The 104,032-nt window shown below is 49.3% G+C and overlaps 3 protein-coding genes and 1 long non-coding RNA gene across 16 annotated transcripts; 1 reads left to right on the plus strand and 3 right to left on the minus strand.

Annotated features, from left to right (window-relative positions):
- The first annotated feature begins 7,336 nt into the window (after positions 1-7,336).
- NKX2-4 (NK2 homeobox 4) lies at positions 7,337-8,651 on the plus strand. The gene is made up of 2 exons (XM_040059626.1): positions 7,337-7,706; positions 7,819-8,651. Exons 1-2 carry the CDS (start codon positions 7,340-7,342, stop codon positions 8,460-8,462), a joined length of 1,011 nt encoding a protein of 336 aa, XP_039915560.1. The 5' UTR covers positions 7,337-7,339; the 3' UTR covers positions 8,463-8,651.
- A 2,309-nt stretch (positions 8,652-10,960) lies between these two features.
- Positions 10,961-43,681, minus strand: XRN2 (5'-3' exoribonuclease 2). Of its 2 annotated transcripts, XM_040058558.1 has the most exons (31): positions 43,549-43,681; positions 39,476-39,603; positions 39,284-39,395; positions 38,894-39,005; positions 38,086-38,144; positions 37,917-38,006; positions 36,832-36,904; positions 36,679-36,729; positions 36,361-36,518; positions 35,898-35,972; positions 35,672-35,805; positions 35,517-35,574; positions 35,320-35,427; positions 34,640-34,684; positions 34,221-34,352; positions 33,094-33,212; positions 30,798-30,933; positions 28,603-28,710; positions 28,427-28,516; positions 27,883-27,955; positions 27,015-27,098; positions 26,362-26,459; positions 26,200-26,279; positions 25,022-25,078; positions 24,383-24,451; positions 24,150-24,284; positions 23,144-23,271; positions 18,896-18,956; positions 14,956-15,094; positions 11,670-11,716; positions 10,961-11,469 (listed from the first exon to the last, which is right to left on the minus strand). In XM_040058558.1, the coding sequence occupies exons 1-31, from the start codon at positions 43,621-43,623 to the stop codon at positions 11,298-11,300; spliced, it is 3,006 nt and encodes a 1,001-aa protein (XP_039914492.1). In that variant the 5' UTR covers positions 43,624-43,681; the 3' UTR covers positions 10,961-11,297. The 2 variants fall into 2 exon arrangements, with proteins under 2 accessions (XP_039914492.1, XP_039914494.1); XM_040058560.2 differs by having other exon boundaries at positions 10,961-12,911.
- A 3,653-nt stretch (positions 43,682-47,334) lies between these two features.
- Positions 47,335-82,063, minus strand: KIZ (kizuna centrosomal protein). 11 transcript variants are annotated; one of them, XM_040058530.2, is made up of 14 exons: positions 81,325-82,063; positions 80,675-80,832; positions 73,418-73,480; positions 71,961-72,108; positions 69,978-70,067; positions 66,304-66,631; positions 65,355-65,568; positions 61,875-62,009; positions 61,204-61,368; positions 59,968-60,103; positions 59,106-59,250; positions 55,313-55,412; positions 49,148-49,191; positions 47,335-47,573 (listed from the first exon to the last, which is right to left on the minus strand). In XM_040058530.2, exons 1-14 carry the CDS (start codon positions 81,445-81,447, stop codon positions 47,470-47,472), a joined length of 1,953 nt encoding a protein of 650 aa, XP_039914464.1. In that variant the 5' UTR covers positions 81,448-82,063; the 3' UTR covers positions 47,335-47,469. The 11 variants fall into 11 exon arrangements, with proteins under 11 accessions (XP_039914464.1, XP_039914471.1, XP_039914468.1 ...); XM_040058537.2 differs by having other exon boundaries at positions 47,341-47,573; positions 81,702-82,063; XM_040058534.2 differs by having other exon boundaries at positions 47,341-47,573; positions 80,675-81,097; positions 81,702-82,063.
- LOC131378512 (uncharacterized) lies at positions 77,883-80,577 on the minus strand. 2 transcript variants are annotated; one of them, XR_009207641.1, is made up of 3 exons: positions 78,650-80,577; positions 78,439-78,548; positions 77,883-78,353 (listed from the first exon to the last, which is right to left on the minus strand). It is a non-coding gene; the product is annotated as an uncharacterized LOC131378512 (long non-coding RNA). The 2 variants fall into 2 exon arrangements; XR_009207640.1 differs by having other exon boundaries at positions 77,883-78,548.
- Positions 82,064-104,032: the final 21,969 nt, after the last annotated feature.

Genomic DNA, 104,032 nt, shown 5'->3' on the forward strand with positions numbered 1-104,032 from the left:
TGACAAACAGTGCTAGGGAGCTGTGACACTGGTGGGTCAGAGCTGGCACGGCAGCACCAGGAGGGAACAATGAGGCAGAGCAGGAACCTGGGCTGTGGAAAAAAGGATGGCCTTGAGGAGGAGAAAACGCACAGCACACAGGAGAAGGTCCTTAACTTCAGTTTCCTATTTTTTCAACCTAATGAAGTCTTTTATTAACCCAATCTGGAACAGACCGGCACATCTCCAACATCTGATCAGGGGCTTTGTTCAAGTGTGAAACTTCTCTGCTGCTTTTCCAGGCGCGGCTTATTCCAGCACTTCAACAGTGGGATGTTTTCAGGCATTCCCCTCCTTCTCCCCAAAAGTCCTGACTCCTGCAGGTGACAGGCTGTGGTGGTTTCAGGCAGATTTTGGGAGCAGCCCTCCCACGGGGGCCCCCCTCTCCTCCCCCAACTGGTTCGGGAAAAGACTTCCTCAGAGAGAAGTGGAAAAAACCTGTTTATTAAACAGGCAAAGCACTCCCAGCACAATACCCGATGACAAGAGCTTCGTGCCGCTTACGGAGGGATAACAAACTTAAAGAAAGTCTCCTCTTGAGGGTCGTCACTGTGCTCCACCGCTCCGTCTCCGCTGACGTTGGGAGAAAAGGAGATGTGCAGGGCTGGTCTTGGTGGGGTGGGTCCCCTGTGGAGGCCCCCGGTGCTTCCCCAGATCCTTAGTCCAGAGAGGTTGGAACAGTTCCGAGGAGAGGGCAAAAAAAGCAAAAAGGAAGGAAAAAAGGACAAAAAAAGAAAAAGAAAAAGAAAAAAAAAAGCAAAAATCTTCAGCTACTCTACAGCGTCTAACTGTGCTAGCACTAAACTAACTAACTGCCAGGGAAAAAACAACAGAGCTTCTTTCGTCTTGCCGTGTTCCAACTTCCCCGCTTCAAGGTCACTCTGAGGAGCAGAGTTTTGCTGGGGAAAAACAAACCGTGCTTGCCCTCCGCCCTGCACCCAACAGACGATTGGGGATACACAGTCACCCCAGGACACAGGCCCGAAACAGTGGTTCAGTATTGTCCATCGGTCATGAGGGACCATGCACCGCAGAGTTCCACGCGGGAATGTTGCTCCTCATGACAGAGCAACCAATTCCCAAAGCTGGGAAGTCATCAACAGGGCACTCATCCTGTTGCTGCCTCCCACAGCCCAAAGGGAAGTCCCCTGTGGAACAGCTTTGGATCTAGGCAAAAGTGGCTACAGCAGCAGGGATTTCTGTGGAGGAAGCCTGGGAGACATCTCCCACCAGTATGTGCTCATCTGAGAGCAGAACTCATCTCCTTCAGGGTCACATCCTTCATAAATCCAGTTTAAGAGACACCTCCTGACCCTATCTTGTCCTGCTCTGTTATTCCCAGCTCCAGCCATTCCCTGTCCAGGATTGGGATCACTTCCACACCGGGCTGTCCCACAAACTACGGTATGCTGCCCCACAGCCTCCCTGGGTCCTTCATCAGATCCTCAACAAAGGATGGTTGTGTGGTGTTTCCCAGCCCAGCATGGTCTGGAGCTGCTGGCAGGACACAGCAGGGCCAGGAGGAGTTGATATCTGACCATGGAGAATCCAGCGGCACGAGGGGCCAGCCTGGGGCTCGGGGGCCCTTGGCCAAGTCCTGTCTCTTGGTGATCCCACAGCAGGGCTGGCTGTCACACCTCAGCTCCCACAGGTCTCTTTGTCTCGGGTTTATCCCACCTCTGCCATGTCTGGGGTCCAGCTCCTTCTGCTCCAGGGACAGGGGGCAAGCCCTGAAGCTGCTCCTCAGCTGTCATTGGCAGGGGGATAAATATTCCCAAATCCCAGCTGATCCCCATTTCACACCCACAGCTGCATCACTGGACTATCTTCCTAGACTCTCCACATCCCTGGGAAATGATACATTCCTTATTTCCCTGTCAGGTCTTGCACCCATCAGACACAACCCTACTCCTCAGAGTTGCACAGAAAAGTGGGATGGATGTTTCCTTGGGTGCTCCAAGGCCCTGAGTCACTATGGTTACTCCTAACTGTACACAGAATATTGCTCTGATTTTAGAAGTCATGGAGGTTATCCTTCAGGAAGCCTCTCTACTTCATGACTTCCTCACACAGTATCTAAACCTAACCCAAATGGAAGTTTTTCCATCTTTTTATTTTTCCCTTTCCCAAGAAAAGCCATATGCTTGTCTGGGGGTTTGTATGGATACAACTCTGCCAGGAAATGAACTTCGTGGCTGGACACAGGCAGCCCCTGGCTCCTTTGCCCTCCTTGCCAACACACGGATCTCTCCTGGGTGGCAGAGGCAGGGATAAAACTCACCCCAAGTCCCCAGCAGCAGTACAGTGTCCTGGACACGTATTGAGCCCAGCTGCCATGGAGCATGGGAACGCTGGATAACCCTGGAAGTGCTCCAGGCCAGGCAGGATGGGGCCCTGGCAACCCAATCTGGAATCTCTGCCTATTGCAGGGAGCTTGGAGCAGGATGGTCCTTTTGGTCCCTTCCATCCAAAACCAGGCAGGAATTCCATGGTGATCGCACAGACCCGGCCTGGTAAAACCCATGGAAAAACATCCATATGTCCTGTGGAAGGGCTCCCATTCCAAAGGCAGGAGCAGTCATGAACAGCACAAACCAGGAGGGAACTTAAGCCTGAGAGTAACTCAGGAGCCTGGATTTTCCTGGCGTTCCCTCACCCACACTACAGCCACAGGGAAAGCCAGCCTTGTTATTCCCACTAATTAAACTGGGAAAACAATATGGAATGAAAAACACAGCCTCAACAAAGGGAGAGAGGCAGTGGGCCCAGCACAAAGGAACCGGCGGCACATGCTGCTGCCAGGTGGGAATGGGGCAGGGATCAGGGATACAGGATCAGGGATCCAGGATCGGGGATCAGGGATCCGGGCACAGAGTGATGCCAGAGAAATATCTGTGTTCTATTGTCTGAGGAAAAGCTGGAGGAGATGCCACAGGAATATCATGCAGCACCAGAGTGTTTTCTGCAGACTCAATAATTAGGAGAACCTTAAAAGCAGCTCTGGGATATTTCACTTTTCTGCTGCCTGCACTGGAACTGGCTCTGCTCCCATCCACACATTTTTCCCTTTCCAGAAAATTTTCCCAGCTGGATCTGAGGACACAAGACATTTACCTGGGAGCTCAGTGGCTGGAAACATCCCCTTCCACAGGCAGGAGGAAAGCTGGCTTGTCTCCTCTCTGCCACCCAAGCTGCACAGGAAAACACAACCATCCATCCATCCATCCAGCAGGGAAAAGTGTGTGAGACCAATATATTTATTGGGAGCTGGAGGGGCAGGAGGGAGGGAAATTCCCAAAAAAGTCTCATAACGAAAACCTACAACCACAAGGATAAACATTATACCATGACAGTTATCATCATGTAAAGAGGGGCAGGGAACCCTGCAGGTGGACAGGGAGATAACACCCCCTAAACCTGACTTTAGGGTAAGCCAGGGTAACCCCCAGACCTGCCACAGGGTCTCCTGGTGCGGCCGTGCCACCTCCGTGCATTCCAGATGGGCATTCCTGATGGGCATTCCTGCCGGGCATCCCAGCCCTGAGTTCCTTGTTCAGGGCTCGAGTTCCCCAGGCAAGGGAGAGGCGGTGGCCACAGGAGCGGTCGTGTCCCTGTGCCAGGTTAATTTCTTGCCAGCCCATTTAGCGCCACTTCAAAATCCTAATTCCGGGCTTTACGTGGAAATGGTTTTAGAGTGCGCTGGAAACCCCGGGTTCCTTTTCCAATCTCGCGACGTCTTTAGAAAGCAATTCTTTAAGCCTCCGTTTCCGAGACCCTTTTAATCTCTGCAAATTATTGGTGAGAGCTGATTCAAGGCAAACTGCCACCACAGCGCTGTCACCGTGCGGAGAGGGGCCACTGCTGATTATTTAGAGGAAACCATTGCTTTCAGGGCGAGAAATAAATTAGCATTTATACTGGTTATTGAAAAACGCCCCCCAAAAATCAGCCTCCATCTCCGTGTCAATTGTGGCTCACCGAGGTCAACACCTCTGCTGTGACAGGCACGGGCTGGAACAGCAAAGGACAACTTATGTGTGGAAATGAGCCTTGAATATGTCATTATTATCAGGGAGACAAACCAGTCTGGGAAATAACATCTGCACTCCTGGAAATAACATCTGCACAACCCGGGATCCTGGCGACCTTCTGTGAAATGGGGGTAATCAGGCACTGGGGAAAATCACCCCCAAAAATTAAAGCCCAGGAGTTTGACTTCTTGGCTCTTTGCGGCTGCATTTCCTACGTTTTGGTGTTTTTCTTGGTGTTTTTTGGTTTTTGTTGTTGTTTGTTTGTTTTATCTGCTTTTAAACTGCTTCACCTGGAATCTGCAGCTTGATGCTCCCAGGGTAGGGAAGGAAGAAGTCCTGTTTTGTGTGGAACCTCCAGATAATGGAGGGTTAAGTTAGAAAAATCACATTTTATAAGCAAGAAAGATTTCATGGTTGGGGGTTTGTTTTTTTGTGAGACATTTGCGGCATCAAAAGGATTTTCTTTACACCCATCAAGGAAATAATGTGATGCTTTTTATCCCAAACATCCCAGATGTTACTGATATGGGGAAAATTCTGAGGTGTTTTGAGCCCAAAATGGCCACGAGGGGTTTTGCTGGCTGCATTTCTACCAGCTACCCACGGCTGTGCTTCCCCTGGGGCTCTGTCAGGGGGATGCAGCGATGCCTCTGCCCCCGGGATAGGGGTGAGGGCTGTCCCGGTGGGCAGGGACCGTGCTCAGCCCCCATTGTGTCCCAGGGACCTGCTCCAGCCCTCAGGAGCCTGTCCCAGTCCTGCCACCAGGGAAGCTTCTTATTGCTCCTCATCCCAGCTCCAGCGGCAGGATTTGGCAACAACCATAGTGTTCAGGACCCCTTTTCCCCCGGCTACCCCTTTCCGGGCTGCTGTCCCAGGGCACCGGGGCTGGACTTCACTTCCTGTGCTCCAGGTGCTCAGCCCAAGGTCCTGGGATGTGAACAGAGGCTGTGAGCAGGGACTGGTACCACACCTATCCTCTGAATCCCTACAAACCACCTCGCTTGCGCCACATCCCAAATCCCAGCTTACTGGGCCAATCTGACACAAACAGGACCAGCCCCTCTCAGCCCTTCACCTTATTCTGTCTGGTTTGTCCCCAGAGCAGCACTGAGACCTCCGTGAGATCCCAAACTGCCCCAAGTGGCTTGCAGGGAATCATCCCTACAGTGCCGGGAGCAGCCTCTCCCTTCCCAGAGGGAAGCAGAGACACTACACTCTGCCTCTCCATCCATCCATCCATCCATCCATCCATCCATCCATCCATCCATCCATCCATCCATCCATCCATCCATCCATCCATCCATCCCCAGGGAAGCTTTGCCAAGCTACAGGTTCCTGCCAGGGCTCTCTCCCCACAGGTCTGGGGAGCTCCAGCCGGATCCCCTCTGCAGGGCCCTCCCTGCCACAACGGCACACGGGCCCTCTGTGCCCGGGGAGGACGGAGGTTTCAGCAGCTCCTTCCTGGAGTGTGAGCCCCAGAGAGGAGGGAACCTGCTCCAAGAGGGATGAAAAACTCCAGGTGTCAAAATAAAGTGAAACCAAACCAAATCAAACTAAACAAAATTAAACAAAATAAACCAAAACATAATAAAAATAAAATAAACAAAACCAAACCGAACCAAACAAAACAAAACATAATTATCAGCCTTTGGTGGAAGATTCTGGTGAAGAAAGAGCTGGGCTCAGACATGGCTCAGCAGTTCGCCAGTACCGCTGGTGACACCGGAGGGCAACGGGAGCTGTGCTGGGGGCCCGACCCCAGGGACAGAGCTGCGTCCCCCACTGGGTTGCTCTGAGGGGCAACAGTGTCCCCACCCGTGGGCTACTCCCACAGGTATACAGAGAGAAGCGCTTTTTTTTTTTTTTTTTTAAGGCAGGGGATGGGAAAAGAGGTGCAGGGGGAAGAAAAGGATGGAGGTGCCAGGAATTCTGCCCGAACGGTGGGAAGATTGCAGATGAATAGAACTGTCGGGAAGGCGGGATTTGGATGCCAGTGTGTGGAGATTCGAGACCCGTTTAATTCCTGACCCTCGCCGGGATCTCAGAGTTTCAGCGGGGAGCACAAATTTAAAACGCAAAACTCTGCTCTCTCTGATCTTTCATTTTTAGCAATCCCCACAGAGCTGCAGGTGCCTTGCCTCCAAAAAGATCAGGGAAAAGATGGGGTTTGAGAAGGGAAGAGTCCAGTCTGGAGGGTGTGGGATACCTCTGGCTCCCCAAATCGGGCCTCAGTCCCTGCAGAGGGGAGTCCCGGAGCAGCTCGGGAACCGGTGCCCGCTCTACAGGGAGGTGCGGGTGCTGCTCACTGAACGCACCGAGTTTCATCGTTTGTGGGGAAGGCGCAGCCCCGCGGGTCCCCTCGCACGGCCCGGGCTCGGCCAGGTGCGCACCCGGCGCACCTCCCCACGCACAGGCTGCGCCCGCCCCGTCGCGGCGGTGCCCGGCCCCGGGGACTCGGGGGACAGCTTTGGCGGCCGGGTCCGGCCGTGCCTCGGCCTCTCAGCTCGGCAGAGACCCCGCTGAGCCCCGCGGCCCCATGGAGCTGCCCCCGACGGGCGAGGGTTCCCGGAGCAGGAGCCCCTCCGCCACTTCCCGGGGCGGCCCGGCCCCCGTCCGCGAGCTCGGGCTGCCCCGGGGGAGCCTTTCGTTGTGCCAAAAGCAACGAACAAACGAAGAACGACAGAAAGAATCCCCAAAACACAACCGCAAACGAAGCATCGGCTCTAAAGGGGCCTCGGTGCGGCGGGACCCCCGCCAGCCTCGCACCCCGCGGCAGTGGCTCCGAGGGGCCGGGAGGGAGCCGCGCAGCCCCGGAGCCCTGCCGGCAACGGGGAAAGGGCTGCCCGGCTCCTGCCGTCGGGGCCGGGCCGGAGCCGCGCAGCCCCGGGACGCTCTGCCCGAGGGTGGCCGCGCACCGTGGAGAGGGGATCGGGGGAACGGGCAGGTACTTACGGGCCAGGGCGGCGGGGCCGGGGCCGCTCGGAGCCGCTCCGGCGCTGCCCCGAGGTGGCCGGGCTTAAGAGCCGTCGGGCGGGCGCAGGACAATGGCCGGGAGGAGGGGGCCGGGGCCGGGGGCCGGCGGGAGGCGGGGAGGGGCCGGGGCCGCCCGCCGCCGCTCCGCCCCCCCGCTTCTGGCGTAAACCCGGCGCCGAGCTAAAAGAACCGACGAGCTAACGGCGCCCGGGGCTGGTGGCCGCCTCGGACGGCTCGCCGGTGCCGGCGGCAGCGCCTGGCCCGGCCCGGCCCGGCCCGGCCCGCCCCGTCGCGCCATGTCTCTGAGCCCCAAGCACACGACGCCCTTCTCGGTCACCGACATCCTCAGCCCGATGGAGGAGAGCTACAAGAAGTTCGCCGGCATGGACGGGGCTGGAGGGCTGGGCGCGCCCCTCGGGCCGTATCGCCAGGCGCCCGTGCCCCCCACTGCCGGCGCCGTACCCCAGCACGTCCCCGCGGGCGCGGCCACCTACCACATGCCCCACGGCGTCTCGCAGTTTCCGCACGGCGCCGTCGGGAGCTACTGCAACGGCGGGCTGGGCAACGTGGGCGAGCTGCCCTCGTACCCCGAGGGCATGCGGGGCGGCGCGGCAGCGGGCGGCGGCTGGTACGGGCCCGGCGGCGACCCCCGCTACTCCAGCAGTAAGTGCGGGCGCGGGGAGCGCGGCGGAGGAGGGGGGCGGCGGGGCGCGGGGGCGGCCGCGGCCCCGACGGGGCGGGCGCCGGCTGGCGCTGAGCCGCCCGTCCCGCTCAGTCTCCAGGTTCATGGGCCCGTCGGCGGGGATGAACGTGGCCGGCATGGGCAGCCTGAGCGGCATCGCCGAGGGCGCCAAGGCCATCGTGCCGCTGCACGCGGCGCCGCGCAGGAAGAGGAGGGTGCTTTTCTCCCAAGCACAGGTCTACGAGCTGGAGCGGCGCTTCAAGCAGCAGAAGTACCTGTCGGCGCCGGAGCGGGAGCACCTGGCCAGCCTGATCCACCTGACCCCCACGCAGGTGAAGATTTGGTTCCAAAACCACCGCTACAAGATGAAGCGCCAGGCCAAGGACAAGGCGGCCGCCCAGCAGTTGCACGCCGACGGCGGCGGCCTGTGCCAGCAGTCCTCGCCGCGACGCGTGGCCGTGCCGGTGCTGGTGAAGGACGGCAAACCCTGCCCGCCCCCGGGCAGCGGCACCCCAGGCCCAGGGCAGGCCGCCCCCGCGGCCCCCGCCGCCACCACCGCGCCCGCCGCGCACCCGCACCCCGGCTCGCTGGGGCAGGCGGCCGACCTGGAGGAGCTGTCGCCCAGCCCACCGGCGCTGCATGGCCCCGTGGCCCCCCTGGCCCCCCTGGACTCGGCAGGCGTCGACTACAACGGCGGCATGGTCAGCCCCAACCTGCTCTACGGCAGGACGTGGTAATCGGTGCGTCCCGCGTGTCTCCCCGACAACCCCGCTCCGCCGGCACCGGACGCTCCGCCCGACCCGGCGGGGATCGCCGACGGCCGCCCCATCCCCGGTCCCCTCCCGGCCTCCCTTCGAGTTTTTTTTAAGTCTCCCCGGTTTTTGGAGAAGCGACCCCGACGGCAGCTCCGAGTGCTCGCGTGAGTGTGGGTGTGGATGTCTGTGAGTGTCGATGTGCACGCGTGTCCGCGCCTCCGTGTCCCGGGCTCCTCCCGACGGAGCGGGGGCAGCGCGGGGCTCTGCTCCGGCCCGGCCCGCCCTGCTCCCCGGCCGCAGCGCAGCCCCGGAGCACCGGCGCGTACCGCGACAGCCCCGCGGAGCGCCACAATTAAACCCTCTGAAGCGCAACTCATCTCGGCCGAATTAATTCTGTGGGGGTGCCCCGGAGTGCCATTCCGTTCTTATCCCCATCCGAGGTAAATTTAGAGTCGCAGATCGAGGTGGGAGCCGTGGCAGGAGAGCTCTGGAGCGCCGGTGCTCAGATTTAAGGGGGAAACCCCGTTTTTCTCGTCGTTGTTATTAAATATCGCACAGTTAATGAACGCCCGTGTGTGGACGGGGCGCGCGTCCCGCGGAACCGCCTCAAGTCCCAAGCCCCTGGCTCAGCTCCCGACGAGCTCAAAGCCCTGCGGGGGTGACGGAGAGCCTGGGGATTCCCGGGGCTGGACCCCGTTTCCCGCCGGGGTCGGGCCCCGCAGCAGCCGGGGCCGGAGGATGCTCCGCGCCGGAGCGGCGTTAATCCCCGCGCCGCTTTCCGAGGAAATCCCGCACGACAGGAAATGCTCCTCGGGACTTTCTGGCATTTTTTTCTTTCTTTGATTTTTTTTTTTTTTTTAAATTTTAATTTTATTTTAAACAATAAAAGGAAACCTTGTTCTCACGAGTCGGCTACTTTGTTCTTGGTGTACGGACTGAAGGGCAACCTCAAAATCCCCTTTTTTCTGTCCCTCTCGGCTGCCAAGGATTTAATTCCGCGCCCCTGCCCCCCTCCTCCCCCCGCAGCCCAACCTCAGCCAGGTTCCCTCACCCTTTGGGGACCCGCTGAACCCCAGCCCCGGCGGCGTTCCCCAGCACCGGGCAGCACCGGGGTCTGCTCCACTTCTGGCCGCGCCATGAAGGAACAATTTTGAGGTGGAAAATCGGGATTTTCGCCTCTGCAAGACCACAGACCCACTCCCCGACCCCTTCCCAAGCACCATGCAGGAGCCTGGAGGGCAAGGGGATCTCCACCGTTCTTTTGGGAAGAGAATCCCATTCCCCCCCAGCAGGTGCCACACGGGGACCCCCCCAGCTCCCTCCCCTTTCCATGAGGGAGAATTTCTCCCTGCTGGCTCCCATGGGAAATGGCTCAGAGTGTCTGGGGTGGGACTGAGCCTGGCCTCGTGAGTGGTTCTCCCCCAAAATTCTGTTAAATCCAAGGGGGTAGGTCTGGCTTAGCTTCAGCCTGGGAAAAAGAAAAAAATGTATCTAGCGACAGAGCAGGCTGCGGAGCTCCACCGGGATGGTGTCCCAGGGTGACCCCAGAGCCCCCAGCAGCCGAAGCAGAGCCCCAGGAGGGGTGGTGCTGCCCGGCCAAGCACTGCATCCCAGCCCTGCATCCCAGCCAGAGCCAAGGCGAGGAAGCCCCTGGGCTGGTGTGCTGCTCTGAGCGTCGCTCCAAGGGTGCGAGTGGGCAGCACAGTTCCCAGGGCCCAGGCTGGCTCCACTCGGGATGAGACTGCAAAGGGGTAAAGGGTTGGGCAAAGGGGAGCCTGCAGGGATGAGCCTTTCCCACAGCAGCCCCCCAGAATGTTTACCCAGACTTGTTCTCATGCCCCAAAAAAATGGGAGCGAGGGAAAAAGCCAGGAGCAGCCGGGTCCATCCAATTTTGGAATGTAGGGGACCACCCCACTCCTTCCTCCAGACCATTCCCATGAAAACTCACCCTCAGGGCTGTTTTTGTCCTGCTGAAAAAGCAAAACGGCTCTTTTTGAGCCCCCAGTCTTTTCCTGGCCTCGGGAGAAGGCCCTGAGGAGGGCCGGGGTCTCCCAGCCCTGAGAACGCTGCATCACAATGAAGGATTCTGCTCCACCCTCCATCACTTGAAAATAATGAATCCAGGTTGCTGATTTCTCCCTTCCAAGGTTACACGGGGCTGTCTGGGGTCCCCCCCGTGTTGCTGGCGATTAACACCTGGATGTTTGGAAAGAAGAGAGCACCAAAGAATCGGGGCAAGAGCGGGGCTGGCTGGGAACTCTACTGATTTACACAATACCGGGATTTAATGGCAAAGTCGAAAAGGAAAGCTGAACTGGATGCTCTCCTAATTTTTTTTTTTTTTTTTAAATTAAACAAAGATTTTAAATGCTAAAGGTTGGATTGAATTATTTTCCAATAAATCAACAGAAAAGTGTGCACACAGGTGAAAGACACAAACAGACTCTGGAGGGGGCTGGAAATTAACCACACGCCACCGTGAATTTCAAAAGCCACTTTATAAAGCAAATAAAAATATTTACTGATTTGGTACACTCACACAGAAAATCCCTAGAAAGAGTGCTAAAAACAAATGGAATCTCTGCCCGTCACAGCTATTTTAAATTAGGTATCAAACAGACAAACCCACGGCTCCTGCCTGGTCGTGCCATGACAAAACCCACACCAGAAACAGGCAGACGGCGTGTAAGTTGAAATGTTTTACTTCAGAGTCCGAAAAACTTCTCTGTGAGAAACCGAAGGAAGCATCTGCCAAGGAGCAGTGAGGGCTGTGCCTTTCAGTGCTGCCGGCTGCTTGCTGGGTCTGCTCCGGGAGTTCATAAAACCCCACTTCTGGGCATTCTTTGCATCTCCGGGTCTGTTTTCAGGCTCTTGTGTTCGGATGTTCGGAGTTCAGAGTGGCAGGCAGTGCTCGGCATAGCTTGGATACGTAAGGAGGACAACACAGCACTCCCACCGCGTCCGACGGCAATCCGCTCTTTCCAGTCCCTCCCAAAAAAATCATCATCAGGTCCGTAAGAAATGTGCACATTTAAAACAGGCATCAGTTTAAAAACTACAAAGATGGTGCTTGATTTTTTTTTTTTCCCCCTCACCCCACAAATAATAAAAAGAACAAAAGCAAAAAACCCGGACGTTTTCCATATTTAAAAAAAAAAACGGGATGCAGGAGCTAATTCCAGCTGTACCTTCCTGCAGGAGGTGGGAGCGGGTAGGGCCTCCCGGGGCCGTACGCCTGCAAACAAACAAACAAAAGCAACCATTTATTTTTGGGATTAGCAGCACGAGTAAACAAGTGGGGCAAACTCTAGGCGCCGCACAGAATGGGGACAAAACATCCTTTGCACAGAGAGATGCCAGGAGCAGGGCTGAGCATTCCTCATCTGGCTGTGGAGTCTCCCAAAAACACGGCCTCGGGCTGGATCCCTTGGTGCAGAGCGGAGCTATGCAGCACCAACTTTGGAATCCAAAGTAAATCCACGCCCAGCCAGCACCATGGGCAAGGGACTTCCCACCTGTGACACCTCTGCTGTGCTCTGCAGGAAAAGGACAAATGCTGGAGTCAGAGACAGACAGCAATATGAGGGGCAGCTCGCACTCATAATTTTTAAACAAAATTATTTTAAGGAAAAACTAAAGCTGCATCTGTTGCAGAAGTGGCATTTTCCAGCACTCGTTCACTTTAATAAGAGGTCAAAGAGATCCAAATCGCACTTTGGAAATTACTCCAAATTAGATGTATATTTGTACTTAAATTCAGGCATTTGGTACACCAAGTATCCAGGGGAAAAATCCATTGGAAAATTTCACAGAGCCCCCCTGAAGCATTTAAAATGATTTGCAAACCTGGTACATTGCAGAGACCAGCAAGTTAATCAAAGGTGATGCACCAACACCAGCTACAGGCTTGGTCTGCTCTTTACTCGGGGATTTTTCGTGTGGAGGAGAAAAGGGGCTTCCTTTCCTTTCTTTAAAAGAGAAATCCCTCTTTATTCCAGCCCACGACGGCAGGGATAACCACGGAAACCATGGAGCCAGGGAGCAGACCTGCCAGGGAGGCTCCTGCAGCCTGCCCTTACAGGGAAGATTTGTTTCCCGGCATGATGAACAAAATTAAAATAGGAAACAAGTTGGCTACATTCTTTAAAAAACCCTTCCAAACCATCAGCCGGGAAGGACAAAGCAGAGGTCCGGGAGCACTGCACCAGCCGTGGATGCGGACGCTCTGTTGTGTGCTGCTCCAGGCTGGAATAAAACTGCCCAACACCTGCAGCACTCCAGCAAGTTCATTCTTTGGTTCTCTGGGAGAGCTGGAAGGCAGCAAAGCCCCACTCCCAGGGAGCCCCCCAGATCCATGGCAGCTGCATTAATTTTGTAAGCACTCGGTGGCAGCGCGTTTATTAACCTCTTCAGACCATGGGTTCTGTACGCTGTAAAAAAAGAATTCAGAGGTGAAAGGCCCCAAAGATAATTATTTATGCTGCTACGTGTCACCACTTCCACTTGAATCCCTTTTCAAGGCTTTAAAGCTTTGAAATTTTCAGGCAGCAAGGCCGGATTCAATGATTATGCTGGAACCCTAAACACTGCCAGGTACCTTCTCATTTCACTCCAGCCCTGAGGAAATAATGACATCTGAAAGTTAATTTAAAAAAATAACAAGAACAGAAAAAAAAAAGCAACAAAAAGTTAAAATTAAAAGTAGATAAACAGTTGCAGCACAACTGCAAACGGAATTTTTTAAGGAAGCAAATTCACTGGAGCTAAAAGATTTGTGCTTAATCATGAACTCATAATGTATGTGAACAAAAATAAAAAGGTCGTCACTGCTGGGTTTTAATGTTTCCCGCACCTACAGGTGGGTCCATACCAGCACTGGGGGAATTCTGTTTTGGGCAAGACCACACCATGATCGAGGCTGTGGATGTCCACAGGGCTCCAAGGCAGCTTTCCAGGCAGGAACTAACTAGGATACCCTCCCTGGGCCCCCACTGCAAACCCTGCCAGGAAACCATTCCTGGTCCCCCTCACAATTCCAGCTGTTGAGCACCTCGATTTAAGGCTAGGAATGAAGGATAGATTCTTTTAGCAAGTGTATCCTGCCTGGGATGAAGGGCAGAGCAGGGTGTGCCCTGGCAGACAGACTTTTTCAAGAGCGCATTTCCCAGACTAATTAAACCCTGCCCAGACTCCAGCGGCACATAAGATACTCCCCCGATTTTTCCCCGGGAGTACAGTAGTCCCTGCTATGGATTAGTGCAATCAGGCACACTCCTCGGGCTCTGGGGTTTTAGGTAAACCTTTGCGGCACAAAATGAAAGATTCCTGAAATCTGATCCTATCGGTGCACCTCATCCAAATTTAAAATGTGTTTTAGAGCTCCACTGGTTGGGTCAAGCTTTGGGCCCCATTATTTCCCTGTGATTATAACCCACGCTTGAGTTCTGCTTCCAGTCACAACCAGTGCTGTCAGGGTTTGTACTGGTGCTGCGCCATGCAACACACATCTGGCATGTACTCTGTCCACCACCACTGGGGTGGTGGACAGACTGGGAGGAAGAAACTTAAAACTAGGAGTGACTAAAAAGTGACTCGTCCTGAGCGGAATCAGGCCCCAGCAGAAGGCACATTTCCAGCAGCTTGTGCCTTAATTTCCACATAAAGGATGGGCCAATGGGGCTGTCACCTCCTCCTCCCTGGGACTGGTCACTAACTTTCCCATAATGCTGCCCTCCCCACAGAGCAGCAGAACTAGGACTTTAACCTTGATATCCAAAATCTACTTAAAATTAATGTTTAGCAGTCTAAATATCCAGAGTTGTGGTACAACAGCATATGTAGATCAGGTTTTACTGGGATCACACACTCCCACCTAAGCAGAGTCACCTGCTGCTTTCAAGCAGTATTTTCACTCTGTGGCATTTTCATGGACCGCTGACCATGTCACCTGTAATTTTGGATGAGGTTCTCCCATCACATTTGCTTGTTTCCTTTTGACCACACAGAGCTATTTCCACACGTTTATTCCTCTGGCTACAAGAACCCAACATTTGCATTAAGTAGTGTTACAGCTCAGAGAAAGCCAATTGAGAGGAGAAATTTGTGAAACTGTAAGAATCTACATTTTAAACATGGGGAGAAACCAAAAGGCCTGGGGGGCAGATTTCCTTGTGGAAGAGGAAGAGTGGTGGGAATACTTGCCTGAGGCTGCAGGAGGAATGTGACTTGGGACCACATTTGAGGGGTGTTAATGGACACCGGTGGTGCAGTCCCAGCTGAGGCCTTGTGCCAGGGGTACAGCTGGAAGTGCTGGCCAAGGCTAGGAAGTCACCCACCCGTGCGTGGTGACACAGCAACACTAAAACCAGCTCAGCAATGCCTGCACCTGCCATACTCCCTCTTCACAGCCACAAGAGGAGGAAGCCTTGGCTGGGAGGAGAACACAGCGTACCATGTGGGGCCCTGCTTTCCTACCTGTCTACCCCTGTCCATGCGGTCCTCGGGTCTCTGTGGGTATCCCATTGGCCCCAGGCCCTGGTACTGGGCTGGCTGGAACTGGTTTGGAGATTGCAGCATGCGGTTCCAGGCGAGGAGAGGAGCAGCTCCGGCGGTTCTGCACAAGGAAAGAACACTACAGTAGGAACTTGGCTCCTGCAGGGAGTCCCACAGCACAGACCTGCTCCTGGGTTTGTCTCTTAAGCTGAGCACGGACAGCCAAGTGCTAGTGAGAAACCAGGAGCGGGGAATATCTTCTCAAAGGCTGCTTTGCTGACTGCTTCCTTTGGCACAGCTTGGAAGCTGCACTGCCACGAGCAGCAAACTCATCCGCACACAGCAGATTTTTCCAATTCCCCAGAAGGCTTCTGCGCACCTTTTATGGCACCTTTTATTTGCTGATCCCAAAGGCTCCCCAGCACCCCAGGAGTAAACATGTGCCACACGGGAGCCGGGAGCTTTCTTCTCTGAATACCCAGACTCTTTCTGGGAGCCCATTCTTCCCAGTTAATTGCAGGTTGCAAATGAATTCTTACGGCGAGCATTCGGAATCTAGGGTAGGGGCCTTGGCTGCTTTTTCCCATCCATTATTCTGCTCAATATGTCAGGAGGTCTGATCGGGAAGAAACCTTTTTAAGTTCTATTGATGCCGTTTTCAATTGACCACGGTGACCTAGCAACATAAGCACTAATTGGCACAGGCTGACTGACATTTGGTGTACAGTTTATATGGGAACGCGGATCCAACATCCATTATGGCCCAGTTTGCCATCCCGGATTACCCACAGCAAGAAATGTTTTCATTTCCTTCAAGTACCCATTCCGACGTGACAATTAGAAAGCAACAGGTAGAACATGTCCAATATTGTTTGATTCAAAATATTTAGGGAAATGCTACGGCCGTGACCCGGTTGTTACAGCTGGGCACGGCTGAGGGGCAATTCCTTAAAGGATTCAGAGCAGGTGGGCACTGCAGGACAATATGATGTTGTGGGGGAAAAACACGGAGAGCTGAGACGGTTAATCCTTCCTGACCCCTGCTGAAGAAGGACTTGTTTGAGCAGAGCAGGGCCAGCCAGGAGGGAGATGGGGACAGCAGAGAACAGAGGCTCTGCATCCCAGGTTTGGGATGGGGATAGCAGGGAGCAGGAGCACTGCATCCCGGGTTTACCTGCTGCACCGTATGTCACTCCTCAGAAGGAGCCATAATGTAGTTAAAGCTAAGAGCACTTTACATATGTGGGGACTAAACTCCCAAAATCAACATTCTAAGTTCATACTTGGAATGAAATAAGTTCATACTCATTCCTTTTGATTAAGTATTTTGAATACTAAGTTTTTTTCCCCTCATGATTCCTAGAAAACAGCAGACTCTCCAGGAAAAATACACTTCTCAGCTGTAAGGAAAACCACTGGGAATTACCCAGCTCTGGGACTTTCATTAACAAGCATTCTCCCTCCACAGCAAGTGCTGGTGATAAATATGACTGAGGCTCACAGGCCAGCACTTGCTCCATGCCTGGAATGGGGAAGTTTGTCACAAATTTCTTTTGACATTAATTTTGACTTGGCAAGGAATTTAAACTTTTTAAGTGCTATTTAGTGAAAAATTGGCATATTTAACAAATCAAACACAACATCACTGCTTTGTTGGGGCATTGACTGGTGATTTAAATAATCTGAGGGTGGATATCTGTACAGAACAAAGTTTAACAAAAAGAAAAAAAAACCAAAACCACAAAAAAAAAAAAAAACCTATGCCACTTGGAACACCCCAGGAGCTCACACTGGCAATTACCCACAGGCACCATCCAGAGTTACACCAACTCAAAAACATTCAGCCAGGTCAGCTCAATTCAGGAGAATTTGCACATGAAAACCTTCCTGTCTTCACAACCCCGTCACTTTGGAAATTTTCTATGAAATGATCTGTTTAACCAGATGACACATCAGCCAGGTAGCAAATCCTTCTACTATAAACTCTGGACTGGCTCAAGAGATTGAAAAGGACCTCTGCAATGCCCAGGAATGTCAGGACAGTGGGGAGGGACCCCAAAATTCAGTTTTCCTGCCAAGGTGCAGCACTAGGTTTAAAAGCAAGAAATCCTACACAGGAGACACAAATGGCTGGATTATGGAGAAGCAGCTTTACACTCCTGGTTTTTCCCCCCAGGCCTGGGAAGGAAGAGCCAGTTTAGCCCCCACTGTACCACTCCATCCCTGAAATAGCACAGAGAGGTTCTGAGCCCTCCTGGCAGGGACAGGGCTCCTTGCTCATCCCTCACTCAATGTGGTGAATTCAGGATATCCCAGCCTCCTGCCCACCCACTCCATCCCACAGGGCTGGAGCAGGACTGGCCTCTCCCTTCCCTGAGCAGAAATCTCCGGCTGCTCTCCCCCACGGCACCTTATCGCTCCCAGAGCTGCAGCAGCAAGAGGGGGCAGCAATTTGGGGAACCAGCAGCTCCCAGGGAATGAATGGGAAGCTCCAAATGCCTTCAACAGGTTCAGACGCTTTTTCCTGCACCAAGTGTCTGTGTTTAACCTACTGCTTAAGTCTCTGTGCTTGCCTCTGTACAGCAACGAAACATCAGCTCTAAGCACGTTTGATCTGCTCCCCAAATCTAAAACCTTCCAAGAACACAGCAAAACTACTTATCCTCAGTGTTGGCAGAGCTTTTCATAAACCCGGCACAGTGTAACAAAGGCGAGGCAGTGACAGACCTGCAGCAGTCCTTCACAAATGAAACTACTTAAATTGGATTTAATTAAGGAGTGGGAGTGGCAACTCCCATGGCCCAAGCAGTATTAAAGTTAGCATTATGAATGAATCTTGCCTTACAATATTCCACACAGATGAGGCACAGGATAAGAGAGCTACGCTTACTTCAGTGGGGATCAAAATGGTTGCCATGGAAAGTGACTGTGGAGAGCTCAATAAATTCCCCCAAAGCCCATATTTTCAATGGTGAAACATTTGCAAATAAACCCAAGGGAAAAAAAGCAGGGCCTCGGAGCAGAAACTTCTCTCCCTCCTCCATAAACATAAATAAATTTCATTATTCATAGCTGCCACAGGTAGCCTGGGTTTATTGAGCCCACCCCACCGGAGGACACACAAGCCATCAATGAAGGGATGCATGTAAAACATCCCTGATTATCAAACCATGTCACATTCCTTCTATTCGATGGCACTTATTGGGCTGCAGATTCCATAATCCTTCCCTGAGTCCCTTCTGCATTTAATTCAGTTCAGCCTTAAGTAGTTAAAGAAACTGTTTTCAGTGGCAACTAATAACTACTGACCTACAGTGACACTACCCTACAATGGGCTTGTCAGGCCTGAAAAACTTGTACCAAAGAAGCTGATTAGGACTTCAAGAGGTTTGTAGCAAGAATCAATGGCTGGTCTGTGCTAATGCTGCGGCTGTGGCACAGGAATGATAAAAGTGGAACACCATTAGTTATGCCTCATTAAGCTCCACAGTCCTCCTAAAAAGAAATTTGTTTAGCCTGTCCAAAATCTAATGCAGTTTTAAGCTCTCTGTGTTCAATTTCATAGTATCTCAAAAGCTTCAATAAGATAAAGGCCAAAGAACCAAGAATGGCACCAAAGCACCAACAGTAAAGTTAATTTTGAAGCCTGAGTTTTAATGGCAAGTGTTTTTCCCTCCTTTTTTTTTTTTTTTTTTTTTTAATACAAAGTACTCAAGCCTTTTAAGGGATGAACACCATGTAGTGGGCTCTCAAAATATCAATAAATCATGGACATTAACTAACTCAAAAAACCTGCTGTACAGCATCATTTCCACAATTTTAAATCACAATATTCCAAACAGAGAAGGAAAACTGAACATCGGGAAGGCTGGCAGAGCCACATCCACAGTCCTGGGCACATTTCACATCCCTCCTGCCTTACCTTTGTGGTGTCTGCTGGAACAAGGGTGTGGGACCTCGCCAGGACTCCTGCGGTCGAAGATCTGGAGGGCGAAACGAGATGGCAAAATAAGAGAGAGCAAGTACAACTCACGAGCTGTGCTCACTCCTCTGCAAGCCCCAGAGCTGCTTTTGGGAAGCCAAAGAGGAAAGCTTAGGCTGGATGTGCCACAAACACACTCCAAGTCATGGCTTCCTGCTGCTGTCAACTGAGAAAAGGGATTTTTTTTTGCTTTAGCCCATCCAATAAGCTTCATAATAGAGAATGATGAATTTTAACTGCTAAAGCTAGCATTGGTTAGTGCTCAGATGCTTCACAGGTGTCTCCTCTTGAATTTTTGAAGATGCAAAACCTTGTCTGTCACCCTAACAACTCTGTTTAACATTTATATCTCTTAGCAATACATTAATTACTATTAAAAAAAAAGGCACTCAAATACACAACCACCACTGTATTACCACTACGTCCGTGTTTGTGACCAACAAAGATGTCAAAGTCAAAATATGGGCCAGTTTCTCTCTGATTGGGCTAAGCTATTCCATAAAGGCAACTAAAACAATGGCCAGAGCATGGAATAAAGTGGATGATTCTGTTTTATTCACATGTAAGTAAATATAGTTATATTTAGGATGCAAAGGATAAAGAATTCATTAAAATAAAATATAAATACATTATCACTAAAGATAGTAAAGTTGCATTTAAAAGTTACTGTGGGCAGTGATAATACACCAATAAAAACCTATTAATGATGTCTCAGATAATGGAATCAGACTGAATTAAGCCTTTTTGGGTAAAACCTTGGCCAGAGCCCCAGTGCTGGCGTGCAGGAGACCACCCACTCACCCATTGTTTGCGCCACCCAAACCAGTCCCACACAAAGGCGAGGCAGGAGCAACATTGCTTTAACAGGGCCCGCAATTAAATGCTTGTTGTCCTTCTAAATAACCTGGTCAGCAATCAGGATAAAAGCAGCAGCTCCTCAATAGCACCCAGGCAGCCCCCAGCACTTGAGGCCAGTGTCAATCAAAAGCTCCGGTTTCACTGACACCTTTGATGGCTTTCAATGGCCTTCAAGTGTGACCTAATTCCAACAGCTGGTTCCAGCAGCTGGATAATGGCCGGCACATGGACACCCTGCCACACTGCCAGGGCCCAGGACATGGAAGCCTGGCCTCCTTTGGAAAGGGGAAGGGGGAAACAAAATAAATAAGTCTGTGTCTCTCTCCTAGCTCTGGCTGGATTGTCTGTCTCAACCCCAGCAAAGAGAACACCAAATAAATTCCCAGCCCCAGCAGCTCTGTTCTTCCTGAAAGCCTGCTGGGCAAAGCCAATCCAACCCATAACTCCTCATTTAGCCCCCATGCAGGGTTAATTATTCAGCTTTACACCTATACACACAACTACATCAACTGTGATATGAGCTTGGTTTTACTTCCCCTGACACACACACACACCCAGTTACCAGCCGCTCCTCTTTTCCAGCCTGCAGCAGACCAGGACTGAGGGTAGAGAAGTGGCACTTTCCTGCTGATCAGTCTGGGAATCTCAAGGGCTTTTCCAGGCCTGAACAGGCTGCACCCACACAAAGCCATGTTTATTTTGGAATATAAGGGAACCCACGGTGCTGCTTTAGCGGAAAACGCAATTTTTCAACTGGAGCTTAAAATATTTTTAAAAGTTTGGGACAGCCCCTGAGTGTCACAACTTTCAATCAAAAATATCCCAAAATGGCTCTGTTTCTGCTAGTTTCACAGACAGCAGCAGCACAGAAACAGGAAACATCTTGTTTCCAGACCCTTCCTCTCCATGGGAATAAGGACCCAGCTCTCCTGCTGTAACCACACCTTTCTGCAGCTCAGTTTAAGCAAGACTTCAATGAAATAATCATCCAAACATTTAAAGTCCCGCTATTCATTTGTATGGCTGACAGAATAACCTTGGAGGGAAGAGTCTGGAGTAGTGAATTGCACTTAAGAAAGGTACAAAACGGGAGAAGGAATGACAATTACTATTTTCTTTAGGCTGCAAAACTTAGGCATTTCCCAGAGCTATAAGGCCAAAGAAATTGCCTTGTCTAGCAGCTCCTCAAGTAACAATCTATCTAATCAGGGTGGCAATCAAAGAGAAGATTTTGTGTTTACTGATTGCACTAATCAAAATCACTTTTCCAAGGCAGCTAATTGACAAGTTTACTGCCTGCCACACAAGTCATAAATCAGATGTCCTGTGCTGCAGGAGCCAAATCTGTCATTCCCAGAGCACTGCCACCCTGCACTTGACTTCCCAAGTTATCAGCAGACAATTATTCATCAGCTGGAAATTGGCACATCCAAGGCAAATCAGGGAACACTGGTGAGGAAAACCCCCAGCCTCGAGGCTCTTGAGGAGGAGACTGCTCCTGGCTTGACCACGTCCGCCTCTCTGGAGACTGATTTTACTGCAGCATGCATATGAAAACACCACACACCAAGTGGAAAGGTGCTCTGCATCAGTCCCCCTGAATGTGGGGATTTCAACCCACTGAACTGCAGTTTCTCAGGAATGTGTGGGTTCCGGGTGCTTCCCAGCCCAGCGACACCACAACTGCAGTTCTCTCACAACGGTACAGCTTATGAACACAGCTTGGACACTGGAGAGAACCTTGTGTCATCCAAGAGGTCTTCCCATTTCTCCTAATTTTCTGGCTGAAAGTAGCAGTGCTTTGATGGGAACACCTGGGGACTAAGGGGTGACTGCAAAAGGGAAGAAGATGGCTTTGCTGCCATGCCTAGGAACATCTCTGGGGACTCCAGGCCAAGTGTTGTTTGGCGGGCATTGGCCCAAGTGCTCGTGAATTCCCAGCCACTCTGAGCAGGCAGACTGCTCCTCCTCAGCAAGAGCCTCACTGAAGTGGGGTTTGCTGACACTCCTCATCCTCACAGGTCTGCTCGGCACGGGATCCACACAATTTGTAATCCAGGATGTGTTACAATCTTTGGGCAGGCGAACATCCAAAAGGCAGAAATCTGGGGCTGTGCCACCTGGAGGGGTTCTTCTAACAAGAGTTTAAGCAAGTCTGACTCTGCCTGGTAGGAGTCGAGGCACATGTGGTTCACTCAGCATTGACAGTCCCAGGCGGGCTGAGCTGGGGCCTGACCCTCCAGCCAGGCAGCAAAATGGGTTTTGGGAACGGCTCTAGGGGGCAACACAGCCCTCAGGCTGTTTGATCCATCCTCCTGATGGACATGAGCTGTCCTCAGGCCTCAAATAACAAGGCACTGAACGAAACAATCTCCAAACTCTAAGTCAAGTGCTGCCATAATCAGTCGCAAAGACTTCATGCCGCAGTCAGCACAAATGAGAAGTTAATTAGAGTTTAAGCCTAATCTTCTCAGGCAGTTCAGTGTCTTAGCAGAAGAGGAAGAGGAACACAATCCAGTGAAGTTCCAGAGAACATGTCTGCAGCATGCTGCACTGCAGTGCCCCATTAAAGCAAAGTGCCAGGAAGTGGCTCTGGAGATTGTGGCTGGCACAGGACCCTGCACGGTGAAGGAGCCTTCACGAGGCAGCTCCACCTGGCTCCTTTTCCTGCTGCTCCACACAACAGCAGTACAGCCACCTCTGCCTCGTGTAAAAAGCAGCACAGGGAGGAGCGAAGAAAAGCCCAACTAATTGCTCCAGGATTTGCCAGGCACAGTCTGCAGAACAGAGGCCAGGACGGCTGCGGTGTTCTGAGAGGGAGGGAGGCCCACGCCAAGTAAAGCCACCAGACAGTTCTCCAAGGCCAACAGATGGACTGGGATTTCTCCTCCAGCAGTGGCTCCAAGCCTCCTCAGTTTGAAACAGTCTATGGCACTGGGGGGTATTTGCCTGCAGAGTGTGCAGGGCTGTTCAGCACAAGGGGCTTGGGTGCCAGGAGGACAAGAGCTTGGGGAGTGCTCCATTGGCAGGATCAGCTCCAGGGACATGGGACAGGCAGAGCACCTTGGAGCATTTCCCACAGCACACCAGGACGTAGCAGGAACAGCAGCACAGAGACTGCTGGACTCCCAAAAACCTCCCCAAAACCACATAAATAGTCTCCTTTTGGAGATGAATTTGAAATTGTGACACCTGTCCGGTAGTTCCGCCTTCTCATTCTCCACATTCTTTTTTCCAGATCATATTTACGCACAGATAAGCAAAACAGATAAAGAGAGATGATGTTTAGACCAACCCAGCTGTGAGAAGCAGGAAGCAGAGGGCACTTACTTGACAGCAGTTTGGGGATCTGCTGCTGGCTGCCCATGAGGGGCCTGGCGTAGGGGCTGCCGTAGGCTCCGAGCGGCACGGCATTGGGGTACATCCCTGGCATGCCCCTGTCCCTCGGCATCGTGTGCCTGTCACAGGAAGAAATGGCAAGGGAGCAGGTGAGGATGCTGTGGTGAACTCCATCTCCCAGCACAGCTGCCTCCCAGCCCACCCCATGCCCCCTCTCTCTCCACAGGGCCAGGGAAGCACTGGTGGATCAGGGCCCAGGCACATCCCAATACACACATGGGCCTGGGGAGCTGCTTCCAGGGAAATGCTCAGGTTTCCAATGACACAGCTGTGCTTTTTATTGTGACTGTGACATGCAAGAGGGTTCTTCCACACAGCCCCAGGACAGTCCTGCTTTTCCTTCCTAAAAGGGGGTGCTTTTCATTCTTGCAGCTCCTCCAGAGCTGTAAGATGAAGAAGGTATTTTCTCTTCCTAAGAGGACACTCCGGAGTCCAACTTTATTTGCCAGTCTTCTTTAAAACACTCCCTTCTATGGCTCTGATAAATGCATGGCTCCTTGCACTCCCCAATACGGAAACCCATTTTATTTTTAAAGCTTCTTTGTTTATAAAAGCTTAAAAGACTTTCCTGTCTTCATTAGCAGTTTTAATTATAATTTGTGCACAATATTCTCATTGTACATTGTATCTTCTATACTACACACAAGCATCCACCAAACAAGTTTTAAAACCCCTCAAACAACAGGAAAGTGACTTAGAACTATCTAGGAGGGAAAAAAAATAAGCAAGTAAGGCATTATTGCAAAATCGCTGTAATGTTCAGTTTTCAGAAATATTGAATTTAAATATCACAAACTGAGGTTTCCAACATGGAAAACCAGCACCTAAGCTTGGTGCCAATGCCCCTTTTATTTTATTTTATGTTATTTTTTTCAATTTAAAAAAGGAAATGGAGGGCAGTCACCCCAGCAAAGCAGCAGTAACCCCACGGCCTTACCCCAAGGTTCTGAATGCTGACTGGTCCAAATGCACTGGTTTCCTATCCCTGTTAAAGCCAAGCTGTGGTCTCCAAGGCCTGCCATCATTGTTGTTTTTTTCCCAGTCTCCTGGCTTCAGAACTGGAGCAGGTTTCCTTAACAATAAGAACAGTTCCATAAGTACTTATCAGAGCAAATACTCAGACGAATAAATCACAGTTGAATGATTTGAAAGCTGGCAGCTAACACTTACTTTGCCCCAGGTAACACTGTAGCCTTGAAAACGAAGTCTTCAGCAAATTGTGGATCTTTGAATGAGATGCTAGAAGAAAGTATTTGAGGATTAGGTTCATTGGATAATGGAGACCAAGTGAAACAGTAATCACTGCTTTATTACCGAGAAAGCTAATAGCAAACAGATGAGCAGAATAATCTCACTCTTCCAGCTGGAATTCATGTTTTCCAGGATCAAGAAAGAATGAGGCTACAAGGAAAGAGAATAATGGTTCCCTGGAAAATTCAGCCTGAGTGATACAGCCTGAGGAACAGCGCCCTGACTGCTCATACCACCTCCAAAGACAGGAGGAAAAATCCTTGTGACAGAGAAATGGGGGGAAGCATAGAACAACTCCAATCTGACAGTGGCAGATGGAAAAGCCAAACCCTTCCTTTAGCTCATCACTCATAAGAAACTACATCCCCATTTAGGATATCCTTCCTGCAGTGTCCTGACAAAGCATAACTCAGCATTTCTTACTGCTCTGCACAGTTGTTCTGATTGAACCAAGCTGTGCCTCTCTGGAGATAAAAATGACACACATGACAAGCGATTTTCAGTTTTTTGAGTGCTGCACGTTGCACACCCTTGCATGAAAGCTCAGAGTTAACTGACCTGACTGCCGAGTTCTGTGTCAGATCCCGCAGCATGGGAACAGGAGACTGCACCACCCTGGTGAAGGGAAAAACCTCTGTCAAAATACCACAGAACACATTTCTCACCATCTACTGCTCTGCCAACTAAGCCTGCAAAACATCTATTTCAAAGTTAACTTGCCTTTTCCCTAGACCAAATACTTCTATAAGCACTGGAGTGACTGAATCTTATTTCTTAATGCCACTTGTTTTGCAGCTGATCTGTGGGGGTTCTCTCAGATCTGCCTAGGAAAGGCAAGGCCAGAAAAGGTTTCTTGCTCCCTCCGAGAACAACTCTGACTTGGTGATATTCTTCACAACCATGACAAGAATGGAGAAATATCTGTTAAGAGTGATCTGGGGTATATTTTCTGCCCGACCAAGTCAGTGTTTGTGCACTTAACGCAAACAAGGCACTGAACACCTGTATCTCTGAGCATAGTCAGAGAAATGAGTGTTTCCTACAAAATTAAGATTACACTGATCACTTCTCAAACTGGATACATTCTCTAGAAAGTTAAAAATATGAGTATTCTTGGTATGTGTAGCTGGGAACAGCCCTGATTTTAGTGCTGCAGACTAAATGGACAACGCCGAAATATATCTAAGCAATCACCACCTGGATTTTTCTCTGCTGTAATGCAGATTAGCATATAAAAAGCAGAGCTTTGGGTTTTTTAGGCAATGTGCACTAATGGGAAGTCACATCAGCCCACACTAACATCCACACAAAAGCAGAGAAGCCAAAAACATGGCCCTACTAAACAAGGCTACTGAACACTACCACTTTTATTACCCAGGCCTTGTTTACCACATAAAACAATAACTAAACACATAAAAATCAGCCTTCCACAGGCAAAGTGACAAAGATTCCTCAGCAAATAAACAAATGCATTAGAATGCTTTAAAGATATCTGGGGCTGCTTTAAAAACCAAGTTGAGAGGTTAAAAAAATGGGACCATAGAATGCAAATTTCACTTGCTGGGGATTTTCCCTGTGCTGGAGGTAAAGCAGAGCTGCTTTGAACCCTCAGACCTACATACATGGCTGTGTCAGGAGCTTTAATTTACTCCTTGTGGGAACAAAAACATTTCTGCTGCCCTTAGTGCAGGAGGGGTCCATTTGCAGCAAGAATCCTCCCCAAAGGCCACACTCACTGATCTGGAAGAACAGCGTTGTCATTCAGGGTGAGCTTTCCCTGGATGCCATGGCACAGCTCTGGCGGGATGTCCACTGCCTATGGAGGAAGAAGTTTTTAGCTGCAACACTTCAGACTCCCCACCTCACCGTTTCCACTGTTTCCAACAAGTGTGGCCTACCTCTGCGTTCTTGGTCTTGTACTGCTCCACAATGAAGTCACAGAGTGGATGGTGCTTGCCCACAAAGAGAACATCACCACCAAGGCTGTTCCTCCTGCCTGGAGAAATGATGGGAATGGGGCAAGAGTTCAGAGGAAAGAGGGAAGGAAGGGATGCAGCAAACCAGCAACACTGTCCTGGTGACACCTCCACAAAAGCCAAGTTTCACTTAGGAGAAAGCTTTGAGAACACAGGAAAGACAATGTCTGCTCAGAGCAGGACTTGTCTGGTCCCAAGGACAACTAGCAGGCAGTAAAAATAATGGATATCTTGTGTTCAGTGGAGGAATGCTGAATTTAAAATAGAGTAACACTGCAGATACAGACAGAATTGATAAAAAACAACCCCAAATCCCACGCACCTCCACAGTTTACCCATAAGAACCAGATGTTATTTCTGTACAACAGAGAAACAAACATTGGCCTTTACAAGCTGAACAAGTGTTACAAAACAAATCCACTGAGGATCACTCTGATTACCAGCAGCATCCCTGAAGAAGAGTCTGTCATAAACTCAACTCAACCAACCATCGAGGACATCTTGTTAATTTACAGTGAATTTCATAGGTGGCAGTGAAATACCCCAATTCTTTAGCTCAACACCCCAATTCTTACTCTCTTCAGGAGTGAGGTCAGGGTACACTTCCTCCAGGGCAGCTCTGAGGCGTCGCTCATCCACAAAGGGCAACAATGCCACACCTGGCAAAAACAAACCAGTGTTTCCTCACACCTGCTGAAAAAACCCAGAACATCCCCAAAAACAGACACCAGCATGGCAAGCTCTGATAAGATTCCTTAGCCAAGAAACAGCTAGAGCAGTGTGATTCTGAAGGAATCACACTTTTGTTTCAGAAGTCAGATCTTTTTGTGGCTTTATTCAAACAAAACCTGTTGCACTCAAACTGAAAACCTAAAACTTTACCTGCAGAGTAAATTACATCCAGCCACAGAATCTGGCAGACCTTGGAAATTAATATTCTTTAAAGAAAGGAAAAGCTGCAAAAATGCAGTAGCTCTTTTACCATTCTTTGTGTGCTCCAAAATATTTCTATATTCCCCAAAGTATTTCTGCACAGTACTAATGAGCTACTGATTGAGCAGAACAAGATCCATTAATTAAATGCAAAGGAGACAAAAGACAATTACACACTGAGGCTGATAAAAACAGAAGAATGATTAATCAAGTTCAGGACAAATGAACAAATCTAGAACGACTGCTGAAATTACCAATAATCATTGCCAATCCAAAACCAGTTACTGAATCATAATTTGCTCTTCATGCTAATTTCATACTCTTTTCAAAAGTACACCTGCTGTAAAATACTTGTCCCCACAACAAGTAACACAAGTTACCTCTGTGACTCAGTGCACTGATTTCTCACTAAGATAATTTTCCAATTTCTATTTTTACAGATTTTTAAGACTAATGTCTAAAAATTTAAAAAAAAAACCAACAACCAAAAAACCAAAGCTGAAGTTTCACCTTGCCAAGCATACTTCTTCCCATTCAAATCAATCGCAAAATCTTCGGGGTAGAAGTCAATGATGCTTGATTCCTGGAATTGAATAAACAAAAATCACCCTAAAAGCCAACTTTGACACGGGTTCAGAATGTCACGTGGTGCCAAACACAAAGGTCTTTGATAACAGCTTTCATTAAAAGCCATTTAAGCTGAAAGTGAGGATGGGCACCTGTATTACTCAGAGATTTAAAATAAGAAATTAAGGAGGAGAGAAAAATTAGGATAAGGAGGAGAGCTAATTAGGATAAGTTGTCTGCTCCGCAACTAAGCTTTGGAAGATTCCTGTAAGAAACAAAACCATCTGAAGTGCAAGAGAGCTGGGTAATGTCATCTGAATTCCAAGGAATAATTTTTAATGACTTTAAAGAACCATTGCAATCTACCAAAACCTTTCCCTCCTCGTCTGCAGCATTTCTCCACCTGAAGTGAGAAGCAGCAGGTCCCATTCACCACCATTGCAATATGACCTGAGCTTCCAGCCAGGAATACAAGAGGGATTCTCACCGGGTCTGTCATGAGTTTCCTCCACGTTGGCGGCAGGAAGTTTCCACTGGCAGCCGGGAACACCCCCATCAGCTGTTCAAGAGGCTTGAACTGTTGAAGGCAGACAAGCAGGCGTGGGACACTTGGAATGAGAGGGCAAATCAGCAGTGAATGAATGGATAAATCAGGAGCCCTACCGGTTTGGAGCCCTTCTCAAAGTCCGAAGGCATGTCTGCAATGCCCTCGAAGTCCGAGGCAAAGGGAGCGTAGTGGAAAGGGTAATACCAGTTCCAGGATGCACAGCCCTGGAGAAGGGAGGTGAGAGACACAAAATCAGACGTATCAGCAAATGGAAATCATGCAGCCCAGTCACCAAACGTGACAACATGGCAGAGAGCAGTTTACACAGCAAAATCCTGCTGCTAGCTTGGGGAGGTGTGGGAGCAGAGACTCCCACACTGGGAGCCCTACTGGGTGTGCAAATGTGAACAGTATTTGCTACAGATATGCTGAGAAGCATTCTGGTTTTCACTAGTACTTCTCTCTCCAGTATCAGCAACACTGCACACTTGGAGTAGCACTTTGCTCTTCCCCTCTTTCTCCTGCTTTGAGCAGCAGGCAATACAAAGTGTGTCTTCAGAAAGGAGAGAATCAAGCAAACTCAAAACACAGCAGAACACCGTGCACCTTGTAAAGGAAATGTGGCTCCAGAGGGTCTAAGTCAAGCTCTCACCTCCTCAGCTATTTTTCTTAGCAGCACCACTTGAAACAAAAGCCCACTACTATTTTGACTTCCAGTTCTGAACAATTAAATGTCAACAAGGCTCCTACAGTGATATTTTTGGTACAAAATTACAGCACCTATAATTATTCGCTACAGTCCTTCAGACAGACTCAGAACGTTTCAAAAGCCAGGTGGATTGCTTTCATTCTTTTTCCTCCCCCCTCTCCAAACAGATGTTCCTTCTAGTGTGACATGCCCTGCATTATGAGCTTTCTGTAGGAATAGAAAGACATGTAATGTATTTTGGCACAAGTTTTATGGACAGCCAGCAGTAGTTACCGGAGTCAGTTTTTATTATGGTGAAAAAAAAGCCAAAGATCCTCAAGCAAACTTACCTTGGAAGTTCCCCCAGCCCAACAGCTTCCTAACCGCATTTCCATATGAGCAAGGAGCATTCTTCCAGCTGCTCCATCCCCATACAACAGACTGGAATGTTTTTGTGCTCTTGTACCACTGAAGGAAACACTTTTACCTACAGCTCACCTGAAGGCTCACTTCCACTCCTGGAGTCAATGGGCACACAAAGAGTTGTGGGGTAATACCGGGGCATGGTGAAAAAACCCCACGGTTTCCTAGTGCCCAGGATCCTGGGAATTCCCACCTATAAAGGCATCCAGACGACGTCTGTCCTTTGCAAAAGCAAGTCATGCACACAAGGATGTGGAGAACACAGTTTTCCTGCAGACCAGCTGCACCAGAACTTGCATGATTTTCACCCCCCACAGCACAAGTGCCAGAGCCCAAACTCAATGAATGGTAAGAGCAGGAGGGAAGGGGACACATTCCCATTTTGTTCCAAGGAGGGAGTGAAAAAAACCTATTGGAAACTGCATTTTATAAGCACATGAGGTATCTGTTCTGCCTGTGCTCCCAGCTGGACAGGTGGCAGCCACTGAGGAAAAATATGAAGTTCTAAGAATACAGCCCCATGTGGAAACTCCAAATTCCTGCTGGGACAGACAAACTCCATGGGCTGGAGCACATTGTGCTCCCAGGTCACACAGCCAGTCTGACTTTGCCTTCAGGGCACGGAGCTCCTTATTAACCATCAGTGCAACAAACCCCACCACGGCCCACTAATCTCTTGCCAATCTGACATCTCAATTATCAAAAGATTTAAATCATATACAGATTACCTCAATCACAACACATTTCATGGAGCAGCATTACAATCTACAGAGGAGACTGACAACTCGGTCCCTTGCAAATTCTTACTGGCATTTCATAGGTTTTGTCCTCTGTTCTCTCATTTAGTCACCTGCAATGTCATTATTTGTGGGAAAGGGAAAATAACAGCTGTTCCTGCTGCACCAGCAAGTGCTGCTACTGGATACGAGAACCAGAATCCCCAAATCATTGAGGCTGAAAAAGACCTCTGAGATGAGAGCCTAACCTGTGACCAACCACCACCTTGTCAACCAGATCACAGCACCGACTGCCACATCCAGTTATTCCTTTAGCAGCTCCAGAGATGGTGAAACTGGATTCGAACCTCCAGTGTCAAACAGAACGGGCACATGTTTACTTTATACCTTCAAAAAAAACCCCACAGCTTTTCCAAAATGACCAACAGAATGAAACAAATTCAGACAAGAATCCTTGGAGTACCTGATAATAATATCTGAGGACCCAGCAAAGCCCTTCCACGTAGGACTGCACAACCTTGCGACGGAATTTCTCATCTGAGGCATCCACATCAAATTTGTTTTTATAGTAGCGCTGCTTCCAACCAGTTTCCCACAACCTGCAACACAACCAGGCACGGGTAACATGTTACCATAGATGGGCACTTTAACAGACACACATCCGAAGGTCTGAATTAAGGTGCGAGGCAAAGCCACTTGCTACTTCAGTTGCCATTTGTATACAGTTTAGATGAAAGAGGAAAAAGTGATGCTCAGCAGCAACAGAATAAACTCAGTAGGCAGAACTGAGTTTCCCTGCTACCCCAAATATAAAGACAAGCAAATGCAATACAGTTTTGGTGTTCTGCTGCTGTTCAGAGGAGCTGTAATTACCAGAGGCACTTCTGCAGCTCAGCACCCCATGCCTGCTGCCTTACATCAGATGAGGTCCCTTTCACCCAGGATTTTTAGTCTCTCAGGCCAGAGGTGGACATTGCGAGCACAGGAGCCACCTCAGCCACAGTTCATCCTTCCTTCACACAGCTCCCCCTCATGTCTGTCCACAGATGGGGCAGGGAAAACAAACACTGGCTTCTCTTTCACACACAGGCAGCTGCACCCTTCAGTTCTGCTGTATCAAATCAGCAAAGAACCAAACTGGTTAAACCACATAATGATTTATTTTCTTACACAGAATTTTATTCCAAACCACTCCAAGAGGTCATCTCAAGCTGACACTGGTCAGACTCTCCTAGAGCCCTAAATCCTGCGCATGGAGCTTTAGGAGACAGCCATGATCCATTTATGCTTCCTTACAGGATGTACACCCCTTTGGCTCTGCAGAGAGGATCTTTCCTTGCTTCTGTTTTGAGACAGTTGCTCAGGACATTTCCTAAATCCATCCAAGATAACTCACACAGATGAGCAAGCAAAGAAGCCAAGAGATGCTTCCAAGACTTCCAGGAAAGCAGGTGAGCAAGGACAGAGCTCTGGCACTGAAAGCTCCAGGGATGGAGTCAAGAACATCTGCAGGCTCCGAGCTGCCTGGCAGACAGACACTTGCATAAATTTAAAAAACCTTTCTGTAAGATAAAACCCATCTGTAGCCGACTGCAGCAATTTGTTCTGATTTCAAAGTCATTCTAAATACCGAATATATTTTCACAAACAGCGTGGTTATATCTAGGATATCAATGCAGTTCTTTTTATTTACAATGCCAAGCATAGAATTAATTTCCACTCAGAAAAGGATGCAAAAAAAAAAAAAAATTGAGTTACAAAAGCTTAAAAACTATGGTTGAATGTAGCACATCCCTTTCCTTGGCAATACCAACCCTGTCAGAGCCACTACTGCTTGTGAATCACCACAGTTCATTCATACTGTTCAAGCTTCTTTTAGCAGCTCAGCTAATACTCAGATGGAAATCAGATAATTTATCCTTAAAACTTATGACTTTTATATAAAAATTCTGCTTGCTTAAGATTAAAAAAAAAAAAAAATCACTCCATTCAGATATAGACACACAGGAAAGAAAACAAGAATGAGAGCAAGAATTGTGATATTGGAAGAGCTGATGGGCTATACGTCACAAATACATTGTGATGAATATGACCAGAACGCCACAAGAGAAGAACCCTGAGTGTTTGCCCGCATCCATCCATGGCCTGACTCCACAGAAAACAAACCCCTGTGGCTGCACTTCTCAGGAACAGCTGTAAGGGCCTTCACCCTTGACTTAAACAGCAAGAGCTCCATTGAAACCCTTGATCAATGCAGACTCACTGGTGGTTAATTCCCAGAAAATTCCCATCTCAACCATCCCAGGCTTAGCCTTCCAGGACAATGCAAGAACTCAAGAGACAAACCAGGGCCTGCTGCAAACCAAAGATGGAGGAGAGCACTGGAAGTGAGGACAGATACTGCTGCCCTGGTGCACACATGCGAGCCATGTGGGTTAAACAGCTCCCAGATTCCAGGAACAGCAGCATTCCACTCACATAATCAGGGAATGTCTCGCCAAGCTCGGTCTCAGAGGGAGCAGTGGCTTGGAGGCTGCAAACCTGCACGCATACTAATCTGGATACTTAGCTTGAACAGCCAGAGCTCACCCATCTCACTGGAATTTACTGGATATCCTCACCCTCCACATTAATTACCACTGGATAAAAAGATCACAGAAAAGCATCTGAAGTCACCACTGCACTGAGCTAAATGGCATTAATTAGGCTGCATCTGTCTCAGCAATTTGCTAACAAAGTGCTACAAAAAATGGCTTCACCTGATATTATCCTCTGGCTCCGGTTCACTGTCACTGTCCTCAGCTTTCCGCTTAATTCCTCCTCCCAGGGACGGGCTGCCATCAGGAGTCATGCAGGTGTTTGGAGATGCTGAAGTTGTCTAGGGTCAGAATTATTACAGATAAATAGGGGAAGGCAGGGGGAAGAGAAGGATTTATTAGGCTTTTAAAATTCAAGTTAATATTAACAGTTCTGTGATAATCACAGGCATTCTCTTCAGTTCCCACAAAAACTCCAGGCAAAGGCTGCACAACTCTTTTACCCTTAAGTCAAGGGGCAAAAGGGAAAACCTCATCCCTGCTAAAAGGCAGGCATTGATGCACAGAGGCAAAGGTGTCACCGGCTTTGAGAAAGAAAAGGATGCGATAAACAACAGACTAGAAATTGATTAAAAAATGCCATTCTGGATATATTCCAGTTTTGGAATACCACTGCATCTTCTGTTACAACTTCCTTTTGTGGCACTAGTGAAAAAAGATGCTTCCAACTCAGAACTGCCAGAATATACTCAGAGTTCCTTCACAGCTGGTCTCAAACTCCTCTCAAATTTATCGATATTTATAATATTAGAGCCTAAAAGAAATGTATCCCATTCCATAAAGGAACTAATTTGCGTAACTCAGGTGCAAAGCAAGTTTTGAGATTAAAAGGGAAGGGCAGCAGAAATTATACCTTGAAAAAGCATGTTGCATTTAGACTTCAGAGATAGAACGCATCTCTGTGATGAAAAGAGCTTTTAATTTGTTTGCTGTGTTTGGATGAAGCTTTAGACCCAGAAAGAAAATATTTGTCATAATTGTTATTTAAAGTTAACAGGACTGCTAATGTCACTTTTTTCCAGTCTTCCCACACTAATACCTTGCCCAAAACTTCATCCAAGTTTCTCCCTTCCCCAGGGAAAAGCATCATTCCAAGCAGAAATAAAGGAGTCAATTTCATTCAAGCAGGCTTAGAAAAATCAGTTGTTAAAAGCCACTTCCTTGAAGAATAATGTTTGAGGTGTCAGCTTTTCAAGAAAACTCAATGGGGCAGAGAAAAAGGCGCCTGGAGTAACACGGACTGCAATTCTTTCCTTTCTCGGTGCAAACGCTTCTGAACATCTACTCACAGAGTTCTGTCTGTCGTGCATCCTCATCTCAAAGGCAGCTTGTCGAGGGTTACAGATTGCCTGAGGGCTGGATCGATTTCCCAGGGCTTGAGGGGAAAACTGGCCACCAGGAATAAAGGAAGGCTGATCCCTCTGCAAGATAAACACAGACAAGGCTGATGAAACAGCTGTGTGATCTTCCATGCACTGTGATTATGCTCTCACAAATTTTAGATTAACGTTATGGGGAAATGAATGCACAAAGGCACATTTTTAAAATATGGAATAGAAAAAAACCCAACCTAAATTTTTTTGACTTTGAAATAGCTTACACACAGGTCAGCAAACACTGTGATTACACCTGCAGTTCCAGTCTCTAAAAACTGAGGTAGACATTTAAATTCTTGCTAGTTTCCGCATTGGGAGAGGAATTCACTTACCTTCAATCTCTTCCTTTTTTCTTTTTGCCGTCTTTTAAAGTTATCCTAAATGAAGAACAAAGGGAAATAAAGTCAGTCAAGGACACAGATTCCTTGGCAAATGATTTCACCTTAATCCTCAACTGACCAGGCCACAAGGTTTTTAGGGGATGTTCTGAATAAGACATGGGTCAATTCTGGTGTCTGTAAATCCAACAGAAATGAGATGGAATTTTCTAGCCTACCCTGAAAATCTATGGAGAAAAAAAACAGCTGGGTACTCAAAGCCTCAAAACTTTGGTGATTTAAATGATTTACTAAATTTATCTGCAACCTTACTTGAGGGTGACAGCAGTGTCAAAGCATACAGACTCCTTGCCTGCACTGCAGAGCTGCCCAAAAAGTGTCAGAGAGACATTACAGACTTAGAAATAGGGAAAGAGACTCAAGGAAGGATATTTCTTACTCTGTGATTCCTGGGCCAACTGAAAATTTGAACATCAAACTGGCATTTCCAGGAAAAGAAACTCAGCTGGAAGCACAAGATTCTTTTTTGAGCCCGGAATAATTCACCAGAGATTATAGTAAAGAAAATACAATTTTTGTTTTCTTTTCTTATTCTCTTAAAGGAGTGTCTCTGGCTAACAGTAAGTGTTTAAAAACAAACTCCAAGAATGTCAGAACAACAACAAAAAAATTACATCGTCATCCTTCCTCTTTTTGAAAATACTGTCTTCAACTTCCCCAACAGCCAGCATGATCATCTGGACCCGCTGCAGGTTCACAAACCCACTTTCAGTCAGGTAGCCCTGCAGGTCAGAGAATAACAGAGTTGAAAAGCAATCCCGCTTTGTGGCAAAGACCCAGATATTTTTAAAGGAAAAGGAAAAACTCTCACCCCAGTTTTGTGCACCACGTTTTTATAGATGTTAACCAAGCGATCGATTGCTCCCTCCCTAAACACAAAACACAGGGTGAGACTCCTGGTAGTGAAAAGCACAGGAGCTGTTCTTGCAGGAAAAAAAAAAAAAAAAACAACACACTCTCATCTACCTGATCTCCAGAGATGGCAGATGAGGAAGGAAGTCATTCCCCACAAAGAAGCACATGAAGACCCAGTCATCAACACTCCTCTCAAAATCAAAAGTGAAAGGCAAGCTGGCCATGGTGAGTTCTCTCTCCAAGTACTGCAACACACAAGCAAAAGGAGCTCAGAGAACACTGCACGGGGTTTGAATGGTATTTACAGTCAGCAGCTGCAGCAGCTGCTGCACCTCACCTCTCGCAGGACACACAGTCGGATGAAGATGAACTCTTGCTCCGAGATCGGCAGGGTGTCAGCAAACTGATCGTGCTGAAATCAGAGGAGACGCACATCAGATCCAAGTGCATCCCAGAACTTCTCCAGCCCCACTTGCAAGGGTTGCTTCAAGAGGAGTTGAGAGAGATCCAAAAACAGGCTCCTAAGTCCTTGTGCCAAGCATGTATTCTGCTGCTTTGCACATCTGCTCAGCTACTGATTGTTTGTTCTCACTCAGTGGGAAAAACCCCAAACAAGGAAACACAAGTGTGGATATCAGGTTTCGCATGAGACTTTTGTATTTTTACTTCTAAGGGGAAATCTAGGTATTTCCAGCAACAATTTGCACCGTGCCCCACCAAAAACAAACAGCAAGAACAATTTGAAAATCTTATACGCTAAATTAAGATTTAAAAAATCCTAGAAATAGCAAAATTCTTACCTTTCCTTGTTTCTCTCTGGGCAGACCTTGGCAATCCTTAACCTCATGCCCCATCTGGTTACAGAGAGCACATGGCTTGGGTTTGTTTGGTTTGAACTCTTCCCTAATGATGGTGAAGTTTGGTTCATGTGTTGCTAAGCCAAGCATGATCAGATCAGCTACCAAGCAAAGGAGAAGAATAAAATGTGATTAGAGATAAACATCATCAAGTTCTGTTTTTAAAAAAAAAAAAAAAAAAAAAAAAAGTTTAGAAGCAAAGTGGATTCTTTCTCAAGCAAGATGTGATTACCCCAAAACCACAAGCAAGAGAGAACTCACCATCAGCCCCACACAGACAGTGGTGAGTGTTTGGGTCATGGTTTGGTTGAGCTGCACAAAAGAAAATTACATTTTGTCAAAGTCATGCAACATAAGTTATTACTGAACGTATCTTAACTTAAAACAAAGTATCCACATTTATTGGAATTTTACCTCTTTGTCTCCTAATGTAATCCATGATTTTATGCTCCCCTTCACCAGGAGCACTGGCATCTGACAAAATAACCTGAAAAACATTCAAATCATGGCAACAATTAATGCTGCCACGGGTAAAAACCCAGTAACTTATATACTGAACACAGCATCTGACTTATGAATACTTGAAATTCTAATTTGTGGCTTGAGCTAAAATATTGTGATTGAAGATGAAATTATTTACAAGCAAAGAGCAGTGAAGAGACCTTCACCTTCCTCTACCAGCTCCAAGCCGAAGCTGACATTAATTCAGCTTCCACCAAAATGATCACGTCACATTTGATGTGTCCTGATAAATTATCAGGGCAATGAAACAGGCACTAGAGAACTCCCAGATTCAGCTCATTGATGCACTGAAGCAGGATCTCATCACCCGCTCCTCACCCTGATGAGACTTAGTGTTTATTAAACCTCTGTCTGACGGGCAGAATCAAGCAGAGCCAACTGCCCTCTAATTAGAGCACTTGAACAGTCAACTTGCAGCACATAGCACAGGCAGCTGCATTTCCTGCCTGCACTGCCCCTTGTGTGCAGCAGGGCCATCACAGACAGAACTGGGGGGAGCCAGAGTGGCCGAGCAAGACCGGGGTCAATCTCCAAACCCAGAAAGGCAAGAAAGCTGACACCTGTTATTTTCACTGCCTGCCATTAGAGCAACAGAGAAAATGCAGCCTGCCGAGGGACCAATTACAAAAAAGAAACAGTGTGAAAGATACAACTACAATGTATTTTCACACTTCCCCCAAGAGCAGAAAAAGTATTCCTAAAGCCCTGTCTCCTATTATGTGAAATAGTGGCTTCCAGCAGCACACCTGCTCCTTGCCCTTCAATGAAATCACAGCAAATGGTGCCGGGATATGGAGTTATCAGCATGGAATGGATCTCCGAAGCCTCAGCAGGACGTACACGTTGGCCTGCTGTTATAATAACAGCTCACAGCCAGGCCAAGAGCCAAATCTGTTAAATTTCTACTCTTCAATTGGATCCTAGCCCAGACCAAACACCTCTTTCACCTCCCTCAAGTGTGAAAGTGGGAAACTCACTGTCAGGTTCTTCCAGCCTGGGTCGCTGTTCAAGCGGTCAGCGATGTAATAGCGGAGGCATTTAGCAAGATTGTCCATAAACTCAGTTCCCTACAAAGGGTTGGAAGGAAAGGAATTAAACCAACATTCAGCCCCTGGCAATTGCTGGGTACAGGCCCAGGCCACTCACCGGGGTGATACAGTTGCTGTCAAACCTCTCCTTCACCTCCTCTGGAGGCAGAAAGCCACCTGGAGCAACAGAAACAGAGAGCAGAGTTACATCCAGATGGACCCTTGCCAACATTTTTGCATTGAAAAACCCAGACAGCCCCCCTGGGAATAATTAACTCACTGAAATCAGTCTGTTTAATAAAATTCATGCAAAACCACACCAAACCAATTCTTACTATTGCATTACCTCCACACTACAAGGTGTTACCACATTTACAAACACTGTTACTTCAGCAAGGTGGTTTCAAAGCCCAGACAATAGCAACGCATTCCCCTCTCACTCCAGCTGTTGTCACCACCACCCTCAAAGTCGCTCTGAATTTTATTTTCTCACTGAGTTTAGAGTTTCCACTGTCAAGTAACTCCCCTTGCTGGCAGCTTATTTATCCCTGTTACAGGAGTATTTCCACCTGATCCCTGCTTTTAAGCCTCAATTCTCCTTTCATCAAGCCCTACAAACATGTACTTCTTTCCAGAAGGGCTTTGGTTGTTTCTCACCGCATTTATCCTTAGTCTTCCGTTCAATTTATTTTCAAAAGGAATTAAGAGCACTTAGCACAAACTCATTTCAGGCAGGAGACTGAAGAAGAAAAGATGACATTTTGTTTTGTCTCAGTTCTTAACTTTGGAAAACACAGATCCAGCCTTCCCCAGGCTTGTTCTCCCTTTCTCCCAGCAATGCACACACAGCCCTTCTCTAAACCTTACTGAGGTGATCAAATAAGGTGATTCTCATGGAAAAACCTCTGATAAGGCCACTGTCCTACCTTTGGCCAGAATTTCTTGTCGTATTTTTTGCTTCTCCTCAGCAGCTTCCATTCCCTCCTTTGAGGCTCTGAATCTCCTGGACCGCTGTTGATTCATTTTGGCACGTGGAGCCTAGAAGTACAGGAGAGCTTGTGTCACTTTTTGCATCTGGACAATCTCTCGTGTCCTGAGAGCTGCTTTGGGCCACAAGTCCTTACAAAGAGCTGATCTCTCATCAGACCTACTGATGGCCTGGTTGGATGGAGCAACCTGTGCTAGTGGAAGGTGTTCCTGACCATGTGGAAGCAGGAGATCTTTAAGGTCCCCTCCAGCACAAACCATCCAGTGATTCTGTGTACTGAGGAGAGACGAGGATTTTCCAGCTGGAAACCCAATGTGTCAATACTCACCACTCCATCTATGGCCATGTAAAGAAGTCTCCTTGGTCTCACAATGTTGAAGATCCTGTCGATATACTCAAAAATCGCCACCATCATTTCATCTTCATTTTTGGGCGCTGGCCTAAAACATAGAGCATTCAATTTAACACCTGAAATGCTGTCAAGTAAAGAGAGAGAGATGTCACTTGCAAAGAGTCTTACTTGTCCTCTGGGTGCGTGCAGGGGTGAATGATGCCGTTCATGTCCAGGTAGAGGTTGTCGAACTCCACCTCGTTGGGGTTGGGTTTGCTTGTGTCAATGGGCACCTTGACACCATTGCACTCTTTGGCCTGAGGATGCAGTGGGGACAAGGATTTCAGCACAAATAACCAGCAGCTATTAATGCACAGACTCATGTAAGTCTGTTTTGGTTTTAATGGCAGCAGAAGAAAAAGAGAGCAGTAAGTACCCACATGACCTGCAACTGCACTTTTTGCTATTAAACAGCACTTCTTTCTATAGCTGTTTTTAACCAGAAAAATGATGGTGGGTTATAGCAGTGCTCATTTCTGCTAATAAGAGAAGTTCCCATCTCTCATATTATTTCTTCATCCTAAATCACCTAGAGCCACCTGTATTCCTGGACTGCTCCAGCAGTGGATTCTACAACATCCTCAACAACCGTGGTCACTTTTGTTTCCTCACCGTAATTTCAGGTTTGTTTTGTTTGGGCCATTGTTACTGGGTTTGAGGTTTGGTTTTGTGGTTAGTTTGATCAAAAGGCAATTAGCAACACTGATTTTCCCTTCCACCAGCCACAGGCATAACACACACGGATTAAACTCCAAGAGCATGGAAGAGACAGGAGCTGAGCAAAGGAAAGCCTGATGATTTTCAGAGGAATTCTGGCTGGAATGGGTTGTAACACATCCAAAGGTGTAACAAAGCATGCTCTTGAACAGCTGGGCAAAAAGCCAAGTTTAAAAACGAATGGCACGTTCTGAGGGTTAAGGCTATGGTCACAGGATTGCCTGGGATGGGGGAAAACGAGGATACCACTGGGTGTCCCATCACACGGAGCTCAGCAGCTGCTGCTGAGCCAACATCAAGCACTTCCCTGAACTCCTGTCTGCAGACTGCCTGCTACTCACTGAGTGAGTTCCCCATATCTCTGATGAAGGAAAAAAACCCCAAACTTACAGATCACACTGACAACTTTGGACAATTTTCCTGTTTAAAGCAGCAGCAGGACTGGCTGACTTCTTACCTCCAAAATTAAATGCTCTAAAGCCTTGATTTGGTATTTATGCTTGGCACAGTTATCCTGACAGATTCTACCCCCAAGCACTGTTTGCTTCCTTTACTGAGCTCTCCAGACACACACACACACAACACACATTCAAATGACTTTGTGTTAGCAGAAACTAAGTGGCGGTGCAAACATTGTACCTTCCTCTGGGCTACACCCCTGGATTCTCCTTGATCTCTAGCCACCCTCTCTCCCTAGCTAAATGGGATTGAGAAGGAATCCCAGCTCTGTGAGGCAGAAAATGAGCCCCTCTTCACAAATCCACTGGGGTTCTTACATGGCAGCCGTGTGGAAGGAAGGCTGAAGTATCTGGCAGTGATATCTCTTGTGATATAACTAAATTGTTCACTTCTCATCTACGGCCTCTTTTGAAACCACTGAAAACAGATCTTCAAATATGATACTTTAGCTGCAGCTTTATTAATTCCTATTCATTTGATTAAGAATATTCTCTTTTGGATTTTTTATTATCTTCAAGATCTTCCTCTCATTCTTCCTGCACAGCCTAAGAAGAAGATTTTTTCTTTTTCTTAAATCTGATTAATCTAGCAAGGTACGAGAACAAGGATCAACTTTTCAATATTTCAAAGAGACAAGCTACCGGGAGATATAAAATATCTGATTAGAGAGATTTAAGCAATCCTAAAACACACAGAGAGCTGATTACATCGTGCCAGAAGCTTAAATTCATCAACAGTACGACAAACTACAGCTTCTCCTTGCTGTCCTAAGTCCACTCTCAGATTTATGACCAGATTTGAATGTTAAAAAATGTTAATGAATATGATTTATCCATGTGCTGTCCTGGCTGTAATTGCAACGTGCTCTTCAGTTGGAACAAGGCAATGTGGATGAGGAGAGTAGGAGCTGCCACTTCACTTATGGCAAATCCAACTCAAGGAATTTGTTGTGTCTTTCCACTTATTTTAATAAAGAACTTTGGCTGGTACAAGTTCGGTTATTAAAGACTGAAAAAAAGGGACACACAATCAGTAAAACCAGGGCTATACAAACCTTTGTCTTGCCTAAATGTGAGAGCAGCTTTGATTACACAGAGATTAATCTGAACATTTACAAGTCTGCTGAAAAAGGCAAGTCTGTTCTTAGAGACAACTGTCCCGAACTGCTGCAGATGTAATTGCTTAAATTGCAGCTGCTTATCAAGGACAGATCCTAAAGGATTATCCAGGACAGCCCTAAATTGAGGGTTCCCAGAGCCTCAGGACAGGTCACATCCAGGAATTTGGTGTAGACACTAGAAGAGCCAGTGCTGCTGGAGCTCAGCATTAAGGGAAACTGTTAAGCCCACAGCCCCCCCTTTTTTTTCTATAAAAATTCCCAGACAAATTCTTAGATCTTAATTATCCCCCATTAAAAATTCACTTCTTGCAGTGACAGGTGGAATAAACTTCCCACCTTGCTGAGCGGGCTTGAAATCACAGCTGTAATAAAATCACAGCAGCAGCTCACAATTTTAACCAAACCTCTGCTTCACTGCCTGAACCTAGAAAACAAAAACACCCTGGAAAAGCACAGAGCTGAATATGCTGCTGCAGGCAGGGCACATGTGCAGCCTCAACATGGAATTCCACCACCTCACCTTCTTTTCCCTGGTCTCCTCCACCATGCTCCCATATTTTATCCCCTTCCAGGTGTTTCCCCAAGGTGAGCACACCTTGGGAGGAGGAGCAGAGGGGCAGAAGCCCCAACACATGCCCTGAACTTTCCAAACCAGTGATAGGGAAGAGCAGAACACAGCCAGTACGATCCAACAAAACAGAACACAAATTATTTGGAAAAGCCTATAGGAAAAGCAGCTTGGGAAGCAAGAACTCCAGAGTCTGCCACCTCAGAAAGACTCGAGTTAACCCTGAGGAGAACTTGCCACACTCAGGGTACAGTAAATCCACCACGGTGCAGCCAATCAAAGTCTGCTGTGGAAGGGAGACTCAACCCCTCCTCGCCCCCCATCCTCCACATCCCCTCCCACTCTATCCCACAGGATGGCACAGCACTCTCGTGGCTGCAGGGGTGTGCCTAAAGGAAACAGCCAAAAAAAATCACGTAAACAAACACCATTTCAGCTGCAATACCGCCTGGAAAAGCACCTGAGGAATCCTGTGTCAGAGCCTTCACTGAAACCTCCTGCTGCTGCCATAGAAAGCCAAATTTTAGAAGATGTCTTTGGAATAATCACCTCCCCGTTTGGCCAGATGCTTATCCTGAACTAGAAAACACCAGCAATGAGACAAAACCCCCTGAGGCTGCTCAAGGTTAAAGAGCACAAGCTTGTTGTAAATCTTGGATGCAGCATGACAGGCAGCTACACTCGTGCTCCCAGCAACTACTGATGCTTGCTGCGGCTTCTAATTCCCAATAAAAAAAAGTTGTGGAAAAGCAGGGACTGTGACAAACATTAAAGAAACAGCAAAAAGCACTCCCACTGCTCCCTACTCAGGTTTCACAAGTGTCACAAATCCTACTTTTCTGGGCTGAAGTCGTACGAAGGCAGAGCCGAGGGCGTCGGAAAGGGCTGGAATTCCAGCGAACCGCCCAGCGAAGGGGAAATTGGAGGATAAGCCCGATTCCCTGCTCCTGCCCCCATTCCGACTTTCTCCACGTGCCTATTCCTTCCAAGAGCGCTCACGCGCGCCAGTGGCACTGAACGAGGTGCTGGGATAACTCCTCCCGCACAGCGGCCGCTTCCACCGGGATGAGAAGTCCGGAAAAAAACTCCAAAACCCAAAAAAACCCCAAACCTCCCCAAATCCTAAACAACACCCGAACCAAACCCAAACAAAGCCTCAACCCACCCACCCACCGAGCCCCACTTGGAAAGGCCCCAGAGCAGCCCACAGGGGCACAGCGGGGACTCAGCACCGGGGGCTGCACCGCTGCGGCCCCACCGGCGCCGACCCCCCGCGCCCGCCCCGCGGAGCCCCAGAGGGCCGCCAGCGCGCCCTGCCGTGCCGGGCGGCCGGCTCACCTTCTCCTCGACGCAGTTGACGATGATGGAGGGGTACTTGCGGCTGAGCCAGCGGAAGAAGGCCGGGACCCCCATGGCGGGAGCTGGACGGGCCGCGGCGAGTGGAACCGGCGGCACCGGCGCTTCCGGGGTCGGGGGGCGGCGCGGGGCATGCCGGGAAAGGGAGGGAGGGCGGGGGACCGTGGTCACGTGGGGCGCGCGCGGCGCCGCCGCCATGTTGGGTATTGGCTGAGGTGCCGCAATGGCGGCGTGAGGGGAGGCGGGGGCGTGAGGGGAAAGCCCTCCCCCCCCCCCAGACGTGTCTGGGCAGGTCCTGGGGCACGAAAAGGACACGCAGCGGGGAGAAGCAAGGCCTGAGAGCACAAAAGTGATATCCAAGAGGAAAAGCGAAGCCTGAAGGAAGGCTAACTCCTGAGAGAGCCCCACTGCCGCACTCGTGCTCAGCCAAGACACAAGGTGTGACAGCTTCCCTTCAAAAACTGTCACAAACATGCAGTTTTAACAGGAGAATCACCCTACCTTAGCACCTTGTTAAAAAGCAAGCATGAGGTAGTGCTGTGGGGTGCTTTAGGCAGTTTCCCAACAAGCCGATAATTTAGAGAGACATCGATAATTTATTTCAGCACTGTACGAGCTGTGTGCTCAGTGTATTCCCTAAATACAGCCCAACCACCAGACTTCCAGCACCGTTATTTATACTCAGAAATCCAGTGTTGGCAACTGCCCAAGCACAGCCCCTCTTTTAGGATTGATCAGCGATTTCCACATGAGTTATGTAACCCCAGCCAACTCTTCCACATGGTCAGGGGAAGGGTCTGCACCTCTTTTTGACTTGTAGGTGTGAGTTTGTTACAATGAACCTGGTTCAGCTACAGGATACACGGAATTTGGGTGTTTTGCCAAGTTAGGAATGTACACGTAGGCATCAACATCTGGATTTACTACATCCATAAAGCTTGGTAGTTCCAGGGCATCTTTGAGGAAGGGATGCACTAATCAGGTCTCTACATGAAAGTGCACAAAGATCATACATTAAAGAACATCCTGACTTCAGACAATTTTGACTTATCCTGCATTTGGCAACAGGAGCGATTCAGGGCATGGCTGCTCTGTGCCCACTGAGGGGACGTTTCCAAAGGGAAATGGCTCCACATGATTCATGAGAGCAGCACAAGGCAAAGAGCCCCTGTCCCCTCGCTCTGCTTGTGGCATAAGCAAATACTGTTAATTTATGGCCGTTTGACGGCACTGAAATGGAATTAAACGGCTGGGAATTAAATGGGATTAACACGAGGCGGGTTTTGCTCTGCTGTGTCCTATCACTGCACACCAGCTCCCTTAGCAGGGTGGCCACAGGGCCGAGGACAGGGAACAGCAGCCTGGGAGTCATTAGCAAAAATAACAAAATCTCAGCAGTGCTTGTGGAGTCAATGCTGCTGATTTGGGGAGCGGAGGGGAACCTTGGTACCTAGCTAATTCTCTGTAGAACAAATTAACCCAATATTGTGTCTCTCATTATTCTTATCCTCACTTAGCTGTTGTTAAGCCATTTTCTGTTGTCGTTCCTCTCAATAAAATCTGTGACTTGAATAAATTTCCCCTGCAACTTTGTAGTGGCACCACACCTGTGGTATCAGCTGAAGATTGTCCTTTATCTGTTCCTTACAAAACGTTCCCTGATTGAAGCTTCTTATTGTAGTGCTTCTCCTCCTGGAATTTTGTAGGGAGGATGGCAGCTTAGCATGAACATTTTGTTTGTATTGATGGGCAATCAGTTGTTTTTCTGATAATACCAAAGAAAACAGAAGGCTAGCGGATGCAAATGAAACACGATCGTCTTATCTTATAATTACTTGGGTAAACAAGCACTGGAAAAATTAATACTGCAGCAGACAATTCCTTGAAAAGTTGGTCTGAGCATCAGCAGCTGCACCAGGCCGTGAGCCTGGGTCTCACCTGCCAACTGCGCATCCATGAACACAGCACAGAGCGGCGCACCTGCGGAAGGAGCACTTCCTGCTCGGGCACTTTCCTCGGATGAGTGGCATGCCGATGGGAATCTGTTCAGGCTGTATTGATTCCAGTCCCCCCGTCCATCAGTGTCACCTGCCACCAGTGCTGGGCTGCCAGTGTGACAGCTGTGAAGGAGCCTGGGGAAGTTGACTGGCAGAATGTTTTGCATCTAATGAGTCTGTGCACAATAAGAGCATCATAAATAATGCTCTGGAGGAACCCGGCTATCGCTCCAACACCAAGAGGCAGAGATTGCCTGCGCACAGCTCCGCAGCCATCTGTCACCTGTCACAGGCCGCTGTCGGGGCTGAGCCGGACTGTGGCGGCGGAAAGCCCTACACACTGGTGTCACGCAGCAGACAGAAAGTGGGCTGGCATCAGCACCCAGGAGTCATTCAGGAGGAGCTCAGAGCTGCAAAGACACTGTGCCGCTGAGGCAACGTTCCTTGGCAGTGCAGACTGCTGGATTTCTCCAGTGGGGCTGCTCCTCCTCTCCACCCACCTCCCAGACCTTGAGCAATGTGCCCACCTCACAGCACAGGGCTTTCTCTGCAGGCAGCAATCCCACAGGACATGGGGAGTTGGGTGGTAGAAAGGACATTAAAGCCCTCAGTGAAGTCTGGTTTTAGTCACAAAGTCACAAAATCACTAGGTTGGAAGACAGTTTTCAAGATCAATGAGTCCAACCCATGCCCTAACACCACCTCAACTAAACCATGACACTGAGTACCACATCCAGTCTTTTTTTAGACACATCCAGGGATGGTGACTCCACTACCTCCCCAGGCACACCATTCCAGTACTTTATCACTGTTTCTGTAAGAAACTTTTTCCCAATATCCAACCTGTATTTCCCTTAGCGCATCTTAAGATTGTGTCCTCTCATTCTGGCAGTTGCTGCAGTCCTTTAGTTGAGCTCAGTAGCCTCCTAGGATGTCAGCTCTGGTTACAGACTCACCCAGCTCCATCCTTGGCATAGCAGTTTTCCCAGTTCCCAGAACATTTCAGGCTGCATCCTCACTGATGGCAGACTGAAACCCACAGCAGCTGGCTATGCTAAAGGTTCCTGCTCGGTTCCAAGCCTTCTGTAAGTAATTTCATGTTGTTGAGCTCTCAGCCTGCACATTCTGCTTATTAAACGGAATGTTGTTCCCATTTCTAGCTGGGTTTTGAAGGATGGGGTGCAGAGATTGGTGCCCGTGTTGGGAGACATGGGGCTGCAGCACAGGCACAGCTTAATTGGGGTGCTGCTTTCTCCTTTTGAACTTGTCATTTATGAACAGCTTTAACATGTCCCCTGGTTTCTCCCTCCCAAAGAAAATCTCATGTTTAATGAACCTTATTTTAGATAAAAGGAATGAAAAGAAGAAAATTAAAAATGCATGAAGCTCCTGGAGTCATCCAATTACTGTGATGTCCACACAGCAATGCCAGCACAGATTTCACAAAGCAAGGAAAAGCAGGAAAACACTAGGGCTTGCCACATGTAAATGCTGCTCTGTTCCAAAATGTGCTGAATTACAAATGGATACTTTATGCATTTATTTTTCTTGATCTGTTGCAGAAGAAGATAAAGATCAAACATGCCAGTCCGCCCCAGCAGTGCTTGTCTGCATACCCACAATGCTCGTCTGCTTCTTCCCAAACCCCATCTAGCGCTGGAGTCCCAGTATTGGGATGCCACAAGCCTCGGGAGGGGATTGTCACAGAATAGCATTCCTGTCAGAGCAGGAAAACACTGCCGGTCAGAGAGAGCACATAGACAATGTATAGGACCCATCATGTTTATTTGGTATTTAAATTTTCCTTGCCAATAAAGTGACAAGCAGTGCTTCAGCCTGTGGCACACTCATTGTGTCAAAGAAAATACAGTTTGTTTCTTCTCTCCCAAAAACCAGTGAGAGAATTTCAGTCATAGAAGTCATCGAAGTCGTCTGATTCTGCGCTATGGGTCTGTGGGCGCAAAGCAGCCTCGAGCTCGGAGCTGCTGTCGTCAGATTCACCCCAGAACGCTGCGGGTGAGGAGATAGAAAGCAGAGGTGTAAAACCATTTCCGTGGTCGTGCCACTTGTCACAGTGATCAGCATGGGACAACTCTCCCGAGGCTGACTGGCTGGGAGTTGGGAGCCCAGCCCCAGGTGTGTGTGTCCAGTGTGGTGTCTGGCAGCGGAGTGGCTGTGCTGGACAGCGGCCTCATTCAGCACTCCCACTCCATTGTGCTGCAAGGTAGCCAGGCAGAACATTTCCACTCCAAGCAATTTACTTGACCAGCTGCTGCCTGAATTGCAGCTTTGTCTATTCTCTTCCCCTTTCTCCCCACTACTTGACCCTGCAGTGAAGCCACCAGCGGACCATGACATCACAGAGTTGGCACAAAAATAGCAATGACATCACAAGTGAAAAGTCAGCACTTTGCGACTAGATCAGATCCAGGCAGGCCTGATCTCAGTGGAGCACACGGCTTTAACCTTAGGCTCTGGGAATCAGCAAACCTTTTCACTGACAGCAGCAGAATCCCACGGCAGTTCGGAGTGCCTGAGATTTCTGGAGATGTGAATTCTTTTGACCCATGGATAGGACAGAGCGGGAAGCGTGGTGCATGAAGTCAGGGCCACAGTGGCTGACAGAGCCATACTCTCTTGTTCCCACCCAATCCAGAGGCTGCTTGCTGTCCAAAGGCAGCCAGGATGAGGCCCAGGGCTCAGCCAGGGACAGCGGGAGGAGGAAGGCTGTCATGCTCACACAGACACTGTGGCTCGTGTTTGAGGCACTTTGGTGCCTCTGACGGCACTAGCTCCATGAACACCTTATCTACAAATGCAGCAGCTGCATCTTTCATCCTCCATCCCTGGCCTCCTGGGCAGCAGGGCTGCGCTCCACGGGGAACATCAGAGCCAGCTCTGTGGTCGCTCCCATGCTGAACAGCTCTGAGACAGGAAAGGGGCCAGGGACATCAGAACCTTTCAAGCACCACCAAAGCAGCCATCCTTGATGGCATCCGTACCTCAGTTCAATGCCACACTATAAACCGAGCTATTCTAGACTGCCAGCACCCAGAGCAGGGTTTCAGGTGGAGACATCCTGGCTCCCTGTGCTGCCCCGCTGGCAGAAGGCTCCATCAGAGGCAGCTGCAGGGCCCAGTGGGTCTTGCAGGGGGTAAAGGGGGAACTGGAATGTGTGGGCAGCGAAAACAGCAGGGTCCAGATGCCAATTCAGAACAAAAACAGCCTGGCTACAGATAAAACCATCCAGCTGCACCCACCCACGTCCCAGGTCACAGGGATGACCAAGGAACCCACAGGTTTCTCCTTCTCCAGGTTCCCTCCACCTGCTGTTCACTGGTGTTTGATTAAACCCCGCAAAGATCCCAATCCATTCCACACCACCCGCTCCACAAACACCTCCTCTCTCTGCCCTGGATCTGTCATCGTCAGCTCCCTGCTGGCTCCCACAGGAGACAGGGAAATTCCATGCTTTCTTTTCTCTGTACTTTATACAGGTCATAATGTTGTTCTGGGAGGGCTTCTATGGTATAAATTTAACTAGAAAGACACTGATTTTCAGTAGTATAACATTTGTCTCTTACCTTTGGATTTTATGGCAGTTACTGTTTCCTTCTGCAGTTCAGTCCTGTAAAACATTTCAAATAATCAGCACAATGACTCAAATTAAAAAAACCTAAGTGGATTTTTAAAAAAATACTGTGAAATGGTTTAAAAAACCATCAACCCAGTAACTTCTGTGACTATTTTTTTTTTTTTCAAATAACTATTTAATCATGGACTTCTTCACCTAAAAGGTGGAGAAATTCATGTGCAGGAGGGACACTGGTCCAGCTGTTCCTGAAGTCATTCCCTGGTAACAGCAGATTTACACCAGCACTGAGTTAATGTACAGAGGAGCAGGGCCCTGCCGACTTTCAGAGCATGCAAAGTATGGAAGGACAAAATCCAAACAAAAACGAATCTCCCTCAGTGCTGCTCCCTGCACTTTCTCCCTGTGCACTCCTCCGGGCCGCACTGTCCCCTGGCCCCATGGCAATGCGCAATCTCTGCTGCCTTTGATCTACCTTGATGTGTGTGCAGCCTGAGCCTGCTCTGCTAAATGGCTGCTCTTGTGTCTGGAGCATCACAGGCCCTTTTGAATCTCTCAAACAAGCTGGAATCATTTTGATCTTTTGTGTGCAGCGCATGCATTGTGTTGGGGCTGGGGAATAATCGCACAGGGGCAAACACAGGGGAGAATTAACTGTTACAGCAGCAATCCTGTAAGAAGCTCCAAAAATAAAGCTTCAGCTGATTTTAATAAGGAAGATCAAATAGGAGATATCTGGGACATCACTGGGCCAACCAGTGAAATATAAGCCAGTGTCAAGGTACAGTTTGAAGCTGTGGCCTCAGTCACAACAGGACTCTCTGAAATGTTTGTGATTTGCTGCATTTCATTCAAAAAGGTGGTAGCCAATACAGAAGTGCCTAAAGTGCGGAGCTGCAAATATTCCACTATTGTGGAGGCATTTGTGAAGGAGACAAAAAAAAGCAGGGATGATTCCTTGCTTGTGTTACCCTCAGTATTCAGTCAGAATTTGGAATTGCAGCTGCACATGTAAAGTCTCACACATTGCAGCTACCAGTGCTGCAGCTGCTCTTACTTTTAACCCAGAGAAAGCTCCCACTATTTAAATCCTGTTTCCTCTCCAAAGGCTCCCACTTTGCAGACAGAAATTCCTGGAATATTAAACACAGCCAAAGTTCCACCAAGGTGCCAAACCAAGGCAGAAGTGCTAGTACCAAGTGACAGCTCTGGCAGAGTACTAACAGTGATGTAGCTCATTATGACCTTATTCAGTAAAAAACTTTAAACTGCTGGGCTTCAAAGGTTTCTCCAACATTCCTTTAGTGTGCTATCCCACCACCTTTCCCTTTTATTCCAAGCAAAACTCCACACTGCCTCATACTCTCACTTCTCCTTCAAAGGCCTTCACTCGACAGGATATTCAGAGAGGATTTGAAGCTGGAGTCTCTGGGCTGATCCTGCTGAACACCCTGAGCTCCTGCTCCCTTTGGCCAGATCTCCTGGTCCTCAGCACTTCCCAGGAAGTGCTCCACACATCCCAGGCTCAGCCCATAAAATGTGCCCAGGAGGCTGTGCTGTTTTCCTCGGGGTGTGGAGCAGCAAACCAGTTGTTGCTGAGCTGCAGCTGGCGAGGTTCCTCCTGTGGATGCTGGCACAGGAACCATTTCAAGTAGCTGAGGAAATCAGGGGGCAGCAGGCACTGCTTCCCCTCGACCACATCCCAGCCTGCTGCTAGGAGGGGAGCCTGGGGTTCCTGGGATTTTCAGTTAGATTCTCACAAAAGCCATTTGACGACTGAGTTTGTCAGTTCTGTTCCACTTCTCTCCACAGATCAACCCCACAACGAACACCAGCAAGTCAGTGCTTTGGGTCCAGTGCTGAGGATCACCAGTGAGGATTACCCACATCTCAGGGCTTGGTCTTCCAGATCCAGCTGAAGGATCTATGGAGAAAGGACCACCATCGCTGTAGGAGCATCTGGAGACCTTCCCACTGCCACCCCAGCTTCCCACTAAGAGGAAGATCAAAGCTGGCAGGATAGCTGTTTGTGTTTTAACAAACACCATTTGTTCATCTTCCTGGGGCTAACCTACCAGGTGTGGATTGGGGTTCACTTCCCAAAGAGCCCGGAGCCAAAGCCAAGCACAGCCAACCTAGAGAAGGGAGATGAGGACAGGGTGGCAGCAAAGGCTCAGCAGGAGAGCTGTGAGCAGAGGGAAATGCCAGGCAGATAAGGAAAATAGAGCGAGGGCATCAGAGAGGCCAGAGGGGGAAAGGCAGCTCCCAGTGACCAAGCCTGAGAAATGCTGCAGGGGATAAATTCTGGGGTGAGGTGTGCAAAGCTGGGGAGAAGCAGCAGCACCTCCACGTCACGCAGCAGCTGCGCTCAGCAGCCCTGGCCGTGGCAGCACTCACCCAGCAGCCGCAGCACACAATGGGCAAGACCTCTACCAAGACATTTTTGGGCTATAAATGGAGCCAGGCCGGTTCCAGCACCTCCACTAATCCCCTGTTGTGACCCTCCGATATCCATTTATACACTTGCTTCTTCCCTAAAATAATTCCAAACTGAACCCAGGCTCTGACAAAGGAAAAACCCAAACCAGTTTCACTTCAAAGAGCCTTTTAATCTCTCAATTTCTCTGATGAAACAGGCTTTTTGTATTGAAGATGCTGCAACTGTAAGGAATGAAAAAGCTCCAAGAAAATATTTTTTCCTCTATAAAGAAAATTAATACTAAGAGGAAAATACCAGGACAACAAGAGCCAAGTTAATCAAGGGGGCTTGCTGGAAAACAGCAGAAAACATTTACTGTGGCCTGAGGGTCTTCTTGCCAAAGCACCCGTTGAACTTTTACGTTTTAGTGTCAAGCAAAAAAGACACACAAAAAATTTGGGAAATCCTAAATGCCAAAATTTCCCACCCTGGAAAACCAAGTACCTATAGTACCTATTCTGCACAGTGTCACATAAGGCAGTATAAACTCAAAAGTCCATTCATCATGCTAGAGCTGGAGTAATAACATTGAATTTCAGTAATTAGACTGTGAGTAGGACGATCCTTATTTTAGGATACAAAGATTTCTATCGAGCTGCGTCTAAGACCAGTCTCTGTTTCGATTCACCATGCTGGAGAAAAAAACCCCCACTGACACAAAGATGCATCACAGCACTGTGAGGAAGCTGTGCGGGGGCAGTGCCAAAAAATCCACTGTTCCCTCTGTGCTCGGCTGGCAGATGTTGGTGCCTCTCCCCACAAACCTGGCAGGGCACCGTGACCCCAACAACTCTGCTTCTTCAGCAGCTGGGTGTGCAGGCAAAGGAAACAAAGCTCACACAAACAGCTGGAACGGCGGAGAATCCTGCTGGAATTTTCAGTCAGCTTCTTACAGAAGCCATTTAACGACTGGAAGTACATTGGGGGAATAAAACCATTGGATCCTGCCGGGTTTCTGGGTCCACCTCCCAGGAATCCAGACCAACGAGATGGCACTTTTCCTGAATTTCCAAGGGAAATGTGTTTGTGCATGTCCTGAGCACTGCCAGCCCCAAAGCTCTAGGATGTCTCCTCAGAGCACAGCGTTTTTTTGGTGTCGGGACTGGTTTGGGGTGGGGGAGCAAGGGATGCGCAGAGCCTGAGTGCCCCCCGATGGCCAAAGCCAACGGGCCCGGGAACGATTAAGAGAAGAATTTGACTCTGCCAGCTTCTATTTGCATATCACTACAGCTGTGTTGGGCAACAGGGCTGAAAACCAGCCTTCAGAGACACCCCTCAGAGTCCTTCCAGCAGATTAATTAAAGTTTAAAATACTTTACAGCGTGTTGGCGTCCTGACAAATCCAAAGCGGACTTTGGTTCTCAGCTGATAACACACCTTCAGTCTCCAGATTATTTGGAAACGAGACAGCGCAAACACGTCAAAGAAAAATAAAATGCCTGCATCCAAAATGGGGAATTCCCAGAAAGCGAGTGACCTCCACTGGCTGCATCCATTGCTACAGGCCCCTGGAATGCCACACACATCGCTGCCCACCCGCCTGTGCTTGCTGGCAGCCTCAGACCTGACTTCTGATACCTTCTCCCCCAGGACCATGTCATTTAACGCCTTCTCGTCTGCTGCAGCACTTTGACATCCCACCCAAAGGTGCACCTCCATGCGTGGAAATATTTCCCCGGGAAAGCAAAGGAGCCAGAGAAAAGCAGTTTTCTTGTTGGAGGTAGAGCAGGCGGCATTTCTGGGAGAAGAGGAAGCTCTGGCATGCACTACCGAACAAAAGGGAACAAGTGGTCTTTACTCAGAGAGCAGCTTCCTATTAAGACTCACTCCGTCGTACATTATGCCTTTCATCCCCACTCAACCACAAAATGATTTTGCTGTAGGAAATACAATGGCAGAAAAAGATTTACATTGAAAGAATCTTTAATAATAAACTGTTGCAGATCTGCCTACTTCCCCATGATTTATAATACAATAAACATCGGATTCTATTAAGTCTCATGCACTGAAGACACGCACTGAAAACCCGAGTATGAAAGCCCTCAATTCTTCCCTTCTCCAGGCCCATAATAGTGAAACGAGCATGGATAAATGTGCTAAGAGTATCTCTTTGCATCTTTTATAGCTTGTGTGTATCAATCTGTAAAGCTTATTAAGAAAGTCATTGCTATGCAAAGCAGCACCCAATCTCTTTCTCTTGCTTTTCAACAGCGCGCAGTGTTTAGCCAATAGGGCTGGGCCCCGGCCCCTCATTCCGCATTCATAACATGCAACATTTGCACAATGTGTATCTCAAAGGCTGCTGAATAGAAAGCCCTAATACTCATGTAAACAACTGCAAACCAATTACTTAATGAATCAGGCCCACACATAATGAGGTGCCAGACAAAGAGCTATAAATGCATTTCTGCGCCCAAGCCTCCGCTTTAAAGTAAAATCCCTCAGCTGTAGTTTGGGCTTAACTGGCACATGATAATTATTGTCTGGGGGACATCAGAGGAGCCATGGTTTTTATTCCGGTCCGGCGGGGTCCGCGCCGAGGTCACTCATCAGCTCAATGACAAAACGCGGCAAAGGAGAATTTATAAAGTGCCACGGCCGAGCTCGCAGAGATGTTTATTCTCAAGTAGTGGGTTTGAGACCACTTGTGAAAGCAATAAAGCCCGAGGAGTGGCTGCCAGGAGCAGAGCTGCAGCACCGCAGAACCATGGCACGGCATGGCACAGCCCAGCTGCAAACAGCTCTGCCTCTTCCTCCTTCCCGCGCCGTGCTCTGGGCAGCCAGTGCCCAGGGCTGCTCCCAAACCCAGCCGTGGCTTTGAGCCATTTTCAAAAACTAACACACTGACTTACAGATTTATTACCATGGTTTTTTAAAGCAGCATCTTTGTGTACCCCTGCATAAAGTATGCTGCTGCTGAGCACCGAGAGGCCTGGAATTATAGACCAGAGGGAATTATTTAAAATCTATTACAAATCAAAGTTGGAGGAAAAGAAAAAAAAAAAAGGCAAAAAAACTGTACAGGATCTAACCGAGGTAGAAGTGGCTGCAGGCATGATTGGCCAGCAGGGCAGCAGCAATGAGGTTTAGCTTGGAGAGTTTTTATTTTAAATAAAATTTAGTTAATTTTAAATTACACATTTTATTCAGCTACAGTGATCCTGTAAGTACGTTCTCAGGGCCCTGTCCTGCTCTTCCTGCTGTCCCAGGCTTCAGGGAAGGGCTAAAATGTAACATTTCAAAATCTCATCTACAGGAACACCCTTGCATTTTATTTTATAATGTGGCTTATGATTCTCAAAGTTCCAGAAAAATATGAAAAGAGAAAACAGTTGAACCTAAGATGGTAAGAATTAATCCCACCAAAAGCAGGAATGCCAGTCATTGCTGCTGGGTTACAGCTTGTATTTAATGTGCTTGAATTATAGAAATTCTATGATTTTAACAGCAGTTGCAGAATCAGAACTGGCCTCACCCACAGCAGCCTACAAATCCATGGAGCAGGAGGATTAAAAGCAAGGAGAGGCTCATATCCTGAGGTGTTCCAAACATACAGTGTTTGATTACAGAAACAGCAACCTTAACCCCGGTCCAATACAAAAAAAAATCAGGGGAGCTTCAGCCCTTTTCTGTCGGGGTTTCTCCCTCATGGAATCCTTTCCAGTGTTACAGCCTTACCTGGAGAAGGGAGGAGCGCTTCCATCTGACAAGGAGATGATTTCCGAATGCGTTCCCGGGCTGTCGCTTTCTTTGGGAATGTTATGGCCACAATCCCCACCTGTGCAGGAAAAACAGGGACTATGAACTTTCCAAGTTCCCATTTACATTGATCAGAAAGGTTATTTTTGTTCTCCTTCCCCTTAAATGTAGATTATTTTGGAATGTTACAGTTCTGTCAATATTATTTGATACCTCTGTATCAAATGGTTTTCAACCATTCTTTTGAATTAGACAAAAATTAATAAATTCTATAAAAATTGAATTAAACATGTATCTTGAGATTTTTATGACTTAAACAGCCAAACACCTAACTATTTCAAAACTTTTCATCCTCACTTTCCTTTCTTCCTCCTCTGTGGATCTCATTTCCACTCTGTAAAGATTGATTTTTAAAAAAAGAGGCAAATGGATTCATTCACTGGAGTCAGACAATTGTTCATCTTTGTATTAGTTTCCAAAGCACATGATGCTCAAGCACAAATCCCCCTTTAAAGGTTGCTTTGCATATATATTTTTTATATATTATGTTTTTATCTACAGCACTGAAACTGTAACTAAGCCTTGCTGTCACCAGTGTCCTCAACCCGGGACAATTCAGTATTTCTATCCACACTGGATTCTCCATTTCCTAACTGGCTGTGCACATTCCCAGTCTCTTCTGCACTTGGATTGCAGTGGCTAAAATCCTGCTCAGTCTCAGGCACTTCCACCAAAGAAATGCCAGAGCCTGCCCAGAAGAAAGACAAATCAAGAATGAGAGGGAAAAAAGATAAAGGGGGTAAAAAATAAAATTATCCCTCCCTTTCACATGATGTATCACAGCTCATGGCACTGCCCCTCCCAAAACCAGTGCTCGAGCTGCTGCTGCCTCTGCTTAGAGATGGATGAAGAATTTCCACCCAGAATTCCTAACTCCAGAACTCCAAGGTTTTTGAGGAACTCAGGTGTCCAACATGAGCTGTTGAATGGCATCATCCAGACTGACTTAAGTGCAGTGTCCAACCTGGCGCTGGCCTGAGGAACTTGCTCCATCCCAAATGTATCAAACGATATCAAAAAGATAAAAAGGTTGACTGAGACTTATTAAATGCCATGACTGGTGCACTCCAAGTAGCACCTCAGAATCCTCAAAGGAGGACCTCACCAGGAAGGACTCGTGGGTGTGGGAAAAGTGGTGGCAGGATTGTTGGCTCATTAAAGGTGCCCTGAAAAGGGAGGCAGAATCCAGCTTGTGCTTCTTCATGATCCCATATAATACATAAAGAAGGGCTAATATTTTCTTTGTAATAGCACTTTTCCTCCTTATTCCTACAGGAGATTTTAGAGCTGGAGAGCAGCTGGGGGTGACATTCCAGCTGTTGTAAAGCCAGACCAGAGTGGAGCAGTTACGCCATTTTTATTCAAATCCTCTACAGCCTTAACGCCTGCTCAAATCAAAGACAAGTGAAAGGGAGAGAGAGAATCTGTTTTTGTTAAAGATTTAACAAACTTGCCCTTTCAATAAAATCAGCAATTTCCTACTCATAAATGAGACTCTTAAACAGTCATCCAGCAAAATGAGAAATAATGGGGTTTATCCTTTTTAATCTCACATTATTCGCCTACCTCAGGAACAGCCAAAGAGCTGAACAATTTCTTTTACGTGTCTTCCCTGATAAAAAACAAAGCATCCACAGAGGAGCTGAGAATGAGCCCCGCTCTCCCGCTGTATCCTCACATAACCTGGTACCACAGGAGATTGCTGTTATCAGTCAGCTCCTCTCTGGGTGAGCCATGCACCAGGTACAATCCCCTTAAAGCCCATTATTTACAGGAGGCCTCCCACAAGCTCCAGACAGGGCATTAAAGAACCAACACAAATACTTCTGGAATAATCACAGATATTCAAGTAAATGAATGTTTTGGTTCTCTTTTTATGTAACAGAAGTAAAAGAAAACTGTACCAAAACTCCAGAAGCATTCCTGAAGTACTATCCTAAAGACTGCTCGGAAGTGCATCCACACAGCTCTCACAGTGAAGTCCATCAAACCCCTAAGCTCCAAAAAGCTTCTGGTGTTTCAAACCAGAAGATCACGGGCTGAAGATGGATCATGTCTGAAAGGAGCAGCTTGGCTTTCAGGTGAGGTGTGAAAAGCCTCATTTTTCACCTCTGGAGACAGAGGAACAGCAGGAATTGGAGTTACTGGGTTTGGCTGAGAAGCTTCTTGGCATTTTTACACACAGGAAACATTAGCACTTGCACGTCTGCTCCATGAAAGAGCCAGGAGAGGTAGGGAAGTCTTGGTGATGGCACTGGCTGGAGGGAGCCACTGTTATCAGGCAGCTTTGGTACAGGAGGCAGAGAGGAGGCTCCTGGCTGGCCCACGCCTATTCTAATGATCCCCAGTCAATTACTCATGGAAGGAATCAAACCAGCAGCCTCTGGAGTTGGCCATATAATTACTGGATCTTCCCCATGGAGACTGACCCCTGTAACACCAACAGCAGGCCCTGACAGGCTCGCAGAGAGGATATTCACACGGTGCAAACGTGGAACATGATTACAAGGAATGAAAGAGGCGCCGCACTCCCCACCTTTGTTTCTGCCAATGTGGACTCTGTGATGTGACGTTTAATCTGCGCTCAGGGCGAGCGGCTGGGTTTGCTCCCTCTGAAGTCGCCCGCGGCACGGAGCCGCCGGGGTGTGATTGTGTAACGCAGTTGAATGCTGGGCCCGAGGTTAATATGCAGCCACCCCTTCCACCTGTAATGGGAATCTTTCCCACCACACTTTCTTGCCCGCTCTCATCTTCACTCCAGCCTGTGACTTCTGGATGTGAACACGCCGTAATGAAACCCATTTCAAAGCAGCAGCCATTAGACCGGTTTGCTTGCTTTTAAGCCCTACTCCCTTTAATTTCCCACTTTTGTTATCTCTTGTTTATTGATCTAAACTATCCATTACTGCTCTTAAAAGCAGCGCCCACTGGGAACTTGCCACTCTGGCTCTCTGTAGCTTCCTCACAGAAGGACAAGCCAACCAAATGTCCTGAGGAATTGAAGACCCAATGGATTTGGGAAACAAACAACCTGCAGCAATGCCCGGCAATAGCAGCATGTGCCAGACCCACTGCAGGAAATTAGCTTAAATCAAAGTCTGGTTGCCTCTGCACACAAGAAAGGCGTGGATTTTGGGGCCTGGAGCAGCCTGTTTGCATTTAATACAAATGCAAAAGCAAAGAGCACGGCAGCCTAATTGTCTGCTGCTGCCAGACTCCAATGGAAGGGGTGCTCCAGGAGCAGAGCAAGCGAGCTGCCATCACTGGAATAATGTATTCCCTCCCTGTGTGAAAGAATGAACTCTCTCCCCGACACTGGCACGTCCTGAGCTGGGAAATGGCCCCGCATGAACCCTTTCATTTTGGCAATTCCTTCTGCAGTCTGGCTTTGTCACAAGAGGCAGCAAATACATCTCCCAGTTCCTAAATGGGAGATGCTTTGTAAATGTGCACACAGAACTCACTGATCCATTTTATAGTGGCCACAGGGCTTGGCTTTTCCTCTCCTGCAGAAAAACCCGTCACCAAAGGCATCACTTAGTTTGGGAACCACAAGCGGTACCAAGATATTTAGGAAAATCCCCCAAATCCATCACAAATGTACATTGATCTGCCAGCGGCTACTGCACAGTCCCCTGGGGATTTGGACAGAACTCCCCTATGTCCAGAGCAGGAACCTGGAGTGGCAGCCAGAGCTGGAACACCCCTTTACCTGTTTCTCTCCATGACAGTTCCCCCTGCTTTCCTTCCCTGCTATTGGTTGGGATCGATGGCAGGCTGAGTGAGGATGCATCACTCTGGACAGGTGGCTCATCCCCATGCTCTTCTGGAAGGGCTTCTCTCAGCGCTGGCACAGCCTGAGCATTCAAAACAAAACAGCCACAGCTCCATTATCTTTCCCCTCAAACATTTTCCAACATACATTCAGGCTAATCTACACTCCTGGGGTAATCTGCTTTCAGGGTGTTTCTGTCAGATGTCCCATTTACTTGACTTCTAGGTGTTCTTCTGGGGCTTGGTATCTTGGTACGGGACAAAAGTATGGACTTGAAACTGTAAAATCTACTCCATGTTCTGCCCTAACTCTCTCACTGTTTAGTAAAACAGTTGTTTAACATCACAGTAAGAAACTGGGGCATTCGCACCCAATGGAATGCCACTTCTATTGATTTATTTAAATAGTTGGCTATAACCTTTTGCAATAACTTAGAAAAACCATGAGTGTGCCACCATTTATAAAATGCTCTGTGTATTCAGCATCAAACATCACTCTGCTTAAAAAAAAAGTCAAAATACATCATTCATGATAAAAAGTCACAGAGAAAGACAAATATAGATGGTTTGCACCAGAGCAAAGGGGTGAGCTTGTTCCAATGCCTGACTGGTATGAAGAGTGGGGACCTTAAAAAGTCCCTTTTCCTGTGGGATGAAGCACTGGACATATTTCCCTGAGACCCCAGGGCTGGTTAACCACAGACTGCCCATCCTTGCCCTGAAAGCCCTGCCAGGGCACAGCCGCAGTGGTGAAGAGGAGTCTCCAGTGCACATGATTTACCCAAGGTGTCAGTGCCCACCTGGACGTCCTGCTCCTCCTCTCCCGAAGCCAGCAGTTGCTCAAACATCTCTGACACCTCCTCTGGGAGCCGAACCCGGTGCTGCTTCAGGAACAAGCCATGGTGGCTCAGGAGAGTCCACAACGCTTCTGTGTCCCTGAGGAAGAAAACTGCACCCTCAGTGGGACAACCCACCCACACATGCTGGGAAAAGCCACCACCCATCCAGTCCTTAATTCCCACTTCTTCTTTTAAAAATGTTCAAAGTGGAAAATACAGGAAGCCACTTTCGAGTTCTGCAGGATGGGCAGGGGGGACCATCATCATCATCACCTTCCCTATCCTGAGGCACAGGATCGGAAGACATAGCCCCGGTCTCAGCACTGTGGCCTGCTCACTCCCTGGGGCACAGCCAGGCACCCACTGCCTCAGGCCTGTCTTTTGCTCAGAAAGAAGAAAAAGGGAAAAGGAAAAAAGCAATCAAGGGGTCTTTTAATGTAGAAAATCTCAATCCTGCAATCCTTTTGTTTGCCAAAGCTGTTTGTTTTTCCTGTTGCTCCAGTGAAGTTTCAGAGGAGTGAATTCCAATTAACTCCAGGAGTGTTTGTCCCTAAGAAACCATTCAGGAGACACAAGGAGCTGCTGGTGCCCGAAGGCGTATCAGCCTCGAAGGAGATGCAGGTACTGCAGAGAGACCCTTCTGCAGTGCTCACAAGTGCCCTGATCCTGCCAGCACTTGAGCGCTGCGAAGCATGAGGAGGGAGGTCTAGACAGAAGCTAAGCAAGACAGAATGGAAATTGTTTTCATTCCTAGGTTAAAGAGACCTGGGAAAAAAAAAAGTAATTCTCACTTGTCCTTGTGGCATATGCACGGGGAAAAAAAGCCCATTTTGAATAACTGCACTTTGTTGTTTTTAAAGGCCATGTGCATCTTCTGTCTCACACAGAATAATTTCCTTCTCAAAATTACATTTCCCATCCTTACTTTCAGATCCTGGGAATGACTGGCTGAGAGGTGTCTAGAGTTCCTGCAATTCCCTGCCTGCCAGAGAGTGGGAGACTCTGTGGGCCAGGGGGACCCGGGGGCTGCCCTGTGGAGCAGGAGTCACCACTGGGGAATGGGAGGGAAGTAAATGAAGCCCTGAACGCTCCTGTTGCCGGTGCAGGCTCAGCTGCCTTGGTGCCGGAGGGGCAGCAGGGATCCAGGACAGAGGCAACAACGTTCCTCAGCCCCCGTGAGTTCTGTGTCCCCCATACCTGGTGTGCTCCTTGTGTCCTGCTCTGCCTGCGGCCTCGACAGTGTTCTCTAGTGGGAGGCTCCCACTCCGTGCGCGCTGGGACATGGCCTGGAGCTGTTGGAGCACCACGGCTTCCATCACCTCCAGGTTGCCCGGAGCCAGCCCGCCGGCCCCAGCATGAGCACTGCAACACAAAGCACGGGGGACAAGCCCCGTGAGAACAGCCCATCCCAGCCTGGAGACAGCACAGCCAGAGGGACAAACAAACATCCGTGGTGCTCTGTGACATATATGGGACGGGACAGGGAGGTCACACATGGCACTTGGAATGTGCCAGATGCAGCCTCCCAGGGAGAGGGAAGCTGAGAACATGCCCCCAGTGGAGCTGCCTCCAGTGGCAGGCTGCGGGGCAGGCATATATGGGGCCCCACTTCCTAATTCCCGAGGAATCCTCCCATCATCAAGTGCCCGCAAGAGTCCCGGTCAGTGAATGCTGTGCATCGTTGTCAATAAAGTTACCAACAATTCTCAGTTCTGTACCTACAGGCCCAGAGGCTGAAGAGGGACAGCGAGGGCTCTCTGCACTGGTTCTGGCAACACCCCAATTCTGGGGATTCCCCTTGCTCTCTTGCTCCATTTATTGTGTTTTTCTGGCCCGGGCCATTTGTCCCCTGGGCTGCACTCACTGACCTGGGCAGCTCCGCTGTCCTCGAGGGCTGGTGCTGGTACAGCACCCGGTGCTGGGGGCTCGTCCTCTCCACCAGGTCCTCCAGGAGCTGCAGCGCATGGCAGAGCTCCGAGCGCTCGGCCATCGTCCCGCCGGGCCTGTGGGTGGACAGACAAGGTGGATGGGAATGACCGACGTGTGACAGGACTTGTCAGTGCATTCCCGTCGCATCCCTCGGCAAAACAAACAGCCTCGTTTGAGCTGTCCAAAGCAAACGACAAAAAACACGTTCCCGAGCTCTGTAGGAAGGGGAAGGGGTGAAAAAAGCACATAAGCAAACAAACCATCCAAAAATCAGCCCGGGCTGAGCCGCTGCATGGAAATTACTCCTGTGCCGAGCACTTTAATTCCTTCACCTCCACAAGCGAAACAAATCTGGTGACCACCTACAGGTATGGGGAAAGCCCTGGGACCTCAGAGGGGTTTTGATGAGGCTGCACCTCTATAATGATGCAAATGAGGACTTAACCACTGAAACAATGCCGCGGGATAATCCCGGGACAGAGGTGTAAATGGCTATTCAGGTTCCCGCCTGCTTCTTTGTAGGGCTCCCAGCCCAGGTCTCCACCAGTAATGAACACGAACACCGCAGCTGGGGCAAAAGAGAGTCTTCTTTCTTTCTCCTACGTGCAGGAGCTGACATGTTTCCACAGTTAACCCTGGCTTACTCTGCCTCCAGGTAGAAGCTCTGTGCACAAAAACTTTCAGCATTTGCACACTCGTGCTGAGCGCTGCCCAAAGCCTCCGAGTGTTGGGCAACAGTGAACAATTAAGTGGGGGCCGCTGTGTCTTTAGTCGAGTTTCCTAGACATTTAATAAGCAAAACAATGCCAGGGAGATCACACAGGCAGTTAAACAGTGCTTTCTCTTTTCCCCCAGCCTTACAAACCCTGTATTCCAGCGCCCGGCTCGTTTCCCATTGTTTTCCTCCCGCTGGGTGGTCCTTCCAGGGTGCCACTCGAGAGGGATACAATAATAAAAAGGGAAGGGGAAGGAAGGGACACTAACATAAAGAAAAACAAAATGTATGACAATCTGCAGCAGGCTACGGATCAGAGGTCAGCAAACAAGAGGTCCTTCTCTTTTACAGGTTGCTTCCTGGAAACAGTCTGATTAAGCTGACAGCTTGAATTATGTGTTACATTTTGTAATGCACAATCCATCTGTGCTAAGTCCTCCTCAATGCAGCTGAAGCAGCACAGGCATAAGCTCTGCCTTTTTTCACCCCCTCAGCTCAGGCCTTAAAATAGTCATCATCTTTCTCCACACTAATTCTCAGAGACCCTCTCCCCCCGCCTCCCACCCCCCCTCCCCCCAGCCCCGGGTTTAAGCCCTCAAAGAAAGGGCTGGGTGCTGCAGGGAATGGTAAGAGGACACGAAGCCTTTCCTTTCCCCCTGGATCAGCAGCTCCACAGGAGGGGACACCAGGAGCCTTCACAAGCCCCCATGGTGCTGGGGGGTGGCTGACAGGAAACCCATCCCAGGCTGTTCCCGTGGGGCTGCGTGTGAGAAGGCAGGAGAGCAGCCTCTGATCCACCAGAGCACCAATGTTACTGCCCCACAACCATCAGTTCTAATAACCAAGGCAGTGAAGCTGCAGCACCCTACTGTGACCTGCAACAAGACGCTCAATCAGCTTTCCCAACATCTCCCTTTCCTTGGCTGCCAACACTTCACTGCAGGGAAAAAACCCCAAACTCCTTAAAAAACAGAGGCTGGCATCTCTGCGGTAAGACAGGAGAGGCATTTGCTCCAAAGATCAAAACTTGTGGCTTCCTGGTGGACAAGGACTGGTTTTGCCTCTGGAGTCAGCCACGGTCTCTGCTCCTTTCAACACCATCCCTCGTACTCATTTCAGATAATTCACCGAAAGTGTATGAACGCTGCTTCCTTCTGATGCCACAGTGACACTGCTGCAGTGGGAGAGTCCAAGCTACAGATATTTCAACTTAAGGCAATAAATACGCAGAATTTAGCGAATTTCAGCACATTTCTTCAGCCAGCACAGGAATTTCACAAGAGAAAACCACAGGGGCTGGAAGGACATCACAAGAATGTGATGTGAATCTGTGGTGTGACAGAGCTAAGGGAGCTGCATTCCCATACTCTGTGTAACATATACAATTGAAATTCATGTACTAATCACTTGCAAGCTTTTCCACAAGATTTTGGCCGATTAATTTTGCAAGTCTCAAGTGTGCACGCTCCATTCCAGGTGTCTTGGAAAGCCCACCTGGCTGTGAGCACAAGGGAACGGCTGCTCCTCCACTCCTGCCGGTGGATCTGCTTTTTCATTTTCAGGTAAAGCAAATTAAAACCCGTTATCTTTTCTGCAGCACCAGCAAGCAGTGGTGATCCCACTTCCACGGCCTTGAGAAGCGGAGACATTCAGCTTGGCACAACGGGAGGAGAGCTCTGTGCCGCGGCTCCAGCCATGCCCCGGGGACAATGCAGGCGCTCAAACCTTGTGTGTAATTTCCCCGGGCCTCGAGAGCTGCTCCGTGTCTCATCAGGCGCTGCACAGCGAGGCCTCGCCGGGGAAGGAACACAAGGTTAAACTGCCGGCGCTGCTGAGACGGGCACTCGGTGCTCTCCCCTCGCTCTACTGTGATTAACAGGTGGGATACAAAGGGAGGACTGGAGGAAAGCTATTTACATGTAAATCAGATGATGTTTCCATAGCGAGCTACAGCCCGATGCAAATGGGAAGGGATAAAGTTACAGAAGTGTCTGCCGGCGGCCGCCAGTTTCTGCTCAGGTGTCAGCACCACCACAACGTGCCCAGGAACTGACATTAACCGATTTAAACACTGCAAACAACCAAGATGGGAAATCCCAACCAACTGGCAGAAGAGGAGAATTCCTTCTGCAGGAGCACTTGTTCTCCAGGGGTAAAAGCGCCGTTTCCTTTGCACAATGTCCCACTACAGACCTACCAGCCCTGCCGGGTGACCTTGGGCCAGCCCCGGGGACCATCCTGCCGTGGGCACTGCCCCACCGGGACAGAGATGCACTTCCCTGTCTCAGGAGGGCGTTGCAGGGCCGAAAATCCTGCCAGGATGGATTTACAGCTGATGCTCTGGCGCTGTGCGCTTGTTGGCCACAAAATCCTGCCACTGTCACACGGCAGCAGAGGACAGGCCTTGTGTCTGCAGCGCGCTGTCCTCATCCTCTCTTACTCTGTTTCCAAACAAAATCCTCAAACAATTCAACCCACGAAAGTTTTACCAAGTAGAGTGACCGGAATAAGATCCAGTACATTTAAAGAACATCATCTGCATTTTAGCAACAAATCTTTCACTTGCCAGCTCTGACCCCAGCAAGGTGCCTGAAGCCCCTGAATGCCCAGCACAGGTACAAGGTACTAAAGGACAGGAGAGAACTCGGCGTGAGCTTTGGTGCCCTGACCAGCCCAGCTGACCCAGCAAACAGGGAGATGATACCTGTGTGGTGCTGAGCTGTCCAAGGGCTCCTCCTGGGCTGCCGAAGGGCTCGGTGGGGGCAGCAGGGAGCCCTCTGTAGCCTGGGTATCCCTGCCCTGCTCCTGCCACGTGCCAGGAATGCTCGGCCTCACCTCCTCAGCACCAGCAGGGACTGGGAGCTTGGCACTGCTCCCCTCCCTGCAAGCCCACCAGCTGCTCAGGCCAGGCTTTGCCCCTGTAATAACAAAAAAAATAATGAATCCAAGACATAAAAACTGTAATTATTCTTCTCAAAACATTAGTAGGATCATGGAGTAGATCACAGTGTAGGAACTGAAACCAGGCTCACCCATACTGTTCACCCCATGTGAGGGATCATCCATGCATCCATCCATCCTTCTGCTCCTCTTGTCTGTGGGCTTCCCTGCCCTCGGCCCCTGTCCTTCCATGCTCCTCTCACAAGGGGGAGTCCAGGGAGGCTGCAGCCTTTGGGGTTTGGGAACAAACCTGGCACTCCTCAAAAACCACCTCAGCACAGAGACCAGCTAACTGACCATATCAGCTCTGGGGGAATCAATCAGCTATCATGCACCAGCTCTGAGGGAGAAGAGAATCAGCCTGAACCAGAAGTGACGCCTCTGCTGAAGCAGAGGTCACTTCACATTAAATCACATTAAATCTCTTCAGATGAGGCTCAGACTATGCCAGGGCCTCCGTGGGCACAGCACAGTGCCTTCCCTCACAGTGCCCCTGATCAGGATCAGCCCCCAGCGCACCCTTCCCTGTCCCAGTGAATGGCCTTGGAGGAAACGGAGACGAAAAGAAGAAAGAAACAGAGAGGAAAAAGGAGTAAAAAGGAGTAAGAGCCCACACACTCCAAGACCAGTGCCAGAGGTGAAGGAGGAACAGCAGCCGTGGGCATGGCCCTGGCTGGGGTGGAGGCAGACAGGGACACATCCCAGTGCCATACCTGGAACACTTCCCCGCTGCTGTCTCGTCCTTGGGGGTGCTGCTTTGGTACCAGAAACTGAGGTGAGCTGCTCAGAGCCTTCATCACTGGCAGCCAGGTCCCCGTGTCCTGCTGCTCCCTCCTCACTCTCTCCAGCAGTGCTCCTGGTCTCGGGACCGAGCTCCTCAGGGGAAGGGGAGCGCAGAGGGGGCTCCTGCTGTGAGCCCAAACCTCCTGTGGCCAAGGCAGCTGGTGTGGGGGAGCCCAGCAAGGCTGCTGCTGGATGGCCCAGTTCTCCTGGTACTGCTGTACTGGTGCAAATTCCCACCTGTCCTCCGGCCTGCGGCACCTGAAACACACAGTGGGACGTGGCAGAAGGAGACTAACAGGAGGCGAAATGTGTGTGGCACATGGAGCTGGGCTCTGAAGAGAAAAGTGTCACAGAATTCAAGACTTTGCTGTGGCATTAATATTACACAACCCCTGGCACACATTCCATGCATCCCAGTGTGAAATGAGGGCCCAGGCCTGCATTAAAGCTCCATGAGCCAAAACACCCAGTGGCAGAAGCTGCCTGCACGCCCAGCCTGGCCAAAGGAGACCCACACGCACCAAGGACTCAAACCCATCTAGACGGTGACTAGATTTTACAGAGTCAAACCTTTGGGATTAGGATCCCACACAGGTTTGGAGACTCTGGACCAAAGCACAACAATCAGAGCTGCCCACAAGGCCCAGAGCCCAGAGGCACCACCGTGTTCCATGTGTGAATCACTTGGCAGACCCAGCTTCCCACACACAATGGAACAAGGCAAAATTCAGTTTCACTGTCTCCCTCCTGCTCTTCCCTTGGCAGCGACATGGCCTTTCCCACCAGGTGATGTGGGACATAGAGCAGACACATTTTGAATGACACTTTCCTCCAAGGACTGTTGAACTTGCACAAAACCAGCTCCAGGAATACAACAACTCTGCTGCTAAATCCCAGTGTTTTAACACTTGCCTCTCCTCCTTTGCAAACCTACTCAATCAAGACAATTTAGGAGGACTGGCTGCTGCCACCATGACTGCTCCAGGGTCATGGCCGGTTTATGCAAAGCCAAAATGAGCCATCGTAATGCCACTGTTCCCACTGAGCAGGGCTTCCTCTCCAGCCCCAAATCCCAGCAGCACAATTTACAGTCACCTCCACATCTCTCCACTCTCTTTCACTGCCTGACCTCTTCCTCCCATACCAAGTCAGCTGCCAAGCTGAAAGGAAACAAAAACATCTTGACTGCTCTGTGACCAAGGTTCCTTAAAAAAGCTCAAATTCCGTGTAACAAGGAGCAGAACAAAAAGCCACGAAATCATTTTAAGTAGTAGCAAAAGTTTGCCACTCAGATTAAGTTAACAGCTTATTCCATCACCACTGCTCTCAGGTTCCTCCTAATTACTTCTCGGGTGTGGGATTTGGTGCTTTCAAATGCCGCCTGCCAGTCCTGCATGGCTTCAGCAGCTCTTGGATGCAGTGCTCCAAAACAAATGGATTTCAAACATGCACAGGCACAGCACACATCCCTATTGATCCCTTTCTCCGGGAAGGGACTCTGCCACCCACAGGTGTTCCTGGGAGGTTCCAGCATGCCCAAGTCCAAAATCTTCTGAAGGCTCCAAGGAAGGGCTTCCAAACTCACTTCCTAGCACAGAGGATCCAGGAGCCTGGGCTGCACAGCTCTGCCAGCTGGGAAGGAGCTCTTCAGTGTGGGATTTCCAACCTTCAGGACTCCCCTGGACACTGGGAGCCCAAAAGGGCACATATCCCATGGCTCAGAAATGTGCCAGACGTTCCTGAAGGCGTTAGAGCATTGGGACACTGCCCATCTGTTGAAGGCTGATTCTGGGATTGTCCTTTTGGGTCTCCAAGGCCCAGGATGTCACTGACGGGGTCATCACACAGTCACTCCATCCCAACCAGGCTGAAGGAAGCCATCCCAATCTCAGTGTTGGGAAATAAAACCAGTTCCACAAGCTGTATCCTCGACATCCCACATGCTGACTGCACACTCTGTGACTGACTCGGTGCCTCATCACTGAGAACAAACTCCTGTGTTTTGGACAGAGGAACCAGCACATTTGAAGTTAAAAAAAACAAAATTAAGAGTGGAAACACAGCCCAGGGACATGGCAAAAATGCACTATGTAGCTGAAGTTACCTCTGTATCCTCTGGAGGAAGAAGAGGATAAAGGAATACACAATCCACTCCATTATTATACACAAACTGACATTTTTGGGTACACACCACACTGTCGTAGTGGCCAAAACTGGCCCACGGTTTTTCAGCCTCCAAGTCACAGCACAAGCCTTTGATGCTCTAGTACTGATGCCAACTTTTCCATTGGCTAGAAATCCCATCTCCCACGCTGCCTGCCCTAATTGGACAGCTCATATTCCAAAATAAACTCACCTTTCCCCACAACACCTCCCAATTCAAACCACAATTTGCACCCTGCCACAGGCCTGCCTTTATAGGTCAAGGCTGCCAGGGTTCACTGCTTTGTGTATTACAGTTTAAAGAATGCTCTAAATTCAAGGTTTTTAACTTTTTAATCTATGGGCAAAACTTCCTATAAATTCAGATTAACAACTGCTAATGCACTGAAGAAAGGAAACCAAAAACCTTCCTTATACTATAAAAACAAAATAGTGTGGCCTCTGTTTCTTTTCTGATAAGAGTCTTAAATACCAAACATTTAACTGCATAATAACATTCCCTGGCAGCCAGCAGACTGCTTAGCAGATACATAAAGCAGGTAAAAGGGGAAAAAGTTAATTTCTTGGCTGAATGATTCCATCGGTAGCTATAGGGCGAATAGCAAGTCTTTTAGTAAAGTAGCAGTTGATTCTTCTATCAATCTGCAGCACACACACTCTTCCAAGGAATGCATTAAATATGAAAATCATATCCCGTTATCATCTGTTCCCAGCTTTCAGCCCAGTAAGCTTTCCTTAATGAATACTGTAGCCTAAGGGATGCGCGTGCTGCCGGCTCCTCGGAATAATGGAGTGATGTTCCCGTCCTGCCTATTCCGGCGCCGCCTGGCTGAGGGGCTTCCACACACAGTCACAAGTGACTACTCTTGCCAGCATGCTCCAAGTTATTACAAGATGTTTTTAGACATTTCATCTAAAAGAGCTTTGCTGCTTTTAGTGGAGAAAACAGCTCTGGTCTTGAACTGTATCATTTATATGGAGATAGGAGGAGGGATTAGGAGCCTGCATTACCGCAGATATATGGCAGCAGATATTTAAGTATTCCTTGTCGGTCTTTTTGTCTGTTCCTTAGATATGCAATCTCCTTTTGCTCCTTCTGAGGAAAGGTCAGAACACACAAAATTATGAACACAGCACACGGCTCCTCAGCTGCAGTTCTGCAAATATCCCTCATTAGGAACATTTCCTCCTCGGTCACGACCATCTCACCATCCAGCACACGACTTATAAAAGCCAACAAGAAGATGTGCATAAAGACTCAGAGTTTTTTTTAATTCTGGCTCTCTGGATGAAACAATTGCACTTTTTACCCAGGTGGTTCTTCTCTCAGGCACTATACACATTTCACACTGCATGTGCCAGCACCACAATCCCCACGGAAAGGCTGAGCAGCTCCGAGGAGAGCATGGTGCTGGAATAAAGCCTATTTTTCCCCCATTACCTGCTCACTGGATCCTCCCTCCTTGTCACCTGCTGACAAGCTGCCCTCTCGAAGGGATAACAGGTTTTTAATCTCCCTTCCGTACCATTCCTAAAAGGGAACAAATCCGTCACACAAAACAGGAGGCCAAACAACCTCCCCACCCCCCAACCCAAGAGATACCACTTTGCAAAATGTGCACCTTTAAAACCAAAGCCCTCACAGCCTTTTAAACTCAGACTATATTTAAAAGCAGGGATCTCATTTGCTCCTCATTTTTTCGCTCCCCTGCCCAAGCAGCGTGGCTTGTACACAATCTGCTGCAGGGCTTTTATACACATTTATTCATCTCCATCACTTAGAATCCTACAGAACACCAATAACTTGTTGACTCATATTTACTGCATCCCAACCAGCATCTGTAACACCAAATTATTGCTGCTGCCTCCAGACAATGATTTGGCTACTTTGGGATGAAACGAGCTCCACGTGTTTTTCATGCCCCATCTTACAGCTGGCTGGGTTGTTGTGAGGAACAATCCCTGGCAGATGTTTCAGAGAGCAGCTCAGCAGGGAAGGCTCTGTGCTGGCCGCTCCAAACGCGACTTGTCACATTCCAGGGTTTATTGGAGCAGCGCTGGGAGTGGGGCAGGGCACCATGCAGGCAGCACCTGCAATTAATCCTGCATGCTCCTAATTGCAGCCCCCAGCAGCACACCAGGGCTGAAAGCAGGGAACGGGTGTGGGAATGAATCCTTCACACAATCAACTCTCCCGCCTCCTTCCTTTGCTCCGGCAGCATGCTTGGCTCCCAGGTAGGAGCTGCTCAGGAAACCTTGAACATGGAATTTTAGGGAACAAAACCCCACCACATGAGGAGTCAAGATGCTCAAAAGAAACTCAAGTTGTAACTCCTGGATTTTGCTGAAAACTGAAATGCATTTATATATACTCCTAAAAATTACTGACCAAACACGGGGAGCAAAAGTGCATCTTTCAGAAACAAAAGGAGTTTTGTGAGCTACAGCTATGTAATAAATGCACACAGAGTTGTGATAAAGCACTCCTAAAGGGCATTCTGTATGGAAAAAGGAGAGAGAAAACAGCAATAATTTTTTTCTGTGTACTCCCATGATAGATTAAATGATTGCATGCTCCATAATTCTCCTGCTTTCCATAACTAACATGGAGGAGATGTCATTTGTTCAGCAGCTTCAAAAAGTAACTGTAACTTGGCAAAGATAAAATGAATGGCACAGGAACACCAAAATGGAAGGACTGGACAAAACCCCCACGTGCAGCTCGACCTGTGGCACTGGGACTGGGACTCGCAGCAGGTGTCCAGACACTGGGCAGACTGGGGCGCACCAGGGCTGCTGAGGAGGAAAAACCCCTACAAAACAGCAAGGGAAAGCTGGTACCACAGCAGAGCTCCCTTCCTGCTCTGCTTCAAATAACAAGTAAAAATCAGAGGCAGGGAATCACACACCCCAGGGACAGGCTCTGGGCTACAGCACTGCAGCCAGAAAAAGATGTTCTGGGAATGTCACCAGATCTGACAGGCACTATCTGCGTAATTGCTGTGTGAGGAATAAACACAGTCAAATGTTTCTGAGGAGAGACACTGCTCTTAGAAAGCAGGAATGAACTTTTCCCTCCTGGACTGTGCTCCCCCAAAGACCTGGCTCCATGCATCAGTGGCATAAGCAGACATTGCAATTTCATTTTTAAAAATCTGGACTCATCACTTTGCAACATCCCAAACTGTACTTTAGGAAACAGCATGACAACATAATAATAACAATAATAATAACAATTTGATTCAAGAAACCCGAGGGCTTGGCTTTTTCTTACAGCATCTGTTGAATCTGGGGTACTTCAGACCTGTTTATTCTACAACTGAAATACAGACTCTGATTGAGTTTGCTTTCAGCTCTAGGACGTACCAGGAGATTCCTGCATAACAACAGCAAATACCCATGATCAAGTCTTATAGAAAGTTACTTCCATCTTCCGGATGCTCTCCCAGCCTGTGGTTTCCATGTGAGCCTCCAGCTGCAGGAATTCCTGGCGCAGGGTCCAGTTCCGGCGCAGGGCCAGCTCCTGCCGCACCGACACCACTGCCAGGTGCTTCTGCAGCTTCAGCCTCACTCTGCAGGGCAAAGAACAGGCACTTAAAGGTGTGAAAATAAACCAAAAGCATCCATCACAATTACTCTGCCTCAGACACACACACCAACACTGAGGGGGAACTGTCCCAGACCCCAAAAAGGAGGAGACTTGTTCTTCTGCACACCAACATTTATATAAATATATATGTGCCACTTCCCTGCAGATTTACACAGGGGTTTTGATGTCTCAAAGGGAAAACACATTAAAAATCTCCTGTAACTGTGTTTTAAATGGATGATGTGCTAGTCACTTCTATCCCATTAAATCAAAAAGAAGACTGTAGCAGAGGAACGTGTTCTGAAAGTCACCCAAGCAGGAACAGCGAGGCTGAGGTTTCACATCCGCCTAAATCCATGGTGCCACCAAGAGGGGCACTGGAAATTCATCTAACCCGGTTCTCTCCAATCTACAAGCCTGAATATCCTCCCAGCCAGACCTCTTTCCTGATGTGCCTCCAGGGCAGCCACAGAGCATTAATGATAGCACAGGGAAATGGGGACCCAAAGATGCCCCTGGCTCACAGGTTCACTTCAGCCAGGGGGGAAAATGCAACCCAAAGCCCCCAAGATGTTCTGAGAAACTGCAGTTCTAAACCTGTTAGATTAAACCAAATCAAATAAAACCAGGAAACAAAGTACATGTGATGCTGCTTCACCTGTCCAGACATTTTTTTAAAATTTGTATATACATTTTCTGCCCCTTTCAGAACAGGGGTTCCCACAGCACCCAGTACTCCATCCCTGGAGCTTTACAGAACACCTTTGAAGAAAGAAATGGAATATAGGATGACACTTCTCAGTCCTCTCTGGTTGTTGGGACTTTAGGATTTTTTTTTGTTTTGGTTTGCTGTTTAGGGTTTGGGTTTATTGCTTTGGGGTTTTTTTTTTGTACAGACTGTCCATGCAATTTACATTAAATAGAGACTGCAGAAAGAGCAGGACCAGAACCTGGAATATCCCCTAGTGCTTCTTAAGGTTTTCAACTTTCTAAGACCCTGGGATTCTCCAGCATGGACTAAGCTGTGGTGATTTCATAAAAACAGGTTAAAGCCAACCTGCATGTTGGTCATTCCCAAGATTTTCGTATCCACAGAATGAGACATTTACGTTACTGCTGCAGTTATTTCATCAATAACTCAAAGACATGAATTTTGCGTTACACTTAACATATGAATATAAATGTATTATTATTGAAAAACCTTCAAGACAACATTCTGAAGGCATTCCAAGATAACTAAACCTTTGTAACTATAACAAAATAATCTCCAAGAAGCTTTTAAACAGGCTTACTGGTGTAGATCAGCCATTGTGTAGTCCATTTGCTGCCTTCCTGATTCCGGCCTTTTTGCTTCACTGAAAGAAAACAAACAACATACAGTGAGATAAAATTATTTCACCATCTGAGGTCTCCAAATGCCAGAACTAAGGAGTTTTGCAGAGCACAGCCCTTGCCAAGCAGAGAGGTCAGAACTGCTGGGAGTTACCGACTCATTTGCCAGCCCAGTGCAGCTCCAAGCTTTCACCCTCTGTTCCCCACTGGAACAGGGTTTCTGGAAAGGGAAGAGATGCCTGAACATCCACACGGGACCCGCCAAAACAGCAAGAGACCCCAGATGGCACAGGAAGGGCTCTGAACCCCATGATGGACAGTCCCCAAGCCCATCCCTCCCCTTTCTTGCCCCACAGCAGACCCCTTTCGATGCAAGAAACGCTTGGCTGGAGGTGTTTCCAGGACAGCTCCCCTGAACCTGCCACAGGGATGGATTAGAACACACTTCCAAAACCCCTCCCAGCTCACAGATTCCACATGCCAGCCAAGTATTTTATTTAGGAATTGAACTTGAAACCAAGCTCATATTTCCCTCTTGGCATCCGAGCCATGTTCGTTTAAAGGCAGGTGAGCCCCACTGCCAACACTGCTGCAGGAACAAGAGTCCACCAGGAAATTTGGTGGTGCTGAGAGCCCGTGGGGCCATCAGAACTACCTGGAGCAGTGCCAGGGCACTGGGCATGGGATGGACACATGCTGAACCACAAAGTCATCCACACCTCACCTAAAGTCATCCCACTGGGAAGGTGGTTCTGAGAACAGAGTAAAGCTGCCATTATTGAATAGTTCCAAATTGCACCTGAGGATGAACAACCATCCCCCGAGCAAAAACCAGAAAATAACCAAGAGAGGCTGCCAGCAGATTCTCACTACAAACTCTGCCATAAGCAAAGCCAAGTGCCTTTTCAGGAACAGCACTGGAACAGGTTGTCATTAGGCAGCTAGGTGTGGGAGTGAAGGGGACATCGCATGTCCCAACGTGTCTTGGCACACTTCTCCGTGGATCTGGGCTCTCCCTACACACACACACACACCCCTCACCCCAGTTTCCCTGCAGAGCGGGAAGCCAGGAAAAACCCTTCCTGCTGCTCTGCCTGGGAGATCAAGGCGCCAGTTTTAGCCAGGTGATCCTGCCAGCGCCTGGAGCAGGATTAGGGGTCGTGTCATGCGCAGCTTAATAGCATGCTCCATCTGGGATCTCATCCCTTCAATTTCCTCTTACAGGACGGAAAGCCAAGCAAACGCAGATTCCAAGATCTTGTTTTTACACTTCTCCAAGTGATTTTCCTGCCTCACCGGAGAACACCGACATCCTAAGGGACGAAGCAGCCGATGGCTTCTGATCCCATTTCCTACTCCCCCATCCCGCAGAGAGCACACTGCGTTCCTCAGCTCCCTAAAGCCCGTTCCCTCCCCACCAGCCAGGTTTTTCAGCACCCCACGTGCCAGCCTGCAGCAGGCTGCCAGGTAGACTCAGGAAAGGACACAGCGAAACAAAACCTTCGAGGCTGCAGTGCCCTGGGCACGCATTCACTGCCAGGTGCAGGCTGGACAAGTGACCAACATCGGGAAATAAACCCTGGCCAGGAGAGCCTGAGAGGTGATCTAAGGTCTAGCTACACGTCCCGGGGTGCTCCATCGATCAGCAGCTGAATCTCTGGTGACTGACTTCTCAACCCCTCCAGAACTTAGGTATGGAAGGGGAAAAGAAAAAGGAGATGGATGAGAACAAGGGGGGAGGGGGGGAAGCCTCCCCGCGCCCGGGGCGAGAACCGAACCCCCATCACCTCGCGGGGAGACGCGGCTCACCTGGCGCGGGCTGGCTGCGGGTCGCGGGGGTGCCGCTGCCCGGGGGCGGTCCCGGCGCCGTTCCCGGTCCCGGCGCCGTTCCCGATCCCGGCGGCCCCGCGCCGTTCCCATTGGTGCCCACGTGCGGCTCCCGCCGTGCCCCGCGCGGGAACCCGGAAGTGCGGCCCCGCGTCGCCGTGGGGACGGGCGGGCGCCGCCCAGAGGCGCTTTCCCTCAGCGCCGCGTCGTCATCGCGCGTGTTGCCGTGAGCCCGAGTGAGCCCCCGGCTTGGTGCTGGAGGGCACCCGGGAAAAGGCAGGATCCGTGTCCTTGGAAAAGGGAGAAATTTGCAAAGCGCCAATCCAAAAAATAACTGGGAGCTGCTGAACAGTTACAGTTGGTTTTGCCGAGTTTATTGTACACCACGGTTTTCAAGAAAAAATCCCCGATTCCTCGTCCTCTGGAGTACCACTGTATCCTTCTGGTGCTGTCACCTCTCCAAAATTCCTATGAGATAAGTCACAGTCATCTCCAGCCCTGCATTCACATCTCCATCTAGAGAATGAAAACAGAACGCCCGCCTTTCATTTCCAGATAAAGACTTCGATCCCTTTGAAAGGAAGTTGCCAAACGAGCGCTTAAATTCCAGGGCCCCAATAAAATCTGAATACCACGGGAATAATTGAAATGAAGGAGAAGCTATACATCAATAGCCAAAATTGCAGAGAGCTTGAGCATAATTAGGACGGCAATCAGTGTACAATTAGTGCGAGATCATCACAGTAATTACCCTTCGTTAGAACTTCTGACCAAGAACTGACACATGAAAGCTCAGCTGGAGCTGGAGGCTCTGGCTGGGAACATGACCTGGACTAGGGGAGATCAAAAATTTTGGGGGTTCCTAGGCTGGGTCTAGTGATGCAGCAGCATTCCTGGCGTTTCCAACACCTGCAGCCTCCAGCTCAGCCCCATGAATTTAAACACAGGGTAAAAATCTCTGTGGAATGGATGTAGTGGCACCCAGCTATCCCCAAATTAGCCTGGCTCCAACCTGGCATGTCCATCTAAATATCCGGCTCAACGAAGTATGGTGAACATTGGCTTGAGTCAGAGATTTCCCATGCCAGGAATGCCCAGCAGAGGATTTGGGAGCCTTTCAGTGTTGCATTCCCATAAAATGTGCTTGTCATGAAGATTGTTCTCCCCGCTTCTTCTGTTTACTGAAAGCAAAGATGTGCTTTGGAGATCCTCCTCACACCATCACAAGAGCCCTCAGGTGAAATCTAGGCCTGCTTTCAGAAATATTTGTGCTTGCTAAAAGAACACCTAAAACAGTACAAAATTTCCAGCACTGTCTGAAATCCTGAACCCACTGGAAACCTTATTCCCAAAGTGCAATATTAGGGTTTGTTGGAAAGTGGCTGATGGTCCCTGACCCATTGGGCTGCACAGTTTGTCTTCTGGGCAGCTATGGGAGGATTTCACTATGCACTTTGGGCTGCGGCTGGTGTTGAATCACAGGCTGGGCTCAGCATCCTGCTATTGATGTAACAAAAAATAAGGAAAGGAGCCTTAGCCTGGTCCCCCCATGTATTTCCCACTTTATTCTGTGACTGGGTGCTCACCACAGCCCTCAGACTCATAATTGATTCAAGAATGATCTCCATCCTCCCATCCCTGATAAGGAATATGGTCCCTTCCATGAAAGCCTACAAAGAGGAGTGTTTTGTTTGTGTTCTCCCCACAGTGCTTCACACTTCTTTTAGATTGTTTTAATTTAATTTTGATGTAATCTGATAAGAACTGTAAAACTGTCAAAGGAAGCCGCTTCCTTCTGTCACATTAAATACACTTTGAATGAAATGGTGTCTTTGTCCCCAGTAGCTGCCAAACCAAAGCATCTCTTGATTCCAGCGCAGGGATTGATGTGCACTAATCTGAACAGCTTTACACTCTTTTTCATTTAGGGAGTTAATGTGTCCTTTAGCATCCCCCTTTCCTCTGGGACATATCCATACCCCAGAAGATGCAGGATTGGCCTCATGGAGCACCTGTCAGAGGTCTCTCACCTACCAGTGACCCCTGGCAGTTTTCCAGGGCAATGGACCCACGTGCTGCACATGCCTGCTGCAGGGTTGGGAAGCCCCTCGCTCCCAGAAAAGTGGGAAACTCCTTACAGAGCAGGAATTGTTGGCGTCTGTGGTAGTGTGTCATGGGACACACAGCAGGTGGGGGGGGGAGGGACAAATTGCCCTGGAAAAGGATTTGCAGAAACACAGGTATGTGCTGGGAAGAGGTTTTTTCCTCTCTGTACCTGGGTGATCCCTGAGAGCATAGTGAGCTTGCCCCCAAGCCAGGGCAAAGCCAAATGCATTTGCTTCTCTTTTTCTCAATGAGACATGTAACACAGTACCTCAGTAGCTGTGTGAAAACGTACAGAGAATTTACATAATGCCCAATACGAGTCCTTTTTGTTAATGACTCAAGTCCCAAATGCAGAGCACTAATAACATACCAGGAACCAAGGAGCAGTAACAGTGAGTGATCTCAGCAGAGCAGTTGTGAGGATCCATTTCCTGTCAGAGACAATGCCTGGAAACAGTAATTAGTGTGTTGAATTTAATGTTCACATTTTAATACATTTAAATGTAATAAAATGCTTTTATTAAGTGGTACTGTTCCTCGAAACCTGTTATTACTCATGTCTGATGCATAAGCAGCGCACACCATGCCTGGTCTCAGATTTGCTGCCTCGGGGCAAGTGACAGAGTTCCTCCAGCAGGAACCTGGAATGCAGAACCCAATGGCTGAATACACAAAAACCTGGAGACTGCAGGAGTTAAAAACATGTCATGTTTATTACAAATGCATGGGCCATAGACAAAGCCTGGTGACATAATTGAAAAGTCCCTAGGCATGGCACTGTCTGTAGATTTTTAATTAATCCTGGAGAATTGAGATATAAGCACATACCACTGATATTAATGAGCCCCAGAAAAGCCACGGCACAGGGAAGGGCCTGGTTTAGAGACCGTTTTCCAGGAAGCCCTCTTCCTTCTCCAGCCATTTCCAAGTGCTTTTCCAGTGTCCTGTGCAGCACAGGAGGCTCTGCAAGTGGAAGGGAGCAGGTGTGACATGAATGAGGCTGTTCCAAGGTCAGGCATATAGAGAGGATGTCAGGGAGATTTTGGACCTCAGTCTCTCCTGTGACCAGGCCGTAAACATGAGGAGTCATCTCCCTTCAAGTGTCTGCTGCTGTCTGAAGATGAAAGAGGAGATTGACAGTGTTGAGTTTCCTTGTCCCTGAAGAAATGAGAACTGAATTCAGGCTTTCTGAGATGTGAGCCCAGAGGCTGAATTTGAACCAGACCACGCACAAACAAAGGGCTCAACTCTCATCTTACCTGAAAGCATCTACACCTCACACTCGGAAGCACCCTGTGCCATGGCTCCTTCAACATCTGTTTCTCAAGCTGAACCAGCTCTGGTGTATTTCTGTTCAGGAGAGGGTATTTTGGCTCATTCTGGAGTATGTCCTTCATGTCTGCAGTGACCAGACTGCAAGTGGGAGAAATGGCTCACAACACACGGCCAAGCTCAGTGCCACAAGTGCCCATTGAGGTCCCATGGCCAGGGAACCAGGGTCCCACTCAGCTGCAACCTGACCTGAGGAGACAGAATCCAGCACAAGGCAGAATCTACCACAGGCACCAGGAGCTGCCCTCCTCACAGATGTGAGATGGAGACCATCCCTCCGGGGGCTCTCAAGACTCCCCGTTGTGCTACCAGCTCTGCATCTGGAGTACATGGTGCTGCAGCAAGGAAAAGGGGACACTGCGCCCACACGTTCCCAGCATGCCACCCCTGCGCCAAGCCATGTTTTTGCCAGGATCCTCTTTCAGGAGAATGGCACCTTTACGGCCATGCTATTTTCTCTGCTGTCCGCTCTGCAGCTCTCACCAGCAGGGTCATGGCTTGGCCAGGCCAGTCCATCCTGCTTGATCTCAGTGCTTGCTGCTGCTTTAAAGGACACAGACCTATCAGGCTCTTTCATGGGTGTTTTAACAAATGAACAGATTGATCTCATGTATGAGATGGAAAGACTGAAAAAGCTTAGCTTCTACAAGTCATGAAAAATTAAAGGGTGAATATAAAATAACTGTGGAATTCTTTTAACTGAATTAGACGTTTTCCTGTCAGTCCCACAGTTCAGAGTGATCGGCTCTGAAGAGCTGCTGCCTGCATTGACAAGGATGAGGCATTTGGACAAGGTGAAAAGCCTGGATGATCCCAGCACTGGGCTCAAAGGGATGTGTCTGGCCCATTGTCTGGTTTGACTAATGAAGCCTTTGCACAGTGAAATAATGCCGTTTGCTGTGTCGGGGATGCTGCTGCGCAGCACAACTATCACAACTACGAGGAATATTCAATACGGTAACAACAGCAACAAGCCCATCTATGTTTGACTGGATTCTGCCCAAAACCGCCTCAAATTATATTTATTTCCTAATTGTCAGCCACTTAGATGCACTCGCGGTCAGGTTCAATGAGTGCTCCAGGCTCCAAAGGTTTGAAACAAAGGGAGGCACTTGGGCAAGCTGTGTGGTTTGTGGGGCCAGGAACCAAGATCTGGGGGCACGGGCAGCAGGATGCAGCTCTTGGGACAGACTCACTGACAAACACGGGATCCCTGGAGGATCCCTCACCTCCTCACACCCTAGCACTCAAACCCTGCCCACCACGTCTGTATCTCAGCAGGAACACCTGTGGGTCTGCAGCAACTCTGCGAAATAAAAGCGAGCAGATTAACAAAAGGCCTAGCAGAAGGAAAGCAAGCCTGGAGCCCCGAGCTCGCGCTGTAGGGGACCCCAAGCTCCTGCCAAGCACGGCTTGGCTACTGCCTCTGTTCCAGTCTCACCTCTGCCAGAGGTCTGGAGCTGAGTGCCCAGACCCAGGAGTTCTGGGAAGGTGGCTTACAGCTTCAGAAAGCGCTGCCTGTGCAGCCAGCCCAGGTCTCACCTGGAGCAATTCCTGCACCCTGCCTCTTCCAGTCCTCCAGTGTTACGAAATCCAGGTTTGAGTGGACATGGTGTTTTTCACTTCCCACCCAATACCACTGTGCTGGTTTGCTATGACTGATGAGGGCATTTTCCCCCTGTCCTGGGCAGAGGATTGTTCTGGTGGTGAATGAAAGGATCCACACCTATCAACTGTTTATTTGTTTGTAAAAAGCAGAGAGCACAGGACTATTGAATTAATTAAGCTGTGTCTGCTTGGAGCTCAGCACCCCTGGGCCTCGCACTCCATTCAGAACATGCCAAACAGATACAGGAACCTGAGGCTGAAGCTGAAAAAAAAGCTTGAGCAGAGATGCAAAAATCCTCCAACAGCGCATTTTGACAGCGCACAAAAATGAGTTTCTAACATACCTGCGAGGCAGCATGGGGCAGTCACACAGGTGGCCAAAGGCTGAGGCTCCCGTCCAGGCTTCAGGTCCTGAGTGCTTTGCCCGTTTGCAGACACACAAACCACACCAGCCTCTCCCGGCGGCGCGAGGGGGTGACCTGTGCCCGGTTCTCATCAGGACCTGACCCAAGAGAGGCGCCTGACCCCGAGTATTCCTTCCTGCCGCTCCCCGCAGCGTCCCCGCTAGTTCAGCGCAGCCACCTCCCGCTGTTACCAATCCAGGGCAAACCCGGGCCCCCGGGAGCACAGAGCTGCCTCAGCCGGGACACTCCTGAGCGCCCCGGCCCGGAGCCTCGCTCTCTTCGATACTCGCATTTCTTTTGCAGGAGCGCGTTTGTTCTCTGTGCCCGAAGCGTCGTGGCCGCGCTGCCCGCCCGGGCGAAAGGCTGACAAAGAAAGACGGAAAGGGGAAAAGCCCCGTTCCATTACGCAGCTCCGGGCAGAACCCTGGCCACCCCACGGGCGGATGGAATTTGGGGAGCATCTGCGGGGCTGCCGCTCGCCTTGGGGTACCGCACCCGGAGCGTTCGGTCCCCGCTGCCGCAGTGGCCACGTAGCGAGCCCGGACCCCCGCCCCGAAGACCCCCGCTCAGGTAGGTGCCACTGGCTTTACCTCCGCCTCCCGCTCACCGGCTTCCGTACCCTTGGATTTTCCTCCGTCGTTTCCCCCAAGCCACTGAATTCTGGCAGCTTTACCATCGGGCAGCGCCGCGGAGTGCGGGGGCCGCCGCTCCATCCGCTACCCGGGGATTCGGAGTGAAGCAGCCCCTGGTCTGATTGCGCTTCCAGCGGCTCCAGGCAAACGGGACCGACCGCAGGCGGCGGTGACCGCAGGCGGCGGGGCTGGACTGGGGCCGCGGGAGGTCGCACCGGACCCGACAGGCTGGGATGGGGTGAAGCGATGCAGAAGGCTCTGCTCGGAGAGCAGCTGCCCGCCGGGGCACGGAAGGGACCGGGTTCCCTCACCTCGTCCCCCCGTAGGTCCCTTACCTGGGCTCCGGGCTCGGCTCCCCAGCTGGTGTTGCCGCTCCCGCCGAGACACGGACAGGCAGCAGCCACAGGGAATTTAGGGTTTTTCCGAAGCCCTGCCGCCCTTCCCGAGGGGGGTCAGTGCCGGGGATGCCTCCTCCCGGCCCCGGGATCCCCCCGGTCCTCCCCCCGTATCGATTCCAGTCCGGCGCTGGCAGCGTTTAGGCTGGGATTGGGGGATAATGGGAATATCATCTGGAGACAATTACCTTTGGAGCGCGCTCGCTTCTCCTCCCAGACACTGTTATTTGAGCAATAGGATCATTTGATTTCATATCGCACTAAATAACCCCCGGCCGCCGCAAATTGCCGCCTTCTCAACAGCCACCCCTTGGAATAAATTGCACAGCGACTCCTTGGGCTCCGACTTTTTTTTTTTTTTTCTTATTTCCCCCCCCCCCCCCTCCACCTCCTTTTTCTCCTCTGCAGAAAAGTATTTCGGGAGAAGCAGGGACGGAGGCCCGATGCTGGTGGATAAACTGCGTCCAGCAAAGCTCCAGCTCCCTTAATAAGCCAAGCAGCCAAGCCCTACCCGCATCGGTTTTCCTCGTGTTTTTCTCCTCTTCCCTCGTTCTTTTTTCTTTTCTCTTTTCTTTTCTTTTCTTTTCTTTTTTCTTTTCTTTTCTTTTCTTTTCTTTTCTTTTCTTTTCTTTTCTTTTCTTTTCTTTTCTTTTCTTTTCTTTTCTTTTCTTTTCTGCAGTTTTTCTCTCTTTGGGTCCCACCGACAGCAGGGCTCGATGTGCCTTTAAGGCTCTGTCAGCACTCGCCTGATAATCGGGTCATCGCCGGCCTCATTAGATCCCTATTAATGTCAGCCATGGATTGCTAATTAGATTTACGGGATAAATGAAATTACCCGAGTGGGCTGCGTGGGAGGGGGAGTGCAGTCTCCTAGAATTTCCCGGGATTTATTGGGGGGGGAATAAAAAAGGAAAAATAAAAAGGAAAGGCATTATTTTATCTTCCATTCTTTTCTCCCTTCTTTCCCCCTCCTGCCTCCTGAGCCCCATCCCCTCTTCAGGCTCCCCTGTGACAGCCACTAACCAAGGAATTCCCCAAACTGCTCCATAGCTGGACTTGGGGATTTTGCTAACGGAGCCCATCAGTGCCACACCGGGCCCTCTGTGCAGAGGGATCCTGTTCACGTTGGGTTCATGGATCCCAGGGAGCAGCTCTGGGGTGAACCTCACTGCGCTGCTGGGGTCTCACAGGGGTCGAGGGAGAGACCAATGGCATTATTCATCCTGTTTATTTATCCTTATTAGAAAATGGGATGAAAGAACAGAGCCTGGCATTTGTCTTTAAGCACCGGCTGAGCAGCGCACACACAGCCCCAATTAAACACTGCCTGGACAAGGTCTTTCTCAATATTAGAAACCCAGCTCTGTTTAACGAGGACCAATTAAATCCTGCTTCATTTTACCTGGGATCCCACAATAGACGTGGCAACAAATTCTCTTTCTTCTTTCCTTGTAATTACTGGCAGAATCAGCCCTGCTGCCGAGGACAGGAAGCTCTCCCCAGTAACCCACCTAAACCCCGACTGGATCCCAGCGGAGCCGGGGGCCCCTTCCTGCCTCCAACCCCACCAAAACCTGGCCGGGATCAGCCCAGGCCTCCAGTCCTCTCACTGCAACCCGCCATGGTGCTGGCAGAGTGGGGCCCCTCCTGGGAAAGCATGTAGAGCTACTCCAGCCTGGCTTTGGCCTCCATTCCCAGGCCTCCCCTGCACACCCCACGATGTTAAAAACTGCACCCTGTCTCCCAGGGGACATTGCTGCAATGGGGACATTCAATTAAATAATCCTGGCCCTTTGCTTCTCCCACAAATAAATGGCTTTTTTTCTCCCACAAATATTTCCTTTCCCAAGTTCCCTTTCAAAAGGAAAAAAAACCCCAACAAAACGACAAAGAAATAAAACCCCAAACTGGAGAACAACAGGCAAAAAAGGAGAGAGGGGGAAAGAAAAGAAAGGAACTGTTCTCCTTTCTTTTCCCTGTGTGCAGGGTAATTGATAGGCTCTATCAGAGGTCAGGATTTGCATAAGAATTAAGAGCAGTAAATTAATTTAATATTCCATGCACATCTCCAATTATTCCTGCAGACCTTTGTCTCTGCGGCTGGCAGAGAGAAGGTTCAGCTGCTCTTCAACCAAACAACATCTGTGCAGTTAATAATTTGATAAACAGCTCATACAAATAGTTTCTGAATTATCTGCCAACCCAACGACTATTCAGTTTGGAAACACTCGGCGAGGGCTGCGCCGGCGGCTTTGGAAGCCTAGCCCAGGGATTTGGCTGCATGGGCAGAGATTTGCCCTGCGTATCCCTAAAATATCAGCAGCCCTTTGCAACAAAACCCCATCAAGAACAATATGCGAAATAAGGAATTAGCAGTAATTAATAAGAGACTGCCCCCCCAGTGTGTGCCCATCACCCAGAGAGGTTCGCACATGCTGCAGTGCTGGGTTCTGTCCCCCAGCTCTGGGCTCCAGGTGGATCCATGAGGTCTGTGGCCCCATGAACTGCTCTTGCCGGGTGCAGGATTTACAGCCCTTCAGCTGCTTCCTTCCCCGCACAACCCCCTGCAAAGGGGCTGGGTTCTCCTGGCTGTCTCTTTGCCCCATTCTCCAAGGAGGAACGGCTGACAGTTGCCCTGCTAAATCCTCATTTCAGCCCAGGAAGGACATCCTGATTTCCTCCCAGGGAAAGCTATTTTTGCAATAAAACTGAAGTGGCTCCTTCATCCTTCCCCACATGGATGTGGAGGTCCAGCTCCAGGCTGGCCAAGCATTACCAGTTTAATTCACCCCCCTGGACTGTATGGGAAGACGTGGTGCTTGGCTGCTCCTGCCCTGGAGCTGGACAGTGGTGGAGTCCCAATCCCTGGAAGTGTTTAAAAGATGTGCGGATGTGGCACCTGGGGACACTGTTCAGTGGTGGCCTTGGCAGCACTGGAGGAACACTTGGACTCAGTGATCTTATAGGGCTTTTCCAACCTTAACAATTCCGCGATTCCATGTCTGCATGGGCCGTGGTTCTTGCAGCACTCACAGGCCTGACCTTAAGGCAGAGTGGCAAAAAGCTCCCCTGGTGATGCCACTGCTTCTCACTCCCTTCAGGCATTAAGCATCACTTCAGAATTAATAAAAAATTTGATTTTTAAAAGATTATGAAGTTCTCCAAATTGAAGGAAAGGTTAATGCACTTCTCCATAGTCATACAACTTTAATGTCTGCTGTCATAAAGAGCTGGGTTTTTTTCCTCCCATTTAAAGGAGAAGTTACACCATGAACAGAAATCCAGAAACAGGGACACAAACAAAAGTGAAGGGATGGGGTGCTAAATTTGAAGGGATGTCTGGGGCTTAATAAACCACTGCAGGCTTATCACAGCAAAAATAAGGCCAGACCCCACACTGGGGCCATGGGACAGGCCAGACTTGGTACCTCCCCCAGAGGAGGGAGATCCCAGTGCCTGGGTGGAGATCCCACGTTTGGGATTTGGAGCTCACAGGCTCTATTCCTGCTGTGCCAGCCCACACTGTTACCTGGCTGCAGCTCTGAGCTCACTGTGGGGAATCAGCCCTCTGAATATTCAACACCGGCAGCTCCAGGGCTGCCCAGAGCCCAGGATTTGCTAGGAAATGGAGGCTTTTTCCCTTCTTTTCCAAAATACAGATCCATGCACTGTGCTGTCTCTGGAGCCTGAGGCTGCTCTGACTTGAGAGTGTATTTTGCTTCAGCTCTAATTAAACAAACACATTCCAGATTTTACTCTGGAAGCTAATTGTGCTGTTTTAAGGAATTCAAATCCCGCTTTTTCCAGCCCCAAACTCCCAACACTTCATGTTGTATGGAGGGAATTGGGCCCTCAGCTGTTTTCTGTCACCCAGCATGGGCATCCCTCCCTCCTGAGACATTCCTATGGTTTGGAAGCCCAAGGCCTGGCCTGGCGGGATTGGGAGGACCCAATGCAGGCTCTTGAGAGCAGGATGTGGGAGTTGCAGCATTTTAGGGGCTGTGGGTTCACCCTTGGAGCTCTTTAGCCCTTCTGGTTCCTGGATTTAACCCCAGCAAGGGGATTTCAGCACTGACACTTGCCAAGGGGCGCTGGGCAACTTGATTAACGTTTGCAGAGCTCTGGGCAGAGAGTGCCACGTGTGTGAACATTTTATCATATTCCAGCTAGGCCACAGCCCCCACGGACATACCGGCACTACCACATCAGCCACATCCACGGCTGCATGGAGTTTCCTCTGGCATCTCAGCCACCCCACCACCACCAAAGGCTGACTCAGAAAAATCAAAACCCCAGTCTGCGCAGACGGCTGCCCTGAAGCCGTGATCCCAGTGCCGCTTTTTGGCACAGATATCTCTCTTTACGGACTCGCTCGTCAAGTTGCCATGCCACTTTTTTCTTTATGGAGCCACAGAAGTGTCTGTAATGAGAAATTAAAATAGTAGTTGTGCCCCGTGATTTATTTTTGAAGTGCTCGCATCTCCGCGTGTGTAAATACCCTGGACTGCAGGCCGGGATAAATAACGCAGCACAATATATTAACAAACGAGAACGCAAAGCGCCGGAAAGACAGAAAAGGGGGAAATGCATTTGCTGTGTAAGTTATGGGGCCTTTGGAGGCAGGGCGAGGCTGAGCACAGGGGGGTTCACTCCTGCCCTCCCCCTGCCAATAAATCAGCGGCCTCACGGTGCTGGTGCCAGAATAAAATATGCCGGGTCCCTGTGGCGGGGTGGCACACGGCGTGAGAGTCTGGGCCACGCATGCTGACTGCAAATGGGGTGGGCCATCAGACGCTGCCATAAAACACCCCCTTGCCTCCCCCAGCTGATTATCAACCTCATGCATAGCAAATGATGGAGCGGGAGCGCCGGCGGTGCCTCAGCTACTGCTGCCAAGGTAAAAAAATAAAATATTTACAGACTGACAAGCTAATGGACACTTTGCCAAAGAGCCGTTCGAAAGAAGTAGTAAATGGGCCCGTGCTGATGCAGGGCAGCAGGCCCGGTCAGGGATCAGGACACACGGCACCAGATCGGATAACATCTAATTGGCAGGTCACATCCAAATGAGTGTAGTCATGCATCATCCGGAAGGCTTTTTGCTGGTTATAAAGACACTTGTAAACAATTCAGCTGCTGAACATGGCAATAATATGTTGATCCGGCATGTAATGAGGTGTTCCTGGAATCAATAAACTAGTCATGAAGAGCAGGGAGCAAGGTCAGCGCCTGCCTTTTTGATGACCTTTGCTGGCTGGTGAGGACATCATATACTCTGAAGAGGACTTTTCTCATATTGCAGAAGGCGCCGAGTGTCAGAACTTCCATTCGCAGCAAGCAAATGAACAGCCGGGCTCTGCATGCTAATGAAGTCCAAGCTATTTTCCACCTTTTCATCTGCACATTATGCTCTTGACTTTGGAGAAGGTGGGAATTAGGTTGGACCCTCGTGTCAGACTGCCTGATGGCTCGGCTGCGGAAAACTGGTAATTGAAGCTGATGACTGATGCGGAGGAGGCCTGAATTTGGAAATAAACAGTTTCAAGCACTGCATGTCATTTCTAGAGAGACTGCTGAGTGAATGGAAATGAGCTCTGTTTCGCCGATCTAATGCAGTTTCTCAGCAGGAAAAACACTGTCTTTGAGACAACAATGCCAATCAGTGAGATTTAAATGTCCTAGCAATAATGAAAGGAATAGCACCTGCCTCGGCAAACAGCACTTAGGGAAATGCTGCCCTGCGCTGGGGCCTATGACTTGTCTCCAGCCCCCGGCGCCAGGCCGGAGGAGACAGGATGCTCCGAGGCCAGCGGCGGGGAGGGCGTGGCACGTGCTGTGCGTGGTCATTGCCACGGAAAAGCCACCGGTGACACCGATGAGCGTGGCTTTGAGCGGTGCTCTCCGTGCCAGGTCCGCTGAACTACCCCTCCCCAGCATGCCGCGGAGAAATCCTGCCGGCTCAGCCCCACCACTACTCTCTTTTGCTCAAGCCAGCACGGCTGCTGGCCCCAGAGATTAAAAAATGGGCTTTCTAGACAAGGCACCCAAAGGCCACTATGTTCAGCCTCGACTCTGAACATCCCAGCAGCTGGGAAACAACCTTGCAAATGTTATAAACCCTCCCCAAGTCCTGCCGGGGGGTGTGGTGTGGAACAGGGCACAGCCACTTGTGTGCTGGGGCAGAAAGGAGTAGCCTCACTGAGGCTTCCAGGGCTTTGAGATGTTTTCTTTCAGACACAGAATCCTGGACTGGCATGGCTTGGAAAGACCTTAAAGTCCTTCTTGTTCCACCCCCTGCCACGGGCAGGGACACCTCCCACTATCCCACGTTGCTCCAGGCTCTATCCAAGCTGGCCTGGAATGCTCCCAGGAATCCTGGGACAGCCACAGCTGCTCTGGGCCCCATGTGTCCCCTCTGCAGTTCCCCCCACCAGGCACAGGTGGGACTGGGACTTGCCCACCCTGGAGTTTCCCCAGCAGCCACTCACCGACAGGTCCATGCTGGAGTACAAAGTGGTTCTCCCAAGAACCCCTCATCCCCCCTAACCAGAGGCCACTGGGGTCAGCATCCTTCCAGGCGGCCACATCCCACCCCCAGCTGTTGAAAGGCACTGGCTGTCCCCTGGAGGTGGCTGCGTCAGGAGCGGGTGTGTTTGTGTAATAGTTTGCAACCCTTCAAAATGAAAGGATGGAGATGAATGCGAGTTATTATTATGAAAATGAACCGAGCAACAGACAAAAATATTCAGGAGATGTAATCTGCGTCCCTACAATGCGCTCGCGGAGAAGAGCACTTGGCAGACAGGAGAGTCGCCGTCAGATACATTGCCTTTTGTTAAATTGCTTTTGCTCTGACAATGCCTTTTAAAACCACATGCAATCTTAATTTAAAATACCCAGTACCTCAAGGTATAGGGGCCCAGTGCAAGTCTCCTGCTTGGGATTTGTCCAAAACAATTCCCTCAGCTTAATACCTCTATTCCTCATTTTAATCACACAACAAATGTGGGAGCCTGGATTCGCTTGTAAGAATCCATGGACCTGAACCAAGCATCACTAAAAATCAATGGGACAAAAATTGATTCCCCTGCCTGCCACCTTGCTGTTGCCCAAATCCCTTCCTTCACCAAGGAAGACCCTCTCCCTGAGTGGCAGCTTTGGCATGCACAATAGGCAGAAAGCAGAGCTCAGTTTTTTCATCCTTCTAGAAAACGGTTAATGGTGAGGAAATGCCGAATATGGCAGGGCAAGGCACTATTGCATTTTTATTTTCAAAGACAGAGTGGTGGGAAAAAAAACCCCAAACAAACAAGGCAGCACTTGCAGGCTGACGCTCCCTGCTCAGCCCTGTTCAGTCCTGCTCCTGCCCAGGCAGGCCATGTGTTGCTCCCAGCTGCTCCCTGGCATGGAGCACGAGGCCTCCATGGACTGAGGCTCCGGGTGCCAGCTCTGCACCACTTCGCTCAGCACTCAGTAGAACACCCCACACTCCCTCAGAGGCCCCTGGGTGCCAGATTTTCCCTCTGCCCATGGGAGCTGAGAGTCTCAAAGTGCATGGTGGCATTTTGAGGCCATCCGTGAGGAAGGGCAGGGGCGTGTCCAGGCACTACGCTGGCTCCAGGCTCAGTCCATCCATCAGAGCTCCTCCAGCCTCCCACCTCCACAGATAGCCTCCTTCCCTATGCTAATTCTCTCAGAACATTATGCAGACTGTTTATATTTCTGTACAGCCAGAACAGGCTGCTGACACAAATCAGCCATTAGCCATTCACACTGAGGAGTCTCCGCTAATTGTGCAGAATGTAATTAGTGATTATGCAATATCTAAGCTCTTGCAACTGTCATTAATGTCCACTATTCACCAGAGATAGTTCTTACTGAATTAGGGAATGATTACTGCATGCTAAATCTACTTAATCCTAAATATGCTAATTAACACCGCCTGCACTTTAGACAGTGGTTAAAAGCACTAGTCACCTCAAAAACAGCTCTGATACACCAGAACCCAAATTGCTTGTGATGGATTTTTCCCTCAAAAGGTAAATTTGTTTAATTAAATGCTGTAGTAAACTGTTGGGCACAGCCCTTGATTAGTGCAGCCTGAGGACGGGCCTTCTGGAATGATCTCGTGAGGTGCCACCACAGGGCAGCAATGCTCCTGCAGCATCCCACGTCTCCTGCAGCACCCACAGCCTTGCCCCCGTGCCTTGCCAGTGCTCCCCAACAGGCTCCTGCCTGACACGAGCAGAGCCCAAAGTAAAACAGCTTTCCAATGGCTCTCCCCCCAGGATTAACCACCCTGTTCCTCAGGTCATAAACAACAATATTCCTACAGGCAGATACAGGAGCTTCCCTCAATAAATTCTGGCTTAAATCCTAATTTGAAGAACGACTGTAATTTTAAGATTGATTGTGTAGAATAGACTTCAAATATTAAATGCTAAAGGAATGGGATAAATAGAGCAATTGTACAGTTTGAAAGGTCCCTTTCCAAGGCCTGGGGTGTTTAATGTATTCAGGGTTTCTGTGGAAAAAAAAGAAATGGCTGTCATGAACCCCAGGATAATAGCAGCCTGTGATTTATGAAAATTCCTCCTGCTTATATATTTTAGATAAATAATGCCCTTGTGTGTGTCTCTGCACTCATTCATAACCAAAAGCTGCCCAGGCTGCCCAGAGAGTTTGTGCAGGAACCTTTGGAATCAGCTCAGAGGGACAGGATAACTCATGGATTAGACACCAAATAAGTCATGCCGTGACAAGGCCAGGAGTGCCTGGGCAGAGCTACTGAGCACGGGCACACCTAGAGCCAGAGGTGTGCTCCATACGGGGATGGCACAGGGGCAAACGTGGCTCAGGGACTTTGTCTTGCTCACCACCACAATCACCACCACAGAAATGAAAGAATTAACTACACAATGAACTCCTAATTGCCTGGCAATAGCATTTAGGCCCCATTAGGTAGATTTGTAACTTCTTCCAGAGAAATAAACTCCTGTGTCAAAGATAACAAGGGAAGAAATAGGTTATTTCCTTTCCAAAAGGTATGAAAGCTTCCAATTGCCTGATATATGTGCTCAGTAGATGATTTTCTGTCATCTCAGTTAATTGAATTTTACCCATTGCTCTTAGAATTCTTCCCTTTTGTGTGAGGTTAAAAAGTTCAGAGGAGTCATATTTTTGAATCGCATCCATTTATCACATGAGCGAACTCCAGCTGTGCAAAGCACACCAGGAAAAGGGAGCAGCGGCCAACTGTACGGGGATGGCTGCAGCATCCAGGTGATCTGGCATCGGATCATGGAAAAACGTCACTTTTCAGGCAGCCTCCAGCTGGGACACTGCCAGGAGCCACCAGAAGGGACCTGCTGTGAGCTCTGTGGTCACTGTGATGACTGCACCTCCTACCCTGGAAAACCAAACTGGAGACCCAGAGTTAAACTAATTCCTCAGATTGCCTGGGGACCCTTGCCAGGGTGCCAGCTGGGGTGGAGTGCCACGTGCACCAGCCTGACATGGCAAGAATTTTTATTCCAGCCCTGCTCTGGTGGTGGCTCTGTCACCCTGTGTCACCATCCTGGCCATTGCTAGAGATGCCCAGCCCTCACTCTTAAGCAGCCTCCTCATTTCTGCCTTTCCAAAGCAAACCTAGGCAGATGTTCTCTATTTCTGAGTAAATGCAGAGCATGCATCATTCCTCTCATCACTCAGGCTGCTGCTCTTAAATTTCATCACCTCCCCTGATCACTCTTGAGAGGCAGAGGCACCCTCCCATCCCCAGCGGTGCTACTGTGGGGAGCTGAAAGCCAAAGTTAAACTTTTGTGGGGAGCTCTGGTTTGATGCTGTGGGACATTTGCTTTGCAGACCAGCAGCTCCTGGAATGAAAGGGCTGGCTTGGCCACAGAAATATTACCGAAACCATCATCTGGTGACTCCAGAGCCGCTTGATTTTAAGCCCTCCTGAAAAGCCAGCTCCATTTTCTGCTTTGGTGGAGACCAATTCCCCGTGCTGGTGTAGGAGAATAGATCAACCCCAGCAGCAGGGCGTTGTTATCCAGCTCCCAACTATTATGACATAGTTTCTATCAGAGCAGTTTTCTTCTCAGCCAGTCGAGTGGAATGATCCCTGAAAGCCGCAGTTTGCAGCAGGGATGCGCTTAGCACTGTCAGAAATCTGTGGCTGCCCACATGCAGGCCAGCGTCTGGAAAACAAGGACATGGAAAAGGGCCTGCAAAGCCAGCGGGGCTTCGAGGCACTGGGCAGGGGGGAAGCAGCAGAAAACCCAAGGAAGGGAGGAAGAATAATAAATATGGCGAGACGAGTAACATGGAGCAACCAGGCCCAAGGAAACGCTCCTTCCCGAAGACTCTGAGGTGCCGCATGTGCCGGGAGCTGGGCATGCCTCCCCTTGCCTGCCAGCCCAGCCCTGCTGCTGTTCCCTGTGCCCAGGCACCGGGAAACCTCCTCAGCACCACAGGGGCATCTCAAACCTCGGGACTGGAAGGGTCAGGCACTGCTCCTTTTCCCCAGGACTGGAGGATTCAGGCTTAGGAGACCTGTTTCAGAGAGCTGGGTGCCAATCTAACCTCTTCTTCAGCTGGTTTATTGAACTACTGATGTGGACAGGAGAGGCCCCACAGCACCCTCAGGCTCACATGCAAGGATGTGACTCCATATGTGACTGGGTTCCATATCCCCCATTTGGAGAGAAAAGGATTGGGCTTCTGCTGGGCTGGGGCTGGTGGTCACCAAAAACCATCCCTGGTGGGCTGGAGAAGCAGCACAGACACCGGGGAGGGGTGGAAGGTGGAAGGAGAGAGCAGGGCTGTGCTTTTCCACACTGCCTTTTTGTTTTATTTGCTTTTAATGGCACCGCAGAGCCCCTTGTATTAAACATCCCTAATTAAGGAGGGCCAGGGAGCGGGAGGGTGGGCAGTGGTGGCCGGAGCGGGGCGGGAGGCCAGCGCGGAGCCCCTCTGCCAGCAGAGCAATGCGTGAGGATAACCTTGTAATCTACAGAAATCTGGGAATTATGATGGATATTACATAAATCAACCACTCTGTGTCAATAAGGAAAAAAACATTTTTGAAAGAAAAGCATCTGATAATTAACCCTGAGAGCACGGCTTTAACCCAGATCACCTTGGGGAAGCGCCCGGACAAAAGCAGGCATTCATCCCCGGCCTTTGTCATTTAAATAACCCGGCCTTCATTGGCTCCTGAGGGATTGCTCGGGAATTGCTAAACCGGAGGTTTGGTCGGGTTTGATGTGTATTCGCATTGATTTCCCCCTCCTTCATCTTAATAAAAGGCATTTTATCAAGCCTCGGAGCGGGGCAAGGTGAGGCATCCCGCAGCTCCTGCTGGTCCAGCAGCGGGCGTTTCCCAGCCCACAGGAGCTCTGCTGACACCTCCAAGCTCACGGAGCTGGAGGATGGCTCTGGGTGGCATCACCGGCCCTTTGCTCATTAGGAATAACTTAATTATCTACTTAGCAAATTAGCTTTGCCCAGAGAAGCTGTGGCTGCTCCTGGATCCCTGGCAGTGTCCAAGGCCAGGGTGGACAGGGCTTGGAGCAACCTGGGATCATGGAAGTTGTCCCTGCCCATGGAATGAGATGAGCATTAAGGTCCTTCCAACACAAATCTTTCTGGGCTTCTCTGCATTGATTTTAAGTCTGCTTTTGGCTTTTTCAGGAGCCCATAGGATAATTTAGGTTGGAAAAGCCCTCTAAGACCATAAGGTCCAACTATTCCCCCAGCCCTAACAAGGCCACCACTAACCCATGTCCCCAGGTGTCCCATCCATGCATCTGTTAAACCTCTCTAGGAATGGTGACTCCCCCACTGCCCTGGGTAGCCTGTTCCAATGCCCAACAGCCCTTTTGGACAAGAATTTTTTCCCAATTTCCAATCTAAATCTCTCCTGCTGCAACTTTTGTGGCCATGAATCCCACGGTATCTCCTCAGACAAACATCTGGCCAGTTTTGCTCTCGAGGCATCCAGCAGACCTGCCAGCCCCTCATGCTGGAGAGATCAGGCCCCAGGGAAGCTTCTCCAGGCTGGTTCCTGCCACCCCACCCTAATGCTCCTCGCTTTTCCCCTGCATCCCTAATTATTCACAGGGCAGCACCTGAAAACCCACATTCAGACCTGGTCTTTCCTCTTGTTTTTCCTCTCTGCAAGCCATCTGTGTGTGCAAGTGCTGGAACTGGGATAAAGCAGCAATTGCTCAGAGGAGAAAGCTGCAGGCCAGAAGCCAAGGGAGAGCTCCTGACCGTGTTCTTTCCTCCCATGGCTGCTGCTGGAAAGCCCGGCAGGAATGTTTCTGCCCGTGGCTCTGTAGCACCCACATGCCAACACCTCCGCTGGTGGGGCAGCGGGGCTGAATCCCTGCCTGCAGCCCACAGGGAGCTCCCAATCTAGGTCAGACACTGCTGGCAGGCCCACATGGGCTGGAGAAGCCATGCACACAGCCCAGGGAGGGAGGACACAAAACCTGCCTGCATCGCCCTGCCTGCAGAGGGTTGCTGCCTGCCGGTGATGGACACATCCTTATTCGTAAGTATTTAATGTTTCTTAGGAAGCACTTCTAAAAGAAATTGGTATGTAATGACAGCACTCACTGGAAAACAGGCCGATTATAAAATGCACTAACTTATCTGGTATTCATTTGAAAAGTAAATGGATGCAAGTAAAGGTGAGAGTTCACTACCAATTCAAATATTTTGCTCTAACAGGCTCTAGCACTCCTACTTTAATTCAAGCAGAAGCACAAGTATGAATAATCAAACTGGATGATGCTCATCAAAACCTTTGTGCCTTGCACCATTTCAAATGGTCATTGAAGCTTAATGGCAAAAAATTTACATTATTCCTTTAATTTGTATTCTGTTCCTTCCTTCTGAGTGATGTGATTGTGATTTTCTGTTGCCGGCTGTATTATTTTGATGCAAATGTTATGTGCTGCTACAGTCCAATTTCCTGCTTTGCCCTCCCCTTTTCTTCCCCCAGGAAAGAAACGACAGCTAAAATAGTTCAGAATTGGGGAGGGATTCTGAAATAGTTCCTTAACTACCGCTCCTAATTAAAGCAAACAATGCAGGGTCTTGAAGCACCCTGAAAAGCTGAAAATTAATTATTAGCTGAAGGGGGAGGAAAGTGGCTTTGCTCCCCGGACCTTAAAAAAAAAAAAGAGAGAGAAAAAAAGTGATGGATACCAATTCTGCCTACAAAAGAATTAGAAAAGAAAATTTGTAATTCAGTTAAAAACTCCTTTTGCTAGCACATAATCACCTAGGGATGAACGCTTTATTGAGAGGCATGGGGCTGCAAACCAAAGCTTTGCAAACAGGAGGCCCCCGGGGTGCTCCCGGCACGTAATATATGCACCGACTAATTTATTGCGCTGTGACTAATTTCCATTCCTTGTGCTCGGAGTTGCCTGGCTAATTACAGGGATGTTTTCTTAACTTGGGTAATTGCGCTGCCCGCGCGCTCGCCCCACGCCGGCTTTGATGCGCCCCCACGGGGCGGCTGCGCGGGGCGTCGCCCTAATTAGATTGGCTGCCTTAATTAGGAGAGATGGATGTGGGGGTGCGTGAGGGTGGCGGTGCTCAGCTCCCTGATACACGGGCACCAGCCTGGCAGGAGAGCGGGATGATGCCCTGGCCCAAGCTGGGCTCTTCCAGGGTGGCGAGGACGTACCCAAAACCAAGGGACATCCCCGCACCTACACCACCACCCATTCCGTTCCCACCGGAGGGGCCAGAGCCAAGCTTCCAGCAGGAGCATCCCTCCAAACACACACGAGGGGACAGCCCCATGTGCCCGTGTCACCGCTGCCTCAATGCCAAATCCACTGCCTTAATTCTTTCTGTGGCAGTCACTCACGCGGGCACAGTTGTTATTAGACAGATAATCACTTCCTTGAAAAAATTTCAGCACTCAGCTCTAATAAAAAAGATTTCTTTGCAAGGACCCTTGGTGAAAGGGGCTCAGCGCTGCTCACTGCATGGCGTGGGTCAATTGGGTTCTGCTCTGTCCTCTCTCCAGCCCAGCAATTGCCTTTCACCTGCTGAAGAGTGACCCAGGACGCCCATCCAGGGCCAGCCTCGAACGCTCACCTTAATAAAAGCTTGACATCTGAAAGTCTGCTGCTTTACCCCTGCCTTGGAGAAGACTTGGTCAAGATCCTGGAAAACTAATGTCGTAGCAGTAAAACCCAATCACCTGGCAGGGAAGGTGGTGAACACTGCAATGCCAGAGGCTCCCACAGGGCGGTGGCGATGGAATCGCGTGGGAAGCGTTGCTTCCCGCTGGGATGCGCCACCTTCTCTGCAGGACTGAGCTATGGCGGCATCACCCACACCCACAGGATCCTGGCAGAGAGACGCTAGGGAGAGGCCATCCAGCTGGAAGTCTGGGGAGCACAGAGAGTCCATGGGTTCCAACCATTCCATAGGTTGTTTGCAACCTATGGAATTCCAGCAGCAGGCTCTTACAGACTCTGCATTTCTCCAAGGTGACTTAAACCCTCATCCAGCCAGAGATGCTTTTCTCCATGCATTTGGGACCTCTGGCAGCTTGAGGAAACAGTCATTTTCCTTTATATGCAAATAAACAAACCAAGCATTTCAGCTACTGTTCAAAGGTGGGGTGTGACCTGGTTTCACGCACAGAGACACCTGAGAAAAGGAGAAATTCAGTGTCTCTACCACAAAGTGAATTGACATGGACACCCAGGCAGGGATGGATCCAGCACAGGAGATTCTCTCCACAGCTCCCCAGAAGCCCCCTTCCCAACACACCAGCAGGCTGGAGGGCTTGGAACAGCTTTGGGAGCTCGGTTTGTTTGCTGACCCAGCTCCGTGCAGCCTGTTGTGCAAAGCCAGCCATTCCCAGGTGGATTTTGGGGTGAGGAGCCTGTGGCTGTCCGCACGTGGTGTGTGGAGCTCTCATGGCCTGCCAGGCACCACGGATGTGTGGGAGATGCTCACATGTGTGAAGCATCTTCTTAGGCTCACGCTTGCTGTGAAAAAGGGAATAAAAAGCATCTCCCCCGTCCAGCTGCCTTCAGCATCTCCTTCCTAATAACTTGGCATATTCACTTAATACAGGCCAGCTCCTTCCAAGTTGTTAGTGGTGGCAGGAGACACAGCCGGCATGCTGACCTGGTTTGCTTGCCAAGACAGAGCAAAGAGAAACCTTCACATAATCATTTCCAAACATTAAAATGGCTCCATTGTCATTATAGCTGAGAGATTGAATTCGCCTCATCAAAGCGGCGTATGACAGGTGACTCAATAGGCTGGTGCCAAGCGCGGAGGCAGGAGATTAGTAGGGCACTGATATCATTATTTCCGCCTATCACAGATTCGGCAGGGAGGCAATTGTAATTTCTGGGCTTATTAGTCTGCATTCGCAGGAAAAAACCTGGTGATAAACCTCAGTGTGACAGCCAGGCATTTGTGCAGCAAGTGCTGTCACAGTGACACTTGGAAAATGCCAATGTGGATACATTCTCGTAATCCCCCCTAATGGAGGTTAAAGCCTGGCACAAAGGCACTCTTATCACTGATCGGGACACTAATAACATTTGCATTTTTAAGTTAAATATAGTAAGTAAAGAGTAAGTCTCCTCCCGGCTTCGGCAATTAACTCGGCCTTGGAAGGATGAAAGCTGAGCAGAGATTCCAGCTGGCTGGGCTCTCTCCCAGGGTGGGTCAGCATTCCTAGAGCAGCACCTCCACTCCCACGTCCACTCTCCGTGCTCTCCATGCTTTCCATGCTCTCCATGCTCTCCGTGTCCCAGGATGGGGCCTGGCAAAGCTGGGAGTGTTGGCCCCTGGGGGCCAGGGCTGAGTGGGGCTGCTGGCCCAGGGCTGCCCTTTCCCCTAGTAGGGGAGATCCCTCTAGGGGTTTCACACACTTTTACAAGTGGTTTTGCTTTGGAGGGACAGAACTTTTAGGTTTGTTTTTTTTTTCTCTGCCCCATGGTGCCAGCTGGGCTTGAGGTTCCTGTGGGAATTTCCCCTGGACAGCAGCCCAGCACGTACGCCATGGACACGCACACGCATGCTCTCCACAGGAATTTCTTAAGGAAAAGAATAATTACAGGTGGTAAACTGTTACTTTTCCACATTTAAATAAGAGACCAATTAAGAAGACTATGTAATTCAATTCTGGAGTGAGTGCCACTGAATTCAATTTGTTTCAGGTCAATGAATATAATGTGAAGTTATTAACAAAAAGGTCAGGGACTGCATATAAAATATACACACATGACACAGGCAGAGTAATTAGTACACATTTCACATGTTCTGCTTCTCAGACATATGGTGTAGAAAATCTGAGCAGGATTAGATGGTAATAAATGTTCCCCTCTCCCTCCCACCAGTTCCCTGTTTAAATGGGGTTTATGGCTATTCCCCTGGTGTTCCTGGGATCTGCTAGAGGCTGAAGAACCACAGCCCACATGGCAGTGCTGGGGTGGGGCCCTTGGCCAGGGCAAAGTTCCAAGGAAAGCTGGGACTCTCCCAGAGCAAGAGATCCCTGTGGAGCAGCTCAAGCCATGAGCCAGCATGTACTAGGGCAGAGATAGTTTTTGGGGACCTCATGCCCCACACACTGCTCATCCCTGGGCCATTCCAACAGAGACACACCTTTTTGGCACCCTCACCAAACTCCTGTTTGCAATGAGTGCACACTCAATGTGAAGTTATCGCATTAATGATAATAAAACATTCAAATTATAAGGTTAAGCTGTGGTTGAATTGAATTTCAAAAAGTCCACAATGCACCAAAAAAAAAAAAAAAAAAAAAAAAAAAAAAGATAATAAAGCCCCAACCCCAAACACCTTTTTGATCCTAAGCTTGAGTATTGGACACCTGGATTCTCTTGCAGGTAAAGATGCACTTTCATAGGAGAGGAATAGGAATATGAGGACTTGGGGAGAACTCCTCTGAAAGCTATAGGAAGAAACCCCAAGGTACAAGAACTTGGCCCAGCACCAGAGGCGCTCTGGTGACCAGTCAAACCTGCTCGGGATTCTCTGCTGGTAAAGGATAACCCAGATGGGTTTGTGTGCTCCAGCATTTTCCTTGGCATCTTGTCTTCAGAATGAGATATGCAACTCATTTCCCAAGTTATGCTTTATCTCCAGTGTGGCTGTATGTGTTAAGGAAATGAAGTAGTTGTATAGTATATTGACTAGTATATTTATATTGACTAGTAGTAATTACCATTTACTACTGAACTTGGGAGCAGAATCCTGAACCGGAGATATTGTTTTTACCCATTATTCCTGTTTGGGTTTTGCACAGTTGGCTGCAGAAATCAACAGGAAAAGCAGGAAGTGGAGAGCTCAAGGAATGGCAGAGACGGCCCTGGATCCATACACATTTAGTATTTGTCTGCAAAGAGGGACCTGTGAAGTGACACTGGCTCATACAGGTTCAGGGGTGAATTACACCTGAGATGGGTGTGTTAATTAATATTGCATTGGCCAGGTATTCCAGTTAGGATCCCATCTCCAGAGCAATCAGCAGCATTCTCTGTGTTTTCTTCGAGGAGAGCCAGGTTAGTGCTCACAGGATGGCCTGCCCTTAAATCAGGAGAAGAGGCCTCGTGAGGTCTGGACTGACTGCAGCTCAGTTCTTCAGCTGCCTCAGCCTGTCCCTTGCCCCACTCCTCCCTGCAACAGCCCCTGGGGGACACCCCACGGGCATCCTGTGGGATACTCGGATATGGGGCTGCACAGCAATCCCAGGCATAGTAGCAGCCAGCAGGATTCCCCACAGGTAGCAGATCCCAGGCACAGCACAACCTCTCTGGGCTGTTGGGGCAGGGTCTCATCAGTGCTGCTGAAACTGGTGGATTTCTCCCTACTTCCCAAAATCCAGCAGCTCATACTCATCCACAAGAAGAGAAGCGGACAGAGGAAGGACAGCTCAGCAGATTGCTGAACATACCATGTGGAGAGGATAAAAAAAGCAAACAAGAGAAATCTATGTTGTTGTTAATTAAGAAAACTGCCCCTCCCCCCCACACACACACTCCCAAGTGGCCCCTTTGCTGATTCCATGGTCTTTAAAACCACTGAAGCAATTTACTCTCCATTTTACTGTTTGACTGTATGTTGGAAGAGAACAAATAAATAAAAAGCAGGGAAACACCTATGTGAAGCCTTTGCTTTCCCTTTTTCTTCCTTTCCGAGTTTTCTGTTTTTCTCCAGGCTAAAACCCCAAGACACGACTTCCCAAACCTCCCCACGACCCCTGTGGCTCCCGAGCGACGCCGCTGCCCCCCTGTCATCCCCCTGGTGCCTCGGGCTGGGTTTTTTGTGAACACCCCAGGGATTTGCTCAGCGTTTTCCCAGTCGGAGGGTGGGAGCAGACCTCCCAGGCTCCGGCCACGCGCGGTGTGGGCGGAGGGGACACCCCGCTCCCCGCCCGCGGGGTCGGCGCCCCCGGCTCCGCAGCCTCTCAGCGCTCCCGCTCCCCGGCACTCTCATTAACTGAGGATTGCGAATGGGTCAGCAGATCTATACACTTTTGTGTTCCTCGGCCCGCTTTATTTATTTCTTTCTTTTGCAGGATGCTGAATATCTAACCTTTCCCTCAATAGGCAGATTTAAAAAAAAAATAGGATCCATCGCACAGCAGCAGGATAGCCTTGCTCTGTTTTGACCTTTCTGAAATTAATTTCCCAATCTTAGCTTTCAAAATCAGAGATTGAAAAGACCTATTAGATCAGCCAATCCATCTTATCACTAGTACGGCAGCAAGCAGAGACCCCAGCCAAGTGCTTCTCTACACAGGGAAAATATTCTGGAATAAGATGGAGCATGAATTTAAAGTGAAATACCTGTTCCAGAATATTCTGCAAATGGGCACATACTCTGGAATAACTGCAGCTGATCTTAACTTTGTTCAGCTGACACTTGGAGCTGCTCACCAGAACAGAGGGGAGAAAAAAAAAAAATCCCCTTTTAGGATAAGAAGTAACTTTTGTGGAGTAGCACTGGGGAATAATTCCCTCCCAATTTTTTTCCCAGGTAGGCTGTCACTCACAGGGCAGCACCACTGGGGAGGAGAGGGACGGGTGCTCAGGAAATTTCCACCCTGACCTTTGAGGATGTGGATCAGGACAGAATTCCAGCCTGCAGCTACTCCACGAGCCTGGGATGTTAACAGACACCTCTCCCAACCGACAGTGTAGCTCCTTTGCTGGGAACACAGCTTTTCTCAGTGGGTGCCTGCTTTTCCAGACAGCAAAAACCTGTGGGTAAAATCCCAAATTTTACAGTTTGCACCACCTGAGCTGCCCTGGTCAGCACTGCTGGCCCATGGTGGGGGTCCCCAGGATGGCCTCTTGGTGCAGGGAGTGCTCCCGCTGCCACATATCCCTCTTCTCCCATTCCCCTTGGGATCCCTGGGGCTCTGAAGGTCATGTTTTAATGCCAGCAGTGCTGATCTGGAGAGGACAGGTCACCCTGTGCTAACCGTGGTGTCTACCTCCATCCTGTCCCTCACTGCCTAGCAATGCCTGACAGGCTCAGACATCTCTAGTGTGCCATTCCCAGAGCTCTTGGGGATGTCTGTTGGGTTTGGATGCGCGGGGCATCACCGAGGGGCATCCTACTTCTCCCAGGAAAACGAAGCAGGCCTTGCAGCAGGTCAGGCCTGTCACACCAACCTGCCCAACTTCAGCCATGCCCCAGGCACAGTCAGTGAGGGAACCCAGCAGAACCTGAGGGGAGTGTAAGTGGGTCGGTGCTCTCTGCAGGGGCCTCCTCGAGGGGCAGCACCAAAGGAATCCCTCTGGTTCACGGAGGTGGCTCCAGCAGCACCACACAGAGCCCAGGTGCGGCCTGTCCTTGCTGGAGCAATGCCCCAGTCACGCAGGGACAGGGGCGAGCCACCGGTGATGCCGAGCGGTGCCGTGGCTGCCATGGGTATCGGTGCTGGGAGACAGGGGAATGCATTCCAAGTGTGTGAAAAGGAGCTTCTCCTTGTGAAATGTGATGGGAAGGAGCCTCCGCCGACATCAGAAGTGAGCATGTTTGCTGAGGAACTGGAAATTACACCAGCAGGTGCCTGGCAGTTTAAAGCGCTGCTACATGTACAATTACACCAGCACTGTGGTTTGGCGAACAGCTCTGAGTCTTTTCCCGCTGAAACCCCTCTGTTCCGCCTCGGCAGCTCCTGTCCTGTCCACCCACCATCCCAGCAGGAACAGCTGCCGCCACCCCCCACGACGGGGAGCACCTAGAGCACACAGCAACGGGTGCCACAAACTTTTGAGCACTCAGCAAGTCCTCTCCGCACACAGTCAGGGCCAAAAGATCAATATTGACACTTCAGACGATTCCTCTCAATTTGTTTTTTTTTTTGTCGATTGTAGGGGCAAAGTTCCACTTTTCCGATATCTTGGGTTCTCGACTAATGGAAACAAATAAAGTGAAAGCTTCAGTCCACAATGGGAGAGGAGCATCCATTGTCAGTAGGCGCTAATCGGATTAAATTGGCTCCTGGCTCTATTGCTCTGGGATAACTCACTCCTAAAGTTTTTCCCATCTCAAGGGGATGGGCCATTGTTGCGCCCCCCCCCACCCCCCCCCCTTTGCCCTTTTTAAATCTGACGGATAGAATGAGGAATGGCTAGAGTTGACGGCGGTGCCTGCGCGTCGTGAACAAAGAGCGAAGCCCAGCCCGGGGCCCTGGCTGGTGCCGCGCCCCCCCCAAGCCCCTTCTCCCGGCCGGAGCCACTCCGGCATCGTCGCCGCTCCCCTCTGGAAACCGCGTTAAAAGCCCGGAACTGCGGCCGTCGGAGTTCAGGTCGTTCCCCATTAGCATTTTAATCCGTACCCCTGGCACCAGCCCCTCAGAAGAAGCTGCTGCAGCAGCCACGTTCCTGCGAGCAGCCCGAAGGGAGAGACGGCCTTAAATAATGCCGCCTTCGGAGGGAGGCCCCGCGCGCCGCCAGCTACATTTTTTGCCCAGAGTCTGATAATTTTCAAAGCTATTGGCAACCTGGGAATTTTCCTGCCTTATCACCAGGGCTCAGCTAACTTCACTAACACTAATCAGAGCTGGAATCATTCATTCAAGGATTGCATGATCATGTTTTTCTTTAGCGGTGACAGCTGCCTGAGCCGCATTAGCAATGCAGATGAGTCAGCCTAATAGGTTAATGCAGAACACGCGAAAATTAGGTTTAATCCCCAGTGAAATAATCTAACATTTTCACATTTCTTGATGTTGGGATAGAGACATCGGTGGTGACTCAATTAGGTGTAATGTAGATCAAAGCAAATTTACCTTCTGGCTGAACCTTTCCCGTAGTTTAGATAGAAGAATATAAGGGTTCTTTACTAATTGGCCAATGGCTGTGGGGAGAATTCTACGGAAAGTGCGTGCCGCGCAGGAATTGTGCTCCGGATTTGGGTCTGGAGCGGGGCATGGCCGGGCTCTGCAAACACCGGGCACGGTGCTGAGCGTGCAGACCCTGCTCCTCTCTGTGCAGAGCTCACAAATGAAGGCATTTGGGGGCTTTTCTGTAGTTTTATTTTATCCCCCGCCCTCGATTTTTTAATGTCCCGTACCGCAATATCCCCGGCGAGGTTTGAAAGACCTTGTATGATAAAAGGAGCATAAAGGAGAGGAAGAATCCCACCCACTGGCATGCGTCCGTCTAATGTTTTCATTCCCGGGGAATAACATATCAAACAGCAATCGCTTTCAGTCATAAAGGGAGGGGAACAAAAAATTACATGCCCTCAGTTGCCAAATTATTTTTTTGCCTTGACATCTTAATTCTTAATCCTTGTGTGTGGTCAAATCAGCCTACTATAGACAACCAATCAAGCAATTATTCTTAAATTATATTTGCCCAGCTCACATTGATTGGTTATTCTTTTCTTATTGGGTAAGCTCATTAATTCCTAGCAGCTTGCTTATTATGCTTTCCACATCATTTTCCTTCGGAGCCTATCTACTCACACCAGCCTGCTGATGTTTCAAGATGCCACGCAGAAAAAAAAGGCCGAGTGATCTATTGCATTGTCTCTTCCAGCAATTACAATTCACATTGCTGATTAACTTTGATGTGAAAACTAATGAGATAAGGCAAGTTATCAAGGCGGACCTGATCGTCATCTCATTTATAGAGCATTTGCCATCAGTGAATGACAAAAACTAATGAAGATGTATCTGACAGCAGGCTGAGCCGCGGCCGAATTTCGTTTCTCATCAGCGAGTGCTCTG

Source organism: Hirundo rustica, chromosome 3 (assembly GCF_015227805.2).
Source record: "Hirundo rustica isolate bHirRus1 chromosome 3, bHirRus1.pri.v3, whole genome shotgun sequence".
Lineage (NCBI taxonomy): Eukaryota > Metazoa > Chordata > Aves > Passeriformes > Hirundinidae > Hirundo > Hirundo rustica.

What these genes read in the sequence shown, in the direction of transcription:
- NKX2-4 (XM_040059626.1), top strand. Translation starts at nt 7,340, where the DNA reads ATGTCTCTGAGCCCCAAGCACACGACGCCCTTCTCGGTCACCGACATC. An exon ending in CGACCCCCGCTACTCCAGCA is followed by an intron (nt 7,707 to 7,818) that starts GTAAGTGCGGGC and finishes CGTCCCGCTCAG; the next exon opens with TCTCCAGGTTCATGGGCCCG.
- XRN2 (XM_040058558.1), bottom strand. Translation starts at nt 43,623, where the DNA reads ATGGGGGTCCCGGCCTTCTTCCGCTGGCTCAGCCGCAAGTACCCCTCC. An exon ending in CTGTCTGTGTGGGGCTGATG is followed by an intron (nt 36,519 to 36,678) that starts GTGAGTTCTCTC and finishes TTTGCTTGGTAG; the next exon opens with CTGATCTGATCATGCTTGGC. An exon ending in GGAAACTCATGACAGACCCG is followed by an intron (nt 27,956 to 28,426) that starts GTGAGAATCCCT and finishes ATTCAATTCCAG; the next exon opens with GAATCAAGCATCATTGACTT.
- KIZ (XM_040058530.2), bottom strand. Translation starts at nt 81,447, where the DNA reads ATGGAGCGGCGGCCCCCGCACTCCGCGGCGCTGCCCGATGGTAAAGCT. An exon ending in AGGAGGAGCAGGACGTCCAG is followed by an intron (nt 59,251 to 59,967) that starts GTGGGCACTGAC and finishes TTGAATGCTCAG; the next exon opens with GCTGTGCCAGCGCTGAGAGA. An exon ending in AGCGCTCCTCCCTTCTCCAG is followed by an intron (nt 49,192 to 55,312) that starts GTAAGGCTGTAA and finishes AATGTTTTACAG; the next exon opens with GACTGAACTGCAGAAGGAAA.